General features: G+C 50.7%; 2 protein-coding genes across 2 annotated transcripts; one reads left to right on the top strand and one right to left on the bottom strand.

Moving 5' to 3' along the window:
- Positions 1-17,014: 17,014 nt before the first annotated feature.
- Positions 17,015-61,013, bottom strand: LOC149522217 (killer cell lectin-like receptor subfamily B member 1B allele A). The gene is made up of 6 exons (XM_089770625.1): positions 60,929-61,013; positions 44,921-45,019; positions 41,834-42,004; positions 30,405-30,559; positions 29,562-29,674; positions 17,015-17,582 (listed from the first exon to the last, which is right to left on the bottom strand). Exons 1-6 carry the CDS (start codon positions 61,011-61,013, stop codon positions 17,459-17,461), a joined length of 747 nt encoding a protein of 248 aa, XP_089626751.1. The 3' UTR covers positions 17,015-17,458.
- A 24,811-nt stretch (positions 61,014-85,824) lies between these two features.
- On the top strand, positions 85,825-98,588 carry LOC112546901 (E3 ubiquitin-protein ligase TRIM10-like). The gene is made up of 7 exons (XM_089770630.1): positions 85,825-86,323; positions 87,666-87,761; positions 91,878-92,108; positions 92,367-92,389; positions 93,976-94,091; positions 95,518-95,565; positions 97,172-98,588. Exons 1-7 carry the CDS (start codon positions 85,907-85,909, stop codon positions 97,684-97,686), a joined length of 1,446 nt encoding a protein of 481 aa, XP_089626756.1. The 5' UTR covers positions 85,825-85,906; the 3' UTR covers positions 97,687-98,588.
- The last annotated feature ends 25,604 nt before the right edge of the window (positions 98,589-124,192 follow it).

Genomic DNA, 124,192 nt, shown 5'->3' with positions numbered 1-124,192 from the left:
TGGCACACCCATATCAACCAAGCTTGGGGGGAAAATTTGGCACAACATCACCCCTCTATCCCTCTTTATAACGCATACACAGGTAGAGAGGAAACATGAAAAATAACTGAAAGGAATTAGCTCTTCCCTTTGAAAACACGGGCTCTTGTAACAAACTTGCCCGATCCAAAGCAAAACACAAAGTTTAAAATAAGTTTAACAATTTAAGGAAAGTGTTCCTCCAAATCCTAAGAGGGAGGGGAAAAAAAAACCTGCTTTAAGAAATGACTTCTTGTTTCTTGCAGCCTCTTTTAATCATCTTAGCAATGAAACAGTCAAGTTAAACATTTGGCTACAGACACTTTGTTAAATCTATTAAAGAGAAAATAAGGAATTCTACTGAAACTTAATTGGTTAACCGCATAAAAGAATAGAATCTATACATTGTAAATTTGTAAAACCTGCACCCTAAGGGTTAAATGTGTCTTCCAAGGAACCTAATTATGGTTTAAAAAAATCCAAGCCCAGAAACTTCACAGTGTTTCTGTTCAAGGCTGAGCTGATAGCACTTTTGGCTTGCTTTCAGATCCAAGGTTGTGTGTGTCTGCAAACTGCCTGTCTGTTCTGGAAGGGGGGGAGCACTGTCCCTCATAAGTAAGTCTGTAACATTGCATGTGATTCTTTTCAGGAAAGGAAAACCTTTTTGCTTGCTGGAATAGTAACTAGCAAGCACCTTGTTCTAAGAGTTTCTGTAGCAGTAAATAAAAGCCTGGTCTGCAGTACAAGAGGGAAACTGAGGCATGCCACCTTTAACTTAATAATTAAACAATGAAGTAATTTACTCAAACCCTCTGAAGCTAGTGTTCAAAATAAAAGCATACCATTGGGTAACAGCAGGCTGATCAAAAAGTAGCAAAAATCACTAAAGAAAAAGTTTTCTAAAATATAATGCACCACCCCAATGTGGGTAGAAATGTTTTCTTTGTCTTTCAGATCATCAAGAAGCGCTAATATCATCTGAAAATTAACTAAAAAAAATGGTTCTATGTCATGACATAAGTTTGTGTTCTGTCCAGATTTGTCTTGTGTGTGTCTTAATTGTGATATATGTATTTCTAACATTGTTGTGTGTACAATATTGTTGTTTTAATGAAAGAATAATTTAAGTCCCTTGAATAATCTTAACTTCGTGCTTTACACAGATGGCTTTTTTGCTTTTATAATTTTAGTAGAGTTTTAGTAGCCGGCTATGCAGTTTGTACTGTCTAGAATGTAGTGAAATCTGCTCCTCTACCTGCTATTTTTCCCTTCTCTCCTACCATCGCCAGCTCCTTTGCCATCTCTGTCAGAACTGGCCCTCCTGCAAGACCAAGCCCCAGAATCGGAAAAGCAGGAGTGGAGACTGGCAGGGTGCACCTTGCGCCCAGACCACTTGTGGTGCAGCTCTGATGGCCACATTGTTGCCCCAGTGGTCTTGCTACCTCACCTTGCCCCCGTGCTCCATGGATTGTTGCACGTTGGCAAAGGGGGGATGGAAGCAATCCTTAAAACAAAATTGGGTTGCTCCCAAATTCTCCCAAGCAGTCAAAGATTACTGTCTGGCTTGCCCTGTCTGCCAAACCCACAACGTGGGTAAACCTGTAAAGACAGTTCCGGCAACCAGACCTCCGCCTTTGGGACCATTTCTGAATTTACAAATGGACTTTATTCAATTGCTTAAATGTCAATCTTTTGAATAATGTGCTGGTTATTGTTTGCTTGTTTTTGAGATGAGTAGAAGCTTATTCCTGCAGGAAAGCTGATGCTATCACAGTGGCAAAGAAACTTCTAAATCATTACATCCCATCATGGGGAATACACCTTGTGATCTCCAGTGATAAAGGTACCCACTTTACTGGGCAAATTGTTCACAAAAACTGGAAAAGTACTACTCTACCAGACAAGCACTGCACTGTGCACGACACCTGGAGAGCGCAGAAGCAGTAGAAAGATGAAACAGGATTTTAAAGAACAAACTTGCTAAAATATGCGAGAACTCTGGCTTAACATAGATAGTAGCACTTCCGATTGCCCTAAGGAGCATGAGAGCCACTCCTAATCAGAAAACTGGACTCAGTCCACATGAAATTGCATGTGGCCAACCTACGAGACTGTTAAGCAGCCCAGAAATTAACCTGGCTGATGCCACACTTGTTAAAGGAAGCATAGTCAAGTATTGTCAGGAACTTATGAGGTGTGTACAGTCTTATCATTAACAGGTTAAGGACGCCTTCCAAGAGGCCCCGACTGAGCCGTGCCATAAACTACAACCAGGAGACTGAGTTTGCGTGAAAGTTCACAAGCGAAAGACTGCCCTGGAACCCAGGTGAAAGGGTCCCTACCAAGTCCTTCTGACCACCCATACTGCTGTAAAGTGTGAGGGATTGCCCACCTAGATTCACACCTCCCACTGCAAACCGGTTCCAGCCCCTACAGAGGTTGACCCCAACAAGGAGCACCGCAGACCTGGTACCAGAAACCCAGGTCCAGAAGTAGACGAGGATCAGCACAGGCTTGGTACCGGCAATCCAAGCCCCGAAGCAGACGATCCTGAAAGACCGAGGCCAAGGTACCAGCTGCAGTCCAGAAGGACCTGCCAGCGATAGGTGAAGCAATCTACGAAGTCCTGAAGAACAGCCAGCATGAGGCTGGACAAACAATTCATGTTAAGCTTATGCTTAATCTTGTTTTTAATACCTAGCAGTAATAACCTATATAGTTCAAATGTGTTTATGCTTTTAATGAACCAAGTTTCCCAAGAATTTAATTCCACAGGTTGCTGGATATGTGCTCACAGTCCTGTACATTCAGAAGGAGGCATCCCAATGATTCCAGTCCCACTGAACAACACTCAAATGAATGGCACACTGTTTAGTGAACTAAGCCAAATGATACTTGGCAGGATAAAGGGTTTACTAACCCAGGGTATATCCGCCTAGCCTTGACCCCAACTGGAAAGTACTGCTGGACATGTAATGGTTCAGGAGCCAGGGTGAGAAAAAGACAAAACCGAATGGCCCTAGACTATGTCCTAGCTAGTAAGGGCGGGGTTTGTGCCTTAGTAAGAAGAGAATGCTGTGTGTATATTTCTGACACCAGCAAAGAAGTAGAGGAAGATGTCTCAGAGATTGAAAAAAAACTGTGGAATGCCTAAGGCAGGGGGAAGACTGGACCCGCTGGGATAATGCTATAGTCACTGTTCAACATCCCAGGAAACTTCAGATCCAGAGAATGGAAAAACAACAGAGACTGTGTCCTCCTAAGAACTCAGTGTATAACCATGTGGGTATGGGGTATGATTATAGCATGGCTAATATATGTAATTGGGCTGGTACCTTAACCCAGCCCCAGAATATGTTTGGGTACATCTACACTACAGCGCTAATTCGAACTAACTTAGTTAATTCAAACTAAGCTAATTCAAATTAACGCATCTAGAACTAAAAACTAGTTCGAATTAGAGCTTTGCTAATTCAAACTAGCGCGTCCACACTGATTGGACGCAGGGGGGCATTTAAGGGCGGCTGAAACTGGTTCTGGCAGGGCATCAGGTCAGTAGTTGCTTTGTGTGGCTGCTGTCTGAGGCTATCTGAGGCTCGTGCTTAAAGGGACCCCCCGGACAGCCGGTTCTCAGCTTTTCCTGCTTCCTTGCCAACCTCGCCGAGGGACAGCAAAGCGTTGGTCTCTGTGCCCGTCTGTGTCGGTGCTTCCCTTCGGGGACGCCGCCGCAGGTGGCAACATGGAGCCAGAGCTCGCCCTGCACCTTCTGGTGCACTTTCTGGACTTGCTGCTGCAAGCCTGCCACCAATGGCTCGAGGCTGCCTGGCACCTCCTGGTGCACGTCAGCCCCCTGCCTCTCCGCCTGGCCGCCCTGGGGGCCGTGGAGGAGCCGCGGCGGCACCCCGGCACCGGCGTGCCCCGCTGCATCTGGCGTCTGGACACCAGCACCGACTGGTGGGACCGCATCGTCCTGGAGCGCTGGGAGGACCGAAAGTGGACCCAGAACTTCAGGATAAGGAGGGACACCTTCCTGGAGCTCTGCGAGTGGCTCGCCCCTGCCCTGCGCAGAAGGGACACATGCATGAGGCCCGCCATCCCCCTCCAGAAGCGGGTGGCCATCGCCCTCTGGAAACTCTCCACGCCAGACAGCTACCGATCCGTCGGGAACCAGTTCGGCGTGGGGAGATCCACCGTCGGAGCGCTGCTCATGCAGGTATGGCACTCGTCGGCCACTGCGCCGGAGAGGAGGGGGGCTGCGAGGAGGGGATGGGACCCCCTAGGGACAAAGGGGGGCGGGAAGAGGCGAACACGCCCCACACCGGAGGGGTCGGTCTGTCCTGGCCGTACTACACGCCGCCAGGGGGGTTGCTTCCGGGAGTGGGGCGTGGGGCACTGCCAGGGCACGAACGCTCCCAGCCACTCAGGCGCCCCACTGATTGGCGCTTTGCTGTGTCTCTCTCCGCAGGTGGTCAAGGCCATCAACCGGGTGCTGCTCCGCAGGGTGGTCCGCCTCGCCAACCCGGACGCCGTCATCCAGGGATTCGATGCCCTCAGCTTCCCCAACTGCGGGGGGGCCATCGACAGGACGCACATCCCCATCCGTGCCCCGGAACACCAGGCGTCCCTGTACGTCAACCGCAAGGGGTACTTCTCCGTGATCCTGCAGGCCGTGTATGACCACTGGGGACAGTTCACGGACATTAATGTGGGCTGGTCCGGCAAAGCACACGACGCCCGGGTGTACCGCAACTCCTCTGTGTGCCAGCGGCTGCAGGACGGGACCTTCTTCCCCGACCGCCACATCAGGGTCGGGGACGTGGACATGCCCGTCTGCCTGGTGGGGGATGCTGCCTACCCACTGCAGCCGTGGCTGATGAAGCCCTACACAGGGCACCTCAATCCCTCCCGCCAGGCCTTCAATGCCAGGCTGACCAGGGCCCGCATCGTGGTGGAAGGGGCCTTCGGACGACTGAAAGCCCGCTTTCGATGCCTCCTCACCCGTCTGGACCTGGCCGAGCACCACATCCCTCCCGTGGTGGCATCATGTTGTGTGCTCTACAATTTGTGTGAGCGAAAGGGGGAGGCTTTCCTGCCAGCCTGGATGGCTGAGGCTGACCACATGGCTGGACACTACGGTCAGCCCCACACCGCCACCATCCGGGAAGCCCAGCGGGGGGGCCGTCTGAATCCGGGAAGCACTGCAGGAGAGCTTCCAGGTGGAGGAGGAGGACTGACCTCTCCCTTGCATGCCCCACTGGGGACTTCTTCCACCCTACCCCCCTTCCCCTTTCCCCTCCCTACCTACTGTAAAATAAAGACACCTGTTTTTGAAACAAAAAGTCTGTTTATTTAACATAACTGGGGTGGAGGGAGGGAGAAATGAGGGTGGGAGAGAGGAGGGGGAAACCTGGGACGAGGGAGCTGGAAGGGGAGGGAAGGGAGGAAGGAAGGAAAAGGAAAGCTCAGGGGTGGGAGTCCGGCTGCCTCTCCCGTCTTGCCACACTGCGGGTCCGGGGGCGTCGGTGGGGAATGGTTGTGGGGGGGGGGGCAGGAGGGACGGGGGGTGTGGAGGAAACAGGAGTGGGAGCAGGAGGGGGAGCAGCAGCGGGAGCAGGAGGGGGAGCAGGAGCAGGAGGAATTGGGAAACGGTCGAGCAGGTTCTGGAGGTGGCCTCGCAGGGCACGGCCCTGCTCCCTCAGGGCCTCCAAACTCCTCCGGCGCAGCCTCAGGTCCTCCTGGACCCAGTGGTCCTGGAGACGGAGCTGTTGCTCCAGGAACTGGTGGTGCCACCTCTGGTAGTCCTCCTGGTTCCTGGCTCTCCTGCTGACCAGGGCACGGGCAGCTGCTGCAGGCAGGGTGGTGCGCCCTGCAGGCCCAGGTGCTGCAGCTGTGGTGCAACAAGACCAGCGGTCAATTACCTTAGGGGCCCAGGTGTGTGAAACCCAGCTCCCCTCTGCAAGGCCAGGGCCCCTGCAGGATCCCCAGCTGCTGCTCCGTGGTGGGCAAGGCCCAGGCGCATGGTCCCGGGGCTCCCTTTCGCCCCAGCCCCCCGTACACATAAGGGGAACACGATGGTACTCACAGGTGGACGCCTCCCCGGCCTCTGACGATGCAGGCGAGCGGCTCTGTGGGGTGCCTCGGGGGTCCTGGGTCCTGGGCAGGCTGCCGGCAGGCTCCTGGCTCTCAGAACCCTCCTCCTCCTCCTCTGTCTCCTGGAGCGGTCCCTCTGCCCCGGGGTCTATCACATCCCGGGGAGCAGGGATGGCATGAGCCCCCAGGAGGCGGTCCAGAGCCTGGAAGTGGGGGCAGGCCTCCGGGTCGGCCCCTGGCAGGCAGGCCCGGGAGTAGGACTGCTGCAGGTCTTTGATTTTGCAGCGCACCTGCTCCCGGCTGCGCTTGTGGCCCCTGGCGGCCAGGCTGGCAGCCATGTGGCTGTAGACGGCCGCGTTCCTGTGGCTAGTGCGGAGACCATGGACATTGGAGGCTTCCCCCCAAACCTGGATGAGGTCTACGATCTCCGCACTTGACCAAGCGGGTGCCTGCCTCTTGCATCCCCGGGCAGGCTCCTGGGAGCCGCCAGGCTGGTCCTGGGGAGCAGTGGAGGGCTGGGTGGCATCGGGTGGCTGGCTCATTTTGTGGCAGGTGCAGGGTCTGCTGGCTGGGTGCTGGCAGCCTTGCAACTGGCACAAACTGTGTAGTCAGTCCGTGGCCCTTAAAGGGCTCCTGGGCCGGGAGGGGGGCAGACAAGTTTGCCTGGTGTTGGCCAGAGTGGCCACCAGGGCAAGCTGGGAAGGGCTAGCCTCCCACTAGTTCGAATTAAGGGTCTATACAGCCCTTAATTCGAACTAGCTAGTTCGAACTAGGCTTAATCCTCATAAAATGAGGTTTACTAAGCACTCCGTTAGTTCGAATTAAGTTCAAACTAACGGAGTGCTAGTGTAGCGCCTATGAACGTTAGTTCGAACTAACGTCCGTTAGTTCGAACTAACTTTGTAGTGTAGACATACCCCCAGAGTGTGAATCTTCTATGCTGCCTGTAGCTAACAGGGAGGTTTGTGAAAGGGGTGAGTGTGATTCTGAGAAGTTGTCTGTGACTAGTCAGTCCTACTGTGACCCAGGGAGGAGTGTCTCTAAGGCTGCATCTACATTGTGCAAAAGGTCTTGTGCAAAAGGTCTTCCACAAGAGCGTGTCCACACTGCCATGTGCTTTTGCGCAAGAGAGGTGTTTTTGCACAAGAGCATCCATGGCAGTGTGGATGCTCTCTTGCGCAAGAAAGCTCTGATGGCCATTTTAGCCATAGGGGTTTCTTGCACGAGAAATTCATGTTGCCTGTCTACACTGCCTTCTTGTACAAGAGCTCTTGTGCAAAAAGGCTTATTCCTCATGGGGAGAGGAATAACTCTTCCAGAAGAAGCCCTGTTTTCCAATCTGTACTGTAAATTTACTTGCGAAAGAACACGCATGCAGTGTAGATGCTATGCAAGTTTTTGCGCTAGAACAGCCATTCTTGCGCAAAAAGCCTGCAGTGTAGACGTAGCCATAGTGTTTGCCTATGGGAGATAACTGTGTGTCTGTGAGTAAGGTTTCTGCATGTCTGCTAGGTGCCTCAGGCGTAAGTCTGGAATCAGAAACAGGACAGGGAGAGCCCAGGAATCAGGGAAGTGTTTCTCTGGAGTGACTGGCCAGAGTGGTGTTGGGCACAAGCCTTGCAGAGGGCCAGATCCAGCTCGCCCAGGGCTTTGATCCGGTCTGTGAGGCAGTTTCAGGCCCCACCCCCTAGCACATTGCCTCAGAGTGGGAGAGGGGTGAGAGCCCTTCTAACTGCTTCTATCTAAAGGGCTCACATCTTCCCCAGCTTTGGGTGCCAGGGGAGGGGAAGGTGAAATCCCTTTAAATAGAAGCAGTTGAAAAGGCTGGGGATCTCTGGCTCCCTAGCAACATGCTGGAGGCTGGATAGCTGCGAGCCCTCTCAGCTGTTTCTATTTAAAGGGCTCTCCTGTTCCCCACAGCTGCTAGGCAACATGTTGCCTGACAAGTGCAGGAAGGGATAAGCCCTTTCATTAGAAACAGCAAAAGGGATCACAGTCCTGGCAAACCTCACTAGAGGCAAGGGGAGCTGCAACCCCTTACAGCTGTTTCTATTTCAAGTGCTCTCCTGTGCCCTGGGGCTGCTAGCCAACATGTTGCCTAGCAGTAGCAGGGAAGGCGTATGTCTTTTAAACAGAAACAGTGGCAAGAACTAGCAGAGGTGTGGGGAGCTGCGGGCCCTTTCAGCTGTTTCTAGTTAAAGGGCTGGCCCCTTCTCCCGCCTGTCAGGCAATGCCTAGCTGCTGTGGGGTACAGAAGAGCACTTCAAATAAAAACAGCTGAGAAGGCTCGCAGCATGAACTGAAGGTGACCCAATGGGATAAACACCAATAGGTGTCATGTGGACACCTTGCTTTACTATTCATGCCCCCTCATGCTTTACTATTCATGTCCCTTAGTCCACATTCCCTCGTACGACTGACGGACAGATTTTATTTGCTATTTATGTTAAGTCCTTTATGGTGGACCTGGAAATGTTAGGCCCGGAACCATACTTCGTCCATGGGATCTGGTTATATCATGTGAGGGTAACACTGATTGACCTGATTATGAGCATAAATATGAAATCATGTAAAAATAGTATAAAATAAATATAGAATAATAATGCCCCTATTTATATTAACCCATTACTTATATCACTATTGCAATTACCTAAAAAAAAAAATACATAATTTTTCAATCCCTTCACATCAATCTACAATTACTCTTATTATTACCCTACAAATAACACTATCCTCACTCAACTATATGTCTCCTTATGGCATTATTCATAGCCACTTCCATTCCTCTCTTTAACCTCCTTTGTAATTGTACATCTTTAACTCAATTACACATGTAGCAACACATTCCCAATAAGACTATGACTGTTATGGCCAGGGTTACCATTAATAATAGGCTCAATGTTCTAACTATTGGATGGAGGGTCACCTCCTCAGGTATTACCCACCAAGATGTTTCTAATTCTCTTTGTATCTCATCTATTTCCTCACTCTGTTGCTGAGTCAGTTAGGCAATGGGTATTAAAGCTTCCTTAGTCCTGCCTACTAACTCATGGGCATCTAGTTGTAGGTGTTCAACCGGAGGAAAGAGTTGGGTTAACAAGTTCTTCATGTGCCCAGGTGGAATGATAGTTTCATTGAGAGTATTCGCCTTGCTTGTTGGCCAGAAAGCATGGGGGCCTATTTGCATTGTGCCGAAAACCAGCACACAAAATCCTGTGTCATCTGCAAAGCAGATATTCCCAGGAATAGAGAAGTTGGAATATCCCAAAGCACATACCAGGTCATGAACTCAGACCTCTTCAGCAACTAATTCCTTATGTGCTAATTGAGCCCATCCATCCTGTGTGGTGGTGTTATTACTTGTAGCATAACACTCACAAAGCCACCATCCCTTATGCTTTGTAGAGCAAGCTTGATTTATCTCCAAGCCTGCTTCTGTTACCGAGCTCACAGTGGGATAATGCTGTATGTAGGTTCACTAAAGTGCCCAAGCTAGTTGCATAGTAGCCTTTTTTGGTTCTTGTGTCCATCTTGGGACTGCCATCATGAGGTGCACAGTTTTATCTTCCTCGTGATCATATTTGGGTACTTTGTCAAATTTAACCAATTGTAGAAAGGCAGGGGTCATCTCATTTATCCCTTGTTTTTGTACTTGTTTGAAGATGGTTGTGCAATCTAATATACGTGGCCAATTTTGTAGCTGCACTTGCAGTAAACTTTCCTTGCTCAACCTAACTTACACAATCACACAGTAACATAGGAGCCTCTTTCTTGGTTCCTGTGTTACTGCACCAAAGCTTTGCTCACTAGAATTCAGGCCTGTTGCTGTTTTCATGTTAGAGGCCTCTATTCAGGCCTGCTGACTCCATGTTACTGACCCTCAACTTACTACAGTAAGTAGGGGAAAGTTTAGTTAGCCCATCAGGTTTTATTGTTTTCTGGTTTGGAAATTCGGAACTGAGGTCTGTGCTTTTAAAAATGTTTTTTCTTTCTTTAAGAGTGGGTTTTTTTTCACTTTTGTAATGAAGTTTTCTAACCCAGGGAATTTCCTCTGAGTTTATCAATTGATGGCTCTTACCATCTAGCCACCTCAACTACGTGGGCAATGGTAGTTTTGTTTTGATAATAACAGTTTGTTTCTTTTTTCTAATTAACCGGTATTGGTTCATTTTTATGTCCTGGGAGGTCCATCTGTCTATCTGACTAAGGAGTCAGCTACCACAGACTGCAGCTTGTTTTCTCTTTTCTTTTTCAAGCTCTTTGGGGGAAAAGGGCTTGAGGTGCCTCTAGCATTGGTTTCAAGTGTCCACCCCGTTTTTGGGTCCAAAAGCACTTGATGGTGGCAGCAGATTCCCCAAAGTCTGGGTATTAGGATATTGGGGGAAGTTTTTTGTACCAAAGTCCGTAGAGACAAGGTTTTGGGGTGCTCTTTCAGGCTCCCACTTCTGTATTTGTCATGCCAGAGTGGGGAACAGCCTTGACAGGTGGCTACTCAGTGATTATTCTTCTTAAATCCTTGTATGCCGAGTGGAGCATAGGTCATCTACAAGTCTTCCCCACTTTACTCTGTCTTGAGACAAAACTTCTGGCTGACTCCAGGAGTACCCCAGTTGTTGTCCTTCAATCTCAGTAGATATTCTCCACTTTGTCCTACATCTTCCTCTTTTGTGTTTTCTGTGGGTTCCATGTGAGAGCTTGATGGACTATGCTGGATGATGGTTTTCTGAGAGCATAGCCTAGCCATCCCCACTTTCTTCTCTTGATTTGAACGTCAAGTGGTTCTTGTCTTGCTCTGTTCCAAAGCTCCTCATTTGTGACAAAGTCTTCCCATTGGATGTAAAGGATGTACCTCAGGCATCTATTTATGAATGTCTGTAGCTTGTGATTTGAAGACTTTTTAGTACGCCAGGTCTCGAATCTATACAAGAGCACAGGCTTCACATTTGTGTTGAAGATCAACAGTTTTGTCTTGCAGATATTATTTGTGAACTCCATATGGGACGAAGAGTCTTGAATGCAGCTGTTGCGTTCCCTATTCTAGTACTGTTATCCGTGTCTGTTCCTCCATCTCTGCCCATAATCCTCCCCAAACAGGTGAACTCCTCCACATCTTCCAGGTCATCCGCTCCCAGTGTGATGGTAGTGTTGTTGAACTGGTTGATCCTCATTGTCTTGGTCTTTCCCTTGTTAATGCTTAGTCCAGTCACTGAGGCAGTTTTGTCTAGTGTTGCAACATTTTCTTCCATGCTTTCATGCTGGTGTGAAAGGAGGGCGACATCATCAGCAAAATCTATGTCCTCTAGCTGTTTGAAAGGTGTCCACTGAATGCCCCGTTGATGGTCATCTGTTGTCCTGTTCCTAATCCAGTCAATTGTGATCAAGAACAGGAAAGGTGACAATAGATACCCTTGTCACACTCCTGAGAGTAAGCTGAAGGATTCCATCAAGACACCATTTTGAACAACTTGGCATGTTGAGAGTTCGTACGTTGAACAGATCAGGTTAAAAATTTTGGATGGGTTGCAGCAGTTTCCACAAAGTGTCTTTATCAACACTGTCAAAGGCTTTTTTGAAGTCTGTGAAGTTTATGTACATCTCATAAAATTTCTGAGGCAGGCTATGATATTTTGTTAAGAAGCTCTATTTTAAATTTGGAGTCTGTGACTGGCACACAAACACAGTACATGATGGTTACCCCTCTCCCTCCTCCCCCCCCCCCCACCTTTGAAGGAAGGTCAGCTAAGGCCCAAGATGGGAGGCAGGACATGAGACATTCAATGGTGCTAGGAACAAATGTTCCATTGTCAAGTACTCCTAATGTCTCTGCTTTAATCCCCAGATAAACCACATCCTTGAAGCTGACAGACATTCCCCATTTAACACATAAATGATAATTGATGTCTGCTTTCTTTAAATACTTGTTTTACTAGATGTAAGGTATTATGTAAGCTATGGGCAGAAACACTATGTAACTTTATATTATTGCTTTTATTTTGCCTCTGAATTAGCATCTATCCAGGTGTCCAGGACCTTCCCCCCTCCCCCCATAACTTGAACTGCCCATTAAGCATCCTATATAATTAATTGTAATCTATGGTCTGGCAGTGTTCACTGAGTCCTAATAAGCGATGTGACACTCTGCCAGCGCTGTGTATGTAATAAACTCTCCTGCTGCTTCACATACAGTGTCCAGATTCTGTTCCTTCAATCACTGGCTCACTGAAATTTTTAATTTAACTTTGTTTTAAGTCCTTTTACATAAAAACTTTGTCTTGTAGACTTTGTACCCCATTTTGCTTAATTGATTGTCCTGTTGAGTTAATGAGGTGTGAATGGAGAAGGTAAAAGGCAATGGTTGGAGAATGGATGGAAGCCAGGTCCAAGAGCAATAAGAGCAATGGGACCTGTGAAGTGGATTCACTGAAAGAAAATTGGACCTATGGATGCCTTGGGAGTCAGCAGCAAGCGCCTGCTCTTGGAAGCCCCCTCTTTGAAGGGCAATGTGGCAGCATTGAGACACCCCCAGAAAAAGGCACCACAGATGTCTTAACTGAATATCCATATGATGACTCACATATTGTGCATATGTACACAGACCATGTGTCCCATTTTTTCTGGGACCGTCCTGAATTTAAATGCTCTGTCCCAGTGCCCCTCAAGTAGTGAAGTATCCCGAAAAACCCCACTGGACATTTCAGTACTTTATGAGATACTGGCACAGTGCAGCAGCCTCCTTCCCCTCCCCTCAGCAGGGCATGTAGGGAGGCCGGGCTGGCTTCCAGTGGCACATAGCTCCTTCTTCTCTCCCTCCCCTCCCACTTCCCGTGGGACTGCCTTTGCCATGCGGGGTCCTGATCTAATGGCTCCGCCACCTTCTCTTCTAGGCTGCCTTGGAGCCTGGCATGAGCTGCGTGGAGCCTGGCTGGGGTGCCGTGGGGTGAGGCGCTCAGCACAGCAGGTCCTGGGACTGGATCGGGGCCATCTGTAGAGTTATTTTTAGTGCCACAGTCCAGTTCCCTCAGGCGGCTCCAGCTCCAGCTGGAGTCAAGTGGCAGCCACACGAGGCCCATTCCAGCTGGGGCAGCCTCACCGGGATGGGCCTCACGTGGCTGCCGCTTGACTCCAGTGGGAGCTGGGGCCACCTGCGGGGATGGGACCGCTGCACTAAAAATAGCTCTACAGATGGCCCCCGATCCAGTCCCAGCAAGTCGTAGTGCCCCAGGAGCAGCTGGGGCTGGAGCTGCAGGGACTTCTGGGTCCGGACGCCAGGCTCCAGCCCCGCAAACTGGAAGGCAGAAGGTGAGGGAAGGAGCAGAATGAAGAATGAAGAGGAATGGGGGCTGGGAGATGAAGGGGCTTATGCTGAGGGGAGGGGTATAGGGTAGGAGAAGAAAGGGGAAGGCTTCAAGGGTCAGGGTGGAGGAGGGACAAATGCCAGGGGGCCAAGAGGAGAAAATGAGGAAAAGAGCAGGAGGGGAGGGAAGGTATCAGTGGGGTGAGAGAGGGGAGGGGACAGGGTGATGCTGGGAGAGGAAAGGGGAGGAGCAATGGGGGCAAGAGGGAGAAAGAGGAGAGGGGAGGAGTGGGTCCTGGGTGAAGAAGGGTTGAAAGAAGGGGTGGGCATGAGGAAGGCAGGGGATGGAGCAAGTCATGTGTGAGGGCACAGATGGGGGTGAGGAGAACTGGGGCAAAGGGTAGTGATGGGTGGGCACCAGAGAAAGAGAGGGCACAGAGGGCAGGGGCAGTGAGGGAAGAAGGAGGGAAGTTGAAAGTGCCAGGGAATTGTGGGGGTGAAGCAGAAGGGCAGACACATGGAAGGGAGAGGAGGGACGGGCACCAGAGGACAGAGGCAAGGAAGGTGGGCAGAGGGAGGTGTTAGGAGAGGGGATGGGGAGGGGTAGCTACAGATGATCAGAGTGGGGCTAGAGGAGGAGTGGGCATGGGGGAAAAGAAGGGCTGGTGCAGGTTCCAGGAGGCCTAGGGGAGTGAGAAGGGCAGGAGTCAGAGGAGGGTGAGGAGCAGCAGGCACCAGGGGAGCAGATAGGGCAAGATGAGGATAAGAGACATGGCAGAGGGAAAAGGGGAAGATTTATAATATATTGCATTAATAACTTGGGTGCCACAGCTGCACACATCAGAACCAGTGCACATGGACTCAATACTGGTGCACATGACAAAATTCCCTCCACTCATGGGAGGAAAATCTTAGTGGGAACACTTTCCCCAGCCTCTCCCTACAAGTTAATGCAATGCAGATTCGGTTAATGCAGCTGCAGGGTAGTTGCATGCAGGGGTGTTCTGTGGTGGCCAAACTTATCCCTATTGGTGGGAGTACAGTGGGAAGAGTTCTTAGAGTGGTCAGATGACACCCTTTACTTCTGGTCATGTGTCCATCTTGACCCCGGGAGTACTACCTCCAGAGGTGGGACTTCTTGTGGCGGGAACATGGCTAATGGGGGTTAGTGGGCATGGCTAATGTGTCCCTAATTTTGGTTCAGAATATATGGTCATATGTTTATGCATGTGATGGCTAACTGGTGTAGATCTGCAGGAAATGGAAGACACTATAAATCTAAGGCATCTTGCAGGTGGACCCCAGGTTTCATCTTGTCACCATTGGAGCATTGATCCAGATTGGCAGAAGCCCGACTCCCTCCTTCCCCCACTTAACTCACCTGGCCAGAGCAGTTAGGGAAAGCAACTACTGGTAACCACAACAAGATGAAGTGTGCTTGTGTGTGTGAGTGCATGTGTGTAAAATATCATATGCATATGATAAGGGTTGATTGATATATGTGTTACCAATAAATGTGGCGTTTTGCCTTTTCCCCCGAAAAGATCCCATGCAATACTTGTAAGTACAATGCCATCTGCTGTCCCTGTCTGCTGGGGGCCTGCACTTTCTGCAGACAGATGCTGCCTTGGCAGCCCCTGGAGCCCTGAGCCCAGACCCCTTCCTGCACCTCAAACTCGAACCCCTCATTCCCATCCTTGTCCTGCAGCCCTCACTCCTGCAACATCAACTCTCTGCCCTTGTTCTCTCCCAGCTTCCACATTCCAGGCTCCTAATCCCACTCCAGTGGGTCACAGGCATTAACAATTTTCTTCAACTGGGTCACCAGAAAAAAAGTTTGAAAACCGCTGCCCTATAGGACACACCGTTTGTTTATAAAAAACAGGACTGTGTAGCACTTTAAAGACTAACAAGATGGTTTATTAGGTGATGAGCTATTAAACCATCTTGTTAGTCTTTAAAGTGCTACACAGTCCTGTTTTTTGTTTCAGCTACACCCAACTAACACGGCTACATTTCTACGTTTATTTATAGATACTACTGGTACTTTTTGACACTTAAGATTGTAGCTCATTTGCATGTCTGTTTTATCTGCTTTAACCCTTTCAAAATTTAATTATTTTAAAATAAAACTTCATGTGGTTTATCTCCAGATTGGTGTGAGAGCGAAGGTGCCATTGACCTAGAGTAAGTGACTGGACTTTTGGGACGGGCAGTAACCTGAACACAGATTCTGGCTGTAGGGGGTCATCTGTCACAGAGGCAGGCTCAGCTGGGTAGTGACTCAGACCAGAGCACCCGGGATCTCTCTTTGGCTGCAGGGTTAGGCTGATACAGCACCAGAGGAGCTTACACTGGATGTTAGATTGGGGAAATCTGAGTGTCCATCTCTCAGCCAGTTTGGGCCTGTGCCCTGGTTCCCAGCAGGCTGCGCTGAGGTTGGCATGTATCCTCTCAAGACACTGCAGCCAGTTCTAGAGTAAGGTCTTGTCTCCACTTCCCCTGCTTGCAGGACAGAGGAACAGAGCTAATCCACAGCAGAAGCTGGGGGGAAGCCAGGGATACTTTGACCCAACTGGTAGAGGTCAATGGATGAATTACAGGGATCCCCAGGGGCTGAGCTTTACCTAGAAGTTCCCCAAAGGGAGTATGTGAGGTTTATTCTGACATCCAGTCTAGAGGTGTTAAATTGTGTTTAATTAGCTAATTGAGTAGTCGATGGAATTTCCATTGACTACTTGATTAGTTGATAAAGGGGTAAACTGCAGACTCTTGCTCCATTTAAAAGGCATAGGTACAGCGGGGAACTGGGCATGAGCTGGGAATCCGCTGTCCAGGTTATTCCCTGCTGCACCTCTGCCTCCCCTGCCCACCTGCGGAAACAGTGCTGGGGGCAAGCAGCTTTTAAGCCAACAACCCCCAGCACCGGCTCTTGCTCCTCCTCCTTGCTGCCTCTATGGGGGAAGCGACTAGTCAAGTAGTGATTCAACTACCCAGTAAGCCTGTGTTTATCTGATCATCGACTGGTCGCTTACATCCCTAATGCCGTGGCTCCCTGGTCACCACAATCACTGTGAGATGCCTGCAGGGAGAATGTGCCAGGAGTTCTGTGCCCAGACTGACAGTTGTGCCCGTAAGGTCCTGAAGTTCAGGCAGGTCCCTAGGGGGTGATACAGCTTGGACGTGCTCCATTCAGACAGGAGAGAACAGATACTGGTCTTCCTCTCTGGCCACAGGCACATTGTACAGCTCAGGCTGGATGCGTGTTTGCCTACTGAGCCACTTGCAAACTGAGCGATTGTTTCTTCTACTAGATTCTCTTGCCCAGCTTTCACAAAGAGCCTGTTTAAAGAGAAAGACAAAGGGTTGGTCTTCTCTGGGTTGAGGGTGCAAAGAAACACCCTGGATCTCTCACCTGAGAGGCAAACTGGAACCAGGCGTCTGTGTGGCAAGGTTGCAACATGAGGGGCTGTGAAATGCTGCCAGGTTTAGTGTGATCAGAACTTGGCTGGGCAGGAGAGTGTCTTGTTAACAGAGACACAGCCCCAGAGTGTGTGTGACAGTTTTATTTCCTATGGAGCCATTTGTTTTCAGGGTCTTTACCAGTGCCGGTGTGGGACCCTCTGTGTGGGGTGAAATCCGCTGACACAGGATGGCACTATGGACATCCACTCTAAGGCAGTGAGTGAGAGCAGAGCAGGGAGCTGAGGGTGCTCGTACAGAGGGGGGTGGGGGCAATATGACTTTGGAAGGAGCAGCTGGGTGACGGGTGTGAGTGTCCCATGGGCCAGGACTGGACCCTACAGGGGGATGCTCAAGCAACTCAGGAGTTAGGGGGCCTATCGCTAACCTGCAGTGTGACAGCTGCTGTGTGTGACCTGGGGCAGCGTGAGGCCAGTGGGGTTGGAGACCTGACCCCTGACAACCATCATGTGAGGGGCAGGAAGGTGACTCCCAGCCCTGGGCACCCCGGGAAGCCACAATCCAGCCTGCTGAGCTTGAGCGCAGGGTCCTTGACATCTCATAGACACAGACTTGGCTCCTTGGTCCCACTGGTTAGAGCACAGCAGCTTCTTTCTGGCAGAGCCATTTGAGCTCAGCATCACATGTCTCCGAGTGAATCCGGTTGCCTCTGATCCGACCGCAGCTGTTCCCGTCCACAGGGCCTGAGATGGGGAAGCTACAGAATGGAAATGAGTCCGTGTCACTGGGGTTCCCTTCCACAAGGAAAAGACCCAGAGTGGGTCTTTCCTCCCCCTCACGCTGCTGGGAAGCTTGGCGCTGCTGTTGCCCTCCATCTGTCACCTCCCTGTTGTGAGTCAGCCAAGCCGACAGCCCGGGAGCTGAGAGGAATCAGGGGTCTCTGGCAAGGAACAAACCAGGCTGAATCCCAGGGGGCTTTCCTTTAAAAACCAAGTCAGAGTCTCAGGGGTGAGAGGAAACCTGCCCTCCCCCCACACTCCATGAGGGGCAGCTGCAGGGAGCCTGAGGGCTGGTCTGGATCAGTGGTTCCCAACTGTTTCTATGCTGCCTGCCAGCAAACCCATTCACGAATGTTTGGCAGGCTGTTGGAATTTTATTTGCCTATTCATTATGTAAATAATGAATAGGCAAATAAATATTACCAGTCTGCCTAGCCCCAACCCAGTCCCTTGCTCCCCAGTGCCTAACACCTTTTGACCCCCACCCCCTATGCCCCATGCCCTTTGATCCTTTAACTTCTGACCCCTACAGCCCATGCCAACACCCTCTTGCCCCATGACCCCACCATGCCCTCACCCCTTTGCCCCCACCCCACCCCCGCATTCCCCAGAGTAAGGCTGCCCCCTCTAGGGAGCATGGCTGTTGGTGCTGTGGGTGGGAGGAGCAGCCTCCTCTGTGCACCCACCCCCTGGGCTGCCAGCTGCTACTTCCCAGCATGATGCACAAACCAGTATGATGCTGTTCCTCTGCCTAACTCACCTGCGGGCCCCAAGCCGGTGAGCCTATGTGAGTCTGTCTCCCAGGCTCACCCCTTTCCCAGGGCCATGCTAATGCCTGTACAAACCTGCCTTGTGCTGTATCATTTGCTGAGCATCATTAAGTATCTGGCAAATGGGTACTTAAACCTAAGCAGATCAAAGTAAATAGAACAAAGTAAATAGACAGATGCTAAGACAGGAAGGATACTACTCACAGAGCTGTTAGCACTTTTAGTGGTTATGAGGTAGTTAACGTCCTAACAAACCCAAATCTAAAGGTGCTAACAGCTCTGTGAGTAGTATCCTTCCAGTCTTAGCATCTATCTATTTACTTTGTTCTATTTACTTTGGTCTGCTTAGGTTTAAGTACCCATTCGCCAGATACTTAATGATGCCCTGTCTCACACACCCCTTCTTTTTTCTTTTTTTCTTCGGGTATGTCTACACTAGCCCCCTAGTTCGAACTAGGGAGGCTAATGTAGGCATTCGGAATTGCAACTCCAGCCCGGGATTTACATATCCCGCGCTTGATTTGCATCTTCCCGGCCAGTCGCCATTTTTGAAATTTACAAGCCCAGACTACCTGCCCATGTCTACATGCGGCAGGGAAACAGGCATTCGATTTAAAGCCCTAAATTGAACTACCTGTTATTCCTCCTGCAAGGAGGTTTACCAGGTAGTTCGATTGAGGGGCTTTAAATCGAACGCCCGTTTCCCTGCCGCTTGTACTAAACATTAAAAAGGCCGTAGAGCAGTTTTTAAACTAAAAGATGGGGGAAAGCTGATTGGTGCGGAGATGCACGTAAATCGGAAGGAGACTTATCTTAGAGGAGAATCCATTGATAGAGATTCTCTAAGCTGTAGTCAGAAAGAGAGGAGGGGAGAGGGCAAACCATGGGCCAGAGCAAACAACCGCATACAAAGGAATCTAATGCATCAGGGAAGGGCAGACAAATAAGCAGTGGCAAATTTTTAAAGTGTTTGTACACAAATGCTGGGAGTCTGACTAATAAGATGGGTGAACTGGAGTACCTCGTATTAAATGAGGAGATTGACATAATAGGCATCACTGAAACCTGGTGGAATAAGGAAAATCTGTGGGACACAATCATACTGGGATATAAAATATATCGAAAGGATAGAGCAGGCCGGGTGGGTGGCGGAGTATGTGAAAGATAATGTAGAATTAAATGAAATAAAAATATTAAGTGAATCAACATGTTCCATAGAATCGCTATGGCTAGAAATTCCATGCTCCAATAATAAGAAATTAGCAGTAGGGATATATTACCGACCACCTGACCAGGACAGCGATACTGACATGGAAATGCTGAGGGAGATTAGAGAGGCTACCAAAATAGAGAACTCTATAATAATGGGGGATTTTAATTACCCCCATATTGACTGGATACATGTCACCTCAGGAAGAGAACCAGAGATAAAATTTCTCAATGGCTTAAATGATTGCTTCTTGGAGCAGCTGTTGCAGGAACCCACAAGGGGAGAGGCAATTCTCGATTTAGTTCTGAGTGGAGTGCAGGATCAGGTCCAGGAAATAACCGTTACAGGACCGCTTGGGAATAGTGACCATAATATAATAACATTCAACATTCCTGTGGTGGGAAGAACACCTCTGCAGTCCAGCACCCTGGCATTTAATTTCAAAAAGGGGAATTACACAAAAATGAGGAGGTTAGTTAAACAGAAATTAAAAGACACAGTGACTAGAGCCAAATCCCTGAAAGCTGCATGGAAACTTTTTAAAGACACCATAATAGAGGCCCAACTTAAATGTATACCCCAAATTAAAAAACATAGCAAGAGACCTAAAACAGTGTCACCGTGGCTTAACCACCATGTAAAAGAAGCAGTGAGGGACAAAAAGGTATCTTTTAAGAAGTGGAAGTCCAATCCTAGTGAGATAAATAGAAAGGAACATAAACACTGTCAAATCAAGTGTAAACATGTAATAAGAAAAGCCAAAAAAGATGTTGAGGAACAGCTAGCCAAAAACTCAAAAAGAAATAACAAAATGTTTTTTAAGTACATTAGAAGCAGGAAGCCTGCTAAAAAACCTGTGGGTCCCCTAGATGATCGAGCTATAAAAGGAGCAATCAAGGACGATAAAGCCATTGCGGAGAAACTAAATGATTTCTTTGCTTCAGTCTTCACGGCTGAGGCGTTGGGGAGATTCCCAAATCTGCACCATCCTTTGTGGGTGATGAATCTGAGGAATTGTCCCGGATTGAAGTGTCATTAGAGGAGGTTTTGGAACAAATAGAAAAACTTAATGTTAACAAATCTCTGGGACCGGATGGCATTCATCCAAGGGTTCTAAAAGAACTCAAATGGGAAATTGCTGAGCTATTATCTGTGGTTTGTAACCTATCCTCTAAATCGGCTTCCGTACCTAATGACTGGAAGGTAGCCAACATGACACCAATATTTTAAAAGGGCTCTAGAGGCGATCCTGGCAATTACAGACAGGTAAATCTAACTTCAGTACTGGGCAAATTAGTTGAAACAATAGTAAAGAATAAAATTGTGAAGCATGTAGAAGAACATAAAAAGTTGGACAAAAGTCAACATGGTTTCTGTAAAGGGAAATCCTGTCTTACTAAACTATTAGAGTTCTTTGAAGGGGTTAACAAGCATGCGGATAAGGGAGAGCCAGTAGATATAGTATACTTGGATTTTCAGAAAGCCTTTGACAAGGTCCCTCACCAAAGGCTCTTGTGTAAATTACATGGCCATGGGATAAGAGGGAAGGTCCTTTCTTGGATTGAGAACTGGTTAAAAGACAGGAAACAAAGGGTAGGAATAAATGGTAAATTTTCAGATTGGAGAGGGGTAACTAGTGGTGTTGCCCCAAGGGTCAGTCCTGGGACCAGTCCTTTTCAACTTATTCATAAATGATCTGGAGAAAGAGGTAAGCAGTGAGGTAGTAAAGTTTGCGGATGATACCAAACTGTTTAGGATAGTCAAGACAGAAGCAGACTGTGAGGGACTCCAAGAAGATCTCTCCAAACTGAATGATTGGGCAGCAAAATGGCAAATGAAATTTAAGGTGGATAAGTGTAAAGTAATGCACATTGGGAAAAATAACCCCAACTATACATACAGTATGATGGGGGCTAATTTGGCTACAACAAATCAGGAAAGGGATCTTGGAGTTATCGTGGACAGTTCTCTGAAAACTTCCAGGCAGTGTGCAGCAGCGGTCAAAAAGGCAAATAGGATGCTAGGAATTATTAGGAAAGGGATAGAAAATAAGACCCAGAATATCTTACTGCCCCTATATAAAACTATGGTACGCCCACATCTTGAATACTGTGTACAGATGTGGTCTCCTCACCTCAAAAAAGATATTTTGGCCTTGGAAAGGGTTCAGAAAAGGGCAACTAAAATGATTAGAGGTTTGGAACGGGTCCCATATGAGGAGAGGTTAAAACGACTGGGACTCTTCAGTTTAGAAAAGAGGAGACTGAGGGGGGATATGATAGAGGTCTATAAAATCATGAGTGGTGTGGAGAGGGCAGATAAAGAAAAATTATTTATTAGTTCCCTAAATAGAAGAACTAGAGGACACCAAATGAAATTAATGGGTAGCAGGTTTAAAACTAATAAAAGAAAGTTCTTCTTCACACAGCATGTAGTCAACCTGTGGAACTCCTTGCCAGAGGAGGCTGTGAAGGCTAGGACTATAATAGAGTTTAAAGAGAAGCTAGATAATTTCATGGAGGTTAGGTCCATAAAAGGCTATTAGCCAGGGGATAAAATGGTGTCCTTGGCCTCTGTTTGTCAGAGGCTAGAGAGAGACGGCAGGAGACAAATGGCTTGATCATTGTCTTCGGTCCACCCTCTCTGGGGCACCTGGTGCTAGCCACTGTCGGTAGACAGGATACTGGGCTAGCAGGACTTTGGGTCTGACCCAGTGTGGCCGTTCTTATGTTCTTATGTAGTTCAAACTGGGGGCTAGTATAGATATACCCTTTCTTTCTCCCCCCCCCCCCCCCCGCAACCTACTTCACCTTTCCTATTTATTTCGAGTTTTCATATCCCCCACGCATAACTCCGGTCATCTGAAGAAGTGGGCTGTAACCACGAAAGCTTATTATACCAGCTATATGTTTTGTTAGTCTATAAAGTGTTACCAGACCTTTTTTTTTTTTTCTCTAAGGGTATGTCTACACTACCCCGCTAGTTCGAACTAGCGGGGTAATGTATGCATACCGCACTTGCTAATGAAGCCCGGAATTTGAATTTCCCGGGCTTCATTAGCATAAGCGGGGAGCCGCCATTTTTAAATCCCCGCTGCTTCGAACCCCGTGCAGCGCGGCTACACGGGGCTCGAACTAGGTAGTTTGGACTAGGTGCCTATTCCGAACTACCGTTACTCCTCGTGAAACGAGGTGTACCGGTAGTTCGGAATAGGCACTCTAGTCCGAACTACCTAGTTCGAGCCCCGTGTAGCCGCGCTGCACGGGGTTCGAAGCAGCGGGGATTTAAAAATGGCGGCTCCCCGCTTATGCTAATGAAGCCCGGGAAATTCAAATCCCGGGCTTCATTAGCAAGTGCGGTATGCATACATTACCCTCCTAGTTCGAACTAGGAGGGTAGTGTAGACATACCCTAACAGACTAACTAGGCTATCCCCTGAAGCTCCTATAAAATGTATAGTAATCCATTGTTTGGCAGTCTTACGGAGCCTAACAAGCAACACTCTGCCAGCACTGTGCATAATAAACCCTCATGCTTGGATCTACATGGTGTCAGACTTCTGTTCCCTTACCAAATGTGTTGGAGTTAGGGTGACCAAGTGTCTTGTTTTTAAAGGCACAGCCCCATACATAAGCCCTCCTACAGGTGTCCCGACTTTTCTTAATACTGGGCAAATTGTCCCATATTTTATATTGCTCCACCTCCCCCATTAGTACTGGCAGATCCAGCTGCTGGCCAGATCCCTGCTCACCAGCTGCCCACCCACTAGCGGTGAGTGTGGGAGTCAGAGGCTGATGATGCGGTTGAGGATGTAAAGCTGGGAAGGGGGGATGGAGGACAAAGCTTCAGTGTGCAGGACTAGCCACTCCCCCTGCTGCTTGCCAGCTCTTGGCCAGCCAGGCTCCCTGATCTCATCTGTGACTGGCACTGGCTGCCGGCTGGGAGCTGTGGTGGCTGGTGAGTTCAGGCAAGCTGCAGTCAGTTGCAAGTTACCTCTGCTGCCCACCCAACAACACTTTACATGGTCTTCTGCGTGTGCTTCAGTCTCTGGAGGGAGAAGTGTCCATGCTAGTGCAGGTTTCCCCGTGCATGTGGATGGAGCTGAGCCTCAAGATGCAAGGCAACAGCTGTGGGGGTGGGAAGGGCAGGAGGGCTCCTCTGAGCTGGTGCTTGTGAGGGGGAGTTGTCTGATAGACAGGCATTTTGCGGAACACCTGCGTTCTGTCAATATAGAATGCTAAAGTGTGACGAAGGTCCAGTTAAGAAGCATCGTGTCTCTAGGGGATGTGTGTGGCTTTGCAAAGAAAATGGGCAGGACTATTGGCTCATTGATGTGGAATGACGTGGTGACTTTAGGGAGAAAGGAAGGGTGGACCAGCCATTACTGCCCCTATCTCTCTGACCCTCCTTGCAGAGGTGACGGCTACCAAAAATAGCATCTTCATTGTGAAGAATGAAAGCGCACATGACCATAGGCTCGAATGGGGATCTCATAAGTCAGTCTATCACTAGACTGAGGTTCCATGAGGGTGCAGGTGCTCTGTAGGGGGGAATAAAGGTTCTGGAGACCCCTTAAAAACCTCTTGATAACAGGATGGGCAAAAACTGATCAGCTGTCCACTTGTTCATGGAATGCAGCAATTACTGCAAGGTGTACCCTGACTGTGGAGATAGACAAGCCCCCTTCTTTAAGGTGATATATGTAGCCTAGAATGGAAGGAAGTGGGGCATTCTGAGGATCCAGGTGGGTTTGTTGGCCCCAGGATGTGAAACATCTCCATTTCTGAAGGTGAGTCTCCCTGGTAGATGGTCTCCTACAGTGAAGAAGAACTGACTTCATGTTCTCAGAGCAGCAGGATTCATCTCCCTGGAACCAGAGAGGAGCCAGACATGGAGATGGAGCGTGTGAGACTGGGGATGCAGTAGCGTGCTGTGATGTTGGGACAGGAGATCTCACCTGGAAGGAAGTGGATACAGTGGTTCGACCAATATGTATTGGAAGAACAGGAACCAGGTCTGCCTGGACCATGACAGTGCTATCAGGATGACCAGAGATCTGTCTTGTGAAGAACTCTGGAGATGAGTGGCACCAGAGGGAAGGCATAGTGTAGTGGCTTGTCCCATAGGATCAGAATGGCGTACGTCTGGAATCGTGACCGAGACCCGCTCAGGAGCAGAATTGTGGCATTTGGTGTTGTTACTGGTTGCAAAGAGGTCGATTAGTGGATAACCCCACCTGCGGAAGATAGAAGCTGCCACTGATGGATATAATGCCCACTCGTGGTCTGTGGGAAAATTGCAGATGTGGGTGTCCGCCATTATGTTATAGATGTCGGGCAAGTAGGATGCCCTCAGGATAACTCCATATTGCATACACCAGTTCCAAAGGTGAGTGGCCTCTCTGCAGAGTGATCAGGAGCATGCACCCCCCCTCCTGTTTATATAAAACATAGTGGTCGTATTGTCTGTGAGTATGCAGACTGTGCAGCTGATAATGAGTTGGGAAAAGTGCTTGCACGCGTTCTTGACAGCCCTGAGTTCTAACACATTGATATGTAGAAGGGCTTTGTGCTGTGACTAATTTCCCTGCACAGTATGGTGACTCGGGTGTGCATCCCAGCCTATGAGTGAGGCATCTCTGGTGATTTGCACCAAGGGCTCAGGTTGAAGGAAGAGAACCCCTGTGAATAGATTGTGGGAGGATATCCACCATGTGAGGGATTGGAGCACGTGATCATGAACGGTAACTGACTTATGGAAAGGGTGACGATTTGGCTTGTAAACTGAGGTCAGCCAATGTTGCAGGGCATGCAAATGGAGATGTACAAACTGGACAACATATGTCGTGGCAGCCATGTGGCCCAATATTTAGAGACAGGTATTAACAACAGTGACTGGGTTCGTAGCTATCGCGTTGACGAGATTGCGTGAGGTATCAAACTGCTATTGAGGTAAGTAGGCTCGAGCCGATATGGAGTCGAGGCAAAACTCTGTGAACTCTATGGCCTGGAGTGGATCAGGCAGAGATTTCTGCTCATTTATCAGAAGCCCCAGGTAACTGAAGAGACATCTGGTCTTTAACGCCATGTCTATTGCCTCTGCGTACAACCGGCCTTTGATGAGGCAGTTGTCGAAGTATGGGAAAATAATGAACCCTCATTGGCAGAGATAGGCCACCATTTCAGCAAGGACCTTTGAGAAGACTCGAGGTGCCAAGGAGAGGCCAAAGGGGAGGACCACGTATTGGTAATGGTCCTCCCCAACTGCAAAAAGGAGAAAAATGTCTGTGGGTTGGTAATATGGAGACGTGGAAAAAGGCATCCTGGAGGTCGAGGGCCACAAACCTGTCCCCTCTGTCCAGTGCAGGGATGATTGAAGCCAGTGTAACCATCTTAAACCACTGTTTTCTCAAAAACTTGTTCAATTTGTGCAGATCTAGGATGGGCCTCCAACTTCCCATGTGTTTCTGGGTCAGGAAGTAGGTTGAATAAAACCCTCTTCCCCAATAAGGAATAAGGACCCTTTCTATCACTCCTCTGTGTAGAAGTCGATTGATCTCTTGCCTGAGAAGGGTCTTGTGAGAGGTGTCCCTGAAGAGGGACAGGAGAGGGAGAAGGTGAGGAGGAAGTGATGTGAATGGGATTGTTTGCTCAGGCTACTTTATCTCAAGAACCCACTGGTCTCCATAACTTTCTACATTCCCAACAATGTAGAAAGTTACAGAGCCTGTGGTTGAATATAGGTTTCTGTCTTCTTGGCTCTGGATGATAGGGGAGGTCGGGCAGACCCCCGACCAAGACTTCAGATTTGCTGCATAGGGGCCTGGGAATCCGAGGAACATGACTGAGGAGGACACTTCCGCTGGGATCTCTGTCTGGGACAGTTATGGTCATAAGGTTTATGCTGGGGGTGGCTATAGAAGCTGTCCTTGTTCCTGTTGTAAGGGAGGTAGTGTCTGCGACAATATGGAGGGGTACCCATGCCTAATGTTCGTAGGGTTGTTCGGGACCCCTTACTGTTATGAAGGATCTCATCTGTATCTACTGTGAAAAGCTTTGTCTTGTCAAACAGGAGATCCTGAACTCTAGTCTGAAGCTCTCAAGGCACCCCAGCAGCATGTAGCCAGGAGGCTTTCCTCAGGACTACGGCTGTGGCTGTGGATCAATGGCAGATAATAAGGCTGTATTTGTGGATGGTGTGGCCCTCTTGAATCACTGCCCTGAGAGTGGTTCTTTTGGAGTCTGGCAGGAGTTCAATCAGCTCAGCCAGCTTGGAGTAATTATTAAAATTGTGGTTCGCTAGCAAGGCCAAATAGTTTGCTATGTGAAGCTGTGATGTGGCCGAAGAGTGGATTTTTTTGCCATATAGGTCTAGTTTCTTGTGCTCTTTATGATTAAGTGTGCTCTTGGTCTGAGGGGCTTTAGAGTGTTGATTAGCTGCATCCACGACCAGGGAGTTTGGTTGTGAATGAGAGAAGAGAAATTCTAGACCCTTAGGGGGAACAAAGTATTTGCGGTCCACCTTTTTGCAGATTGGTTGGATGGAAGCAGGTGTCTTCCAGATGTCATCAGACACCTCCATGATCACCTAGTCAGTTGGCAATGCTATTTGCCCCTGGGCAGCTGGGCATATTTTTTTAAAGGTAATGTTGCTTCTCCTTTTATTCTTGGAGCTGGACCTCCTGAGAGATGGCCACTCTTTTGAAAAGCTCTTGGAATTGTTTTAGATCATCTGAGACATGCTATCCTCTGGAATTACAGCATCCTCTGGGTTGAGGATAAATTGTTGCCTGGAGAGTGATGAGGCACCTGCATATCGATGTCATCCTTCAGTATCTGACCTTTCTCCTCCTCAGAGTCAATCATGGTGGGGAGAGTGTGAGATGGTGAGGAGGAAAGGACCCTTTTTGAGGAGGTAGGCAGTTCTATGATGTGGCATCTACAGGGTGTCCACTGCTCCCATGAAGCCAAATGGGAAGGGTAGTGTGTGTATGGGGTAGATAGTGCCATTTGGGATACCACCGTGTGTGGCATGGTCTGTTGTAGCGATAGTACTGTCGAGATGCTGTTAGCTGGGAGTGTTGTGAAGAGAAAACACTCCTCTGGTCATAATAATAATAAAACCCCTCATGTGGTGATGGAGACCTGGCATAGCTCCTGCATAAATGAGGGGAAGGGAGCACCAGGGAAGGCTTCCTCGAAGGGGGAAGGGAGAGTAATGATACATCATTGGTCCCCCGTGTTGTTAAATTGGGGTTACTGGTGGCTAGGTCAGTATGGTGCGGGTGCACTGATGGCTGCCCCCTTGCCAGCGCCTCTGAGTCACGAGAGCCATGTGAGGATGATGGCCCATCATCAGGCAGTGCTGGAGTCTTATGGGACCGCTTGGCAAGTGGCTCCCTGCTCCTTCACTGCATTGTGCCTATAAGCACTGTTGGTGGCAGTGTGGTTTTTCTGGCATTGAGAGCAAGTGTTCTGCCCCTCAGTTCTGGGGGTCACGGTCACTGTGCCTGTGGTGGGTGCTGGCACCGGAGTCATAGAAGTGCTTGGCACATCTTCCCTGGTCCCACTGGGGGATAGCATAGGATGCAATCACCTCAAGAAGGAAGGCTTCCTGCCCCAACTTTTACTGGGGCTAACAGGCATCTCTGTCTCAGGATCTCCCGCTGAGCGGGTAGACTGAGTTGTCTCTGAAGGCTGCAGCACCTTTTCAAAAAGTATCATTCAGAGCTGCAGCTTCTGGTCCTTTCTGGCTGTGGCAGTGGTCACATTTCTAGGTGAATAGTGATAGAAATGTAGCCGTGTTAGTCTGATGTAGCTGAAACAAAAAACAGGACTATGTAGCACTTTAAAGACTAACAAGATGGTTTATTAGGTGATGAGCTTTCGTGGGTCACACCCACTTCCTCAGATCTGAGGAAGTGGGTCTGGCCCACGAAAGCTCATCGCCTAATAAACCATCTTGTTAGTCTTTAAAGTGCTGAATAGTCCTGTTTTTATTTCTGAGGTGAGTGTGACTCACCCAGGCAGGGTATGCAGGAGTTATGCCTGTCTCAAATGGGCACAGGCTCCTTACATTGTTGACACTTTTTAAGAGGTGTCATGCTGAGGAGATAGCAAGGCAGCTGAAGGCTGTAACTAGCTCCCTGCTGTTAACAGCTGATAAGTGGGAGCACACTGCCCCCTGCCGGGCCTCTCCTTCTTCTTTTATCTTTTTTTTTCTCTCTCTCTCCTGGTGCCCCTCTCTGGTAAAAGATAGTAGGGGAAGAAATGGGGGGGGGGGGGGGAGGAAGAGAAGAAGGGCAGCTGGCTGAGGAGAAGTGGAGCTCCTGCTTATGATGCGGCCTGAATGGACCAAAAAGAAAAAAATCTAAATCTTTTTTTGGGGGGGGTCTATTTTATCAAAAAGAATAAAGAGAGGGAAAATTTTGAGGTAAAAATTGAAAGCAGCAAGCGCTAGACTAAGGAATGTCTCTGAGGACTCCATCTGTGACCGAGGGTGGTAAGAGAGGAACTGAGGGGAGGGGAAGGGCTGCGCACGAGGCAGCTGTCAAACTGCCAATGGCGCGAGCAGTCTCCTGTGCATGTGTGGCCTGACGGTAAACTGCTAGGGAAAAAGCTCTGAACTGCGGCTCCGGGGATGACCCATCACCAACAGTGGAGCACCCATGTGGACATCACCTGAAGAAGAACCCCCTAGTGCAGACGCAGCTCTAGTCACATGTGAGTTCTTCTTCCACCCCTGCAGAGCGCCCAGTCAGCACAAGCCACCCTGCTACCAGTTTGGTAGAATGGCCGCGGCACTAGGGCTTGTGGTAGCATAGCAAAAATGCCCTGAACCAAGGTAGCTACACTAGTAACATGTCTAGGTGCAGGCCAGGCCTTAGACGATGCATATTTAACAGCAGCATGTTGGACAGCAGAAGTGTTTCTCAAACATCTCTCAGGCAGCGTCAGGCAGTGACAGGCAGCACTCACCGCGCTGGGTCCAACGGGGAGCCGCCCACCCACGTCCATTTCCCCCTGGGGGGTGTCACTTTAAGCCCAATCCAGACAGAGCTTGCATCTTGTGTAACATCCTGTAAGGAGTCCTGTGAGGGGCAAGCAGAGGGGGAGGGGTGAACAGGCTCTAACAGGCTGGAATTCCCTCCGTGCTCCTGTATTTATTATCTGCTCTGGGCTCCGGTGGCTCTTCCCAGGCTGCCAGCTGGAGAACCCGTCCACACCTGAGCTAACTCACCCTCACACCTAAGTAGGCAGGTCCCAGTGCCAGGGCGGGGGAATGTGACTCTGTGCAGATCTGGTAAACCAGCCCCAGTCCTGGGTCTCACAGAGTGGGCTGGCCCCTTAAGGGAGCCCTCAGTTCAACCTCACCTGTGACTAAGAGCCCCTGGATCCAGGGTTCAGGTGATGGAAACAAGAGACATGGAGCCAGGCCTGGTGGGGTTATTAGGACAGCCCAAGGCCAGTCAAGTCGGAAGTGCTGCCTCCTGTGGGTGCTTTGGGTCTGGAGAAAAATATTAGTGGGTGCTCAGCACCACTGGCACCCAGCTCCCTTTCCCCCTCCAGTGCCTCCTGGGCCCACCAATCAACTCTCCTGAGGTGCAAAGCCTGTGAGAGCCAGCTGGACAGTGCAGGGTGGGAAGCTGTGGGGTTCTGGTTCCGAGCCATGTATGCATCAGCCAGGTGCCCAGGAAGGGAAACCACCCACAGTGTGGAGTTTGATCAACTGGGGGAATAGGAGAAAGGGAAGATAGCCAGGTTGGAATAACTCTGCACATGTCTCTAGCTGGAATTTTATGAGTCTGTATTGAGTGTTACCAGCTCCTCCTGGCTTTGGAGCACGAGCAGTTGTGAGTGCTTCCCCGAGCAGTCGTCCCGGCTCCCAGTCCAGTTGTTAGTCCCTTTTGACAGCCAGTAGCACTGGTCCCCACGCAGCTGCCAGTCCCTGGGGCAGAGTTTGCACCCGGCGCCCCCTGGAGGGAGAGATGGGAACAGAAGTGTGGTCAGTTCTGAACAGTCAGGCTGAAGCTGCTTAAAAATGTTCTAAGTTCCTTTTGGATCAGAGCAACCAGATGTCTGATTGTGGCTGGGACAGCCCCTTTTCTAAGCCTGGTCCTGGTTGTTCCCAGTTCTTTGGCAAAATGGGCATTTGTCCCGTTTCCTCTTTCCAATGTGATCAGTGGGCAGCAGCCAATGAGACCAATGCTCCCTCCTTTCAAAAAGTGGGATGCAGAGGAACGTGTGGGGAGGGAAGTCGTGCCAGAGAGGCAAGTAAGAGCTCATCCAGAGGGAAGGCAGTGATTCCAGCCCTGCCCTGAGAGAGGGTACAGGGCTCGGGCTAGTCCCACACGGTTTCCCATTTCCCCTTTGGGAGATCTGGGCACCTTCTTTTTAATGGAAAATGCCATTTTTACCAGACCGAAATACCTTGGGCGCCATTGTTCCTGTCTGATGGGGGAAGGGACTCAAAATGGAAATAGCGACTAGGGGTGAGGGGGAGGATCTCATTCTGATTTGGAGGAGAAATTAAGTTCAGGGTATTGCTGATGTTGCCCCTACAGAGCCATCAAAAGCCTCCAGACTGAGTGTGCTAGCGAGGGCTTTTCTCAGGGGTCAGTGCACACACAGCCAGGCAGACTGTAGCCTGACAGGGCTGGGAGGCCAGAGGAGAGAATTCCCTTGGAGCCTTTACGCCGGGGTGGGCAATAATTTTTGACCAGGGGCCACTTCAGAAATTTTTGAAGTGAGCCTGGGCACCCGGAAGAGGCAGGGCCTCAGGTAGAAGGGCAGGGCTAGGACTTCCACGCTTCTCCACCCACAGACTCTGATTAGTTTGGGGGTGGGAGAGAGCACAAGATATGCAAATGAACGCTTCCTCTTCCAGAAAAACCTGCTGTGTAGACATATCTTCAGTGTTGAATCAGATAATATTGACAACTGAGACAGTTGGATGCCATCTGCTGAGGCAGAATTGCACCCGATACCCCATTTTAGCAGTAGGGGCTGCTTTACCATTGCTACTGCCATGGTTCAGTCTGAAAGCAAGGTCACTATGAGGTCATTAAGGGAATTCTGCACCACTGTGTGCCTGTAGAGTCCATATCCCCCGCAGATTTCTCTGCTTCCCTGCAGAAAAATGACTGACAGAGAAACTGCAAGAACAGTCATGTACCACTCCCTAGCTGTCCTATCACTTCAGGCACCAGGGCTATGGCTACACTGCACTCCTCTGTCTGCAGAGGGGTGCAAATAAAGCACTTTGAAAGTGCAAATGAAGCAGGGATTGAAATATCTGCACTTCATTTGCATAATCCCGTCATGATGCTGTTTCGATCAAGCGCCATTTTGAAACTGAAACCGTAGTTTAGCCGCAGTTCTGCTGACAGCAGGGTGCTTTTTCGGCAGATCCTGTACTCCTCAAAAAACGAAGAGTCTTTCTGTCAGTCATTTTTCTGCAGGGAAGCAGAGAAATCTGCAGGGGATATGGACTCTACAGGCACACAGTAGTGCAGAATTCCCTTAATGACCTCATGGGGACCTTGCTTTCAGAAGTTTGGGATTGATGAAAGGGATGCCAGAAAGAAGGTTGTGCGAATCAGTCCACCATTTTAGGTATTCACAAACATGGGCTGGAGGGGTCACCATCCTGCGAATGTGTTGCTTTGTGGGAACATGGATGGAAGCTATCCAATGTAACAGACAATGGCAGTATAGCCATGCGTGTTGGACTATGTATGTTGTTGAAGCCATATGGCCTATTAGTTGTAGGCAGATAAGTATTTGGACTATCGGACTGCTGGCAGGTATCACAATCAGGTCTTGGATGGCTTGGAATCTCTGGAAGGATAGATAAGCCCTTGCCGTGGTAAAATCTAGATGAGTGCCAATGAATTTTAAGATCTGAGATGGCTCGGGTATTGATTTCTGTTCCTTGATTATTAGTCCGAGAGAGTTGAAGGTTTCTTTGGTCATAGTTATCATGCTATGCATTTCCACTGAGGAGCGGCCTCTTAAAAGGCAGTTGTTGAGATACGGAAAAATTATGACCCCTCTTCAATGAAGGTATGCAGCCACCACTGCCAGGGTTTTTGAAAACACCCTGGGAACTGATGAAAGGTCAAAAGGTAGAACTCGGTACTAAAAGTGCTCTGTGCCTATTATGAAACAAAGGAAACGTCTGTGGGCCAAATGGATGGTCATGTGGAAGTAGGCATCTTGGAGGTCGAGGGCAGCAAACCAGTTGCAATTGTCTAATGCAGGGATTAGGGATGCAAGAGTTACCATTTTGAAATATTGTTTTTGGAGGTAACGGTTGTGCTTCTGCAGATCTAGTATTAGTCTCCACCGGCCTGCCTTCTTCTGGGTGAGGAAATAGTGAGAACCCTTTCCCCCTGAACTCATCCAGAACCTTCTCTACTGCTCCGAAGGAGAGGAGATGATTGACTTCCTTGCATAACAAGTCCTCATGAGAAGGATCCCTGAAGAGGGACGGGGTAGGTGGAATGGTTGGCAGAGTAGATAGGAAGGGTATTGCATAACCGGATGTCACTGTCTCCAAAACCCAATGGTCGGATGTGATTGTGGACCATTGATGATAAAAAGGTCTCAAGTGGTGGTGGAATGTTGGTGAGGTGTGATGATCCTGCTTGACAACTGGGATGATTTGGATGCCCGCAACCGAGGAGTCAAACCTGCTGGTTATTAGCTGGTTGAGTTTACGTGCAATTATTCTGGTTGCATCACCTCTGAGGTCACTGTCGGGAACACGACTGGTCGAAGCCATGGTGCTTTTGACGCTGGTGTTACCTTTTGTATGGATAATCATATCGCCTCTGATATAGCACAAAGTGTCTCCATCGATATGGAGGTGTGTAAATCCCTAGAGTAAGCAAGGTGGTGCATGAGTCCTTACTAGAGTGGAGGACCTCATCTGTTTTCTCTGTAAACAGTTTTTGTTTGTCAAATGGTAAATCTTTGACTTTGTTTTGCAGGTCTCTCAGGCCTCCCGCAGTTTGAAGCCAGGAAGCTTGTCTCATTACAACTGCTGTGGCTGTTGATCAAGTGGCTGTGTCCGCCATATCGAGAGCTCTCTGGAGGCCTGTCCTGGCATCTACATAACTTTCCTGAAGACAGACTTCAGCATAGGCCTCTTTGAATCGGGAAGATGATCCATGAGGGTCGTCAACTTTGAATAGCTGTCAAAGTTACGGTTTGATAAAAGTGCAGTGTAGTTGGCTATTCAAAGTAGCAGTGTGGCTGAGGCACACAGTTTTTTCTAAAATAAATCCAGTTGTTTGCTGTCTTTGTCTGCTGTGGCATTCTTGTATTGTGGTGCTTTAAATCTATTTTGCGCCACATCTACCACTAAAGAATTGGGCTGGGGATGAGTAAATAAGAATTCTATGTCCCTTGATGGGACAAAGTATTTCTTGTCCACTTGTTTATTCATGGCCGGGACAGAAGCTGGAGTCTGCCAGATTTTTTCTGCTACCTCTAAAATTGCCTCATCAAGTGGTATCGCTATTTTTGAACACTGAGCGGGTTGGAAGTTTTTAAGAATGCAATACTGTTTTTCTTGCTCCTCCACCAGCTGAACCTCCTGACTTACCACCACCCTCTTGAACAGGTTTTGAAATTGTTTAAGATTGTCAGGAGGTGATACATCACCCAGGATCACTGCCTGATCGGGGGAGGATGACAATTGGTCTGTAGGGGAGGTGTCAGGTAGCTGGTCTTCTGTGTCTGAAACCTGTCCCTCCTCAGGCTCTGAGTGAAGTAGCTGAGGGGGTGAGGGCTCAGGTGGTGGTGGTGGAGGGTGGATGCTTGGTGATGTAGATACCAGCAAGTGTCTTGGTGACATACATCCACATGGGGACCACACCCTATATAGCGATCGATGGCGACAGTAATAGTTATGGTGATAGGTTTGGAAGAAAACATAGTCCACACTCTGCGTTTGTAAGCCACAAGAACATAAGAACATAAGAATGACCATACTGGGTCAGACCAAAGGTCCATCTAGCCCAGTATCCTGTCTGCAGACAGTGGCCAGCACCAGATGCCCCAGAGGGGGTGGACTGAAGACAATGATCAAGCCATTTGTCTCCTGCCATCCTTCTCCAGCCTCTGACAAACAGAGGCCAAGGACACCATTTCTATCCCCTGGCTAATAGCCTTTTATGGACCTAACCTCCATGAAATTATCTAGCTTCTCTTTAAACTCTATTATAGTCCTAGCCTTCTCAGCCTCCTCTGGCAAGGAGTTCCACAGGTTGACTACACGCTGTGTGAAGAAGAACTTTATTTTATTAGTTTTAAACCTGCTACCCATTAACTTTATTTGGTGTCCTCTATTTCTTCTACTACGGGAACTAATAAATAACTTTTCTTTATTCACCCTCTCTACACCACTCATGATTTTATAGACCTCTATCATATCCCCCCTCAGTCTTCTCTTTTTTAAACTGAAAAGTCCCAGTCGCTTTAACCTCTCTTCATATGGGACCCATTCCAAACCTCTAATCATTTTATTTGCCCTTTTCTGAACCCTTTCCAAGGCCAAAATATCTTTTTTGAGGTAAACAAGCAGCCACAGGCAGTTTATTTTCGAACAATTGCACGGGAAGGGACTGCGAAGCAGACTTTCGAATACAAACAGTTAAAAAGCCTGTGTATATATACTGTAACTTTCCCGCTACATACATCAATAGCTAACAATTATCTCTTAGGGTATGTCTACACTAGCCCCCTAGTTCAAACTAGGGAGGCTAATGTAGGCATTCAAAGTTTGCAAATGAAGCCCGGGATTTAAATATCCCAGGCTTTATTTAACAGGTAGTTCGAATTAGGGATTTAATTCGAACTACCGGGTCCCTGCTGCGTGCAGCCGTGGGCAGTTAGTCCGGACTTGTAAATTTCAAAAATGGCGACCGGATGGGAAGATGCAAATAAAGCCCGGGATATTTAAATCCCAGGCTTGATTTGCAACTTCGAATGCCTACATTAGCCTCCTTAGTTCGAACTAGGGGACTAGTGCACATACCCTCAGTTCCTCCCAGATGCTATCATATCTCAAGGTTAATGCTTGAGTCAGCATTCCATCCTTATCTCCTAAAGTGAGGCAAGAGGCGAGAGCAGCATTTATTACAGCTCTCGCGTTGTCAGGTCTCAGAGTTAGCCTGACTCTTGTTCTGCTACTAACAAATCCCCTTATCCCCTTTCCCTGCTTCCACATAGGGTTCATGATGATGGTAATAATCATGTTGATAGTGTGATCTCCCTGAAGAGGAGTGTCTGGAGGAATATGGACATCTGTGATTCTCCTTGTATGTCATATGTGACGAGATTTGCAAGTGAGTAGATATGTAGCATGCTCTGGAAGATGGCGGTGGAGAAACGGAGATATGTCTCAGATGGTGGTAAGTGTGTCTCGTAGGTTCCCCAATAAATGGGGATGGCATTCTGTGGTGCAGTGAGTGAGGGAAGTCGTGCCGCTCAACAGGTCGGGTACACGGTATTGGCAACCTTGGTGCTGGTGGGGATGGTGCCAGTGCCAGGGAGAAAGTCAGAGAGATAGAGTACGGTGTAGGGCTCCGGTGCTTGTTTATCTTGGAAAAGGCTTTTCTTGGAGCTCAGGATGGCTCGGTTCTCTCCGGTGCTGGCGATGTTTCTTGTGGCACTGAAGGTGCTGGCGGTGGCACAGCTGTAGTCAGTGTTGATGGAGGCACCAGTGCGGTTCTGGTCGATAAGGCTGCTGGTGCTGAGGTCGTTCTTGGTTTTGTCTGCGGCCATGATGTTGCCACCACATGTGGTACCTTTTGGATTCTGAAGTCAGAGCTGCCTTTGAATGGGAAGAGGTGGTGGCAGACATGCCTGGCTTATCTCTGGTGCTCACCGTGCTCTGGGAAAGGGACGGCAGAGAGCATGTTGGCGATGCCCAAATCTTTTTGGGTGGAACTGAGCCTGGTGAAGAGGCTCTCCGTTTTGCAGGAGTGGCTGGATCTGAAATAGTTGCAGAGACCAAAACTGACAGTTGAAGAGCTTTATTGAATAAGACCATCCGGAGACACATCTTTCTGTCTCAGTGAGCCCTCAGTATCAATTTTGAACAGTGCGGGCACTTTTGTGGTATGTGGGCTTCGCCGAGGCAAAGGATACATGACGAATGGCTGTCTGAGGCGAGCATACCTTCGTGACATGTTGCACTTTTTAAAACCCGGTGAACCAGGCATCTCAGGTTCATAAGAAAAGTCTCTGTTCTTCTCCCCTGCCTCCTTTATTTTGGTGGCCTGAAGGCTGATAATAATGGAAAAGTTTTCCTACCACTATACAGGCAGTCCCCGAGTTACGCGGATCCGACTTATGTCGGATCCGCAGTTACGAATGGGGCTTTTCTCGCCCCGGAGGACTGGAGCGGCGGGATACCCAGATGCACTGCAGTCCCGCCGCCCCCGTCCTCCGGGGCGAGAAAAGCTGCTCCATGTCTCCCTGGTCTGCTGGGGGGGGGAACCCCCTCCAGCAGACCAGGGAGACAGGGAGAAAAGCCTTGGAGAACGCCCACAGCAGGACAGCCTGGGCGCGCCTGGGCTGTCCCACTGCGGGCGTGCTCCGTGGCTTTGCTCCCCATCTCCCTGGTCAGCAGACCAGGGAGACGAAGCAAAGCCGTGGAGGACGCGGGCAGTCCCGCCACCCGCGTCTCCGTGGTCTGCTGGGGGGGGGTGCAGCTAGTGCCCCCCTCCTTCCCCCAGCAGACTAGGCTTTTCTTGCCTACGCCTGGGGTAGAGCAGCTGGGGCACTGCCGGGTTGGTCCCACAGCGCCGCTCCTCGGCGCTACTGTACCAACCCGGCAGCACCCCAGCTGCTCTGCCCCAGGCGTCCTGATTCAGCCGCTGCTGGTCAGTTTCAGCAGTGGCTGAATCAGGACGCCTGGGGCAGAGCAGCTGGGGTGCTGCTGGATTGCTTCAGTAGCGCCGAGGAGCGGCGCTACTGGAGCAACCCAGCAGCACCCCAGCTGCTCTGCCCCAGGCGTTCCCCAAGTCAGCCACTGCTGAAACTGACCAGGGGCTGACTACAGGAAGCCCAAGGCAGAGTTGCTCTGCCCCGGGCTTCCTGGAATCAGCCGCTGATCATTTTCAGCAGCAGCTGACTTGGGGACGCCTGGGTTTCTTAAGTTGAATCCGTATGTAAGTCTGAACTGGCGTCCAGATTCAGCTGCTGTTGAAACTGATCAGAAAAGAAAAGAGTTCACTCCGACTGCAACTGGGGGCAGTTGAGAGGAACTGGTGGGAGCTGAACCGCTCATGTGTGCAAAAGGGTGTGAATGCTGCAAGGCGCCGGCTGTGCATTCGCGGTCCGGCTGACCACTGATACACAAAACTCTGATCTGCGGCTCTGGGATGAGCCCAACACCTACAGTGGAGCACCCATGGGGACATCACTTGAAGAAGAATTTTAGAATTTTTAGCACAGAATTCTCTCAGGAGTAAATGTAAGAGCTGCCATATTGAGTCAGGCCACTGTCCATCTTAGTCAGTATCCTGTCCATGATAGTGGCCCTACCAGAGCTTCAGAAGAGTGTACAGAACAGGGCAATTATGGAGCAATTCACTCAGCTTCCACTCCCAGCGTCTAGTGGTCACAGGTTCAATCTCCCACCGAACATGGGGTTGTGTCCCAGAGTATCTTGGCTAAGAGCCACTGATGGATCTGTCTTTCAGAAACGTATGCAGTTCCTTTCTGAGCCCAGTTCTACTGTTGCCCATCACAACAGCCCATGGCAGTGAGTCCCACAGGCTACTTGTGCACTGTGTGAAAAGGCACTTCCTCAGGTTGTATTAAACCTGCCGCCTAGTAATGTCTTTGGGTGACCCCTGGTTTTGGTACTGTGGGAAAGGTAAAGACAATTCTCCATTCACTTTTTCTACATCATTCATCTCCTATCAGATCCACCCTTAGTTGTTGCTTTTCTAAGCTGAAGAGCCCTGATCTTTGTAAGTGTTTCTTCTTATGGAAGCTGTCCTGAACCGTTGATCATCTTTGTTGCTTTTCCCTGAACCCTTTCCAGTTCCACAATGTCCTTTGTAATATGGGATGACAGACTGCTGCATGCACTATTCTAGTGGGCGCACGATGGGCGCACCGTGGCTTTATGTAGACATGCTACAGTATTTTCTGGGTTTTTTTCTATCCGTTTCCTAATAGCCCCTAACACATGGCTTGCTCTTCCAACCATGGCTGCATCTTGAGCAGGCACTTTCCTAGGACTATCCACTGTGACACCAAGATCTCTTCTTTGGGTGGCAAAAGCTAAATTAGAACCTGTCTTATCATGGGATGAGGACTCACCCCCACGGTGCCACCTGCAGAACACTCTGGGAATTAGCTTTTCAGCTCTGAAGCGCCCCCTTTTCTAGTGTCTCACCCACTGTTACAGATTTTTACTCTGCCTCTGTGTTAGGACCCACCTCCCTCCCAGACCAAGGGAGCCCCCAACCACCTATGCCCACCTGGCCTCTGTGACTCACTGTCAGTCATCATCTAGCCTCTGCCACAAAGGAAAATTGCAGTCTGAACTGGCTACTCAGCATTGACAAGGGGGTGTGGACCTGCCGCCTTTGCCTATCCTGGCTGTTTCTCTGCAGCCCTAGTAGCCTCAGGCCTTGCTTCAGGCCCTGAAGCCTGGGAGCTTGCTTGGCCAGAGCTCCCCAGCCCTGCTCTAGGTCAGGCAGCCTAAAGCTGACCTAGTAGCCAGATCCCTCCTGCTCCCCAGCTAGAGCAAGTGTGTGTCTATGTCCTTCCCTCCAGGAGCCCTGATTTCTGCAGCCCCAGCTGGCCTAATTGGCTGTTTCTGCCTTTACTGTGGCCTCCACTCTCTCAGCCCTTGCCTAGGGCTGGGTTTTACCCTTAAAGGGCCAGTGTGGGCCAGACACTGGCACACCGCCATTGTAGAGGTGGGATTATTTTTTCCAAGGTGCTTTGCCTTATCACTGTTGATTTTCATCTGACATTTTGTTGCCAAGTCACCCAATTGTGAGAGATCCCTGATTAACTCCTCGCAGTCAGCTTGGGATTTAATTATCTTGAATCATTTTGTAACATCTGTAAACTTTGCCACGTCACTGTTCACCCCCTTTTCCCAAATCGTTAGCATGTTCCACAGCACCTGTCCTTGTACAGAGCCTTGAGGGGGATGTTGCTAGTAACCCCGCTCCACTGTGAAAACTGACCATTTATTTGTACCCTTTGTTTCCTGTCTTGCAACCAGTTACTGATCCATGAGGGGACCTTTCCGCTTACCACAGGGTGTTAGTTACCCGTAGAGCTTTGGGTGAGGGACCTTCTCAGAAGACATTCAGAAAATCTAAGTGTGGATCCCCTCATTCACACACTTGTTGACTCCCCTGAGGAATTCCCTTTACAAAAGCCATGTTGACCTTTTCCAAATAAGTCATGTTTCTCTGTGTGTCTAGTCATTCCAGTTTGTGACCCTGCACCTCATTTCTTCAGAGTGATTTTATGACACAGGGTGTCTTTTATGCGAGATTGGTCCTGTGAGATGTCATTGGAAAGGTTCTGATTCAAATCTGATTTGAATACAATTACCTTATTTATAGGCATTTATCATTTTTGTAGTTGAAGTTATGAACAGTAACACTAAAAGGGTGGGAGTTTTTTTGCTTTTCACTTGTGTGTGTCCCCAATCATAAATGTTCCTCACCCCTGTTGTGGAGCTATAGCGCCATCACTCACAGCCACGGGCTGTCTGTAACAGCCTCAGGAAGGCTCCCCAGGTGGGAGATGAGCATCTCCAAAGGCCTATTGTTTTGTTTCCTAATGGGCCATTGCCTCCAACAGGCCCTTCCTCACTCACTTCTAGACTGAAAACAACTTGTTTAGTGGGCATTCCCCAGTGTAACTAATATAAATATGCAGATAAATAATTAATATTTATAACTTCAGCTACTAAAATGCATACAAATAGGACAATTATATTCAGCAAATCAGAACCTTTCCAATGACATCTTCTCATACCTATGTCACAATCTTACCTAATTTCACTGTGAAGAAGATGGGGAGCAGAGCATCAAACTGTCCATAGTAGAAACTCCAGTGACTTTGCCCAATATTGAAGTCAGGCTCACCAGTCTGTAATTGCCAGGATCCCGTCTGGAGCCCATTGTAAATAGGAGCATTGCATCATGACCGACCTGCCAGGCATAGAACTCTTCTCGAATACTGGGGAGTTTGAACCTCTTCAAATTCCAGCATGGGGGACTACAATTTGTCCTTCTAAAACACCTCCCACAATTCCAACTGGCTATGGGATTCCTCTGCAGTAATTTCCTATCGCAGTGTATGGCAGTGTCATGCACTGCTGGACAGCTCTTGAGTTTCACCCCAGAGGTGGCTGCATTTCAATAGTGGAGAAATGATCCCTGGGAGTACAATATAGTTTGTAAAGCCCTTTGTGATCCAACCTCAATAGAGATTGCATTATTGCACCCTTATTAAAACTGCTTGGGCTGGAGCAATGGGAATTACTCTGACCACTAGGTGTCACTGCTGCTTCTCTATTGAAAAGCTCAGCATCTACTTAAAAAAATCACTCTTCTGTCTGGATATTGTTTTCCTGGTGCAGTTACAACGGGAGCTGACTGACAAAACACTCCCTTCTTTCACAATGAAATTCTTCACAGAACACTTTTTGCATTGGAGCAAATAAACTTCTGCCTCCCAAGCACTTTGACTGAAAAATGAAAGTTTACTCCTATTGTAAGTCCCCTTCACGCTGGCATGTTAGCAATGTTGCCACCTGTCATGTTTTTATCATGGGTCCTGTGAAGATTGATGTTTTCTTTTACGCCCCAGCTCCTGGAGTCAGGGGATTAGATGATACTCTCAGTTTCTTTAAAGAAAGCTCCTTACCTCATAATGACAGAGCAAAGCTTGACTACAGGACCCTAATGGCTCAGACACCATAAGGCAAATATAAACAACCCAAGCTGAATAATTTTCCTAAAATAAACCAATCTCAGGCTTTTTAAGGCCTCACTCGGGGTTTGTGAATGCTTGGCAATCACAGCACAGAAGTAATGTATTCAAAGGGGTCTCCGTATGAATGAGAATTTGGTCAGTTGTATTTCAAACTCAGTGTCCCTTGTGGTGGCTGGTTTCCTGTCACAGCAAGAGCTGCAAACTCTTTAAGGGAGAGCGACTCATGGCTCTGGGACAGTAGGAGCTGCGGTTACCTGCCAAGCTGCCATGTTGAGGTTCACACAGAATTGATTTCAAGTGAGACCGGAAATCCTCCAGTCTGAATCCTCCTCCATCAGTGCAATTGACGATTCCAATTTCACTCTTCTCAGATGTATTCAGAGCTGTTCTGCTCTGTCCTTCTCCAGAGCCCTGCAACTGGGAAACTTCAAAACAGCAACAATGTCAAAGAAAATCATGTCTGTTGCAGCTATTTAGGAATTAATAAAACAACTGTGTGTGCTGGGAGAGAGGTGTAAAATCATCACACAGTGCAGCATCCAGCCAGTGTCGGATTAATGCAGGATGGGCCTTAGGGGCTGCAGCCCAGGGCCTCAGGCTAAGGCAGGGGTGGGCAAAGGGGCCTCTGTGGGCCAGATCCAGACTGCCAAGCAGGTTGATCTGGCCTGTAGAGGCCCTGCTGCTCCCCTGCCCCCTAGTCAATTAGGGGCGGGGAGCGCGCAAAGCTTCCTCCTGTCCTGTGAGCAGCATGCAGCCCTCCCAGCACGCAAAGCCTCCTCCCACCCTTCCCCCGCCCTGTGAGGAGCATGCCGCACTTCAAAGTGCCACACGCTGCTCGCAGGGCGGGCGGAGATGTCTCACGCTCCCCCAACCCTGATTGGCCTGGGGGCAGGAGGAGTGCATGATGTTTCCTCAGGTCCTCCCCTCCTCCCCGCCCTCCGCCCTGCTAGGAGCACATGGCACTTCAAAGTATTGTATGCTTGCACTGGGCAGGAGCAGGATGAGGGAAGTTTCGTGCAGCTTCCCAGCTCCCATGCCAATCAGGACTTGGGGGCGGGGGAGCGTATGATGTCTCCTTCCACCCTGCAAGCAGTGCATGGCACTTTGAAGTGCTGTGTGCTCCTCCCAGGGTGGGGGTAGAGCAGGAGGAGGCTTCGCATGCTCCCCCCATTCCCAGGCCAATCAGGACTTGGGCGCAGGGGAGCATGTGAAGCCTCTTACTACCCTACCAGGGCATGGGTGCCTAGTGGGAAAGGGGGGGGGGGCAAAGGGGCTTCTCAATTCCCAGACCAATAATGGTCTGGGGTGGGGAAGCCCAGAAGCGTTCTACACCACCCCTTCCAAATTAGGCCCTGCTCCTTCCGGGCTGGCCCAGGGCCACTTCAAAAATTATTTCCCATCCCTGGGCTAAGGGGAGCTCTGCAAAAATAAATTGAAGTGGTTACCCATCCATCGATTGTGATCGACTGGTCAGTCCTGTTGCCTCTGCCAGTCAATCTGTTGCAATCTCCCCAGTTCTGGGCTACTAAAAGTCCAGCAGCGCAACAGAGCTCAGGCGGGTGCCACCTTGCCATGGCCTCACGCTACACCTTGAAGCCGTCAGGTGCTGGACATGTCTGTGGATGCTAGTGAGATAGAAGGGAGTCGGGTCTGCATGCTGCCCCGCCCCCAGCACCATCCCTACAGCTCCCACTATCTGGGGAACTGGCCAATGGGAGCTGCAGGGGCAGCGCTTGTGGGCACAGACTGTGCACAGAGATACACTGTCCCTCTCCTCCCAGGGGCACCTGGGCGCTATCTCTACACTGCCTCTCTTTTGCAGAAGAGGTAATGTAAATGAAACGCTCTGTAGCAACTTCTCAAGCTTCATTTGCATATTCTCTTCTGATGCTTTTTGCAGAAGAGGTTTTTGCGCAAAAAAAGTAGTGTAGACGGGTCCATTTTGCACAAACCCCCTTTTGCACAAGAACCCTTATTCTTAAAAAAATGAGGTTTACAGGTGCTTGCGCAAAAGTTTTTTTTTTCACAAAACGGGACCCATCTACACTGCTTTTTGTTTTGTGCAAAAACCTTTTCCACAAAAAGCATCAGAAGAAACTGTGCAAATGAAGCATGAGAAGTTGCTAATGAGCGCTTCATTTGCATTGCTTCTTCTGCAAAAAAGAGGCAGTGTATACATAGCTTGGGATGTGCCAGCAGCCGGATGCTTCTGGGAGCGGTGTGTGGTCAAGGCACACAGACAGCCTGCGTGAGCCTTGCTGTGCTGCCGGCCAGGAGATGCCTGAATTATACAGGGTTTGAACCGGTTCGTCTCTGAGAGACAACTACAAACTAGTCTAACACAGAGAGTCAAACATAAGTAGCCACCACCACGGCCGATGGCCCTTTTATTGCGCACATTCGTGCTTCCACCCGAGCTGGGTCTGTCGGTCAGCGGAGTAGGGGGGTTCGGGCCCGCCCCCTCTCCGAACCCCGGCCCAGGGCCCTAAAGGCAGGGACCTACGGTCCCTCCCTAGCGGATGGGGGAATGCCCCAAAACACACCCGCTCACGGGCTCCACAACCCCGCCCTGGGCCGCTTCCTACTCCACCAGGCCTCCTGGCCCGTCCCCCTTGTGATATCCTGCCTCACCTCTCCCTCCTTCTCCTTTCCTCCTGCTCTGTTCACCACGCTCCTTGGCACCGTGCCGACCCCGGGTTTAAATTCCCCACTGGCTCCGCTCCCCCTCTCTGTCACTTCCCCAGCGACGCTTCCCAGCCACCCTTCCCCCGTGACCTCATCAGCCCACGCCTCGCCGGCCCCTCCCTCTTGGGCCCTGCCGGTCGGCGCCCTCTGCCTCCCGACGCTCCCCGCGCCGTCTGCCGGCGCGTTCATGCAGCCCGACGTGGCGGGCTTGACCGTGCTCTCCACCCCCCGGTGTGTCCGCCCAGCGTCCCCCGGCGCGCTCTGAGTGCGGGGCGGGAGTGCCCCGTCACACAGGGTCCCTGCAAAATCTGACAGATTTTGGATTTAGGCCCATGGGAGAGTGAATCCAGCTCGGTACCCAACACAGCTGGGGTGCGGACAGGGAATCCCATTCACTGACCATACAGGTGCATTCCTGTCTCCCACCCACATGTAAGAGTGAACCTGCCTGAGCCCGCCCACACACGTTTCATGCATCCAGCCCTTAACTCTGTCTTGTTGCTGGAACATTTTCCCCTGGTGGCGAGGCGATGCCTGCGAGTTCATTCACATGCCGACTGAAATTGGGACTGGAACGTCATTCGGATTTGGGGATGAGAAGAGAATTCATAGTGCAGCATCAAACCCAAATGGGGAAATAGGTGGGTGCTACTTACCCCAAGCCCCCAGCGCTATCACAGCTACTATCAGGACGATGATCCAAGCCCATCCGGCCCTCACAGCGATGCGATGCCACCGGGGACATGGAGGGGAACCTAAAAGAGACATTGTTTGGTGAAACTTCATCAGCCTCCAAGCTGTCTGCACTGGCATTTCACAGCACAGTAACTGTCTGGTTCAGAAGTGTGAAAAATCATTCCCTTCTCCCCCAAATGCAGCAAGTTACAGCATTACAGTGGGGCTGAAACCATGTTGGGCCCTGGGCAAGGTGTGAGTGCGAATCCACCTCGGAAGGGGTGTGGCCCAGAACAGAAGGGGCAGGGCTGGAGCAGTCACTCTGGCTGTGCGGAGTGTCATTCTGGCACTCCCGTGGCAATTGACAGGGCCCAAGTCTCTGGTCACCGCCACTGCCACAGTAGCAATGGGGGTGCGCGGGAGCTTTGGGCCTGTAGCCAGACAGGAACCCCCCCTTGTAACATCCATTTTTGCTTGCCTGGAGCATGCAGGGCACACAGAACAGAAGGCCCAGGCTGCTGTGACCGTGAATGGCTGTAAACAGAGATACGCCAATTGCTGACCAAGAGGCTGCCAAGGAGTGCCCTTGACTCAAACCCATATTGATACGAACACACAGCCGTCCGCGGGGGGAGGAATCCCTCGCCCAGTAAAAAATGTCTAGTGCTCACAATTTAGTTATCTCTCTTGCAAGTGTAAATTAACTTGAAACTTGCTTGTAAGAACTGGCACCACAAAACGGACCAGTAGAATTCGGCATCTTAGATAAGAAAGAGGATACGGGCCCCCAGAGGTATAAAGATGGGTCCAGCAGCACATTTTCTCTGAGTGTCAATCTACCATCTATCTGCTGGTCGGGTTAGGTGTTTGATCTCCCGAGGTTCCAGAGGGGACGCCCACCATGTATTCGTCTTTCCTAGGAATTGAGAGACCAGCCCTGGCCTGACACGCTGGAGTCGAGAGGCACAGAAAGGGGTAAAAATTGTACCTAGATGTGGTCCTTTGCTTAAGTATATATATACATAGTGTTAGAGCTCTTTAAAGATTAAGCTGTCATTTGGTACCATTATTTCTATTTTCTATCTTTATTTTCTTTGTAACCATTTTTAAAATCTGTATTTGTTAACAGTTAAGAAATAGAGCAATAGCCATTGTAACCATATGCTTTTATAAGTCTTTTAATAAACCTGTAAGGGTATGTCTACACTAGAAAGTTAGTTCGAACTAACGGACGTTAGTTCGAACTAACTTTCCTATGCGCTACACTAGCGCTCCGCTAGTTCGAATTTGAATCGAACTAGCGGAGCGCTTAGTTCGAACTAGGTAAACCTCATTTTACGAGGACTAACGCCTAGTTCGAACTAGCTAGTTCGAACTAAGGGCTGTGTAGCCCTTTAGTTCGAACTAGTGGGAGGCTAGCCCTCCCCAGGTTTCCCTGGTGGCCACTCTGGCCAACACCAGGGAAACTCTATGCCCCCCTCCCGGCCCCGGACCCCTTAAAGGGGCACGGGCTGGCTACGGTGCCCGTGCCAGGTGCAAGCCTGCCAGCACCCAGCTAGCAGACCCTGCACCTGGCACGGCACAGAGCCACCCACCCGATGCCCCCCAGCCCACCCCCTCTTGCCGGGACCAGGCTGGCGGCTCCCAGGAGCTTGCCCTGGACCGCAAGAGGCGGGCACCTTCCTGGGCTAGTGCGGACATCGTGGACCTCGTCCACGATCTCCGCACTAGGCACAGGAAAGTGGCCGTCTAGGGCAGGAGAGCTGCCAGCCTGGCCACCCAGGACCAGGTGTGCATGAAAATCAAGGGGGTCCACTGAGACCCCCGACACTGAGCCCTGAGCTTACAATGGCCGTCCTGGGTCAGACCAAAGGTCCATCTAGCCCAGTAGCCTGTCTGCCAACAGCGGCCAACCCTAGGGACCCTGGAGGGGATGGACCGAAGACAATGACCAAGCCATTTGTCTCGTGCCATCCCTCTCCAGCCTTCCACAAACTTTGGGCAGGGATACCACTCCTACCCTCTGGCTAATAGGACTCCATGGACCCAACCTCCATCACTTTATCTCACTTCCCTTTCAACTCTGTTCTAGTTCTAGCCTTCACAGCCTCCTGCAGCAAGGAGTTCCACAGGTTAACTATTTGCTTTGTCAAGAACAACAACTTTCTCTTACTAGTTTCAAGCCTGCTACCCATTCCTTTCCTTTGGTGTCCTCTAGTCCTTCTTTATGGGAACTCAGGAAGAACTTTTCTGAATGCACCCTCTCCACCCAACCCCTGCTTTTAGAGACCTCTATCCTGTCCCCCCTCCGTCTCCTCTTTTCTAAGCTGAACAGTCCCAGTCTCTGTAGCCTCTCTTCATCTGGGACCTGTTCCCAACCCCTGATCATGTTAGTTGCCCTCCCCTCTCCCAGCCTTTCTCTTCCCCTCTCCCACCTCCTTTTCCCAGTCTCCCCCAGTTTTGTTCAATAAAGACAGAGTCAATGTTGGAAGAAACGTTATCTTTATTTTGTACATCAATAAGAAGGGGGGCTAGGGAAGGGCAAGTGGAAGGAGGTGAGGGAGGAATGGGGTACGAGCCCCCGATGGGGAGGACTGGGCTGGCTCTGCGGGCTTCTGGGGGTGGAAGCTCTCCTGCAGCCCCCCAATTACTCCCTCTCCCCAGATGGCAGCCTGCGGCAAGTGCAGCCGGGCTGATGGCCGAGTGGTGTGATGTGCCCAGTGTGGGCACTCAGGGCACTCCAAGCCAGAACTTCTTTGCAAGCGGGGCACCCCTTAGAACTGTGTGTCCGGGGTGGGGGTCGGGACCCTTTAAGCGCAGCCCTCGGCTAGCCTGAGACAGCATCTCCATGCTCTAAGTCCTCCTTTTATGCCCTGCCGGCACTGCTTCCGGCCATCATTAAGCCCTGTTCAGAGTCCACTCAATGTGGACTTACTAGTTCGAACTAGCAAAACGCTAGTTCGAACTAGTTTTTAGTTCTAGATGCGTTAGTTCGAACTAGCTTAGTTCGAATTAACTAATTCGAACTAAGTTAGTTCGAACTAGCGCTGTAGTGTAGACGTACCCTGACTGTTTAAGCTTTAACCTGACTCCTTCAGTTGCTGTAATAGAACCAAGCACAATTTAAAAGAACTTCAGCCGGTTATAAAGGGACAGACATAGGGAGAGCTTGGGCGTTTGGATCTGTGTCACTCCCAGGTGACAAGATCCGTTGGGGCACCTTTCCTAGGCTGCCTGCTGCGAAGGAACTCCTGTGTTCTAGCAGCTAAAATCTAAGGTGTAATAAGCTCTTCCTATATAACGGGGCGTCTGTTGGCCTGCTGGCCACCCTCTGCGATGGGACCCCGGTCCTAGCAGTAAAGACACGGACGTTAAACCTTTTCTCGGAAACATACACACACACACTGCCCTGACCGTCGGCTGACAGGGCCCCTTTGAATCTCTGAGCCCCATGGCAATTGCTCCTTTTTCCCCGTCCCTCCCACCTCCATGGGTGAGCAGTGCTGTAAAGTGCCAGTGTGCAGCAGGCTACAGAACTGGAAGCGCTCAGAGTGGTTCACACAGGGTACTTGGAGATCTCTCTGCCTGCACTCGTGCCATGGCTGCAGCAGCGCCTTACACTACTAAGTGCACACAGAGCCCCAGTGTGAGAATTAGCAAAGACGCTTGTTCTTCCCCAGCACCCACTGCCGCCTCCTGTGCCTACACCCCTGGGGCAGTGTTAGCACTGGCAGCTTCTTTTACCCATTTCTCCTAGAGGCACATTCACACCTTTTTCTCCACTGTCCCTTATGAACGGATGCAAATCATGCTGTACAGCCGCTACTATGCCCTCATGGACACTGGGGGTATGTCTAGACAACATGATTCTGTTGCCAGAGCCATGTAGATTATCTTACTAGACATACCCAAATGAAGCGGAGATTTAAATAATTGCTGCTTCATTTAAATTTAAATGGCTGCTGTGCTGTGCCGATCAGCTGTTTGGTGGCACAGCGCGGTAGTCTGGACGCTCCGCGGTCGACATCAAAGGCATTTGTCGACCTCCCCAGTATGCCTCGTGGGATGACGTTTACCGGGGAGGTCAACAAATGCCTTTGATGTCGACCGCGGAGCATCCAGACTACTGCACTGTTCCGCCAAACAGCTGATCGGCACAGCGCAGCAGCCATTTAAATTTAAATGAAGCAGCGATTATTTAAATCGCCACTTCATTTGGATATATCTAATAAGCTAATCTACATGGCTCTAGTGACAGTCATGTAGTCTAGACATACTCTGGGTGATCCCATGGCATGGGAAGGCAAGCCCACCACAGCCCCACCCACTGGAGCCCTTGCTCCCTTGCACACACACACACGGTGGCCTGTTGGCCTCTGCCCAGCCTCCTCCCCCCACTCCACCTCTGTAATGTGGCTGCTGGCCCTTGCCCACTCCCTGTTCCACAGTAGCACCCCCAATCTCCTGTGGCCCTGGGGCTCTGGAGGGTCAGCTGGCAGCACAACCGCAGCTGACCCCGGCTCTGGAGCATCAAAGAACAAGTGGGCTTGGAGCTCTGGAGAGTAGGCCAGCAGCATGGCACAGGACTGGGCAAGGACAGGTGAGGCAGTTTGGGAAGGCCGCGCCTTCCCCTGCCTAGGATTCTCCCCACCCATGTCTTCCCCGCTTCATGTCCTTTCTTATGGCCTTCCTGTAACGTGACAACCATGATCAATGCCTAGCAGGGCTTGGGGCAGGGGACACAATGAGGGAGACCAAAGGAGGAAAAAGTAAGTTTTTATAAACAGAAACATCTCTATTGGCCTCAGTTAGCATGGACGCTCTGATTGACAATTTTTTTCTCTGTTGTTTTCCTTCTTTCTCCCTTCCCATCCCCTCTCTTTCTCTTCTATTTATTTGTACCCTGGACTCTTCATTTATCTGAGGAAGTGGTTGGTGACCACAACAGCTCATGAGACCATCTACATTTTTTGTTGGTTTCTAAGGTGCTGCAGGACTATTAGTTGTTTTTTAAGTTTGTTCTGTTACAGACTAACTGGCTACCCCTCTGAGGTTTTCCCCAACACAAAGTTCTGCACCCTGGTCGCAAGCATTTGGAGGATGTGGCCCTTAGTTGTAAGACAGGAAATACTGTATTGACAGGAAATCGATCAACCATAAGAAGAAACTCGCACAGATACAGACAGACATCATCTTTCTATCCAAGTGCAAGAAGATGGACATCGTACCCAAAGGACTGAAAGTGAACAATCCATTAAGATCAACATGCTATACTGACTACAGTGAAAGACTCTGCCTCACACTATCCAAGAAATTAAGGAATCACCTGATAAGTATTTTATACAAGAAACAGAAAAACATCAAGAACGACATTTCTAACTTAGGGTATGTCTACACTACAAACTTAGTTCGAACTAACTTTCATAGGCGCTACACTAGCGCTCCGTTAGTTCAAATTTAAATCGAACTAACGGAGCGCTTAGTTCGAACTAGGTAAACCTCATTCCACGAGGATTAAGCCTAGTTCGAACTTACTACTTCGAATTAAGGGCTGTGTAGACCCTTAATTCGAACTAGTGGGAGGCTAGCCCTTCCCAGCTTGCCCTGGTGGCCACTCTGACCAACACCAGGCAAACTCTACTGCCCCCCTCCCAGCCCCAGAGCCCTTAAAGGGCCACGGGCTGGCTACGGGGTTTGTGCCAGTTGCAAGGCTGCCAGCACCCATGCCAGCACACCCAGCAGCTGACACCCATGAGCCAGCCACCCGATGACACCCAGCCCTCCCCCTCTTCCCAGGACCAGCCTGGCAGCTCCCAGAACCCTGCCCAGGGCCACAAGAGGCGGGCGCCCTCGTGGTCTAGTGCGGAGATCGTGGACCTCATCGAGGTTTGGGGGGAAGCCTCCAATGTCCACGATCTCCACACTAGCCACAGGAACGCAGCAGTCTACGGCCGCATGGCTGCCAGCCTGGCCGCCAGAGGCCACCAGCACAGCCGGGAGCAGGTGCGCTGGAAAATAAAGGACCTGTGGCAGTCCTACTCCCGGGCCTGCCTGCCAGGGGCCGACCCGGAGGCATGCCCCCACTTCCAGGCTCTGGACCGCCTCCTGGGGGCTCATGCCGTCCCTGCCCCCCGGAGGAGATGGAGGAGATGGAGGAGGAGAAGGAGGAGGAGGGCTCTGAGAGCCAGGAGCCTGCCGGCAGCCTGCCCAAGACCCAGGACCTCCGAGGCACCCCACAGAGCCGCTCGCCTGTGTTGTCTGAGGCCGGGGAGGCGTCCACCTGTGAGTACCATCGTGCTCCCCTTATGTGTACAGGGGGCTGGGGCGAGAGGGAGCCCCTGGACCGTGCGCCTGGGCCTTGCCCACAACGGAGCAGCAGCTGGTGATCCTGCAGGGGCCCTGGCCTTGCAGAGGGGAGCTGGGTTTCACACACCTGGGCCCCTGGGGTAATTGACCGCTGTTCTTGTTTCACCACAGCCACAGCACCTGGGCCTGCAGGGCGCACCACCCCGCCTGCAGCAGCTGCCCGTGCCCGGGCAAGAAGGAGAGCCAGGAACCAGGAGGAATACCAGAGGCGGCACCTCCGGTACCTGGAGCAACAGCTCCGTCTCCAGGACCACTGGGTCCAGGAGGACCTGAGGCTGCACCGGAGGAGCTTGGAGGCACTGGAGGATCAGGGCCATGCCCTGCGAGGCCACCTCCAGAGCCTGCTCGACCGCTTCCCAATTCCTCCTGCTCCTGCTCCCCTTCCTGCTCCCCCTGCTCGCCCCCTGCTCCTCCCCCTGCTCCTCCTGCTCCTCCCCCTGCTCCCCCTTCTGCTCCCGCTCCTGCTTCCTCCACGCCCCCCGTCCCTCCTGCCACACCCTCCACAACCATTCCCCACCAACGCCCCCGGACCAGCAGCGTTGCGAGACAGGAGAGGCAGCCGGACCCCCACCCCTGAGCTTTCCTTTCCCTTCCTCCCTTCCCTCCCCTTCCAGCTCCCTCATCTCAGGTTTCCCCCTCCCCTCTCCCACCCTTCTTCCTCCCTTCCCCCCACCCCAGTTATGTAAAATAAAAAGACGTTTTTGTTCAAAAAACAGGTGTCTTTATTTTACAGTAGGTAGGGAGGGGAAGGCGGAAAGGGGTAGGGTGGAAAAAGGCCCCAGTGGGGCATGCAGGGAGAGGTCAGTCCTCCTCCTCCACCAGGAAGCTCTCACGCAGGGCTTCCCAGATCCGGACGGCCCCCCGCTGGGCTTCCCGGATGGCGGCGGTGCAGGGCTGACCGTAGTGGCCAGCCATGTGGTCAGCCTCAGCCATCCAGGCTGGCAGAAAAGCCTCCCCCTTTCGCTCACATAAATTGTGGAGCACACAACATGCTGCCACCACAGGAGGGATGTTGTGCTCGGCCAGGTCCAGACGGGTGAGGAGGCATTGAAAGCGGTCTTTCAGTCGCCCGAAGGTCCCCTCCACCACGATGTGGGCCCTGGTCAGCCTGGCATTGAAGGCCTGGCGGGAGGGATTGAGGTGCCCTGTGTAGGGCTTCATCAGCCACGGCTGCAGTGGGTAGGCGGCATCCCCCACCAGGCACATGGGCATGTCCACGTCCCCGACACTGATGTGGCGGTCGGGGAAGAAGGTTCCGGCCTGCAGCCGCTGGCACATGGAGGAGTTGCGGTACACCCGGGAGTCGTGTGCTTTGCTGGACCAGCCCACATTAATGTCCGTGAACTGTCCCCGGTGGTCACACACGGCCTACAGGAGAACGGAGAAGTACCCCTTGCGGTTGACGTACCAGGACGCCTGGTGTTCCGGGGCACGGATGGGGATGTGCGTCCCATCGATGGCCCCCCCACAGTTGGGGAAGCCCAGGGCGCCGAACTTCCAGATAACGGCATCCGGGTCGGCGAGGCGGACCACCCTGCGGAGCAGCACCCGGTTGATGGCCTTGACCACCTGCAGAGAGAGACACAGCAAAGCGCCAATCAGTGGGGTGCCCGGGTGGCTGCGAGCATTCATGCCCTGTCAGTGCCCCGCGCCCCACTCCCGGAAGCAACCCCCCTGGCGGCGTGTAGTATGGCCGGGACAGACCGACCCCTCCGGTGCGGGGCGCTTTTGCCTCCTCCCACCCCCCCTTTGCCCCTGGAGTGGCCCATCCCCTCCTTGCAGTCCCCCTCCCCTCCGGCTCAGTGGCCGACGAGTGCCATACCTGCATGAGCACCGCTCCGACGGTGGATCTCCCCACGCCGAACTGGTTCCCGACGGATCAGTAGCTGTCTGGCGTGGAGAGTTTCCAGAGGGCAATGGCCACCCGCTTCTGGAGGGGGATGGCGGGTCTCATGCGAGTGTCCCTTCTGCACAGAGCAGAGGCGAGCCACTCGCAGAGCTCCAGGAATGTGTCCCTCCTCATTGTGAGGTTCTGGGTCCACTGTCAGTCTTCCCAGCGCTCCAGGAAGATGCGGTCCCACCAGTCGCTGCTGGTGTCCAGACGCCAGACGCGGCGGGGCACGCCGGTGCCGGGGTGCCACCGCGGCTCCTCCACGGCCCCCAGGGAGGCCAGGTGGAGAGGCAGGGGGCTGACGTGCACCAGGTGGTGCCAGGCAGCCTTGAGCCATTGCTGGCAGGCTTGCAGCAGCAAGTCCAGAAAGTGCACCAGAAGGTGCAGGGCAAGCTCTGGCTCCATGTTGCCACCTGCGGCGGCGTCCCCGAAGGGAAGCACCGACACAGACGGGCACAGAGACCAACGCTTTGCTGTCCCTCGGCGAGGTTGGCAAGCAAGCAGGAAAAGCTGAGAACCGGCTGTCCGGGGGGGTCCCTTTAAGCATGAGCCTCAGATAGCCTCAGACAGCAGCCACACAAAGCAACTACTGACCTGATGCCCTGCCAGAACCGGTTTCAGCCGCCCTTAAATGCGCCCAATTAGTGTGGACGCGCTAGTTCGAATTAGCAAAACGCTAATTCGAACTAGTTTTTAGTTCTAGATGCGTTAGTTCGAATTAGCTTAGTTCGAATTAACTAATTCGAACTAAGTTAGTTCGAATTAGCGCTGTAGTGTAGACGTACCCTTAGAGAGTCTCATCTCAAGAGAAACATCCACACCAACTGACACCTTGAAAGACTTTTGTTCCACCAGACAAGAAATCTACTATACACACTTCTATTCCCTACAACAAAGAAAAGACAATAAACTTTCTAAACTGCTCCACAACACAGGCTACAACAGCAACTACCTCAACCCACCGGATAATATTGTTAACCTCTCCAGCTACAAACTCAATCCAGCAGAAGAGTCTGTCTTGTCCCGGGGTCTCTCTTTCTGCCCCTCATCCCCCACAAACTGGATACAATTTTGTGGTGACCTTGAAGCTTTTTTTCACCGCTTCCGCCTCTGAGAATATTTCCAAACCACCAATGAACATCAATCTGACCTACCAGATCCCCCCATCAACACAAAAGGAAAAATAATTCTATATGGACTCCCCTTGACGGTCGGAATTACAATCTGGATTTCTATATACAAAGCTTCCGCAACAATGCACAAACTGACATTATTCGCAAACAACAACAAGCGACACACAACCTCAGCCGCGCTGAACACCATGCAGAGTCTCAAAAACAACCTGGACATTATAATCAAACCAGCTGACAAAGGTGGTGCTCTGGTCATTATGAATAAGACCGACTATAACCAGGAAGCAACCAGACAACTCACCAACACCACATTTTACAACCCTCTCTCCTCTGATCCCACCTCAGAATACCAAAAGAAACTACACTGTCTCCTTAAAAGCCTCCCTACAGCTATTCGGGAACAAATCCACACAGAAACACCTTCTGACCCTCGACCAGGATTGTTCTATCTGCTTCCCAAGATCCATAAACCTGGACACCTCGGACGTCCCATCATCTCTGGTATTGGCACGCTCACTACTGGTCTGTCCAGCTATGTAGACTCTCTCCTTAAACCCTACGCAACCAACACCCCCCGGCTATCTCCGAGACACTACTGACTTCCTAAGGAAACTACAAAACATCGATAACCTCCCCAATAACACCATCCTTGCCACCATGGATGAAGAAGCACTATACACCAACATCCCACATGAAGACAGATTACAAGCAATTAGAAACACTATCCCAGAGGACACCACTGCCAACCTGATAGCAGATCTATGTAACTTTGTTCTCACCCACAATTATTTCCAGTTTGAGAACAACTTATACCTCCAGATCAGCGGCACAGCCATGGGTACACGCATGGCCCCACAGTATGCTAATATCTTTATGGCTGACCTAGAACGTTTCCTCAACTCCCGTCCCCTTTTACCCTTTCTCTACTTACACTACATCGATGCCATCTTTTTGATTTGGACGCATGGCCAAGAAACACTGGAAACATTCCATAGAGATTTCAACAACCTACACCCCACCATTAACCTCAGCCTGGACCACTCTACACGAGAGATCCATTTCCTGGATACCACAGTACAAATCAACAATGGTAAATTAGACACCACCCTCTACAGAAAACCCACTGACTCATACAGTTACCTACATGCTTCCAGCTCCCATCCAGCACACACCATACGCTCCATCATCTATAGCCAAGCCCTTCGATACAACCGCATCTGCTCTAATCCCACTGACAGAGACCAGAAACTTCAGGATCTCTACCAAGCATTTATAAATCTCAACTACCCACCCGGAGAAATAAAAAAGCAAATTGAAAGAGTCAGACGAATACCTAGAAACCATCTACTTCAAGACAGACCTAAGAAAACCAACAATAGAACACCACGGGCTCGTCTACATTGGCCCCTTTTCCGGAAGGGGCATGGTAATTTTTGAAATCGCAACAGGGAAATGCGCGGAGGATTTAAATATCCCCCGCGGCATTTAAATAAAAATGTCCGCCGCTTTTTTCCGGCTTTTAGAAAAGCCGGAAAAGAGCGTCTACACTGGCCCCGATTCTCCGGAAAAAGCGCCCTTTTCCGGAGGATCTTATTCCTACTTCAAAGGAAGTAACGGTAGTTTGAACTAGGAAGCCTAGTTCGAACTACCTAGTTCGTGCCCCGTGTAGCCGCGCTGCACGGGGTTCGAACCAGCGGGGTTTTAAAAATGGCAGCTCCCCGCTTATGCAAATGAAGCCCGGGAAATTCAAATCCCGGGCTTCATTTGCAAGTGCGGTATGCCTACATTACCCTCCTAGTTCGAACTAGGAGGGTAGTGTAGACATACCCCAAGTGAGTTAAAATCAAGAATACATATTCCTGCGCATCCAGAAATATCATTTATGCTATCATGTGCCGAAAGTGTCCGTCTGCTTTGTACATTGGACAAACGTCTCAGACACTTTGCCAAAGGATCAATGCCCACAAAACAGATATTAGACAGGATCACAAAGAAAAAATAGTTTCTTGACATTTCAGCCAGAAAGGACACTGTCTCAACGACTTAATTACATGCATCTTACTTCAAAAGCATTTTAAATCTGCACTTGAAAGGGAATCCTCTGAACTTTCATTCATGCTAAAATTCGACACTCTACGTGTCGGTCTCAACAAAGACCCCAACTATCTTACCCATTACAAAGATAGCTTCCCCAATTATCACCTCTAACACCATTAGCTCACAGACTTTTACCTTTTCCCACCTCTAATACCATTAGCTCACAGACACTTACCTTCCCCCCCCCCCCGCATCCCCCTTCTGTTCTGTAATGTGATTTGTCCTTTTCATATGTGTTCACTTTTTTTAAATTGTATCCTTTGGTATATATGGTTGTGACTATTTTCTTCCACTATTTGATCTGAGGAAGTGGGTCTGGCCCACGAAAGCTCATCATCTAATAAACCATCTTGTTAGTCTTTAAAGTGCTAAATAGTCCTGCATTTTGTATTGCCAAGGGTCATGGTGATTCGTCATCACTGACAAGTTTAAAATCAAGACTGGATGTTTTTTCTAAATCTGTTCTAGGAATTGCTCTGGGGAAATTCTACTACACAGGACACCAGACTAGATGATCTCACTGGTCCTTTCTGGCCTTGGACTTTGTGAATGAAGGTCCCAGTCCTCCAGCTACATCCACATGAGTCGGTCCTCGTGTCCATTCACTTCAATGGGATTCTGTTCAGGTCTGACCCATAAAGGATCAGATCAGATCAAAGGACTGGGGATTAAATTTCCATTTATTAACACAGAGCCAGTCTTCAACATAACAAAATTACATAACTGAGACTAAATAAATCATGTAAAGTCAAATTCAGCTCTTAGATACAGTGATATGTGTTAGGAGCAACTTCACTGACTTCTATGTAGTCACTCTGGATTTACACTGATGTAACAAGCAGAATCTAAGTCCTAACATGTTTTTCAAAAGTAGATCAGATACTGTCTGAAAATAATATCTAAAGTGCCTGGAAACAACTTTATGCCATTTCAAAACTAGGCAGACAAATACTAAGCTACGTATTGCTGTTATGTAAAGATTGACCGTTAATAAAACTCCATCAGGCACTTCAGTAAGAAGTACAAATAAGAAACTGTACAATAATTCAGTTATGTTCACAAGATGTAAGTGTATATCAAGAAGGAAAACTTCTGAGATGAAGGAAGCCCATTTGATAAATAGCTTGATTAAATACCTGGCTATTACAGTGAGATTTTTAGAAACACCTGACACTAAGGTACTTTTGAAAATTTTATCTTCATGTAAATTTGTAGCTTTACTGTACTTATGAAAAATGTGTTCTAAAAATAGCTATTTAATAGTTAGATTATTTCCCCCCAATCTCCCAAGTACCAAGAGTTTAAACTCATTTAATATAACTTTTCAGGGGAATCACAAATTATTTATGATACTCAGTTTATATGCTTTAAGTTAAATTGTAGCACATTCGTGACATTACATCCCTTATTCCTCATGGAAATATGCTTAGGAACAGGAATATTCCTAGCTCAAATATGCTTTATGCAAAATATTACAGGTAAGATCATTTAAAAAGTTCTAATTTGCTGACTGAGTCTATTCGATTTGAGCATGAATCATTCCCTCATTTCAAGTTAGAAATATGAAGCATAAATCTGTTTACTGATCTAGACCTGGGATGTGTGGACCATTAGTGGTATATAAGGATCTTAATGCCAGGTATTTCGGACAATGAAGCTATGTCTAGACTGCAGGCTTCTTTCGGAAGAAGGTTTTCTAGAAGAGATCTTCCAAAAAAACTTCTTCCGAAAAAGAAGCTGCAAAAGCACATTTTTTTGACAGAGAGCATCCACACTAAACAGACACTATCTCACATGTAAGCTGTGATTTCTATGGGCAGAATGGCCACCAGGGCAACTGCGCTTTTTCCTCTTTTCCCTTCTTTCAAAAGAACTCCCTCTTCCTCATCCACACACACCTTTTTCCAAAAGAGCTCTTTCAGAAAAAGGCTTCTTCCTCGTAGAAAGAGGTTTACCAATGTTGGAAAAACCCCTCAGTTCTTTAGATTTTTTTTCGAAAGAACGCGATTGCTGCGTGGATGTAATTCACAGTTTTTCTGAAAAAACTCTGTAGTGTAGACATACCCTGAGTTGTGAATGGTCTTACTTCTCCTGTGAGCCTCAACTATAGTTGGCTTCTGGAAACCAACACTATATTTTTTTTACTTTGAGAAAAGTTTGAACCAAACACAAAGGATTCCTGCATGGGGGCAAAATCTACATATGGGCATGAAACCAAACAATAGGGCCTCCTGAGAGATGCCAGGACACCCCTGGTTATCACCCAAGATGACTCCAGGAAACATCTAAAATTGAATAGGGGGAAGGATCGGGCCAAAACTGGGAGACTCTCTTGCTTGTGAGAAAAGGTGATTAGACTACTATTAGGCTATGTCTACACTGGCACCCTTTTCCGGAAATGTTTAAAACGGAACAGTTTTCCGTTATAAGTATTTCCGGAAAAAGCACGTCTACATTGGCAGGATGCTTTTCCAGAAAAGCCCTTTTTCCGGAAAAGCGTCCGTGGCCAATGTAGACGCGCTTTTCTGGAAAAAAGCCCCGATCATCATTTTCGTGATCGGGGCTTTTTTGCGGAAAAGACTACAGTGCTGTCTACACTGGCCCTTTTCCGGAACAGTTTTTCCGGTAAAGAACTTTTGTTTGAATGGGAGCAGCATAGTTTTTCTGGAAAAACACTGACAATTTTACAGTAGATCGTCATTGCTTTTCTGGAAAAGCAAGCAGCCAGTGCAGACAGCTGGCAAGTTATTCCGGAAAAGCGGCTGCTTTTCCGGAATAAGTGGCCCAGTGTAGACACAGCCTTAGAGTAAGAATTTGCATGTAATAAGTTTCCGAGAGCAAAGTAAGTTACTAAGCAAAATAAAACTCCGTAGTTAATCTTAATGCACTGTGCGCTATTACTTGCAAATACTCACATCCTACATTTTATACTTAATAAATAAAATCACGTTGGTTTATTAATAAACCCAGTGTAAATAATTGTTACCAAGGGGGACACAACAGCTGTGCATATCTCTTTCATTGATAAAGGGGGTGAACAACTTATGAGCTCATTCTGTATAAACTTTAAGCATTGTGAGATAGATTTATCTGGGGTTCTGGTCCCACTGGGGCTGTGCACCTGGGTCTCATTAATTGAGCTTTCCCAGAGTTGAGTGGATCTCAGTGTTTATGTTGCTCTGCTGGGGGCTGACACCCCCAACTCTGTGCCCTTGCTGGGAGAAACCAGAGGTTCTGACCCAGCAGGACAGTGTGGTGAGGTGCCGTAAAGGGCAGGTAGGCAGGCCCAGTGGTAATTTCAGCACCTCAAGTGACAATATCAATAGGAGCTTTATGTCCAAACCCGTCACAATATTGTTTGTTATATTTTCATTATTCCTACAACACTGATAACTCCTGATGGTCTCCATCTCTGCCATTTTCTTCCCCTGACTTTCTATGCTTCATTAGAGTTACACTACAATAATTTTCTGTGACTCCTGAACTCAGAAACAGATCACATAATCTCTGTCTTTGGAAAGCTTTCCTGGTTTTGTGTCCATTTCAGCACCCAGTAAATATCTCCTTCATTGTCTCTTATCATTCCCACGCATCCATCCCCCTTTGGCCAGGTTCTTCTCTGGTCTCATTCCATATTCCTCAGATACCGGGCTTCCCTCTCCCTCCTTATATCACTACCGAGGTTAGTAGACATGCCCTATTTGCCCTTATTATCTGGACCAAATGGCACCCGAAGCGAGGAGCATCTTCAATGCTCCCTCCTCCCATTTGTTAAACTTTTGAATATCTTATTTTTTACTGCATTGGTGGCCATTTTCCCCTGAGGATAAACCCAATACCCCAAGTGATTACATGGGTCACTTGCTCCTAAATCCAGCCCTGCCCTCAGTACCTACCCCTTGCCACATTCTTCGTGATTCTCTGCACATAATTGGTTCCCTACCTAGTCTCAGATTCCACTTCTTCTCTCAGAGGTATGCGGATTTTAACCCTCTCTCTGACAAAACAAATTCTAGTCTATGAGCCTCCCACATTCCTTGTGCTTAATCATTCTATCAAAAATATGCCCAATGCACTACTCTCTGCCCCCCAGCTATAATCTACTTACTATGTACTGTTACCTCAATAGTTTGCTGGTATGTCCTGAAAACACATGAAATAAATAGGAAGGGTACCATACAAAGTACAGCTATTGCATTGCACATATATTTGCAGGCTTAGATTGTCAGCAGCTACGAAATTTTCTGTGACATGCTGCACTAACAACCTAAGATGCACTCTATTACCTTAATAGATTTCAGTTGCCAAATGCTGAGAGTTGTAAAGGTTTTCCCATTAGCTCAATCCTACCATACATAAAGCACAGCACTGCTCCTTGCCTCTAGACAAAGTTTCTCTAAATTATTTGTGTTGCAACTCAAACAAAAAATACCTTAGACAAATGGACTCCTCTCCAAAGACTGCCCATATTGGTGCAAATATAAGAAACTAAATCTACTTACTGAGGTGCGGAGATTGTTTTGGTGGCCTCGAAGAGGAACTGGCTCCAGGAATGTTTATATCAGCATAAACTATTTCTCCAGCCATGGCAAGTACAGAGGAAGATGTGAGCGTACAGTTGTATCTAAGAGCAACCTCATGTGGGTGTCTGCCCTCTGGTGAGCAGTAGCATATTTCTGTTCTTTTCTATGCAGGATCTTATAAGGCGCTCCTCACCATAATGCCTGAGAGACTTGTATTAGTGCCTCAGGCAACAGGACTAACATTGGGCATGTGTTTGTTCTCGCTTCACCTCCCCAGAGGCAGAAATGTGCAGCAGAGTGTCTTGGTTTGGTAGCGTGTGGTGGTTTTTGTTTTGTTTTTCCATATAACATACCTGTTGCTATGTGTTTATATTAAAGAGGGCAAGGTCACAGAAATGTGCCCTGTATTTGGAATGGAAGATGGAGAAGTTTGCGATAATCCTTGGTTCTTGGGGAAGTTCATTCCAGAGGATGTTCTGTCTCCTGTCACTGTTATGTCCCATTGGACCAGAGGAATGGAGTTGTCAACCACAAGCTTTGTCTTAGAGCTTTAGATGGCTGTTTTGATACCCTGGGCCCAGGCCATCGAGTGCTTTGAAGACAAGAACTGAGACTTTAGAGCTCTGTGGGAAGCCAGTGTAGAGAGAAGACAGGTTTGATGTGTTCATGGCAGCCAGTGCTACTCAGGAGACACGTTATACTGTTCTGTACTAGTTGGAGTTACCTATGTGTAGAAGGTTTCATGCCCAAATATACTACATTGCTGAAATCCAGCTGAGAGATAACAAAGTTCTGACATTTTAATTTGAAGGTTGGCAGTGATATCGGTCTTTGTCTTCCACAAATCCCTTCTCTTAAACTCCTTTTCTTTCACAGTAGCCTTCAGGTACAACTTCCTCAATCATTCACTTGTCACCATGACTACTAGAGAATCTGGGACAAGGTGAGTGAAGAAATAATCATATTCTTGGTGTTGAACTTGATATTATCTAAGTCACGTTTTAGACAGCTTAGAGGCTGGTATCTGCTGAAGAGTCTTGGCAGGTTCCAACAGAAAGCGCCATTAATGGAAAGGGCAGGAGTCTACAGGACTTCAAATCCCTTGTTTGTATTGTCTTTCACTGGTTCTGCTGCGCTGCCAGAGAAGCAGCCACTCACCTCACAAGGTCTTAAAAGATCTTGAAGTCTTCATGGTTAGGTGATGTTGACTCATGATGGTCTCATCCAGAGAAGAGGAAGAAATACCGGGGCATTTCTTCCTTGCTGCCTCCTGCCCTGTGGTCTCCAGTGAGAAGGGACACTGAGATTCTGAGCTGGAGAAGGTGACTTCCGTCTGGACTGTGTAGCATAGGGTCTTAGAGCAGTCCAAGAGGCCCAGTACTGCCCATGGTAGCAAGCACTGTACCAGGGCATCTTTATAAGAGTACTGGCCTTGCCCAATGTTTTGAGCAACTCTAGAGCACGATCTGTATGGAGAACAGAAAGACCTTGGAGGAGTGTGATGGGGGATGAAGAGGGTGCCAATGTTGCACTGGACTTGCAAGGGTTAACCAGGATTACCTGCGTGAGAGAGGAAGTGATCACAGACTCTGGACACTAGACTTCATTACCCTGTGGGACAGGAGTAGGGTTATTGTTGACTCAGTGCCCTCAGGGAAGAGAGCAATTACTGACTCTAGCTGCTGGGCCTCCCTACCCTTCAAGAAGGGGGTGTTTTTACAGACTGTGACCACTAGTCCAGACTGCCTCATGAGGGATGGGGTAGTTTAGAGGCCCTCAGCCACAAACTGAGATGCATGGGGTGGAACACTCTTTGAGAGGCCATAGACATCCTGCCTCTGAGGGAGGTTTGGTGTACGCATCCCAGGACAAGGAGACAGAAGACTGTTGTGCAGGGTCTGAAGAGGTGGAGGAATGGAAATAGAACTCTCCTCTGGAAATGGGAGAGCACGTCTCATGGGCTTTGGTGGACACCTCAGCACTGACTACACATGGTGGTGCCCCAAAGGTACAGACTTTGGTGTATCTGACAGAGCTAGCAGAAGCAGATGAGACAGACAGGAGGCCAAAGGTGAGTTGATGTTGAATGTTGATGGAGTTAATGCAAGTTGCATTGCAGAGGCAGGAGAAATTGATGGTATGGTAGTACTACATGATGACAGCAGGGCCTACATAGTTGAGGCAGCTGTGACTGGAATCACACAATGCACTTGCAGCAAAGGGGAGGCTGGCAGAGGGAGACACAAATAATTGTGTTGTCAATGGCACTGAGAGCACAGCAGAGCGCACTGCTGCCAATGCTGGCACCACATCTGATGGTGTTGGGGTAAAAAATGTCTCCAGTAAAGATGAAGACACAGATATCAATGACACAATCTCTGAGGTGTCAGTGCTAAAGACCAGACCTCAGGCTAACACTAGGGGACTTGTAAATTGCTTTTTTGTAAGGTGATGAAGAGCAAGACTTAGATAGTTTATCAGTTTCAGCTGGTTCTGATGGCTTTGAGGAGATAACAGGAGAGAAAAATGAGTCATGTCCCTTATCCAAATCCTGTCTGAGAGCCATGGCAGCTGGAGGGGCATTCTGTATGGAGGAGCTCTCCACTAGACATTTCCCCTTTTCAAGAAGATGACTTTTAAGGTGGAAATCCCTCTGCTTCTTTGTTCTGCTTGGAAATGAGGTGCAAATAGAACATTTGTTCCTCACACATCTCTCACCTAAGCAAATTAAACAACTTTTATGCCTGTAACTGACAAAGATAAAGGCCTGTATTTGGTACATTGTTGAAATACAGGTGATTTCAGCATAGCAAACTTCCTTCCCCCAACAGCTAATTAACAAGTAAACTAGTACTAACACTCAAGTGAAATATAACTATGTACATTAGAAGAAATTCTTTCTTGACCCACAGAGAGCGCCAACTCTCACCATGGGAGGTAAGAAGGATCTGAGAAGAGGTGACAGTGGTGCCTATATTTATCAAGGGCACACACGCTGACTAGTGGTATATTGCTAAATATCTCAAATTGGAGTGTATTGGGTACACATACATCTACAGTGGAATCTATCTGTGCATGCTGATTTGAAGTAGAATAATCTCTTTTAATGGAGTGTTCCATGCAGAGTCATTATATGTAAACTGCTCATAACACGTATGACATCAGCACCTGCTTCCATAACAATTCCAAAGTGCTACCACAAAATACACATTCCTGTTTGATTTTATATATCAGGAGAGATTTTACTACAGGAGGAATGATTGTAGGAAGAACAGTTGTCCCAAAGAGCTATTTAGTCTGTGAAAATCTATTTCATTCACTTGAACAGAATAGTTAGTAAAAAATATTTGTCTACTTTGCATAAACATGCAACAGACAAGAGTGTTGTAGTACTGGTTAACAAGCAGTAGCAGCACTTAAGCAATTAACAGAGAGCAAGCATCTCTCTGCAAACAAGGCCCTAAGCCCAGTGACAAATAGTGTTAGGATGTCCTTCAGATGACTTAGTTTTTCCTCCACTGGGTTTTCAGGCTTACTCTTTGTATTGTAAAAAGTGCAGTTGTATTGAAGAGCTGAAGGGCTTGAGGTGAGAGGGGTTTGAAATGAACAGTGTAATTGCTGAAACTCTCCATTTCCTTTCTCTGAAACCAAGTGTTTGTCAAGGCTATATTTAACTCAGTGTGGCCTGTAATACTCTGTAATGGAAAATACTGAATAAAGAACAGGAATAGAGGAAGATCAGGGACTGAAGATATTTGTAGTGAGATAAAGAATTTTAAATGCCACTCAAATATCCAGTTCTTAATTGCCTTTACCATGATATTCTGGATAATGTAGGATCTACAGGATTTTGTCTGATTAGCATCCCAACAAAACCAAACTTCATGTCTCTATAGCACTGTGATTATAGTAGTTTTCTTTAGTTCTTGTTATAAAATATTGCTGTTAAATTTCCAATATGGTCCATCCCAGAAAAGTTGCATTTCAATGGTAGATTAATCAATTTACAAGACAGTCTGACCCTGCAATAATTATTCAAATAAAACTCATAGACAAATAAATGTAGAGCTACTATTTCAAACATCTAAACTTACTTTTTTATATGCAACTATTTATGCACAAGATATACATATTGTACACAAAGATGTATCTTTTCATAGTAAAACAACACTTCTGGGGTGTGGCCAGTAGGAGGAACTGAAACTACAAATTCTTCCACTGAACACATGAGTGGTACATCCTGAGCTAAAAGAACTCCTCTGCCTGTGCAGAGAGAACGGAGTCAAACTTTGTGGTGCAGCCACTAGAAGGGTTCAGCACGCTGCTGTGTAAGTGTGGGTTATGCATGGAAAGTTTGCAGACATAAGTTTAGTGACCAATTTTCAAAGCTATTTTGAAGTGGAGCTGGTCAACAAATTTTCATTTAGTTTTCACTTTCATTCTTCAGAAAGTGAATTTCCAACCAAAACGATAATATTTACAGAAAATGTTCATTTTGGTGGACTTTTTTTTTGGCTTTAGAAACTTTGATTTTTTTGTTGGTTTTGGTGGAAAAAAATCCCACTCTTTTTTTTTTAGTCACATCTCTTTCCATTGGGAGGGAAGCACTTAGTACTAATTAGGGATCTGTTTTTCTGTCATTAAAACTGAACACAATTTTTAAAAGATAAAAATAAGATTCCCTTTTTAAATATTTCTTTGAAGTAATGACAACATTTGAACATACAGAAAGGGAGTTTTTTTCCTAAAGATTTTGCAATATGAATAAACAAAAAGGTGAGAGAAAATAGGACTATCCCCATTTTACGGATGGGGAACTAAAAGAACTGGTCCTAAGATATCCACATTTAAAAGTGGTCTGCATCTATGATTCTTCAGTTTAAATTTTGTTTTATTCACACAGTATAACCTTTCTCATCTTCAAGTTTTCAGGTGTCCAGTCTACCTAACTTTTGAATTATTTCCTTTCTGTTTGTGTGTATGCATGGCTAAGCTTCCTGTGTGGTTTTTCAGTATAGACCTCTGAAGAGGTGTCACCTCTGCAGTGGGCCTATGCCCTAACGTGGGTTCTGTCAGTACAGGTGTGGCTAGCACTTCTCTTATCTATTAATCATTTGCTAGGAGACAGAACCCAAAACAGAAGGCACAGGCTGAAGATAGTAACATAGGGTATGTCTAGACTGCATCCCTCTGTCGGCAGAGGGATGCAGATTATTCAGGTCGATACTGCAAATGAAGCGGGGATTTAAATATCCCGTGCTTCATTTGCATAAAAATGGCCACCATGTTTTGCCGACTCAGCACTTTGTTGGCAAAAAGAGGCAGTCTAGAGGGGAATCTGTCGAGAAATAAAACCTTTTTTGACAGATCCTGTAAACTTCCTTGAAGGAGGCATAAGGGATCTGTCGAAAAAGGCTTTCTTTCTCGACAGATCCTCTTCTTGAATGCCGCTTTTTGCCGACGAAGTGCTGAGTTGGCAAAATGCGGCAGCCATTTTTATGTAACTGAAACGTGGGATATTTAAATCCCCGCTTCATTTGCAATGTCGACCTGCCTAATCTGCATCCCTCTGCCAACAGAGGGATGCAGTCTAGACATATCCATAATACTAACTCTTCAGCTGCAGAGGAGAAGAGGAAGTTACTACCTTGTGCAGTAACAACGTTTCTTCGAGGTGTGTGTCCCTGTGGGCGCTCCACTTCAGGTGTTGGGCTCATCCCGGTGCCACAGGTCAGAGAGTCATCAGCTGTGGTTCAGCCAGACCACGTATGTGCAGCAGCACATGCTGTTCGTGCTGTTTGTGAGCTTGTGCACGATCCAGCTCTTGCCAGTTCCTCCTAATCGGATCACTCCTGAAAAACATAAAGAAGAGACTCCAAAGCGGGGAGGAGGGCGGGTCATGGAGCACCCACGGGAGGACACACCTCAAAGAAACGTCGTTACTGCACAAGGTGAGTAACTTCCTCTTCTTCTTCAGGTAGTGTCCCCATGGGTGCTCTACTTCAGGTGAGTACAGAGCAGTAATCTCATCTGCGGAGGTGGGATTGGAGTTAGGATCTGGCTTCTGTAGACAGCACTGTTGAGGCCAGCGCTGATTCTCGGGCAATAGCGTCGATGGCATAATGCTTAGCGAATGTCATGTCTGAAGACCATGTTGCCGTACGACAAATGTCTTGAATTGGGATGCCTTTGAGGAATGCCAGTGAGCTAGATGTTGTTCTGGTGGAATGAGCAGTAATTGATATAGATATGGGCCTATTGCGTAAGGAGTAGCACATTGTAATACATTACACAATTATCTTAGAAATATGCTGTGAAGACAATGATTGACCCTTGGTTCTTCCATCTGAACATAAGAGGAGCCGTTGAGATAGACGGAAAGAGTGAGTCCTTTCCAGGTAGTAAGCCAATGCCTTACAGACATCTAATGTATGCAAGCAGGCTTCCTGGTTAGAGGTATGTGGTTTGGGGTAAAATGTAGGGAGTATTATAGGCTCGTTAATATGGAACTCCGAATTCACCTTGGGTAAAAAGTTGGGGTGAGATCAAAGTATTACCCCCTGGTTGGTAAACAAGGTGTATGACGGGTTGGCCAAGAGGGCCGCCAGTTCCCCAACCCGTCGAGCCGATGTTATAGCTAGAAGAAAGGCAACTTTCATAGCGAGAGATGGGATGTCGCATGTAGCTAAGGGCTCAAAAGGTGGATAAGTGAGGGTGTCCAACATTAGCTCTAAGTCCCATAGAACAGGGGGTTTCCTGCACGGATGGTGTAGATTTGTTAGACCTTTCAAGAAGCGCTTAGTCATTGGATGAGCCATTGTTGAAAAACCCTCAATTGATTGTCTAAATGCAGAAATCGCCGAGAGATGGACCTTGATGGATGAGAGCCCCAAGCGTGAATGATGCAGATGGAATGCATAGTCCAGGATACGATGAATTGGGATGGACATTGCATCAAGCTCATTGGCTAAACACCAAGAGTGGAAACGGTGCCATTTATAAAGCGTGGAATCGTGTCTGCTATAAAGTAGTACTTGTTTCACCTCTTGTGAGCAAAGGGCTTCTGTGCTATGGAACCAGCTAGGAACCACGCCGTGAGGTGTAGGTGGTCGATTTGGGGTCGTGCCATGGACAGTCCAGGCTGTGTGAGCAGGTTGGGTCGTTTCGGTAAATGATATGGGGGTTGGTGAGACATTTGCAAGGGGAGAGGAAGCCACGTCTGTCTGGGCCAAAACGGGGCTATGAGTATCACCGTGGCTCTGTCCTCGATTATCTTCTCTAGTACTCTCGGAAGAAGTGGAACTAGAGGAAAGGCGTAGAAAAGATGGTGAGTCCAGTTTATCAGAAATGCATCTCCCAGGGATTTCAGCCCCAGGCTGGCTCTGGAACAGTACTTCGGGCATTTCGTATTGAGATGTGTCACAAACAGGTCTATCGTGGGGTGTCCCCAATGTTGAAATATGGCATGAGTCACCTCTGGGTTGAGTTGTGTAGGGTAAACTGAGGCAGCCCTAAATGTGCTAGTAGGCCTCTAAACAGCATAACTCCATTTTAGGATTAAGGCCTGAGAACACCACAGTCAGGATAAGAACTGCAGACAGTGGAACGACCCTGCGCACCATAGCAACCACATTCTAAGACACTCGAACTGGACTCCAGTTAGTAACCTAACACATTTTGCTTAAGATAACATTCATAAATTTGCTTAACTGTCTTGCTTCTTGCTTCACTCCTAGATAATGAGCCTGAGAACCCAGTGCTGCACCAACTCAAGGCCATACCCGCCTGCTATAAGAAACATCATCATCATAAACGCAGACTAAATGTTATTACTGTTTTGCTGACATTGTTTTGGCATCTAAACAATAACCACCTATATGTATTAATGTATTCATTAATAAGTTGTTACTTTGCAATGGGCGGAGATATTATGTAATCTTTAGTAGTTCTATTGGCTTATGTGCTCATGTCGTCTTGCTGCTAGACCTATCAAATCACTTTTCCTCCGTCCACCTGCTGACTATATAATCTATTGTATTGTGTTAATTAACCGGTGTTCACCAGGGGAACCCCTGCGTGTCACTCCATCAGCTGGTGTAATAAATCCTCCGCTTGTTTTCACCTGCATCCAGAGTGTCCTGGCTGAGGACCCTACCCCAGACCCTGAACATCCTGGGCAAGATCTCGCAAACAAACAGGAAGGGACCTTAGCAGAATTCAAAGCCGCCCTCTCCCATGCTCTGGGGGAACGCACCACCAATTGGGGAGCACTGAAATTAGTCTCACAACACAAGGAAGAGCCGGTCACTACTTATGCAGAAAGGATGTGGGCCGCCTTCCGCTCCTGTTCTGGTCTCGATGGTGTCAATAGGGACCATGAAGCATTTTTACAGCTCTTAATGGAAGGGATGTCAGCGGACCATCAGGCTGTGCTATCCCTAGGCATATCAGTGGGAAACACATACGTAGATATAATGAAATGGGCCTCTGACTTAGAAACCAGGAGACAGAGGGAAGCAAAACGGAATCCAGTTCTTGCAGGAAAGGGAGAAGCCATGATCAGTGCCTCAGCTGCCCCTCGTTGTCATGGCTGTGGGAATTTAGGACACGTGCTCCGGGAGTGTCGTACTAAACCTAAACCCCAGTGTACAAACTGTAAACGGATGGGCCACTTGGTAGAGGACTGTTATCGACCCGGAGGGGGTAAGGAGGGCCAGTGGCCAGTAAACCAAAGCCAAACCCCGGCTCCCAACCCCAAACCACAAGAAAACAGAGACAATGGGCAGGATTTAGGACAAGTGAAACAACAGATCCAAGAGATTCTCAAAATCCTGGCTAGTAAATAGATTACAGCGGCCTCTGTGGCTGGATCTGACGGCAACCCTAGGATGTTTCTTAACGCACGTGTGGGAGGCCGGCCGTGCAAAATGTTAATAGACACTGGAGCCTCAGTATCGATAACCAGCCAACCCCTTCCCCTCACTCGCCGGCATATCTGGCTTGAGGGAGGAGGAGGAGGGAAATTAAAAGCTACCTTAAGCAAACCAGTAGAAATTGAATTTGAAGATGCATTTACCGTGAGTCAAATCTGGGTCTGCCCTACACAAGTAGAGACAATCTGTGGCATTGATCTTCTCACCGAGCTTGGGGGGGTTATTAACCCCAGAGCAAGTAATATAGAATGGGCCTCTCAGAGGGGCCAGGGAATACAACCACTTCAGAACATTGCCTTAATAGCCAGCAATAAAGTTACCACCCCAGTGTGGGATGATGGTCTGGCCACAACTCTGTGCTCACTATATCCTGGGGTCTGGGCCACTAACAAGCAAGACTGTGGGTTATTAAACACCGAACCAGTAGTCATAGAAGGACCCACACACAAAGCCCACAGACAATATCCTATAAAACCCGATGCTCTAGAAGTGGTCAAGAATATAGTTCAGGATTTAGAACAAAGGGGAGTAGTACGGAAAACAACCTCTACTACTAACTCCCCAATTTGGCCTGTAAGAAAGCCTGACGGCACTTGGAGACTAACTATAGACTATACCCACCTGAACAGAGTGACCCCAAAACCTCACCCAATAGTGGCAAGTCCTGCCACCATTCTAAACCTCTTAAGACCGACACATTCAGTATTCACAGTCCTGGACGTGGCAAATGGGTTTTGGAGCATTCCCCTTGCTAGTGAAAGTCAGGACAAGTTTGCCTTCACCCTTGGAAACCAGCAGTACACTTGGACTCGTGTACCCCAGGGATATCATGGGTCCCCTTCAATCTTCCACAAAGCCATGGCAAAGGTCCTAGAACACGTCCAAACGGAAGGGGACACAGTGATATTACAGTATGTGGATGATCTATTAATTGCCAGCTCTAATGAAAATGACCATCTGAAAACTTTAAATAGGCTATTGTTCAACCTGCCGGAAGCTGGATTTAAACTGAGTGCTGAAAAAGCCCAAATACAACAGACAACTGTCTTATACCTAGGGTATGAAATTTCCCAGGGACAAAAGGCCCTCACAGAGGACAGGAAAAAGGCCATTAAAGAGTTACCCAAGCCCCGAGCAGTCAGAGATGTCCGCAAAATCTTAGGTCTTCTAAACTACTGTAGAGCTTATATCTCTGAATTTTCTAATATAGTGGAACCCATCCAAGTCCTGGTACGGGGGGGAAACCAGCTAACGACCTAGTATTATGGGAAACCCCCCAGGAGGAAGCTTTCAGGAAAATCAAACAAACCCTTGCTTCAGCACCCTGTCTTGGCTTACCTGATATGCAGCAGCCGTTCCATCTCTATTGTAACCACAGTAAAACTCAGTATTCCGCAGTGCTATTACAAACTCACGGGGACCGCCCGCGTCCTGTTGCTTATTTGTCCACCCCAATGCCTCCTGTTTCACAAGGATTACCGGAATGTGTTGCAGCTCTAGACTGCGACACCTGGGCTGTAAAAACTTGTGAACCATACACCCTCACTGGAATCTTAATTTTACACACACCCCACACGCTTATCGATCTCCTTAACACCGGGCGACTCAAATCTGTAACCGATGCCCGGCGGAGCCAATGGGAATCCGTCCTGTGTCTTCAGAATCCTAACTTTTCAATAGTAAGAGACAAAGGAATTAATATAGATGAGTTTCTAAACATTGAAGGGGATGTGCATGAGTGTTTAGTGGACAAGGAAGAAGAAGTACTTGGGAGTGTCAAAGAGCAGCCCCTAGATACCCCAGACCTAACTCTGTATGTGGATGGATCGAGGAAGTACATTAATGGGGTACCCTCCACAGGATGGGCTGTGGTGTTAGGAGATGGAACTGTAATTGCTGCCGGTAAATTGGAAGGTTCCAAATCTGCACAAGAAGCAGAGCTGACTGCACTCACCGAAGCCTTTTATGCTGGCCAGGGAAAAAGGATCACTGTGTATACTGACAGCCGGTATGCTTTTGGAGTAGTGCATGATTATATGGATGTGTGGTCACGTAGGGGCTTCCGCACCACCACTGGCAAACCCATAAATCATTTGGAAGCGGTCCAAAAATTGGTGGAAGCTATTAAACTCCCTGCCGAAGTGGCTGTGGTTAAAGTTAAGGCACATCGCAAAATTGATAGTGAGGAACAGAAGGGAAACTATTGGGCAGACTTCCGAGCTAAAGAAGCAGCACAAGCAATACCACTAAGTGTTAGCACAGCTGAAGAAATCAAAGAGGAAATAAATCTTACTGCTCTATACTCTTCCCTAAGTACGGAGGAGGAACAGAAATTGGAATCCTTAGGTTGTGTGTATAAGAAACCATTATGGTATGCCCCTGGAGAACAGCAGCTTGTGGCACCCGCCTGTATATGTAACCTGTTGTTAGAAGTTATACACTCCCCTGCCCATCTGGGCTGGAGGCAAATGAAAGCTGCTTTGGAACCCTGGTGGTGGCCAACCAAAGCAAAGGACACGGCCCGGTTCCTTAAGCGGTGTATAATTTGCGCCCAGGTCAATACGGGCAGAAGGAAAAAAATTCCCCTAAATCACCAGCCACGACCAGAGGGACCCTGGCAACACTTACAGATAGATTTTACAGGATCCCTGCCACCAAGCCGGGGGTATAAATACATTTTAATGATTGTGGACACCTTCACTCGATGGGTTGAAGCTTTCCCTACTAAAAACTGTACCGCTACCACAGTAGCCCGCATTTTAGCAGAAGAAGTTATACCAAGATGGGGATTGCCTCACTCGATCGACTCCGACCAGGGGACTCATTTCACAGGAAAGGCAATGAAAGAAGCCTGCAAAGCTCTGGGAATTAAACAGCGCTTCCATATTCCATACCACCCTGAAAGCTCAGGGATGGTCGAAAGAATGAACAGAACTATAAAAACTTCTTTAACAAAGGCAGTCCTGGACACCGGAGATAGCTGGGCACGTATGTTGCCGGCTGTACTTTACCGGATCCGAGGCAGCCCAAACAGACTAACACAGTTAACTCCGTTTGAATTAATGACAGGGAGAGCTATGCGAATGCCCACCGATGCACTCTTACCAGCCCAGGAGTCAGGCCCATTCGCCAATCGGGTGCAAGCATATATCAAAGCACTGGATATGGAACTTAAGAAGCTGTATAAACAAATAAAGGCAAATCAAACCCAACTAGATGACAACACCCGCTTAGAGAAACCAGCATTTCAAGTCGGAGACCTAGTGATGTACCGCATTTACCCTGAAGTGAAGGGAATTCTGAAACCTAGATGGCAGGGCCCAATGCGAGTCTTACTAACTACCAGTACATGCGCCAAAATTGGGGGAAAATTGGGAACATTTTGGAAGCATCAAAACCAATTGAAATTGTTCAAATCCGTAAGCGAAACCACTGACATTATCTCTCCAGTTTCCTCTTCAGGTACCTCAGCCACCGACTATGAGGCCACTCCTGCTGAGTCTGCTGCTATTACTGTGGTATCATCGGAGAGGAGCAAGGGGAACATCTTGTGAGCGAGTGGACTGGAAGTGGATCTTAAACCCACCCCCTCCGGGGGTGCTACGGTTCAATTGCCATACTAACCAAACCCTTAGCCATTGTAAGTCCCAGAACCTAACTCCTACACAGGTTTGGTCAAAGGTAAGGGCCAACCTATGGTTAGGACAGGGTCCGGTTGAGCACCAGAGGGTGCTCATTAAATCATATGTTAATCCCTATAAGAACAGGGAAACAAGTAATGTCACCCTTATCATCACTGCAGAATGCCCCGTCCTCCGTTGGTGCCAAGTACCCGAGATATTGGGGCCAGACGGGCATACATGGAAGGAGTCATGGGAGTGTATTGCACAACCACCTCGAGCCCTAAACCCCACAGATGTTCTTGAACCCTGTTGCGGACCCATAAGGGGGACGGTTACCACAGTAAATAAGACCAGTATTCGGGTTATCTATTTAGACGGACAAATAAGAACAGGTCAAAATGGAGAATACAAGGCCTTAAGCCAGCCCTCCTTCACACATAACTATTTTGCTTACTGTGCAAATTCCAGCCCCCGTAGGACCCGAACCACCCAGTCCTCCGTGTTAGAATTTATGTGGGATTTCGTGGGGAAGAAACCAGATATGAATAGCAAATTTTGCACCAACTACACATATCAAGTGCCCATCGAGGTAGGAAGTGGTGACTCTCCGTGGAATATACCACTGGGAGCCCAGACACGGGTTTCCTTGAGTACATGGCAACACTTTCTCAATCAGTGGCCATCATTGAACTGCCCCTCCTTAAATATCATTAACCAGGTTCTAGTAACCAAAGTTGAACCCCCCGACTGTGTATCTTGTCCTGAGCAAACCCCCGTTCTAGAGCCAGGACTTGTGTTAATAGGACCAAAGTTATCAGTCCTTACCTCTGTGGTGTTCCATACTTACCAGGTCAATGTCCAAATCGCCCTAGATGATATTGGGCAACAGTGTGCTAGCCTCACCAAATTAACTACCCAAATTAGTGAACGACTACCCAGGCAAAAACGGGGATTAACTGACACGATTGCAGGATGGTTCGGAGCAGGAAATTCTATCAGTAATACTTTTGTTATAGCCCAGCAGACAGAAGAACGGCACCGCATAGAATCCAAGGTAGCAGGTGCAATCATATCAAATGCCCGAGGGGGTTTAGACACCAGCCATGCCGGCCAGCTCATCCTCAGTAGCCTGAGGGAGCTGTCTACCTCAGTATCAACGTCATTAGACATAACCCGATATCTAGATCAACAGCTTGTGGAATTGCTCATTAATGGTACGAAATTGAAGGATTTAGAAGATCAGTGTTGGAGACCTGAGCAAGCCTCAGCTATTGTACTCCAGGGAATTGTAACTGATTTACTGGAAGGCCGAGTTCATCCTGCTCTTATGAAGGTGATAAGACCTCATCTTCCCCAGACAGACCCATGGCTATGGGGACACAGAGAATCTATGCGGGTACAGAGACCTAGCTGGACAGGTAGTAGTATAACCTTCCAGCTCCTAGCTCCTCTAGGTATACCCCATGTGCAATCAGCCAGAATAGTAACAGCCCTACCAGTGCCTAAACAGGGTCATGTGGTAAAGGTGGAAGGTATCGCATATTCCGAAGGCCCTGGGGGTGCATTATTTCCCCGAGACTGCTGTACCCACTCTGATAAGGAAATCTTGTGCACCTGCCCTTATAACACCATGACGAATTTGTCTAGGTTTGAAGTGGCCGTCACAGAGACACCTGCACATACCGAGCTGATCCAAATGAACGGTACCTACTGGTGTTTGACTGCCCGGACTAACCACTCCATTCAGTTAAATGCACAAACATGCCCCTCCTCATATCCATCTGTGTGCATTACAGTCCCTCATGGGTCAGTCCTAACTGTAGATGGAACACGACTGTACCGTACACCGGCTATATTCGGTAACTTTACTTGGGACCCTGAATGGCACAGTGGCAGTAAATATCTAGAGAAGGGTTTACTAGCCCTGCAGGCTAAGATCGAGGAGCTGGTAACCATTGCCAAAAGACGCATTGCAATCGGTCGTCTGCGGTACACACAGTTAGGTAATACCGTGGATCATGCCAAGACTCACTTCTCTGAGGCACTCAACCAGGCAGTAGAGGTCCAACATGTAATCATGGGCAGCGCCTTCACCGGTGAAGAAATACCCTGGGGGTGGATTTGGGTTGTGTTTTGCCAAATTATGTGGGGAGTTTCAATCATAACATTCATACTGGTACTGGTATTGTGCCGTCGCTTCCAGCGCAGACTGAACACCCTGAAATTACTGTATTTGACCTGGCGGGTCAGAGAACCCTAAGGTCAAAAGGAGGGAACTGTAGGGTAAACTGAGGCAGCCCTAAATGTGCTAGTAGGCCTCTAAACAGCATAACTCCATTTTAGGATTAAGGCCTGAGAACACCACAGTCAGGATAAGAACTGCAGACAGTGGAACGACCCTGCGCACCATAGCAACCACATTCTAAGACACTCGAACTGGACTCCAGTTAGTAACCTAACACATTTTGCTTAAGATAACATTCATAAATTTGCTTAACTGTCTTGCTTCTTGCTTCACTCCTAGATAATGAGCCTGAGAACCCAGTGCTGCACCAACTCAAGGCCATACCCGCCTGCTATAAGAAACATCATCATCATAAACGCAGACTAAATGTTATTACTGTTTTGCTGACATTGTTTTGGCATCTAAACAATAACCACCTATATGTATTAATGTATTCATTAATAAGTTGTTACTTTGCAATGGGCGGAGATATTATGTAATCTTTAGTAGTTCTATTGGCTTATGTGCTCATGTCGTCTTGCTGCTAGACCTATCAAATCACTTTTCCTCCGTCCACCTGCTGACTATATAATCTATTGTATTGTGTTAATTAACCGGTGTTCACCAGGGGAACCCCTGCGTGTCACTCCATCAGCTGGTGTAATAAATCCTCCGCTTGTTTTCACCTGCATCCAGAGTGTCCTGGCTTATTTCCAACAAGTTGCCACTCGTGCTGAGGAAAAAAATGTCTGCTTAAGGCATTGGCAATTGTATTGTCCTTTCCTGGGAGGTATGTGCCCACAATGGTGATTCAGTGACTTATAAATTCCATAACTTCGTGGCTTCTGCACAGAGGGATCTGGATCGGGCTCCACCCTGCCGGTTGATATAAACCGTGGTAGTGTTGTTGGTAAGGACTTGAATTGTCTGGCCTTGGGAGGAATACCCTGTATGCGTTGAATACTGCCCTGAGTTCCAGGAAACTGATATGCTGGAGAGCTTCTTGTGTATTCCATTGGCCTTGAATGGATTCGCCCTCACAGTGGGCTCCCCAGCCTAGGAGAGAAGTGTCCGAAGTGACTTGAACAGTAGGCTGTGGATGGTGGAATGGAATGCAGAGAGCATGTTGATTGGAGAAGTCCACCATGTTAGGGATTGTCACATTGTTAATGGCACCACTACTAGCCTGTGTACATCATGATTGCCCGGACAATAAACGAAAGCCAGCCAGTGTTATAGGTATCTGAGGCGTAGCCTGGTGTGTTGTACCACATATGTTGTGGCGGCCATGTGTCCCAAGAGTTGCAGACAAGTAACTATTGGCACCTTTGGACTGATGGACGGTGTCTGTGTTAGGCTCCGTATTCTGTGGAATCTTTCCAAAGGAAGATAGGTCTTGGCCATTATAGAATTTAATCATGCCCCAATGAACATGAGGGATCTTTGCGGTATGAGTGAGGACTTCGGGACATTCAGTATGAGGCCCAGATCTGCAAATAATTCTTTTGTGACTTTGGTGGCCCAAAGTGTGTGCTCGTAAGTATGGGCCTTGATAAGACAGTCGTCCAGGTACGGGAAAATCATGATGCCCTGGTGGTGAAAATACACTGCAACCACCGAAAGTGTCTTGGATAAGACCCTGGGTATTGACGATAGGCCAAACACGAGAACCTTGTATTGAAAGTGCTGCATGCCTATGACGAACCTCAGAAAGCATCTGTGAGCTGGGTGTATTGTCACGTGAAAATACGCGTCCTGCAAATTGAGGGACGTGAACCAATCTCCCTTGTTCAACGCTGGGAAGATAGAAGCTAGAGTCACCATCTTGAACTTGTATTTCCTGAGATACCGGTTGAGATTTCAAAGGTCCAGGATAGGTCGCCATCCTCCTGATTTCTTCTCAGTGAGGAAATAACAGGAGTAAAATCCCTTGCCTTGGAAGTGATTGGGCACTGTCTCCACCACCCCAATCTGTATGAGTCATATGACCTCTTGCATTAAGAGGGCATCGTGAGATGGGTCCCTGAAGAAGGACGGGGTTGCGGGGCAGAGGTGGGAGGAAGGGAAAGAAGCGGAATGGAGTATCCTGATGTTATTAGCTCTCGGACCCAGCGATCTGTGGTGATGGCAAACCATCTGCACTGATAAGTTCTCAGTTGGTGGTGAAAAATTTCTGTGATCCCGGGAGGTATGTCAAAGGAATAGTTCACAGCCCCTTGATAGGACCGTCAAACTTGCTGCCTGTTGTTCTGAGGATTGGGAGTCCTTCTCGTCTGCGGTCTGCGTTTTTGCTGTTGCGGTCTGCCACGTTGCTGCTGTTGCTCATGTTGCCTATATCTGGGCACCATGTACAAGAAGGGCCTCTGCTTGTAGTAGGGTGTGTAATGCTTATGATGATAGGGAGGTGTGTACAACCCTAGCGTTCTTAGGGTAATTCTAGAGTCTTTTCCAGAATGCAACACTTGATCAGTTTTTTCTGCAAAAAGACTCTGTCAAAGGGCAGGTCTTCAACCTCTGTTTGTAAGTCCTTAGGTACTGACTCCATCTGCAACCAAGAGGACCTCCTTATGACCACCGATGTTGTCATGGCACGCACTGGTGTATCGGCAATGTCCAGGGAAATCTGCAAGGCCATTGTTGAGGCCGCATAGACTTCCTGGACTACTGATTTTAGGAACTGCCGTTTGTCTTCAGGCACCAAATACTGCCACCAGCTGCGAATAATTATCGAAGTTATGGTTGGAAAGGTGGGCAATATAATTCACCATTCTGAGGATTAATGTGGCGGAGGAATTCATCCTTTCATCCAAAGAGGTCTAACCGCTTGGACTCGTTAGCAGCAGCTGCGTTTCTGTGTTGTGGTGTCTTGGATTTTTGCTGAGCTGCATCAACAACCAAGGATTTCGGCTGTGGGTGTGTGAACAAAAATTCCATCCCCTTCGAGGGGATGAAATATTTCTTGTCTGACCTCTTATGTGTGGGATGATGCAGGTGTTTGCCAGACATCGTCCACAATCTATAGAATTGCCTCATCAAAAGGTAATGCCATTTTGGATTTTTGAGAGGGTTGGAGATATTTCAGGAGGCGATGCTGTTTCTGTTGGACCTCCGACTAGCCTAGTTCCTGGGATTCTACTACTCTTTTGAAAAGTTCATGAAATTGCCAAATGTCATCTGTAGGAGAAGAATCACCAGGGAAGACCGTGTCATCCGGTGAGAAGGGAGACTGGTCTATTGGAGATTGTGCCTGGGGCTTTGTTTGTTCTGGTGTAGTTACTTGCACCGGTTCCGGTTGTCCCGGAGGGAGAGGAACATCTCCAGATGGTGTAGGTGGTCGTGTGGAAGCTTCTGGTGGTGCTGGTAGCCTGGAGATGGTGTGAGAGCATAGTCGATAATGGCGTGGAGACCTGGAAGAAGAGTGTCCTGAAGAATATCGACATCGGTAATGGTAGTCGCGAAGGTGATGATATTGGTCATGGTAATAACTTCTGGGGGAGTAACCTGGTGAGTATCGTTTCTGGAGTCATGATGGTACGTAGAACAAGATGAGCATGTAGGTGACCGAGGCGAGCGAGATCTGCGCCTGGCATATGATGGTGCACATGAATGCCTGTGATATTGCTGAGGTGACGGTGAGTACTGTGGAGAATGCCTGTGATGTTGTGACATAGGTGTGGTTCAGATTTCCTGCTGAAGTGGCATGGAAAAGACAGAGGCTGGTGATAGTGGCTGGGGAGAGAAGACCTCAGGTTCCGGGCTTGGAGAGGGAGTTATTATCCTATTAGACTTATATTTACCCTTTCCCCACACTGGCGACTGGCTTGGTGTGGAAGGGAATCTATAGTGGCACAGTGCTGCGGCATGCCCTGTAAAGGGGTCTGGAGCAACCCGAGTTGCTGAAGCATGCTCCGGCGAGGCTTGCTCAGTGCCAGCAGGGCAGACGGTGCTGATGTCGGTGTCGATGACCCGCTCAAAGACGGTGCCGAAGATGTTGCCGGGGACAATTGCTCTGAGCCCAGTGTGTGCTCGGTGCCGCAGCCACTGGAATCGATGCCTGAGAACCTGGTGCCATCGGCGTCAGTACCGATGGAGGTGTGGATGTCGGTGCCGCAGACGGCACAGAGGAGGTCACACCCATCGGTGCCAAAGACTTTCGCTTGGTGGGTGCTGGGGCCGATTCAGGTCTTAGAGCCATGGCTGATGTCAATGCTGACTCCCTGTGGAGGAAGGGGCTTGGCTCCAAGACACTCTGGCTTGACTTGTGCTGTTCGGCATGCAGAGGTAGCCTCAATCCTGAGGTACCTGGCTTTTCACTCACGCTCTTAGATGTAGTCGATGAGCAGAGAGGCGACTTTTTGCCCATTGTTGGGGCCACAGACATAGACGGTTTAGGCGGCTCAGTATCAGCAGGCTGTAGGGCTTTGCTGAACAAGAGCAGTTTTAACTGCATCTTGCGGTCCGCCCTGACTTGGGCAGTCAATTCGGTGCAATGTGGGCATTTTTGGGGTATTTGACCCTCGCCCAAGCACCTGATACACATAGAGTGCCCGTCAGACACTGGCATTGCGTTGCAGCACTATGTACACTTTTAGAAGCCGGGACAACCAGGTATGAGGAACTGAGGAGACATTTTTTTTTAAATTAAGACATGGTAAACGAGTAAGATGCTAATAACTAACTAACTAACTAACTAACTAACTAACTAACTAACTAACTAACTAACTAACTAACTAACTAAGGGTATGTCTACACTACAGCACTAGTTCGAACTAACTTAGTTTGAATTAGTTAATTCGAACTAAGCTAATTCGAACTAGCGCATCTAGAACTAAAAACTAGTTCGAATTAGCGTTTTGCTAATTAGAACTAGCGCGTCCACACTGATTGGATGCAGGGGGGCATTTAAGGGCAGCTGAAACCGGTTCTGGCAGGGCATCAGGTCAGTAGTTGCTTTGTGTGACTGCTGTCTGAGGCTATCTGAGGCTCGTGCTTAAAGGGACCCCCCTGGACAGCCGGTTCTCACCTTTTCCTGCTTCCTTGCCAACCTCGCCGAGGGACAGCAAAGCGTTGGTCTCTGTGCCCGTCTGTGTCGGTGCTTCCCTTCGGGGGGGCCGCCGCAGGTGGCAACATGGAGCCACAGCTCACCCTGCACCTTCTGGTGCACATTCTGGACTTGCTGCTGCAAGCCGCCGCGTCTGGCGTCTGGACACCAGCACCGACTGGTGGGACCGCATCGTCCAGGAGCGCTGGGAAGACCGACAGTGGATCCAGAATTTCAGGATGAGGAGGGACACCTTCCTGGAGCTCTGCGAGTGGCTCGCCCCTGCCCTGCGCAGAAGGGACACTCGCATGAGGCCCGCCATCCCCCTCCAGAAGTGGGTGGCCATCGCCCTCTGGAAGCTCTCCATGCCGGACAGCTACCGATCCGTCGGGAACCAGTTCGGCGTGGGGAGATCCACCGTCGGAGCGGTGCTCATGCAGGTATGGCACTCGTCGGCCACCAAGCCAGAGGGAAGGGGGGCTGCGAGGAGGGGATGGGCCGCCCCAGGGACAAAAGGGGGGCGGGAGGAGGTGAAAGCGCCCCGCACCGGAGGGGCCGGTCTGTCCCGGCTGTACTACACGCCGCCAAGGGGGTTGCTACCGGGAGTGGGGCGCGGGGCACTGCCAGGGCACGAACGCTCCCAGCCACCCAGGCGCCCGACTGATTGGCGCTTTGCTGTGTCTCTCTCCGCAGGTGGTCAACACCATCAACCGGGTGCTGTTCCGCAGGGTGGTCCACCTCGCCGACCCGGACGCCGTCATCCGAGGCTTCGGCGCCCTCGGCTTTCGCAACTGCGGGGGGGCCATCAACAGGACGCACATCCCCATCCGTGCCCCGGAACACCAGGCGTCCCGGTACGTCAACCGCAAGGGGTACTTCTCCGTGATCCTGCAGGCCGTGTGTGGCCACCGGGGACAGTTCACGGACATTAATGTGGGCTGGTCCGGCAAAGCACACGACGCCCGGGTGTACCGCAACTCCTCCGTGTGCCAGCGGCTGCAGGATGGGACCTTCTTCCCCAACCGCCACATCAGGGTCGGGGACGTGGACATGCCCGTGTGCCTGGTGGGAGATGCCGCCTACCCACTGCAGCCGTGGCTGATGAAGCCCTACACAGGGCACCTCAATCCTTCCCGCTAGGCCTTCAATGCCAGGCTGACGAGGGCCCGCATCGTGGTGGAGGGGGCCTTCGGGCGACTGAAAGCCCGCTTTCAATGCCTCCTCACCCGTCTGGACCTGGCCGAGCACAACATCCCTCCCGTGGTGGCAGCATGTTGCGTGCTCCACAATTTATGTGAGCGAAAGGGGGAGGATTTCCTGCCAGCCTGGATGGCTGAGGCTGACCACATGGCTGGCCACTACGGTCAGCCCTGCACTGCCGCTGTCCGGGAAGCCCAGCGGGGGGCCGTCCGGATCCGGGAAGCCCTGCGTGAGAGCTTCCTGGTGGAGGAGGAGGACTGACCTCTCCCTGCATGCCCCACTGGGGCCTTCTTCCACCCTACCCCTTTCCGCCTTCCCCTCCCTACCTACTGTAAAATAAAGACACCTGTTTTTTTAAACAAAAACGTCTTTTTATTTTACATAACTAGGTGGTGGAAGGGAGGAATGAGGGTAGGAGAGGGGAGGGGGAAACCTGGGACGAGGGAGCTGGAAGGGGAGGGAAGGGAGGAAGGGAAAGGAAAGCTCAGGGGTGGGGGTCCGGCTGCCTCTCCCGTCTCGCCACACTGCGAGTCCGGGGGCATCGGTGGGAAATGGTTGTGGAGGGGGGGGGCAGGAGGGTCGGGGGTGTGGAGGAAGCAGGAGCAGAAGCAGGAGCAGGAGCAGGAGGGGGAGCAGGGGGAGCAGGAGGAGCAGGGGGAGCAGGGGGAGGAGGAAATGGGAAGTGGTCGAGCAGGCTCTGGAGGTGGCCTCGCAGGGCATGGCCCTGCTCCTCCACGGCCTCCAGACTCCTCCGGCGCAGTCTCAGGTCCTCCTGGACCCAGTGGTCCTGGAGACGGAGCTGGTGGTCCATGAACCGGAGGTGCCGCCTTTGGTACTCCTCCTCGATCCTGGCTCTCCTGCTTGCCCGGGAACGGGCAGCTGCTGCAGGCGGTGTGGTGCGCCCTGCAGGCCCAGGTGCTGCACCTGTGGTGCAACAAGACCAGCGGTCAATTACCCCAGGGGCCCAGGTGTGTGAAACCCATCTCCCCTGTGCAAGGCCAGGGCCCCTGCAGGATCCCCAGCTGCTGCTCCTTGGTGGGCAAGGCCCAGGTGCACGGTCCCGGGGCTCCCTCTCGCCCCAACACCCCGTACACATGAGGGGAACACAATGGTACTCACATGTGGACACCTCCCCCTCGGACGACACAGGCGAGCGGCTCTGTGGGGTGCCTCGGGGTCCCGGGTCCCGGGCAGGCTGGCGGCAGGCTCCTGGCTCTCAGAGGCCTCCTCCTCCTCCTCCGTCTCCAGGAGCGGTCCCTCTGCCCCGGGGTCTATCACGTCCCAGGGGGCAGGGACGGCATGAGCCCCCAGGAGGCGGTCCAGGGCGTGGAAGTGGGGGCAGGCCTCCGGGTTGGCCCCTGGCAGGCAGGCCCAGGAGTAGGACTGCCGCAAGTCTTTAATCTTGCAGCGGACCTGCTCTCGGCTGCGCTGGTGGCCCCTGGCAGCCAGGCTGGCAGCCATGCGTCCATAGACGGCCGTGTTCCGGTGGCTAGTGCGGAGATCGTGGACATTGGAGGCTTCCCCCCAAACCTCGATGAGGTCCACGATCTCCGCACTTGACCAAGCGGGCGCTCGCCTCTTGCGGCCCCGGGCAGGCTCCAGGGAGCCGCCAGGCTGGTCCTGGGGAGCAGTGGAGGGCTGGGAGCCGTCGGATGGCTGGCTCATCCTGTGGCAGGTGCAGGGTCTGCTGGCACGGGGTCTGGCAGCCTTGCAACTGGCACAAACTGTGTAGCCAGCCCGTGGCCCTTTAAGGGATCCGGGGCCAGGAGGGGGGCAATAGAGTTTCCCTGGTGTTGGCCAGAGTGGCCACCAGGGAAACCTGGGAAGCCTTAGCCTCCCACTAGTTCGAATTAAGGGTCTACACAGCCCTTAGTTCGAACTAGCTAGTTCGAACTAGGCTTAATCCACGTAAAATGAGGTTTACCTAGTTCGAACTAAGCGCTCCATTAGTTCGAATTAAGTTCGAACTAACGGAGCTCTAGTGTAGCGCCTATCAAAGTTAGTTCGAACTAACGTCTGTTAGTTCGAACTAACTTTCTAGTGTAGACATACCCTAACCTACTAATGGAAAGATGCTCTAGGCCCACAGCCCCTTTTCCTCCTTCCTCTCTGCCTTACCGTCTCAAACCCCCAGCCTTGCTGGGTTCCCAAGGCCTGGCCGTGAGCCCCAGGATGTACCTGTCTCCTCACAGTTAGCTAGACAAACGAGTGTTCTTGTGGCAGTCTCCTGCCCATGGCAGATTCGAGCAAGGCCCAGACACTGGCTGGCAGCTGAGGCCAAAGGCACCAGGGTACAACCTGTGTCGGGATCCAGCCCTAGGGCAGCAAACGTGCAGAGGGGAAGGTTTGCAGGGAGCCCAGCAGCACAGAGCCTGTGCAGAGAAGTGGGTTGCTACTCATTACCGGGGGCTTCAGCATGTGCTGCCCTGTGCACTGAGCAGTCCCCACAGTCCCCGCTCTCTAAGCTGACACGCCTCCCTCCAAAGCCAGACAAAGCTGGACATGCACCCCGACTCGCATTTTCCCCAGCAGCCCCAGCCCCAACCATGACCATGGCTCAGGATTGGCCCAAGGAGGGGAAATGGCAGGAAGAGACGGGGACAGCTGGAATGGGGTAGGGGTGGAGGTGCGGGATGGGTCAGGTTGTTATTTCCCCTTCTGTGCCTGGTGTTTTACAAAGTTGAAACAACATCTTCTTTCCAGCTCATGGTGGGCTGCAGGAATGAGCTGGGCTGTTACCTTCAGACTGCAGAGTCATAAAATTAAAAGCTTTGCCCTTCAGCATAAGGGCTGCTGCTGATTAGTGAGCAGCTGCAGGTTTCATGCCTTGTCACCAGCACACACCAGCTGCCTGTGACCTTAACCCCAGGAGCCCTGGGAGGCTGGCTGATCCCAGGCGGTAGGTGGGGTGTGCAGTGAGGTACAGCTAAGCCGAGGCTCCTCTGCACACAGAGGCTATGTCTACACTGGCAGCTTCTTCTGGAAGAACTACCCTTCCACAAAAACTTGCTGGCTGTCTACACTGCACAAGCGTTTGTCCAGAAGTAAATTTACAGTACAGTGTTGGAAAACATGCCTTCTTCCGGAAGAGTTATTCCTCTCCCCATGACGAATAAGCCCTCTGGCGCAAGAGCTCTTCCAGAAGTGGCCAGTGTAGACAGGCAACATGAATTTCTTGCGCAAGAAGTGCCTATGGTTAAAATGGCCATCTGAGCTTTCTTGTGGAAGAGAGCATCTACACTGCCATGGACGCTCATGTGCAAAAGCACATGCCAGTGTAGACGCTCTCTTCTGGAAGAGTTTTTGTACAAGGGGTCTTCCACAAAAGAGTTCTTGTGCAAGAAGCTGCCAGTGTAGACGTAGCCACAGTGTCACTGCAGTGACTTGGGGAGTTCGTTCCCATCTCCTAATTCACTGCAAGCAGGTGTGTGGCCATGGATGCCCGCACTGTGAGGTAAGAATGTGCTAGTTCGACTGGGGGCACGTGTGGTTCCTAGATCAATACATGTGCGCATGCTGACCCCGCTGGGGTGAGCCCCTGGCCAATAGCAGGGAGGCTGCAGCAGCAAGGTGCCAGCATGGGCTAGACACTAGAGTCCAAGCCAGCCGGACCCAATCTCAGACACGTACCACGTAGACAGACCCTGGCTCTAAGCTTTTATGTTCTTGTGTGTCGCTTTCTCCCCTTTTCCTTTCATTCCCTTCTGCTGCTTTAAACACCCCCCCGCACCTCCACCCCCGCTCCCCATGGCTTGCTTATGGATTTCTTGCTTCCTCCTCTCTTTATTTTTCTGCAGCTCCTCCCTCCAGCCCTTCCTTTCTCTTCACCTCACCCTGTACCTGTGCAGCTGCTATGAGGTGGGGCGTGGGCCTCCCACTATCACCAAACCCAGTCCTGGTGCAGAGAGAACAAAGTCCAGAGAGCTCCCAGCAGCCATGGCCGCAGCGACTCCTGCACGGGAAATCCAAGAGGAATCCAAATGTCCCATCTGCCTGGAGTATCTCACAGACCCAGTGAGCACAGACTGTGGGCACAACTTCTGCCGAGGCTGCATCACTCAGTACTGTGAGACATGGGGAGAGCTGGACTCTGACCCCTTGTGCTGCCCCAGCTGCAGAGCCCGAATCCGGAAAGGGGTCCTCCAGAGTAACTACCAGCTCGCAAATATTGTAGAAATACTCAAAAAACTGGATTTCAGCCCAGGCAAAGAGAATCTATGTGGGAGACATGGCAAAGGCCTGGATCTGTTCTGCGAGGAGGACTGGGAAGCCGTGTGTGCAGTTTGCTGGAGATCCCCTGAGCACAGATCTCACCCGGTGCTGCCCCTGGACGAGGCTGCCCAGCCACACAAGGTAGGACCCACTCTGGATGCAGGTTAATTTCACCCTTCCCTTTTCAGACTCAGTCTCTCCAAGCCCCTGTATCTCCCCATTTCCCAGATTTTCTCCCCTGATCTCTGGCCCCACCTAAAGCTGTCCCCTTCAGGCTCCTTCCTGTGGGCAGGTGCAGGGATCCCTGAGCACTCATGGCACCCGGCACTCTGCCGTGCATGCAGGGGCTGCACTTGAAGACCTCTCAGGGCTCTTTCCAGAGCTGTGATTCTACCCCTAGGGAGAGGTGGGCCCCACAGCCCTGCGACAGGCACTTTCCCTCACACAGGATTGAAGCAAGATGTGTCTGTGCTGCTGCCAGGCCGGGAAAGGAGGGAGGGAGCGAGCTGCCCCCACCACAGCCCTGACGGCCCAGGCACGGCCCCCAATAACGACAAACGGCAACAGGGAAACCTCCGGTCAGACAGGTGGCTGGTGACGGACACAGAAACAACGTTCAGAGGCAGCAAAGGGGTCAGGAGGGTGCGTAGGGAGCACCAGGAGGCTCTGAAACTGTTCTGAGATAGATCAGACTTCTGCCTGTCTGGCTTGGCATCTGTTCCCGGGCTCATCACGCAGAGGAAGCTGCCCAGGAATACAAGGGACTAAGCTGCTGTTCAGTCCAATGAGTAATAACTTTGGATTGCAATTACTTGTTAATGGCATCACAGGTTGCCCCACACAGCTGTAACCGTGTCATATGGATAAATCACAGAATCCCAAGGCTGGCAGGGACCTCAGGAGCCATTCCCTGGGAGTCGGTGTAACATCACAAGCGAAGGGCAGACGGTAAAGAAGACACATTGCAGAATGCAGGAGCTAATCTCTGAGCATACAAGAACATTTGTCCGACACAACAGGCGTGTGTTAGTTACAAGGCAAAAGGCATCCTGTAAGCAGTCTCTATGCAGCAGATACAGCACAGAGATCTTAAGGGAGCAGCTGGACTCAGTTTGGTGGTAGGCCTGGGAAGGAACAAGTTGGGGCTCGTTCTATCGACTCTGCTTTGAAAACACGGTGGCTGCAGCTCCCATAGCTAGGCAAGGGCCTGTGTGTGCAAAGGGACCTAGAGTGGCACAGAGGCAGGGCAGGGAGTCTCATGGTCACCACGTGTTCAGGTGCAGGAAAACGTCTGTTCCCCAGAGCTGAGCTCTGTGAAAGCCTCAAAGCTCGGCTCTCTCACCCGACAGGTAGAAGATATCACCTTCCCATGGAATCTGTCTAGGAAGACTGAGAATTGTCTTGCAGCTTGGGTGGGAAAACACCCCCTACAAACACAGTCACCGCTCCAAAATAAACCCACTAACTCATTTCTGTTGTACAGGAAAAACTCCAGGCCCATGTGGCGACTCTGAGGGAAAGGAGAGCGAAGCTGCTGAGCTTAAAGGAGACCAGTGAGCAGAGAAGCCAGGAGTTTCTGGTAGGTGTCTGTTGTTTTTCACCAGCTGAGAGACATAGTTGGGGCTTAGGGTTGTTTATTGTGAGATTTCTCTGTGGTCTTGATGAAGGTGGGTTTATGTGTGTTTCTCCGTGATCATGGGATAGTGTGTGTGTCACAAATATTCTCTCTGTGTAAAAGAAGGAAGCTGCATTTTAATGAATGAATGAATTTCTATTCACTGTGATGTTCAAAACAAACTTCTCCCAAAACACAAGGGTTGTTTCCCAGGAGACTCGGACACGGCCCCTTATGGGATATTGGGAGCAAAGTGTAAAAAAGTCCCCCCCCTTGTGATGAAAACATACAGTCAAGTATCTGGCTGTGAAGGATCAAATGTTTTGTACCCCAGTCAGGGGAGCTGACACCCTTGACTGTCCCCTAAGCAAGGTCAGCGGGGGGGGGGGGGGGGGGGGGAGGAGGCAGCTCCATGCTCCAGGAAGGGGTGGAACCTCAGACGGAAGGGGTGTGGATGCCCCCAGCAGTTTGGTGGAGATTTAAAGGGCCTGGAGGTCTGGGTGCCGCTGTTGCAGTTTCCCCTTTGGGCCCCCGTTGGAGGGTTTGACGGGGTGTACTCGCTCTGCGCTGGCCAACGTGAGGCTAACCAGGCCTACTGGGCTAAGAAGGCCCCTCCCCTGCTGGGCGTGCTCCAGCTGCAGGCCCGGTATAAGGCCAGAGGAGCAGCTCGGCTGGGGCTGACCTGGGGAGGGGCTGGAGCTCCTGCGGGAGCACAGGAGCAGCTGCCCTTGTGGTTGGAGCCCGAATCGCCGACCCAACCGGAGCTGCAGCCACAACCACCACACCGACATCAGCTGCCATAATGACTGTGGCTGGCGGCCGGGCTAGACTCCGCCCCACCGGATGCAGCCGCCGCACCAGCATCCACCCACACAGGTGGGGACTGTGCCTAGGGTTACCAGGAAGCTTCAGTAAAAATACCGGACACACTTGATGGGAGAGGGTCGGGGGCAGTGGGGCTGGCTGGGGCAGATTGGGGGGTGGCCGGTGAGAAGTAGTAGTAGGAGGAGAACCAGCTGGCAGGAAGCAGGGCTGGCCGGAAGGGGGCCGGGGCAGCGGGACTGGTTGGGAAAGGTCGGGGGCGGGGGGAGGAGAGAATCAGCTGGCAGGGAACGGGGCTGACCCAGGTACATGCAGATCCTGGAGCGCTGCCTCTCCCATGCACGGTCCCATTGAAGCACGAGCGAGTCCGACTACGGCTCCAGAACATGCTTGATCAGCGCTCAGGAGCACAGACAGGGCTTCTCCTCCTCCCCAAGGCATCACTCCTAGGTCAGACACAACGAGAGGCTCCCAGTGCCGATCGCGCCCTGTCTCCCAGCCACTCCTCCCACCTCCACCAGGCTGCCGTCAGGCGCCCAGCCAGAAGACCAGAAAATACTGGACATTGCACATGTCTGGTATTTTCTGAATTTTTTACCAGACAGAGGACCCAAAAACCAGACAGTCTGGTTGAATACCAGACACCTGGCACCCCTAGCTGTGCCAGTCAGGGGAGCGGGGTAGGAAGCAGCCCAGGGCAGGGAGCAGGAAGAGCCCTGGCAGCCTTGGCTCCGCGTCGAGCCAGTGATGGGAGCTGCCAATCACTGATAGGGCCCTGGGCTGGGGCCCGGTGGAGAGGGAGGGCCTGGACCCCTCTACATCCCAAACTGTTACGCCACAACAAAGGGCATTAGAGACTCAGCCGCTGGGCAATATTGACCCCCAGACCGGGGGCGGGGGGAGTCAGAGATTCAGCTGCTGGGCCATATTGACGCCCCCATGAGGCATGGGGCCGGTGACCCCGTGACAGAGGGCTTGGCCCCAGCCCACAGGTCCCAGCCCATCGCCTCAACCCAACAGCTCTGCAGGGCAAGCAGGGGAGGGGCTGGTAGAACTCTGGACCTGGGAAGCTCAGCTCTGGATCCAGACGTTTGGATGCCGAGAGTGACCATTCGTCCTATTTCTCCCAGGACTGTCCGATATTTAAGGGCTGTTCCCAGCATTCTGACTTTGTCCCGTATCTCCACAGAGCAGCCAGCGCTCAGCAGGGTTTCAGGGATTGGCAACCTGCAGCTCATGGGCCACAAGTGGCTCATGAGCCAATTTTCGGTGGCCCCTTCCCCCACAAAGCAGGGAGCCTGTGCTGCAGCTTCCAGCTGGGAATGGGTGGAAGAGGTGCATATGGGGCTGCCTCTACCCAGCCTGGGGATGCAGCTCTTGGGAGCTAAGAGGTTAACCCCACCTCCTCACAGCTACAGGTTTCTTGCTTTGGGAGGTGTCAGGGCTGAACAGCTGACACAATGTGCCTGTGCCCGGGTTGCTCCCCATGGACTGGGGCGGGGGGTAGGGAGCCCCTTCCCCAGTACCCTGCTTGGCTGGAGACAGAGTTCTGCCTGCAGCAGCCTGCAAGCACAGGACTGGGCCAGGCAGGAAAAAGACTCTGCCCCTCCCCCTGCCTCTCCTTGTGGCAGCTACTGCTGCCCTACTGGTGTGCACTGGGAAAGCAGGAGGGGGGATGAAGGAGGCTGCGAGGGAAGGATGGGAGGGGACAGGGGTCAATGCAGGGGGATCAGTCTGTGGGGGTGGAGAGAATCATGGGGCTGAGAGGAATGAAGCTGGAACAAAGGGACGATGTGAGGGGAGGCTGGAGGCACCAGGGGAGTGAGGTGTCTAAGGGTACAGCTAGACATAGTTTTGTTTAAAAAAAAGCTGTGCAAAATGTGCCCCGTGTTCTGCATATCTTTTCCCGATTCTTTTGTCTAGACTGGGCCAAATGTCAGAAAAATAAAAACCCTTTTTCAGAAGCCCCCTTATTCCCCATAGAATGAGGAATGCAGGGGCTTCCAAAAAAGCGTGTTTGCTCATCTGCGAAAAAAAGTGAAAGAACAAATGAGTCCCTGGACGCAGAACAGTTTTTCTGGGATACATCTGCTATCCCGGAAAAACTGTAAAGTGTAGATGGACCCTCTGTTGGGGGCCACATCAGTAAAGGCTGAGGATTTTTTGGAGGAGGTTTTTTGCTTCTCACTTGTGTGGTCTCCAGCTGACCCTTCCCATAAATACAGAGGCATTGAAACATTTGGTGTTGGACATAAGTTAATATTTTACTTTATTTAAAATGAATTTTGATAAACTGACATAAGAAATTTAAAATACTGAATCTGTTTCGTTTAAATTGAACCGTTCTCCTTTGCTGCAGCTGGTTCTGAAAATATGGTCACCGTACCCAGCCTGGCCCTGCCTCCCCTCCGACCCCAGCACACAGATCTGTGAACAGGTTAAATCATGGCACGCCACTTGTGAAAGGGGACCACCCCAGAGGGAAAACTGGTGCTCTGGGCTTCAGCCACTGAAACCCCAAATGCTGGTGGCTCCCCTCTGCCCCTTCCCCATGGGGCTGGATCCCCCCTTCCCTCCTCATTACAGGGCTAGAGCCCTGAGTCACACACACACACACACACACACACATACACACACACACACATGCTGCAGGGCTGAAGTTCCCTTGCCGCTGCACAGCTGAAGCACAAGTGCTGCTCCTCCCCTGCCCTCCACAGGGCTAAAGCCCCAAGTGCCTGCAGCACCCCCTCTTGGTGTCCTATATTTGGCATGGGGAAATCTGGTCACCCTATGGATGTGTGATAGTTAGATACACTTGACGGAGCCGTGGGCCATGATACAAACAACTGAGTTCCTTCCTTGTCTGTTGCTGGGCTGGTCCCGGACCCTGGCTCAGCCCTGGTGTTACCAGGTTTGGCCTGGGGCACTGCTGCCTGTCGCTGACTCTGGCTTGTCATGTCACTTGGTTGCCTGAATCCAACCTCAGTCCTGCCCCCACATGGCTCCAGACACTGATTCTGGCTCGGCCTTTGTCATGACTCTGGATATTAGTTCTGGCCGCAGCCCTTAGTAAGATCCTGACTCAGGCTCTGGGTCTGACTCTGACTTTAGATCCTGACCTCCAGCCGCAGCTCTAGGTCTGACAGCTCAGCCCTGGTCCCTGCACAATGTCTTAGATATTGTCTCTCTTGCCAGACTGTTAAGGGCCTTCAGGCTCCATTACTGCCCCCGACCAGCCCTTTCCCTGTTTTCACACAGGAACAGACACAAGTCGAGCGGCAGAAGGTTGTGGCCGAGTTTCAGCAGCTGCGGCAGTTCCTGGAGGAGCAAGAGCGACTCCTGCTGGCCCAGCTGCAAAAGCTGGAGGAGGAGCTTGTGAAGCACCAGACCGAGAATGACAGGAAACTCTCGGAGCAGATTTCCCGTCTCAGTGAGCTGATCGAGGAGCTGGAGGGGACGTGTCAGAAGCCAGCGAGTGAATTTCTGCAGGTGAGACCGAGGGGAAACAGCCCAGCCCCCCACCCAGGGAAGGGAGGCTCCTGAATCACAAGCGCTGGGGTCCAGCTGTCAGGTCTGGGTGTAACTCGGCGGGTGCTTTGCTGACATGTGAGCGACTGCTGGGCTTTGCAGAGTCCCAGGCACAGAGCTACATCTAAACCCTTCTCTGGGGCCCCTTTGTCTGTCTGATGGGCTATTCCCTGTGTGCCGTGTGGGGCTGATGCTCTTTTCTCTCCCTCTCTCCTCCAGGATATCAGGAGCACCTTGAGCAGGTACGTGGCTCTTGCTCTCCCAGCCCTGTGCGGTGTGAGGGGACGAGCGAGGAGCTGATGTGAGCACCACGTTCCCCAGGGCTCCACAGCCAAATGGAGGGGGTTGGGAGGAGAGGTCACAGGCTGGGCACAAATTTCTCTGATAAACTTCAATCTGAGTCTCATTGTGCAGACTCTGGAATTCTCCATTCAGTGACCTCAAGTGTTTCCTGGAGCTGCCACCTCCCTGGGGACTGGCTGCCCCAGGACTGAGGGGTGGGACGTGAGCCTGTCCCTGCTGGGCGCTGGGCACCATTCAGCCCAGGGCAGCAGGGATCCAGGGTCTGTCCCGCCCGAGGGCTGTTTGGAGTCCTGTGTGGGATGAGTGGGGGCGCGGGGAGCTGGTGTCTCAGTCTAGTCCAGGGGTCTCTGACCTTTTTAAGCACTTTTTGAACTGAAGTGCAATCCAAGATCTACCTCAAACCAAAATACCCTGGCCCCGCCTCCTTTGTGTGACTGGCCCCGCCTCTCTCAGGCCCCGCCCCTGCTCACTCCATCCCTCCCCCATCATCACTCATGTTCACCAGGCAGGGGCAGAGGGTTGGGCTGCAGCCTCTGGTCTTGGATTAAGGGATGTGAGCTGAGCTTGGGGCAGGCTGTTGGGAGGCTGGAGGGGTTCAAGGTGCTGGCTCTGGGAGGGTGTTTGGATGCGGAGGGGCTAAGGGCTAGGACAGGGGTTTGGGGTGCAGGAGGGGGTTGTAGGTGCAGGCTCCTAGGGTGTTTGGATGCAGGGGGCTCAGGGCTAGGGATAAGCTTGGGGTCCAGGAGGGGGTTCATGACTGGGGTAGGGTTTCAGGATGTAGGCGCTGACTGGACACTGCTCATCTCAGATGGCTCCTGGGTGGTGGGGCAGTGGGATAAGGCAGGTTGACCCGATCCTGGCCCTGCACCACTCCCAAAGGAGCCAGCAAACTTGCTGTATCCCTAGTCCTGTTGTGCCCCCTCTCTGCTCTGTGGACACAGGATGCAGGATGGGAGGGAGGCACCTTGACATCAGGGCCCTCCTCGCCCTGCCCTGCCCGGCACAGAAAGCAGGACCTCCACCACTCCCGCCCCCCCCCCCGGGGGAAACAACTCCAAGGCAAAGGGCAGGAGATGCCCAGCAGTGGGGGGCGGGGCTGCTGAAGAGCTGGGCTCACTCGCCTCTAGGCCAAACCAGTCAGGATCCCCTGTCAGAGGTTCCAGGATCTACCAGCAAATCCCATCGACTGTTTGGTGATCACTGGTCTAGTCCCTAGGGCAGATTCTACAGCCCGGCCCCTGGGAACCTCCCGTCCCTCAGCGCCTGGAGGCCCAGGAGTGAGTTGGCCAAGGAGACTCAATTCCCCTTTGTCCCCAGAGCTGGTCTCCCCAGGCCGGACATGGGGAGCATTCCTGAGTCCCTGCGGGGAAGGTCGCCTGGCCCTGGGGCTGCGCTACCCCTGCTCTCAGGCTGGGAGAACTAGAGAAATTCTCACTCCAGTCCCATCAGAGCAGCGACTCACTGCCAGAGGGTAAGAACTGAGTCACTCAGTGCAGGGTCACCAGGGGACGTTGTTTCTCCCCAGGTGTGAGGAGGGGCAGGCCCAGCAGCCAGAGGAGATGGCTCCTGAACTGGAAGAGCAAGTCCGTAATTTCTCCCAGCAAACTGTTGTGCTGTCCAAGAGTCTGAGGGTGTTCAAAGGTACCTAGGAGGGACCGAACAGGGCGCATGGTACAGACGGGGGGTGCAGGACACTCAGGTTGATTCATTGAACCCTTGTTTGTTCAGAAGCAGCCTTTGCTATTACACTGATGCTACGTCTACACTGGCATGATTTTCCGGAAATGTTTTTAATGGAAAAGTTTTCCGTTAAAAGCATTTTCGGAAAAGCACGTCTAGATTGGCACGGACGCTTTTTCACAAAAGCATTTTTTGCGGAAAAGCGTCTGTGGCCAATCTAGATGCGGTTTTCCACAAAAAAGCCCCGATCGCCATTTTCGCGATCGGGGCTTTTTTTGCGGAAAACACTACTGTGCTGTCTACACTGGCCCTTTTGCGCAGAGGTCTTTCGGAAAAAGACTTTTGCCCGAACGGGAGCAGCACAGTATTTCCGCAAGAACACTGACGATCTTACATGAGATCATCAGTGTTCTTGCAGAAATTCAAGCGGCCAGTGTAGACAGCTTGCAAGTTTTTCCGCAAAATCATCTGATTTTGCGGAAAAACTTGCCAGTCTAGACACAGCCTGACTGTGGGAGTGAGAAATGCCAGAGAGAGAAACAAATTCTGCCCCGTTCCCTTCTCCTGGGGCATGGGGGGGTGGGGGAGGATGATGCATTTCTCCTGTGATGCTCTGACTGCCCCTTCCCATGTCTGACATGTTCTGCTGTCACAGGGTGTGGGGAGTCACTGGGCCCTCCCTCCCCCCATCTGCAGCCAGACGTGACTCTCAGTTGGGATGCAAACCTCGAGTTTAACCTGTTATCCGACTGAGTGGGTCTGGCTTGCGACTGCCCCATCCCCGCTGGAGCAGCCCCCGACCTGCGGGGCTCTCACCACCAGCCCTGGGTGGGGGCTGCTGCCGGCTCCCAGCTCCCATTGGAGAATCCCAACCACCGCAGGCCCAGGAGCAGCCCCCTGCCCGTGGCCGGCGCGGAGCTTCTCCACCCCCACCGGGTCCTGGTGAACCAGCCCCAGTGAGCACGGCCCAGCCAGGGTGCTGCCTCCTGGTTAGCCCCTTAACTTGGCACATCCCTGCTGAGAGCCAGCCCTGGGGCCAAAGGGCAGCACCCGACATCTGAACCCTCAGTCACAGGCCGTGTGGTAGAGCTGAGCCCAGCCCCTCCCTGGTCCCGCCTGGCAGCCTGCCTGGGCCAAGGGGCTGCAGGGAAGGAGAAAGCCCCTCCCCCACGGCGAGGGGTCCCTCCAGCACAGGGGCCTCTTGTGCATCCTCCCTGCAGCTGCAGGCCCAAGGCCTGTCCCTGAGAGGGGTGGGGAGGATGTGGGGCTGGAGGGGTGAAGGAGGGACAGAGGCGTGTCCCAGGGAGGGGTGCAGCAGGGATGGGTGGGGGAAGAGATTTCACTCTGCAAACCTGCAATCTCACCTCTTCTATCCTTCTCCCTCCAGTCACTCTGCCGGCTGCGCTGGAGGCATCCCTAGGAGCTCACAGCCCAGGTGAGCTGCCTCAGAGCCTCATGCCCCCCTCAGAGCCAGGCCTGCTGGCCACTGCCAGGCGCAGTGCGGTGCCCCAGGACAGGCAGGCACCAGGCAGGCTGCTTGGCACCACTGGCCAGGCCCCAGCCAAACTACCCCCCCCCAAACCCTGAGTTTCCTCCAAGCCAGAAGCCACCTCCTGCTCCCAATTCCTCATCCCAAGCCTCCCCACAGCCCCTGCCCAGAGCCCAACCCCCCAGCCCAGAGTCCCTCCCCAAAACTGGAGCCCCCTCTTGCATCCCAAAGCCTCATCCCCAGGGCTCCCCAGAGCCCTGAGCCCCTCCAGCACCCAACTTCCTGCCTGAGTGTGAAGTTCCCTCCAGTAACCAGCACCCCCGGCCTCCCCCAAAGCCTGAAGCCCAGGGTCTGAGCGGAACAAAAGACACTTGTGAAAAGAGAAGAGGCACCGAGCAGTAACCCAGGGACTCGCCACAGCCCCATTGCGCAGCTGCTGCCTCTTGCATGTGCCCCACCCCCGGTCCCTGGCCGTGTCCCCGGCCTCAGCCTTGGCAGCACCAACCCAGAGTCGCTGCCCCATAGGTGCCCCCCCGCTCCTGAGAGGGACAGAAGGGGAGTCGATGACATCTCTGCTGCTGCCTGCCCCTGCTCCCCAGCTTCCTCCTGCTGCTCAGAGCTGCCTCTGCGAGGCCCTGGCCTGAGACCCCCCCACTAGCCCCAGCCCCTCATGATTTCCTCGGGTCACAGCGACCCTCGCTGCTCAGGCAGCCTCTGCCCTGCCCCTCCCTGCAGCGCGGTGCCCAGGCCGGCTCTGAGGCTCGGCCCCTCGGCCTGCTTGTGAGTGATTCAGCTTTGCCAGCCCGGGAGCAGGAAGGCCGGGCCCCAGGGAATCTCGTCAGCTGAGTGGGAGCCCTGGTGGGGGAAGAGCTAAGTGGGGCCAGGCCCCGCACAGCCCAGCCCCCACCCACTCCTGTCCCTCCCCCTGGCATTGACCCCCTACCCCCTGCTTAGCCAGGGAGCCTCAGTCCAGGGGAGCTCCCCTCCCTCAGGGCCTGCTCCATCCCACTCTGCGCCCTTCCCCCCCCCCCCCCCAAGCAGCATAAGAACATTGCAGGGCCCATCACGTGGGCAGTGTCAGCCCAGCTAGTGTGTCAATGTGCATGACTTGCAGGGCGGGAAACATCTTGGTATGAGGCTCAGATTAGCCACAGCCACAGAGTTTGTGTCAAACGACAATGGTGCAGGATCAGCGAGAGCCCAAGTGGAGGTGAATCCATGTCACATTGCCGTTCAGATATTGGCATCCAAGTATTTGGGGGCTCCCGGCCCAGAGTCGCTTGTCCCCGGCCCAGGGAGAGGGGGGCAGATTCCCAGTGTCAGGGCCCCTCTGACCCCTTCTCTCTGCCACGGCCCCTCCCTGCCGGGGAGTGAGCTGCCCCTTGGGCTGGGCAGAGACCTCAGGGCTGCTCCCCACTCAGAGCCGGGCGCCCCTGGAGACAGGAGAGTCCCTGAGTCACTGCCCAGCTGGGGCAGATTCTGTCCCTGACGCCATCGACCCCCCCGGGCCGAGCTCTGCCCCTCACGCTCTGATTCTCCCCCCTCCCCGCAGCCAACGTGACTCTGGATCCAGACACGGTGCATCCCTGGCTCTTCCTGTCGGAAGATGGGAAACGTGTGAGAGGGACAGACACATGGCAGCCACTGCCCGACACCCCGGAGAGATTTAACACTGTGCCCTGTGTGCTGGGCCGTGAGGGCTTCACCTTGGGGAGACATTACTGGGAGGTGGAGGAGGGGGGTGGGCGATTCTGGGCTGTGGGGGTGGTCAGAGAGTCTGTGAGCAGGAAGGGAGGGATCAGCCTGAGCCCCAAGGATGGGATCTGGGCTGTGGGGCGGTGGGGGGACCAGTTCCAGGCTCTCACTGACCCTGTGACCCCCCTGTCCCTGAGCCCCCCGAGCAGGATCCGGGTTTGTCTGGACTGTGACCGGGGGCAGGTGACATTTATCGATGCTGCTACTGAGGCCCCAATTTACACTTTCCCGCCGGGCTCCCTCCCTGGTGAGAGAATCCGACCCTGGCTCCGGGTGGGCGACACGAAAAACTGGCTCCAAATATCTCCCTGACACCAGCCCCTCTGGCCTCACACACCCCAGTCTCTGTGAACCTGGAGTACTCCCCTGTACCCAGCCTCTGCCTCCTCCTCTCTATGATCCCTGAAAGCTCCCGCCCTTAGGAAGAAGAAATAGGCGGAAGAAACCTATTGCAGCCCCCGGGAGCAGACAAGCCCTGAAGGACTGATGTGAGAACTGAGCAGGGACAGAAATAACAGCCGGGCTGGGGACAGGCAGAGTTCAGATCAGGTCACACAAATCGACCAACCCAATGGCTCTGCTCCTCACTAACCCCCCTGGCTTGAGAACTCTCATGGTCAGCAGGGCTCAGGAAAGCAGTCGGCCCTGGCTCCTGAAGCTGCTGCCTGCTGGGAACATTGCTCTCCCCTGCAGAGCTGGAGACAAGGAGCGAGCTCCAGGCAGGGGCTGGGCTATTGCAACGCTGAATGTTGCTGCCTGGAATTGTAGCTGCCCAGAAAATCCCTGGCACGACGCTGTGAGCCCCCAGCCTGAGTGACGGGGGATGGGAGTGTCTGGGACAAGCCAGCGGGCCTGACAGGGAGCTGCCTGAGCTAGTCAGTGGCCAGAGAGTCTGTGAGCAGGAAGGGATGGACCAGCCTGAGCCCCAAGGATGGGATCTGGGCTGTGGGGCGCTCACCAGGGAACATCAGAGCAGCCAGACTGGGTCAGACCAAAGGCCCATCCAGCCCAGTGTCCTGTCGGCCCACAGTGGCCAGTGCTAGGTGCCCCAGAGGGAGGGAACAGAACAGGGAACATCCAGTGATCCCTCCCCTGTCGCCCATTCCTAGGCCCCTGACACACAGATGCCAGGCACCCCTTCCCTGCCTAGTCTTATTGTGCAACTTGTGTGTGGGGAACTGTGTGTGAATCATTCGCTTTAATAAAATGTTTCCATCTGTTCCTGTCCGGTTGCTCTCTGGTGTGTTCCCCCCTCTAGGAAATGGATTTTTGCCACAAAGGTGGGGGGGGGGAGCTTTGTTGTCTCCATTGAGTATTCCTTTGTGGGGGGAGGGGTGTTTGCCGTTCAGACTATTCTACTGAACAGAAGCAGGACTCAGATTCTCTGTGAACTCACGACTGGAATCAGGTCCCCAGGACCCTGCGCTGCTGCGTATGTGTCAGTGCAGATACACTTGGGTGCAGCAGGGCTGGGCTCTTTAAGGACATGAGAGCGGCCATATGGAGTCAGACCAAAGGCCCGTCCAGCCCAGTGTCCTGTCGGCCCACAGTGGCCAGTGCCAGGTGCCCCAGAGGGAGTGAACAGAACAGGGAACCATCCAGTGATCCCTTCCCTTTTCCCATTCCCAGCCCCTGGCAAACAGAGTCTAGGGTCACCATCCCTACCCATCCTGCCTAATAAGTATCGAAGGACCTAACCTCCACAAATTCATCCACATCTTTCTTGAACCCTGTTAGGGTGCGTCTCCACAGCAGGGCTGAACTCGAAATAAGCTATGCCAGTGGTCCCCAACATAGTGCCCGCTGGGCCATTTCAGTGTGCCTGCTAAGTGATTGGGGCTGGCCCTGCCCCCGGGTGTGCGGCATATAGGCAGCCCCGCCCATGGGCATGCAGCGCATGGGCGGCACTGGCCCCTGGGTGCGCGGCGCTTGGGCAGTGCCCCCAGCTCGGTGTGCAGCACAGGGGCAGGACCAGCCCCTGATGCTCAGAACATGGGCGGCCCCGCCCCTGGGTGCACAGCACAGGGGCCGCGTCGGCCCTGGGCACGTGGCAAATGGGAGGTGGCAGCCCTACCCCCAGGCACGCAGCGCATGGGATGTTCTGGCCTCGGGTGCATGGTGTATGGGCGACCCCCTGCCCTGGGTGTGTGGCTCAGGAGCAGCGCCAGCTCTGGGTGCACCACACATGGGCTCTGTCAGCTCCTGGGCACGTGGCATAGGAGCGGCGCTGGCCCCAGGCACGTGGCATCTGGGTGGCCCCGGGTGTGTAGTGTATGGATGGCTCTGCCCCCATGCGCATGAGAGGCCCTGCACCCAGGCGCCCAGCAACCCCAGAAGGTTGAGGACCACTGAGCTATGCAAAGTGAGCTACGTCAATTGTGCATCTTAATTCGAAATTGAGAGCCTCTACACAGCACTTATTTTGAAATAAAGCTCTCTTCCTAAGACTTCCCTTATTCCTCATAGAACGAGGGTTACAGGAGTCAGAGGGTATGTCTACACTACAGCGCTAATTCGAACTAACGCATCTAGACCAAAAAATTAATTCAAATTAGCGTTTTGCTCATTCAAAATAGCGCGTCCACACTGATTGGACACTGGGTCGCATTTAAGGGCAGCTGAAATCAGTTCCGGCAGGGCATCAGGTCAGTAGTTGCTTTGTGTGGCTGCTGTCTGAGGCTATCTGAGACTTGTGCTTAAAGGGACCCCCCTGGACAGCCGGTTCTCAGATTTTCCAATTGCTTGCCTACTTCGCCGAAGGACAGCAAAGTGTTTTCATCTCCGCCTGTCTGTGTCGGTGGCTCCTCACCCACCTCGACCTCACCGAGCACAATATCCCGACCATGGTGCCAGCATGTTGTGTGCTGCACAATTTATGTGAACAGAAGGAGGAGGCTTTCCTGCCATCCTAGATGGTTGAGGCTGACCACATGGCTGGCCAGTATGCGCAGCCCCACACCGTCGCCATCCGGGAGGCCCAGCAGGGGGCCGTCCAGATCCGGGAAGCCCTACGGGAGAGCTTCCAGATGGAGAAGGAGGACTGAACTCTTCCTGCATGCCCCTTGGGGCCTTCTTCCACCCTCCCCTCCTTCCCCTTTCTCTTCCCTATCCCCCCTTCCTAATGTAAAATAAAAACACCTGTTTTGCCAAAAAACCTATTTTTATTGTACATAATTGGGGTGGGGAGAGGGAGGAATGAGGGTGGGAGAGGGGAGGGCCAAACCTGGGAGGAGGGAGCTGGAACAGGGAGGAAGGGGAGGAAGGGAAAGCTCAGGGTTGGGAGTCCTGCTGGCTCTTCCGTCTCACAGCACTGCAGGTGCGGAGGAGTCGGGGGGGAGTTGGTGTGGAGGGGGGGCAGGAGGGATGGGGGGTGCGGAGGAAGTGGGAGGGGGAGCAGGGGTGGGAGAACGAGCGAGAGCTGGGGCAACCACAGGGGCCAGAGCAGGAGGAGGCAGGAACCTGTCGACCAAGGTCTGGAGGTGGCCTCTGAGGGTACAGCCCTGCTCCTCCAGCGCCTCCAAGCTCTGCTGCCGCAGCCGCAGGTCCTCCCAGACCCAGTGGTCCTGGGTGCAGAGCTGGTGCTCCAGTAGCTGCAGGTGCTGCCGCTGGTAGTCCTCCAGTTTCCTGGTGCGCCTGCTGGCCCAGGTGCTGCAGCTGTGGTGAAACAAGAGCAGTGGTCAGTTCTCCCTGGGGACACAGTGGGTGAAACCCAGCCCCCCTCTGCAAGGCGAGTTTGGTGTGTGGGGAACGGGCCAGGGCCCCTGCATGACACCCAGCTGCTGCTCCATGGTGTGCAAGGCCCACGTGCATGGTTCCTGGGCTCCCTCTCCCCCCACGCCCCCCATATACATAAGGGGAGCATGATGGCACTCACATGTGGAGCCCTCCTCAGCCTCAGACGACACAGCCAATGTGCTCTGTGGGGTGCCTCAGGGGTCCTGGGTCCTGGGCAGGCTCCCTGCAGGCTCCTGGTTCTCAGCATCCTCCTCCTCCTCCTCCGTGTCAGGGACGGGGCCCTCTGCCTCAGGGTCGATCACCACGCGGGGGGGCATGGATTGTGTGAGCCCCCAGGATGCAGTCCAGGGCCTCATAATGAGGGCATGCCTCTGGGTTGGCAAGGCCCTGGAGTAGGACTGCCGCAGGTCCTTGATTTTGCAGTGGACCTGCTCCCGGGTCCGCTGGTGGCCTCTGGTGGCCAGGCTGGCAACCATGCGGCTGTAGACAGCCGCATTCCTGTGGCTAGTGCAGAGAGCGTGGACGTTGGAGGCCTCCCCCCAAACCTCAATGAGGTCCACGATCTCCGCACTAGACCAGGCAGGCGCCCGCCTCTTGCAGCCCTGGGCAGACAACGATGATGATAGAAATGTTGCAGTTCAGCTGAGTGTGTACAAATATAACACACGCGCCCAGGAGAAACCACGTCCTAGTTACAGTGCCCAGTGCACCCCTCAGATCCTTCTTTTAGCTTCTAGGCCTGGTGCTACTGGGAATCTCTCCTGGGACCCCACTCTCTGTCCCTGTTCACAGAATCATAGAATCACTGGGCTGGAAGACACCTGAGGAGTCAAGTCTGGCCTTCTCCTCTCAGAACAGAGATTCCCCCACGTCCCCAGGCCTCCCGTTCCAGGGTTTCACCAGCCTCAGTGAAATCGTTTCCCCTAATACCAACCACAGAGCTCCCCAGCTGCAACTCGAGACAGTCGCTCCTTGTGATTCCCTCTCTATCTGGCCAGGCAGAGACCCTCTTAGGCCCTCTTCCTCGCCTACATCCTCTCTGCCTTACATCATCCCTAACACAACTAGCTGTGAGTCCCAGGCTGGACCTTCCACTTTAAACCTAACTATGGTCATACAACAAATAGTCTGGTAGCATTTTAAAGACTAACGAAACATGTAGATGGGACCATGAGCTTTTGTGCACACAGATGACCAGAGTGTTGTATGTCCGGAGCTAAAATAAATAGGGGAGAAGGAAGGGGCATGGAAGAGGAGAAAATGGGAGGGGGAGGAGTAAGAAGAAGCAGCAGTTAAAAAATATATCAAGGGGAAAACTGAGATGGAATGTAATTCCAGAAACAAATAGTTTATAAATACCCAAAGGCTGGCCACATTTCTATACAAGCAAATTCATTACTGGAGCCAACAACATAAGCCACCAAATCAGAAGCTCATTCAACTGCACATCCAGTAATTTAATCTGTGCCATCAAATGCCAACAATGCCCCACTGCAATATATATTGGACAAACTGGACAGTCCTTGTGGGAGAAAATTAATAGGCACAAATCAGATATCCATTAAGAGAACAGACAAAAACCTGCTGGGGAATACTTTAATCTTCCTGGGCATGCATTAACAGATCTTCAAGTAGCTGTTTTGTTACAGACCAATTCCACAAGCCAAATACACAGGGAAGGACTGGAATTACAATTCATTCACAAGTTCGATTCTCACACCGAGGCTACGTCTACACTGGCCCCTTTTCCGGAAGGGGCATGTAAATTTCACTAGTCGTCGTAGGGAAATCCGCGGGGGATTTAAATATCCCCCGCGGCATTTAAATAAAAATGTCCGCCGCTTTTTTCCGGCTTTTAAAAAAGCCGGAAAAGAGCGTCTAGACTGGCCCCGATCCTCCGGAAAAAGCGCCCTTTTCCGGAGGCTCTTATTCTTACTTCCAAGCTGGACAGCTACCAATCCGTTGGGAACCAGTTTGGCGTGGGGAGATCCACCGTCGGAGCGGTGCTCATGCAGGTATGGCACTCGTCGGCCACCGAGCCGGAGGGGAGGGGGGCTGTGAGGAGGGGATGGGCCGCCCCAGGGACAAAGGGGGGGCGGGAGGAGGCGAAAGAGCCCCGCACCGGAGGGGTCGGTCTGTCCCAGCCGTACTACACGCCGCCATGGGGGTTGCTTCTGGGAGTGGGGCGCGGGGCACTGCCAGGGCACGAACGCTCCCAGCCACCCGGGCGCCCCACTGCTTGGCGCTTTGCTGTGTCTCTCTCCGCAGGTGGTCAAGGCCATCAACCAGGTGCTGCTCCACAGGGTGGTCCGTCTCGCCGACCCGGACGCCGTCATCCGGGGATTCGGCGCCCTCAGCTTCCCCAACTGCGGGGGGCCATCGACGGGACGCACATCCCCATCCGTGCCCTGGAACACCAGGCGTCCCGGTACGTGAACCGCAAGGGGTACTTCTCCGTGATCCTGCAGGCCGTGTGTGACCACCGGGGACAGTTCACGGACATTAATGTGGGCTGGTTCGGCAAAGCACACGACGCCCGGGTGTACCGCAACTCCTCCGTGTGCCAGCGGCTGCAGGCCGGGACCTTCTTCCCCTACCGCCACATCAGGGTCGGGGACGTGGACATGCCCGTGTGCCTGGTGGGGGATGCCGCTTACCCACTGCATCCGTGGCTGATGAAGCCCTACACGGGGCACCTCAATCCCTCCCGCCAGGCCTTCAATGCCAGGCTGACCAGGGCCCGCATCGTGGTGGAGGGGGCCTTCGGGCGACTGAAAGTCCGCTTTCGATGCCTCCTCACCCGTCTGGACCTGGCCGAGCACAACATCCCTCCCATGGTGGCAGCATGTTGTGTGCTCCACAATTTGTGTGAGCGAAAGGGGGAGGCTTTCCTGCCAGCCTGGATGGCTGAGGCTGACCGCATGGCTGGACACTACGGTCAGCCCCGCACCGCCGACATCCGGGAAGCCCAGCAGGGGGCCGTCCAGATCCGGGAAGCCCTGCGGAAGAGCTTCCTGGTGGAGGAGGAGGACTGACCTCTCCCTTGCATGCCCCAGTGGGGCCTTCTTCCACCCTACCCCCCTTCCCCTTTCCCCTCCCTACCTACTGTAAAATAAAGACACCTGTTTTTCAAACAAAAACGTATGTTTATTTCACATAACTGGGGTGGGGGAAGGGAGGAATGAGGGTGGGAGAGGGGAAGGGGAAACCTGGGACGAGGGAGCTGGAAGGGGAGGGAAGGGAGGAAGGGAAAGGAAAGCTCAGGGGTGGGAGTCTGGCTGCCTCTCCCGTCTCGCCACACTGCGGGTCCGGGGGCGTCGGTGGGAAATGGTTGTGGGGGGGGGGGGGAAGGAGGGACAGGGGGTGTGGAGGAAGCAGGAGCGGGAGCAGGAGGGGGAGCAGGGGGAGCAGGAACAGGAGGAAATGGGAAGCGGTCGAGCAGGCTCTGGAGGTGGCCTCGCAGGGCACGGCCCTGCTCCTCCTCAGGTCCTCCTGGACCCAGTGGTCCTGGGTGCGGAGCTGGTGATCCAGGAACCGGAGGTGCCGCCTCTGGTACTCCTCCTCATTCCTGGCTCTCCTGCTTGCCCAAGCACGGGCAGCTGCTGCAGGCGGTGTGGTGCGCCCTGCAGGCCCAGGTGCTGCAGCTGTGGTGCAACAAGACCAGCGGTCAATTACCCCAGGGGCCCACGTGTGTGAAACCCAGCTCCCCTCTGCAAGGCCAGGGCCCCTGCAGGATCCCCAGCTGCTGCTCCGTGGTGGGCAAGCCCCAGGCGCACGGTCCCGGGGCTCCCTCTCGCCCCAGCCCCCATACACATAAGGGGAGCATGATGGTACTCACAGGTGGATGCCTCCCCGGCCTCGGACGACACAGGCGAGCGGCTCTGTGGGGTGCCTCGAGGGTCCCGGGTCCTGTGCAGGCTGGAGGCAGGCTCCTGGCTCTCAGAGCCTTCCTCCTCCTCCTCCGTCTCCAGGAGCGGTCCCTCTGCCCCGGGGTCTATCACGTCCCGGGGGGCAGGAACGGCATGAGCCCCCAGGAGGCGGTCCAGGGCGTAGAAGTGGGGGCAGGCCTCCGGGTCGGCCCCTGGCTTGCAGGCCCGGGAGTAGGACTGCCGCAGATCTTTAATCTTGCAGCGCACCTGCTCCCGGCTGCGCTGGTGGCCCCTGGCGGCCAGGCTGTCAGCCATGCGGCTGTAGACAGCCACGTTCCTGTGGCTAGTGCGGAGATCGTGGACATTGGAGGCTTCCCCCCAAACCTCGATGAGGTCCACGATCTCCGCACTTGACCAAGCGGGCGCCCGCCTTTTGCACCCCGGGCAGGCTCCTGGGAGCCGCCAAGCTGGTCCTGGGGAGCAGTGGAGGGCTGGGTGTCCTCGGGTGGCTGGCTCACGGTGTGGCAGGTGCAGGGTGTGCTGGCACGGATGCTGGCAGCCTTGCAACTGGCACAAACTGTGTAGCCAGCCCGTGGCCCTTTAAGGGCTCCGGGGCCGGGAGGGGGGCAATAGAGTTTCCCTGGTGTTGGCCAGAGTGGCCACCAGGGAAACCTGGGAAGACTTAGTCTCCCACTAGTTCGAATTAAGGGTCTACACAGCCCTTAATTCGAACTAGCTAGTTCGAACTAGGCTTAATCCTCGTAAAATGAGGTTTACCTAGATCGAACTAAGCGCTCCATTAGTTCGAATTAAGTTCGAACTAACGGAGCGCTAGTGTAGCGCCTATGAAAGTTAGTTCGAACTAACATCTGTTAGTTCGAACTAACTTTGTAGTGTAGACATAGCCTTAGAGTTCTTTGAAGGGGTTAACAAACATGCGGACAAGGGGGATCCAGTAGATACACTATACTTGGATTTTCAGAAAGCCTTTGAGATGGTCCCTCACCAAAGGCTCTTGTGTAAATTACATGGCCATGGAATAAGTGGGAAGGTCCTTTCTTGGATTGAGAACTGGTTAAAAGACAGGAAACAAAGGGTAGGAATAAATGGTCAATTTTCAGATTGGAGAGGGGTAACTAGTAGTGTCCCCCAAGGGTTAGTCCTGGGACCAATCCTTTTCAACTTATTCATACATGATCTGGAGAAAGGGGTAAGCAGTGAGGTAGTAAAGTTTGCAGATGATACCAAACTGTTTAGGATAGTCAAGACAGAAGCAGACTGTGAGGGACTCCAAGAAGATCTCACCAAACTGAGTGTTTGGGCAACAAAATGGCAAATGAAATTTAATGTGGATAAGTGTAAAGTAATGCACATCGGGAAAAATAACCCCATCTATACGTACAGTATGACGGGGTCTAATTTGGCTACGACAAATCAGGAAAGAGATCTTGGAGTTATCGTGGACAGTTCTCTGAAAACTTCCACGCAGTGTGCAGCGGCGGTCAAAAAGGCAAATAGGATGCTAGGAATTATTAGGAAAGGGATAGAAAATAAGACCCAGAATATCTTACTGCCCCTGTATAAAACTATGGTACACCACATCTGGAATACTGTGTACAGATGTGGTCTCCTCACCTCAAAAAAGATATTTTGGCCTTGGAAAGGGTTCAGAAAAGGGCAACTAAAATGATTAGGGGTTTGGAATGGGTCCCATATGAGGAGAGGTTAAAGCGACTGGGACTTTTCAGTTTAGAAAAGAGGAGATAGAGGTATATAAAATCATGAGTGGTGTGGAGAGGGCCAATAAAGAAAAGTTATTTATTAGTTCCCATAATAGAAGAACTAGAGGACACCAAATGAAATTAATGGGGAGCAGGTTTAAAACTAATAAAAGAAAGTTCTTCACATAGCGTGTAGTCAACCTGTGGGACTCCTTGCTAGAGGAGGCTGTGAAGGCTAGGACTATAATGGAGTTTAAAGAGAAGCTAGATAATTTCATGGAGGTTAGGTCCATAAAAGGCTATTAGCCAGGGGATAGAATTGTTGTCCTTGGCCTCTGTTTGTCAGAGGCTGGAGAGGGACGGCAGGAGACAAATGGCTTGATCATTGTCTTCGGTCCACCCTCTCTGGGGCACCTGGTAGAAGGAGCTGACTAGACAGTGCAGCCCCAGCCCCCAGGGGGAGCCACTGAGGCAGAGACAGAAGCTGCTGGGCCGCTGGGGTAGCTGCTTCTCGCCGCCCTGGGCTGGCTTGGTAGCAGAAGCAGCCGTTGACGGGGCAACCTTGGAATACTGAGGGGGGGGGGGGAGGAGGCTGCAGCTGCTCCCCACATGGCTTCTTCTACATGGGCCTCTTGCAGCTTCTGCTCCTCCCCCAGGTCCTGATCCCACCGTTACCGCCTTTATATAGTGATTGTTCACCCAGCCTCAGCCAATCAGCTTCCACCTGCACCTCCTTTCAAAGCTGTATTGTAAAATGTAATTGAAAGTGTAACACATTTCAAACACTGAGGGTACATCTACACTAGCTTGTTAGTTCAAGCTAGGTAGGCAAATGAGGGAACGGAGTAGGTAATTCGAACCATCATTACTCCTCGTGGATCTCTAATTCGAACTACCTACTCCGTGCTGCAACATACCCTGAGACACCATCTTTTCAATTCTCCTGGTGACCGGCAGAGTTGGGAGCCTCGACTCTTTCCCCTCACAGCCACGTACAACTGCCTGGTGTCCCGAGAGTACCCTGGTCCCTGGTACCTTCCCTCAGCAGGCAGAAAATAGAAAAGGCCCCGGAAACTTCTCCATGTTGTCCTCAGTTGTACTCCTTGCTTCTGGAGGATCTTTGCTACAAACTGAAGCTCCAAACAAAGGACCGAATGATCCATCCAACCTCCATATGTGCTCCAGAGACGTGACGTAAGGCAGCAGTTTATTCTGTCACTCCTACCAGCCAGAAACCAAGACTTTGTAAACATTGTGTTTACTTGAGTCCTTTAACTAGTTTAACTCTTTCTTTCTTTCTTTCTTTCTTTCTTTCTTTCTTTCTTTCTTTCTTTCTTTCTTTCTTTCTTTCTTTCTTTCTTTCTTTCTTTCTTTCTTTCTTTCTTCAAATAAAGCTTTGGAGTTTAGGGTTGAAAGGAGTGGCACACGGTGATTTTTGTCTAGGTTTTGATTTATAAAATGAGCTGAGAATGTGATGGATTCTTTTGGGATGGTGTGGAGGAGGGGCTCCCTGCTCCTCCTCCTTCCTCCTGACTTGTCCAGGTCTAGCGTCCTGCCAGCCGTCCCCTCTAGGGCTTATGTACAGTTTCTCCTGTTCAGGTGGCAGTTTATGTGCTGCCTCCACAGCAGTTAATGCCAGTGGTTCCCTGCCAACTGTGGGTGCGATGTGCCACGCCAGCCCCTCCCCTAGCATATGCCCCTGGGCTCACCCCTAGGCACTGCTCCCCCCGGATGTGCCATTCAGCCTCATGAGTTGAAACCATCTTCCCTCCTCTTGCTTGGAGAAATTTCCTACTGGAATCCAGGCCAACCCTTCTGCCCAAATCCCTGTTAGCCAGTCAGCTAACTGGTCAACCAAGCACACAGTGAAATATAGAGATTAAAAACACACTAGGAGGATGGAGGCCTTAACACTCCTGCCTGGGGTACAGAAAGTAAATAACAAAGTGCTATCTACTCCTTCGCCTTCCAAAAGAACTATGTGCCACCCAATTCAATAGCTACGTAGCAGGTTTCAAATAAACACTAGGAGGTATTTCTTCATGCAGTGCATGGTCAGCTTGTGGAACTCCTTGCTAGAGGACGTTGTGAAGACCAGGGTTTCAACAGGGTTCTGAAAAGAACCACATAAATACATGGAGGACAGGCCCATGCGTGGCTGTTAGCCAGGATGGGTAGGAATGGTGTCCCCAGCCTCTGTTTGTCAGAAGCTGGGATTGGCAACGCAATGATTTCCTGTCCCGTTCATCCCCTCTGGGGCACCTGGGATCGGCCATTGTGGGCAGACAGGATACTGGGCTAGATGGACCTTTGCTCTGACCTGGTGTGGCCATTCTTATGTACCAAGAGCTGAGACGAGCAAAATAGAAACGAGTCTCCTGTCAATCACTGCACTGAAGGGAGGGTTGGAAAATCGCACTTGTTCAGACAATTTAACTAAAGCAGGTTGGCTAAAACCAAACACAATTAAAAAAGAGGCGATTGCGTTTCCTTCCCAGGATCTCCTTTCTACAATTAGCATTTGCCCAGGTTCCCTGATGGAGGGGTAACAAAGAGCAACAGGTACCTCTGGCTCTGGGGGTTGGTGGGAAGTGCCAGCTGTGCCCTCGGCCACAGCCGCATCGGATCCTTTCCCTGAGCCCCCACCCCTGCCCTGCCTCTTTCTGCCACCTCCTCCCGCTCCCTCCTCTGAATATTCCCCATCAGCCCTCGCCCCAGAGCCTCCTGCACGCCAGGAAGAAGCTGATTGTGCTGGGGGTGGGGGCTCTGGGAGGGAAGGGGGAGTTAACCGGCAGGGCCAATGGGGGTGCGAGGCTCGGGGGGTGGGAGAGGAGCTCGGTGCAGGACTCACTCAATTTTCCCCTCGGTGCTCTTCTGTCAGAGAAAGGGCTCGGCAGAGCCAGGGCCTGGAAGGTGAAAGGAGCCTAATTTTCCATGAGAAATAAGGGCCAATGTGCCACTGTGAGGACGATTCGCCACAGAGCCAATGGCCCCAGGGCAGCGGGGGAGTCTCCACGTGGCGATGGGTCTATGCCGACGAGAGGCCTTGTTGTAACACGTCTGGGCACAACCAGCGACTGGGCTGGACGGGGCCTGTGGGACGCAGAGTCAGATTAGAGGCTCTAACGCTCTCTGGCCAGGAAGTCTAGTGAGGGAGGCAGAGCTGAGTGCTGTGTGGGGAGCAGCTTCTGAGGTGCGACTGTGCAGCCGGCTGACTTCCTAGGAGGAACAGGCATTGAGTGGGGGGAGCACAGGGAATGGCTCAAACATCCCGAGGGGTGGCCAGAGGCAGGTCTCCCGGGAGTCAAACCAAAATGGTGGGGCAGAAATAGTGCTCTGACAGGGATCGCCCCCATGATGTGGGCCATGCTTTGGGCTCTTTGGTGAGAACGTTTCACCCCCCTCCCTCAGTCTCTCCCCTGATTGGCAGGACAGGGGCATTGACGGGGAGGAGTCTCAGGTCCTTGTCCGTGTGGAAGACTGAGCCAATAAGTCAGACATACCGAGGTGTTTCGCTACAGTTGGCGCTTCCCTGCATTTGCTGTCTTGGGGCTTTTCCTCATTCTCTCCGACATTCCAGTTCTCCTGAAATCCTTCCTGAATCATGGCTGGAACAATGGTTGGTGGGAAGCTTGTTTGAATGCACTTTCTTCAGCCCATTGAATGTCTGAAATTCAAGCTATGATGGCTGGTGAGAATTTCAGGACTCCTAAGGTCCTCTTCCCAGCTCCCCCAGGGACTGGCTGTGTGGCCTCAGGATGTTTTCAGAGAAGTATCCACAATGACACCAAGAGCTCTCTCGTGAGTGGTAATAGCTAATTTAGTCCCCATCATTTTGTACATGTTGCACATGTAGTTGGGATTATGTTTTCTAATAGGCATTACTTTGCATTTATCAACATTAACATTCATCTGCTAATTTGTTGCCCAGTCACCTCCAGATGTTCCCCCCTTTTTTCTTCACTCTGAGCATCTGAGGAAGTGGGTTTTGGCCATGAAAGCTCACGATGCTCTATATAGTAATAGAGAGATAGCCGTGTTAGTCTGATCTTGCTAAAAACAAAAGGAAAAACGATATCACACTTTAAAGTCTAACAAGACAGTTTAATACATGATGAGCTTTAGTGGGACAGACCCACTTCATCAGATCATATCCTGGAAGAGAATTGGCATTACTATATAATTACCATGTACACCAAAGGAATACAATGAAAAAAGTGAACACATTATTAACCTGACAAATCAGATTAAGTACAGTAAGTGGGGTGAGGGAGAGGTAGGGAGGGAATAGCTGTTTATGAGTTAATGAATGGCTAATCAGGGGGTGCAGCAGCAGCAATAGTAGAAGAAGCAACAGAAAAGGATGGAGGAGCAGAAGCAGATGAAGCAGCAGGAGAAATATCAGAAGAAGAAGTGGCAGAAATAGAAAAGTAGCAGCATCAGAAAAACAGCAGCAGTAGTAGATGCACCAGAAGAAGAAACAGTAGAAGAAACAGAAGAAGCAGCCTGAAAAGAAGTGGGGCAGGTGAAGTTGCAGGAACAGAAGCTGATGAAGCAGAAGCAGCAGCAGAAACAGTAGGAGAAGTAGCAGAAGAAAAGAGGCAGGAGAAGAAGAAAAAATAGCAGCAGAAGCAGAAACAGAAGCACAGGAGAAGAGCAGAAGAAATAGGTGGTAGCAGCTACATCAGTAGAAGAAACTCAGCAGAAGAAGCCGTGGCAGAAGAAGAAAACTAGCAGCAGAATAATTACTACCAACAAAGGAAGCAGGCGCAAAAGCAGCAGCAGAAGAATCAACAAAAGAAACAACAGAAGAAACAGCAGCAGAAGAAGAAAAACAAGCAACAACAGAAGAAAAGAAACAGCAGAAGCAGAAGAAGCAGAAGCAGAAGAAGCAGCAGAAGAAGTAGCAGCAGCAGATGAAAAGAGCAGCGGTACCTCCAGAAGAAGCATCAGAAAAAGAAGAAACCAAGAAGGAAGAAGCAGAAGAAGTAGCAGTATCAGCAGAAAAATAGAAACAGCAAAAGAAGGAGCAGAAGAAGAGGAAAGGAAGAATCAACAGCAGCAGAAAAAGTAGCAGAAGAAGAAGAAAACAAGAAGAAGTGGAGGAAAAGAGGCAGGAGCAGAAGAAATAGAAGAGACCTCAGCTGAAGCAGAAACAGCAGACGCAGAAGAAGCCACAGCATCAGATCAGAAGAACAAGCAACAGCAGAAGAAGCAGCAGAATCAGAGGCAGGAACAGCAGTAGAAGAAATAGCAGCAGGAGAAGCAGCGAAAGCCAAAGAAGCAGCAGCAGAATAACAGTAATGAGCCATCAACAGAAGAAGATAGCAAAGAAGAAAAAGCAAGTAGTAGCAACAGCAGAAGAAAGAGCAGCAGCAGGAGAAGTAGCAGCGGAAGAAGAAACAGCAGCACAAACAGAAGAAGAAGCCCGAAAACAAGTATGGGCAGGGAAAGGTGCAGCAACAGAAGCTGGTGAAACAGCAGCCAGAACTACTGGGAGAAGGAGCAGAAGCTAAAAGGCAGGAAGAGAAGAAATAGCAGCAGAAGCAGAAACAACCCTGCCCTGCATTAAACAGCACTTCATATTTTACTTTTGAAAGCGGCTATTTTGAAATTTGGTGCATCTGCACAGCACCAAATTTTGTAATAACGTGCTCTTTCGAGCCGTCCCTTATTCCTCGTACAATGAGGTTTACAGGACTGGTGAAAGAGTGCGTCCGCTATTTTCAAACTTTTCCCGAAATAGCAGATGCGATCCTTGGATGTGGTGTTGCTATTTCGGGATCCTTCCAGGATCCCGATACAGCAATGCAGTCGAGACATAGCCCTCAGGGAGCAGAAGAAGTAGCTGCAAGAGAAGAAAGAGCAGCAGCTAAAGAAGCATCAGCAGAAAAAGAAGAAACAACCACAGCCACAGAGGAAGCAACAGGAGAAGAAGGAGTAGCGGCAGAAACAAAAGAGGAAGAAGAAGCATGAAAAGAAAGGGACAGAAGAAGAAGCAGCCACAGAAGCAGATGAAGCAGATTGAAGCATCAGAAGAAGACACAGGCGAAGCAGCAGCGGAAGAGGCAGCAGCGGAATAATTAGCACCAACAGTGGTAGCAGGAGCAAAAGAAGAAGAAGAAAAGCAGCAGCAGCACCACCAACAGCAGGAAAAGCAGCAGCAGAAGTAGAAGCAACAGCCGAGTAAGTAGGATCAACAGAGAAAGCAGGCGCAAAAGCAGCAGTAGAAGAATCAGCAAAAGAAACAACAGAAGAAACAGCGAAAGCAGCAGCAGCAGCACAAACGAAGAAAAAGCAGAACCAGAAGAAGAAGAAGCAGAATCAAAGAAGCAGGAACAGCAGTAGAAGAAATAGCAGCAGGAGAAGCAGTGGAAACCAAAGGAGCAGCAGCACAATAAGAATAATAAGCCACAGCGGAGAAGAGCAGACGCAACAGGAAGTAGCAGCAGCAGAAAAAGAAAGAGCAGAAGGAGCAGCAGCAGAAGTGGCAGTAGCAGAAGGAGCAGCAGACTTAAGCAGCAGAAAGAACAGAAGAAGGAGAAACAGAAAAACAAGTAGAAGTAGGAGAAGAAGCAGCAATAGCAGGAGAAGCAGAAACAACAGCTGCGGCGGAAGAAGAAGTAGCATCAGAAGCAGATGAAGTAGCAGCATCAGCAGAAAACTGTAATCGCAAAGGAAGGAGCAACAGAAGAAGAAAGGAAGCATCAAGAGCAGTAGAAACAGCAGAGGAGAAGAAGAAGAAGAAGTGGAAGAAAAGAGGCAGGAGCAGAAGAACTAGAAGAAACCTCAGCTGAAGCAGAAGCAGCAGACGCAGAAGAAGCCACGGCATCAGATCACAAGAACAAGCAACAACAGAAGAAACATCAGAAGAAGAAGCAGAATCAAAAAGGCAGGAACAGCAGTAGAAGAAACAGCAGAGGTCCAGGTTGGATATTAGGAAAAACTATTTCACTAGGAGGGTGGTGAAGCACTGGAATGGGTTACCTAGGGAAGTAGTGGAGTCTCCATCCCTAGAGGTGCTTAAGTCTTGGCTTGACAAAGTCCTGGCTGGGTTGATTTAGTTGGAATTGGTCCTGCCTAGAGCAGGGGGCTGGACTTGATGACCTTCTGAGGTCTCTTCCAGCTCTATGATTCTAGGAGGAGGAGCAGCGGAAACCAAAGAAGCAGCAGCAGTATAACAATAATAAGCCACAGCAGAGAAGAGCAGAAGAAACGGGAAGTAGCAGCAGCAGAAAAAGAAACAGCAGAAGGAGCAGCAGAAGAAGTGGCAGTAGCAGAAGGAGCAGCAGACTTTAGCAGCAGAAAAAAAGACTAAGGAGAAACAGAAAAACAACTAGAAGCAGGAGAAGGAGCAGCAGTAGCAGAAGAAGCAGATACAGCAGGTGCGGCGGAAGAAGAAGTAGCATTAGAAGCAGATGGAGTAGCAGCAGCAGATGAAAAGAGAAATCAACAGCAGTAGAAGCCATCAACAGAAGAAGAAAGCAAAGAAGAAAAAGCAAGTAGTAGCAACAGCAGAAGAAACAACAGCAGCAGGAGAAGAAACTGCAGCAGAAGCCACTGTAGCATAAATAAAAGGAGGAGCAACAGGAGAAGAAGCTGAAGCAGCAGAAAGCAGCAGAAGTAGAAGCAGCAGCACACACTAAAAATAGAAGAAGCGGAAAAATAAGTACGGAGAGTAGAAGCAGCTGCAAGAGAAGCCGATGAAGCAGCAGCAGCAGAATGTGAAGAAAATAAAATAGCAGCAGCAAAAGCAGAAGTAGCAGAAGAAAAAACAGCATCTGAAGAAGCAGCAGCAGAAGGAAAGTAGCCAAAGGAGTGGAAGAAGAAGCATAACAACAAGTATGAGCAACAGAAGGAGCAGCAACAGTAGCAGATGAAAAAGCAGCAGACAAAGGAGAGGCACAAAAATAAATAGCAGAGTAGCCCTTGCTGGTTGTGTTTCCTGTCAGATGTATCATAAAATGAAGAGGGTAGTTTTGGTGGCAGCTGTAACCTGCATCAGATTCCCCTCCAAGTGCTGCAGTGTCTTCTTCATGACTCGGCCGTGGCACAATCTAGTTATTTCGCGGGGAGGGGCAGGTATCTCACAATACTGAAAGCCCCAGACCCCCGCTACTCTGGGTCTCAGTCCAGGCTATTGGATTCTGCACCTGCTGCCTAATTCTCTTCTTCATTATTAAGGGCAAAGCAGCAGAGACAACACCAGCAGCTGCCCTTCATAGCTCAGCCGGCAGCGTGGAGAACGGAAGTGGGGTCACAGCAAGTTATCCTGACGTGGCTGGTTCGGCTTGAAGGAGAGTTTCTTTCCCCTCCCCGGCTGAGGCAGGGCAGGGGGAGGAAGGCAGGGCATGCTGGGCCCTAGGGGGAGCAGCAGGGCAGGCAAGCTGCTTCCAGGGAGCTGCTGAAGGGCAGGAATTCTCAGCAGGCCAGGGGCACAGCTGTGATGCTGTAAAGAGCCCAGCCCTAGAGGCTCAGGGGAGAAAGAGCACAGCCAAGCCCTGGGACTCAAGCAGGGACTTTTTGCTCTTCAGTCTAACATGGGCCCAATGGAGCTACCTCACCAGGAGCTGCCCAGGTGCTTTGGTCACCACCTCAGATGAGCGGGGGGAGTCTCTCGGCCGTAGCACACAAGGAAGAAGCTGTTGCAAGGAGCCCTGTGAGGCAAGATGAGTTTTGCCTGCTTCCCTCAGCTTGACTCGCTTCCTGCCTCATTCCTGCCTGGGGTCACCGGACCTGGAGATCATGGGTTTAATTCCACCCGGAGTAAAGACCTGCATTTCCCCATCTACTGCAAAGTAAAGTGACGATTGAAGTGTGGTGGGAGCTGCAAAGTGCCCAGTAAGTACCAGATGCCTAGATGGGCTGAGAGAGCACCTGGGTCTTGCTGAGAGGAGATTGGCCAGAAAGGTCTCAGGCCCTGCAATGGGGTTCACTCCCCTGGGCAGCGCCACCTGCTGGATGCCTCAGGAATTGGTTTATTCCACTAGGATGCCCTCTTCTGATGGAGCCTTTCTTGTCATGGACCACCCTGTCTACAAATGGAGCAGAGTCTTATTTATGACTGGGCCGTGCCACAGTCGCCCACTGGGGCAATGGCAGGTACATCGCAAAGCCCAGCACCCCCAGCATTCTGGGTCCCAATCCAGAGCTATCGGATTCTGCTGCCTCTTCTAACTCCCTCCACCATTATTAAGGGCAAAGCAGCAGCGGTAACCCTTGGGGCTGCTTTCAGTAGCTCAGCTGGGAGAGCGGAGGACTGGAGTGGGAACTCAGGAAATTATTCTTGTCTGGTTTCCCTGTGTCTGTGCCCTCCTGAGGCAGCGCAAGAGAAGAAAGGCAGCTTTTGTCTGGGTGAAGCATGTTCCCCATAAAGCAGAGAGCCCGGAGCCCACAGCAGCCAGCTTAGCAAAAATCACAGCCCCCCATCTCTGTGAATTTCTGTTGTCACCCGCTGGTACCCAGCACGCATGGAGGAGAAGGGACAGAGCTAGGTCAAGGGAAGGTTCTGCCTCCTGCCTTCCTTCCCAGTAGCTTTCCAGTATGAACCAGCTGTGGGTGTTAGCGCTGCCCCCTGCCTGGCCGTGTGATGGGATGAGTTACCTGGGCAGGGGGTGTCTCTGTATGGAGGCCTGAGTGTATTGTGATGTCATGTGTGACAACAACAAAGAATGTGGCTGCAGCATTCTTGTCCTGCCTCCAGTCCAACCGGTTGGCAACGGCTGGTGCCCAAGGATCTGAGAGACGTGAACTGAGCCTCTGTCAAGAACCTCAGGAAGCCGCTGTCCCCGCGGGCGTGAGAGAGGATGAGTCTGTACAGAAGGTAATTCCCGGAGTCCTTCCCTGCCCCCGAGAGCCCACCTTGGAGATTGGAGCCTCCTCTGCCTAGGACGGGTGGGGGTAGGGGCTGCAACAGTCAGTTCCCAACACTCCGTTTTGATTTGACTCGGGGCATCTTCCCTTCTCCTTCTGCTTCAGCCTTTCCCGTGCTCCTGAGGCAGATGGGGATGATTTTCCCTCCCTGCCGACCAGTGGGGATGAATTTCCATGTTTCTTACTTAAAGGGAACGTAGCAAAACTTGAGTAGAATTTGGGTTTATGTCTCCATGGAGCTTATTCCTCTTGGAGGTGCCCCTAAGGCATCCTCTGCCTTCAGGATGGGTAGAGAAATGTTTGGTGTCAAGTAATGATTGTCCAATATCGATGTGTTCAGACAACATCCAGCTCAGAATGTACAGAATTAAAATAACAAAGTGCTATTTTAATTACACTGAAAGTGGTACAGCTCCATAGCCAGTCCCAAGCTCTCATGTGGGTAGTTCTCTCAGAAACTCAAAACCCCATAGGAATCCTCCTCTACCCTCTCCAGCCTATAAATTCCCTCTGACATTCCATTCCAGGTAACGGGTTGAAATAAACTGCTACCTCATTTTGTCACGAGTCTCGGTGTGTTTTCTTTGTAATTTTTTGGTGACCTCAGTTCTGATTCAATCTTCTAAATAATGTGTAAAACTCTTCATTGAATCCTCACTGGTTCTTTTCCCCCTGCTAACAAAATCCAGATTTTGAAATACTTGACAGGAATTAAACACATTTGCAGCTGATACTCTGTCCTTGCAGTGCTTCAACCCCGCTACTTACCAATCTTTTATTCCTTTTACTGGGTTTGATGGGAACAGAGGGTTCCTCATTTTCAGCTTGGCCCCTATCTGTAGCCAGAGTCCCAACATTCTGAGCACAAATCTGTGAGGTTTGAGAGAAGGCCCAGCTGAGAATCATAGAAAATAGATGGGACCAGTGATCCCTCTGAGATTCTCCAGCCACGAGTTTTGTCTTGTGCACCAAGAATGAGGTCGTGTGCGCTTGTTTGGATTTGTGCCACTGTGGCACCAGCAGTTACTAACAAATACCTTAGATATAGTTAAAATGTTATGGAAGAAAGAATACTACAACAAGGGATCGTTGGCAAGGTGCCTGACTTTAAATGTTTGTTTACTATGAAATCAAATACGTTGTTTTCAGCAGCCATTTGGTATCTTACAGGTGTCCTGTTCCTTTGAGGCATAACACAAAACTGCTATTTCTTGGCATAGCAAACAAAATCTGTTATCATTTGTACTGACATATTAAATGAAAAATGTGTTACAGTTTATGCTTGAAATTAAAGATTATGTCTCTTGGCTTGATGCACATGAAAAAAACTTTCTACGGGCAAAAGTGTTAGAGAGTCTCTGTTGTTGTAACTTGTGAAACAAAAACTAAATCATTTGGTTTTAACACAAAAAATCACTTCATTTATTTGCTGTATGTAGAAGAGCACTAATCACAGTTCTTGTCTGTCTGTCACGTGATTTTCAATTGGGCCCTTCTGAGCACGTGCTGACCACCCCCACCAGCTCCTGCAGCAGCTCCTGGAGGCATGTGCATGTGTGTGTGTGTGTGTATATGTGAGAGAGAGAGAGAGAGAGAGAGAGAGAGAGACAGAGATCTCACCGTGAGTTCTGGGTGTGTGAGTGATACCACTGTGGCCTGCAGAGTGTGTGTGTGTGGGGGGGCTGCCCTAGACTAACTGCCACCAACTGGCGCCCTAGGCGATCAATGCAGTAGGCGCCCCCCCCCACCCCAAAGGCAGATATTGACTGAGGGTTTTGGTTCTGTGCTGGGGAGAGGGGGGTTGGGGATGGAGTTCTGTGGCTGGGGGCCTGGAGGTTGGGGTTGGGGTTGGGGGTTTGGGGATGGAGTTGGAGTGCTGGGGCTGGGGCTGGTGGCTGCAGGCCTGGGGATGGAGTTTGGGACCTGGGGGCTGGGGAGAAGGAACAGGGTGCCAGCCGGGGGACAGAGTCCCCTGCACTCGCCTCCTCCCAAGATCCCACCCCCCCCAGAGAGAAACCCACCATGTTCCTCCTCCCCTGGGACCGACCCCCCCGCATCCCTTCTCCCCTGGGGATGACCCTTTCTGCGGCACAGGGGAACCCCCCGCCCCCACGCGTTCCTCCTCCTCCTCCGCCCTTCCACGGCACAGGGGAAACACCCCCACCCCACCCGTGCACTCCCACTCCCAGGACTTTCCCCCTCCTGGCCGCAGGGAAGCCATGCTCCAGGTAAGGCACAGCAAAGGGAATGGGACATGGAAGGGGCAGAGTTTAGAATTTGGCGCTCCATGCAACTTGGCACCCTAGGCACCTGCCTAGTTTGCCTATAGGCACGGGCTGTGTGTGTATATGTGTGAGTGAGTGAGTGAGAGAGAGAGAGAGATCATGGTGTCCTGCAATGTGTGTGTATGTCAGTATGCTTGTGAGATCACTGTGGCCTGTAGAGTATGTGTGTATGTGATCACTGTGTGTGTGTGACAAATATCGATCACTGTGCGGGGTGTGTGTGTGTGTGTAAGTGATCACCGAGGCACACTTAAGACCAAAATGACAAAAGTTTATGCAGAGATAGTTTGGATATTCTAGTGAAGACTAAAGCCAGGCTCACAGACAGCACTGGAAGTTTGAAATGTTGCCCGTGTATCCACTAGTTGTGACACTGCATTGCACTGTCCTACATTCTGTCACCATAAAGTCCCCATTTCCTGCAAATTTGTCATGAGCTTTGCTTCATTATGTCTCTGCATTGATTTATTTGTAACCCTTGTTCTGGTTTGCAATGAACTACTTCTCCTCCTCTGTGGTCTTTCGGCTGATGATTTCACTTGACTACTGCCCCAAATTGTTCTGTATTTGTTAGCTCGCTTGCTAATGATTTCAGTGCCAAATTCATCCCTGAATTGATGTGTGGAAAGTGAGGCAAAGCTGCCCGTTCATTTAGTCCATTCTCTGGAAACCTCTTATGCAGAGGCTTACACAGCAGGGAGATGAAACATAGAACAGGTTCACTGCTGAATGTTCATCGGTTGTGCTTGATTTGGTTCGATTTTTCACACTGTTGCTCCAAGAGACTGTTTTACCGAGATCCTGCCCTCTCATCCTGTGGATCTGAGCCCTTCCTAATTTTACAGCTTCACTTGTTGTTAAAGCTTCACTTCTGCCAGCGTCTGGTCAGTTCTGCTAATTTGCGTGAGACATCATTTAATACAGCTGCAGTGACGTGGCAATTAGTGTCAGAGATCTTATTCAGGCAGCACTTTGTTAATGGTCATTATTTTCTCAGATTTCTTGTTCCAAATATTTAAGAAGGGGCTCATAATTACACAGCCAAATGTCTAGATAGCCACCGTACTTCAGTTAGAGGTTTCAACGATACAGTCTCATTTTCTGTGACATTTGCTCTTTCCACAAATTGTCCTCCTTGGACTGACGAGCTGCAAAAGACCCTATAAACGGTCTTAAAAAGGGTCTCTCCTTTCTTCAGCATTGGCACTTGGTTCCACGCATCCACTAAACCCAAGTCTTCTCGATGGGCCACGGAGGGTTGTGCTGTTAAATATGGGATGCCCTGCTTGAGTTGTGTGGCAACACCATTGTTTTTCCCTAGTATGACTGAAGTGAACATCACCGTTTCATCAGATCCTGCTTATTCAGGCTGTCAGAGGCTTAGACAGCAGCTGTAACAGCTTGTGCATTACAAGCAGATCATTGATTAATTCCACCAAACACAGTCTTCTGCCCTGCCCATGCTACACCTCTGAACTTGAAGCAAATGATAAGCAAGTTGGTGACAGGAATCGCTGCGCTTTCATCAGTAATAAGCGTATGGTAGGAAGACAGGTGAATAGCTGTCACGATTCTGAATGGACAATGATGTCAATTGACTCCAAAACCTCAAAAGCAGAGTTTTTTCTGTGCCAGCTTGTACATGCTGGTGCGTTCCCATGTGGAGCTGTTCATTTGTATTGGAAGCAGAAAATTATCCATGAGAATTTTTATTTCTTCTGGCTTTAAATGTTTTCTTTCCTTCAGTTCCAGTCTCTTCTGTTTCTCATTCGTGGTTTCTAAGAGCATACTTCACAGGTCAAATCCCAGGGGATGAGAATTTCTGCTCCTAAGAATATGTACAGCAGATTCACGACTTTGGCTTGCAAAATCCTCCTCTTGTAGTTCAACGGCCTCTCCATTCCCATTTGTGGCCTGGGGAGAAGAAGCTGGATATTGTAGCCTTAGCACAAGTTTAGAAGATCAAGTCCACATCAGCACTGTACAGGAACATGTCTCTCCTCTGTACACAGATCTTGCCTTTAGTTCATTGAGATTCTGCTTCATCTCTTTCATTCAGCCATTCTCCTTTGAGCGTGGGGCAGCATTTCTTAGGGTTTCCCGCTGTGTTGGTTGATGCTCTTTGCCTTCATTTACAAATGACTGTTATATGCTCCATTATATTTCCTGGCATAGAAGTTAAGCCGAGTGGTCTCTACTTTCTTGGGTTGTTCCTATTTTCCCTTTTATAGATAGACACTGTATTTGCCCATTTCCAGTCTTCTGGTATCTCTCCCAACCTTAATGACCATTCAAAGACGATAGCTAAAGGCTCAGATACCTCCTCTATCAACTCCTTGAGCATTCTAGGATGTGTTTCATCCATCCCTGGTGACCTGAAGACATTTAATTTTTCTTACTAATTTTTCATTTCTTTTGTTTTTTAGTTTAACTTCTAAACCTCCCCCATTCCCACTAGCATCCACTACCTTAGGCATCTCGTGGTCATCACACTTGTTGGTGAAAACTGAAACAAAGTGTCAGTAAGCACCTCTGTCATTTCCAGGTTTCCTGTTATTGTTTCTCCCTCCCCACTGAGCAATGGGCCTACCCTGACCTTTGTCTTCCTCTTGCTTCTCACATATTTGTAAAATCTCTTTTTGTTACCCTTTATGTCTCTAGCTAGACTGAATTAGTTTTGTGCATTCGCCTTTCTCATGTGGCCCTGCCTAGCTGTGTTGTTTTCTTGTATTCGTCCTTTGTTATTTGACCTAGTTTCTACCTTTTACACAACTCCTTTTTAATTTTTGGATCGTGTAAGAGCTCCTGGTGAAGACAAGGTGGTCTCTTCCTGTACTTTCCATCTTTCCTGCTCAGTGGAATAGTTTGCTTTTGGGCCCTAATAATGTCCCTTGGACAAACTGCCAGTTGTCTTCCGCTCTTTTTCCTCTTCATCTTGCTTCCCATGCGAAACTTACGTACGACCTCTCCGAGATTACTAAAATCTGCCTTCCTGAAATCCACTGTCTCTATTTTGCTTTTCTCTCTTCTACCTTAGAATCGGGACCGCTATGATTTCATGATCTCTATCACCCAAGCTGCCTTCCACTTTCAAATTTCAACCAGTTCCTCTCTATTTGTTGAAATCAAATCTAGAGCAGCTTTCTCAGCCTTCTGAAATAAAAAATTGTCTCCAATGCAGTCCAGGAATGTATTGGCTAATCTGTGCCTTGCTGTGTTAGTCTCCCAACATGTGTATGGATCGTTGAAGTCCCCCATCACCACCAAATCCTGTGCTTTGGGATGTTTTTGTGAATTCTTTTAAAACAGCCTCATCCACCTAGAATCATCGAATCCTAGGGCTGGAAGAGACTTTAGGAGGTTATTGAGTCCAGCTCCCTGCCCAATACAGGAGCAACCCCAACTCAATCATCCCAGCCAGGGCTTTGTCAAGCCAGGACTTATAAAGCTCTAGGGATGGAGATTCCACCCCCTCCCGAGGTAACGGATTCCAGTGCTTCACCACCCTCCTAGTGAAATAGTTTTTCCTAATAGCCAACGTAGATCTCCCCCACAGTAACTTGGAGTTCAGTCTTCCATCACTACCGAGAACAGCCCCTCTCCATCCACTTTGGAATCTTTCTACAGGAAGTTGCAGGCTGCTACCAAATCCCCCCTCACTCTTCTCTTCTGTAGACTAAATAAGCCCAAATCCTTCAGTCTCTCCTCATAGGCCATGTGCTCCAGCCACCTCATCATTTTGGTTGCCCTTGGCTGGATCCTCTCCAATGTGTCCACATCCTTTCTGTAGTGGGTGGCACAGAACTGGATGCAATACTCCAGATGTGGCCTCACCAGGGTCAAATAAAGAGGAATACAGGCAGTCCCCGAGTTACGCGGATCCGACTTATGTCGGATCCGCACTTACGAATGGGGCTTTCTCGCCCCAGAGCTCACAGGCGGCGGGACCGCCCAGAGCTCAGCAGTCCCGCCACCTCAACCTCCGGGGCGAGAAAAGCTGCTCCCGGTGCCCCTGGTCTGCTGGGGACCGTCTCCTGCAGACCAGGGGCACCGGGAGCGAAGCCGCAGCCACGGCGGGATACCGCGCTTCTGAGGCTTTGCCAGAGCAAAGCCTCAGAAGTGCGGCAACCTGCCGTGGCTGCGGCTTCGCTCCCAGTGCCCCTAGTCTGCTGGGGACCATCCCCAGCAGACCAGGGGCACCGGGAGCGAAGCTGCAGCCGCGGCGGGTTGCCGCGCTTCTGAGGCTTGTGGACCCTGGGGCAGAGCAGCTGGGGCGCTGCCGGTTGATCCCGCAGCACCGCTCTGGGCACTACTGGACCAACCCGGCAGCACCCCAGCTGCTCTGCCTCGGGCTTCCTGATTCAGCTGCTGATCAGTTTCAGCAGCAGCTGACTTGGGGATGCTTGGGGTTCTTTCGTTGAATCTGTATGTAAGTCAGAACTGGTGGCTGAATCTGGACGCCAGTTCCGACTTACATACAGATTCAACTTAAGAACAAACCTACAGTCCCTATCTTGTATGTAACCCAGGGACTGCCTGTAATCGCTTCTCTAGATCTGCTGGCAATGCTCCTCCTAATGCACCGTAAGAGGCCATTAGCCTCTTGGCTCCAAGAGCAAATTGTTAACTCATACGCAGCTTCTCATCCACTGTAATGCCCAGGTCCTTTTCTGCCAAACTGCTACTTAGCCAGTCGGTCCCCAGCCTGTAACAGTGCTCTGGATTCTTCCGTCCCAAGTGCAGGACTCTACAGTTGTCCTTGTTGAACCTCATTAGATTTGTTTTGGCCCAATCTTCCAATTTGTGTAGGTCAGTCTGGACCCTATCCCTGTCCTCTAGTGTATCTACCTCTCCTCCTAGCTTAGTGTCATCTGCAAACTTGCAATCCATCCCCACATCCAAGTCATTAATAAGGATGTTGAAAAAATCCGGCTCTAGAACCAATGCTTGGGGCTTTCCTCTTGAAATTGATCGCCATCCAGACATCAAGCAATTTATCACTAGCTGTTGGGCCCGACAATCTAGCTCACTTTATATCCACATTACAGTCCATATGTTCAATCCATACTTCCTTAACTGCTGGCAAGAATATTGTGGGAGATCAAATGAAAAGTTTTTGTAAGTCAAGGTATATCACATCCACTGATTTCCCCATGTCCATGGAGCCAGTTACCTCATCATAAAAGCTAATCAGATTGGTGACGCACGACTTGCCCTTCGGGAATCCATGTTGACTATTCCTGATTACTTTCCTCTTTTTTAAGTACTTCAAAATGGATTCCTTGAGGATGCCCGCCATGCTTTTTCTGGGTACTGAGATAAGGCAGACTGGTCT

The sequence above is a fragment of the Pelodiscus sinensis genome, chromosome 19 (genome assembly GCF_052426305.1).
Source record: "Pelodiscus sinensis isolate ZL-2025 chromosome 19, ASM5242630v1, whole genome shotgun sequence".
In the NCBI taxonomy this organism is placed as follows: Eukaryota; Metazoa; Chordata; order Testudines; family Trionychidae; genus Pelodiscus; species Pelodiscus sinensis.
Note: the sequence above shows the minus strand (reverse complement) of the source record. Positions and strands in the feature narration are given on the sequence as shown.

Bases quoted from the DNA above. Each gene is read 5' to 3' on its own strand.
- LOC149522217 (XM_089770625.1), bottom strand. From the start codon at position 61,013: ATGGCTGGAGAAATAGTTTATGCTGATATAAACATTCCTGGAGCCAGT. The intron at 42,005-44,920 runs GTAAGTAGCACC...GCTGTTTTGAAG, and splicing joins GATAGCGCTGGGGGCTTGGG to TTTCCCAGTTGCAGGGCTCT. The intron at 30,560-41,833 runs GTAACCGCAGCT...CTCTCCCTCCAG, and splicing joins TCAACATGGCAGCTTGGCAG to GGGGCGCCGGGTGCAAACTC.
- LOC112546901 (XM_089770630.1), top strand. From the start codon at position 85,907: ATGGCCGCAGCGACTCCTGCACGGGAAATCCAAGAGGAATCCAAATGT. The intron at 86,324-87,665 runs GTAGGACCCACT...TCTGTTGTACAG, and splicing joins AGGCTGCCCAGCCACACAAG to GAAAAACTCCAGGCCCATGT. The intron at 92,109-92,366 runs GTGAGACCGAGG...TCTCTCCTCCAG, and splicing joins CAGCGAGTGAATTTCTGCAG to GATATCAGGAGCACCTTGAG.